Below are 113206 nucleotides of genomic sequence, written 5' to 3' on the forward strand. Positions count from 1 at the left end.
CTTCAAATGAAGTGCAATGGCTTAGGTTCCTTGGTGAGGAATGTTAGCCAGGTATGAACGTCTATTACTACGTTGAAATTGCATTAATATCTGTCAAAATGACTGACCCGGATTTCGGAGTTTACCCTAGTCTAGGGTCAGCCAAGCTAAAGTGCAGAAAGATGATGTCCTATGGCTTAGTGTCACTATCACGAAATGTTCACCACACATATTTAACGGTAAATACCCAAGATTCCATTCAATTATTTCATATTCCCCCCTGCAGAGCCATATCCTAGCCTCAATTTCGATATTTTAGGAATATCATATTTAATACACTGTCTGAAGACTCCAAATATTGGCACGATATGGTGTACCAATATGTACCAACGCATTGCAACGGAGATATTGTCTGTAGCTGTCCTGGTTCCATTGATATAGCCTTAGGAGTCTGGGTGGAATAGCCCCTATTCTGCCTTGATCCGCCTCAAATCATTCAGTAGACTCGAAATAAATGTTCGCATTCTGTACTAAACCATTCTATACGATATATAGATGATTCAGAAATTTTCGTACCCTTTTAAACCGGGGTATTTCCCAAATACCTCGAATTTACTTCCTATTTACCCTGAAATATACCTAAGAATGATGTATTACTGCACCTGTGACAAAGTACATACCCCATGCCTGTCATTAGAATGCTCTATTGACCTTCTATAGTGATTAACTGATGTTTTGATAACAGTCTGAGGATGTATCAGAACACATCCAACTGAATACACTGCAGTGCACACCTGCTGATACCTTACCATCTCATTGTCAGGTAATTTCGATGTATGTAACCCAATACACCTGGGATTGTTATGAAACTTGGGATTAACACTTTCCTACTCATTAGAATACTGCTTAAGACGTTATATATCCTATTATTCTGCATAGGACTTCATAATGAATATTTTAGAGCGAAGAAATCGCGAAATCACCACGGATTTGCTGCATAGTGCCGTGAAGAACTGGACTAGCACCCGTGGATTACCTGGAATATTTGGAGGGGTACTAATCAAACATTTCAACTCACTGAGGCGAAACCATACATGTGTAATCCAGCCCAGTATACCGCATTTTCCTTATGATAGGGGCTAGTGATGAATGACTAAATCGCTTATATCTGCGGCCACAACGGTTGGATTTGCATAGGACTTAGTACGAAATGTTTGGAAATACCTGTGAAACATTTCGTTCCACTGTAACGAGTGAGGAGGATCGTGTAATACATAGTTTGACTACAAACATCGACAATACACCATTTCCGCTGTGGCGCTACACAAACAACAGTTTTGTAATCGCATATTCCGGATTCCGAAGTCAACCATATGATCCCTACAACATCCATTAAGCGACCTAAGCATTTGAACGAAAATTTAAAATCAGATTTTCGTCTGAAGGACAAGGGGTGTCTGGTTCACCTATATCCATTCACATTTTGTAATGGGTCTCTGCAGATCTTGAAGTGAATCTAATCCAACTAACAAGTTTTGTTATTGGACCTAAGCTGTAGGATCAGTATTCACCATTACAAGCTACATTTTCGAAGTTGACCCTAGATTAGGGTTACATCGCAAAATTGTAATGGCTCTGGAACCCCAGCCAGAGCGAATTTCTAATTGGATCTTTTGGATCTTGTAGTCAACCATATACCAGCTACAACTTTCATTAGTAAGCCCTAGGAATTTGAGCAAATTTTCGAGCCAGAGTTTTGCTGAACCATGAAGGTATTCAATACAGCCATATCTAGAGGCATTGACAACGAGGTCTCTTCAGATTTACTAATCAATCTAATCCAACTAACAACTTTTGTTATGGGACCCAAGGCTGAAAACCAATTTTCGAAATTTCATTACAAAAGTGCATTACAAACTGATCTAATGAACCATTTCTAATGAAAAAGCGCCCTAGAAAGCATTATAATAGCATATTGTAATGGAAAAAGCGGACTACAAAGCATTATAATAGCATATTGTAATGGAAAAAGCGGACTACAAACCACTACAGTAGTAGAATCTAATGAAAAAAGCGAAAAAAATACCATTTATTGCCATTTTTGGCGATTATTTACAGATATCCAGGCCATAGCAGGCCTAGCAAAGCAATTCTAGCAATTAAATGGCCGGCACGGAATGTGCCGAAACATAATGTATTGTGTTTTAGGCTATGGCCACAATATAATGTATTATTAGTACGTCTATGGGTGGCATTTGCCGATTCACCTGCCATTCGTTCGGCACTTGTCCGGCTGATCTTTCTTCGGTTACCGTTGTCCTTTCAGCGATTATACCGTATCCCGTGGCGTTCCCACTGCGTTTCATTGCGTTCCACCGAGTTCACTGCGTTTTCACTGTGTTTTACTGCGTTTCACTGCGTTCTCCTGCGTTATACTGCGTTCTACTGCGTTTCACCGAGTTCATTGCGTTCCCCTTTGTTCCCCTGCGTTTCTCTGCGTTTCATCGGCTCTTCTACCGGCGGCTCTACGTGCCGATCCTTGCATTTCCATATTCCGTGCATCCGGCACTTCGCCGCTTGACCGGTTCTTCTTCCAAACAGTCCTTTCATTCATCGTCCTCAGAGTTTTCCGCATTCTTTCACCGGATCTTCCTATCCGGCACTTCCGCATTGTGTTTCCGGCACTTCTACGTTATGTTTCCGATTCTCCCGCACTTGTGACTAGTCCGGCACTTTAGCCTTGATCTCAGTCCTTTCGTCCTATCCGAGTCTCGTACTCAATATTTCTATTGGACAACTTTCCTAGCCGATATTACGGGATATTCTCTGGTTGTGTCTTACGGGTCTATTATACCGTACCACAGCTATCCCAGGCTACGACTCATCAGCGTCGAATCAATCCAGCGTTGAGGGTTAGACACGAGCTTGATAGGCTTCGGACAAGGGTGACCGAACGATACCCCGATTATGCTGGAAATTTTGACGTCTAGGCAGGCAGGTCACGGAAGACAATGGTACCGATTATTGTTTTTGCTGATGCTATGCTTGGCCAAACTAAGGTACACGTGGAACGCCTCGCTGTGCCTTCGTGCGGTCGGCTTATTGGAAACTCATTCATTAATCGTTGGGACCGCCATGATGAACCGCCATGAGACGCCTAGAGCAGCACTTTCGCAAAATGCGAAGCTGTAGCGCGAGTTGAGTCGACCGAGGAGAACATGGAATGTCGCCGATTGCTGGAATACGTGAAGCTGGGCAGGGACTAAGTAGGTGCCAAATAAGCAGAGAATGAGAAATGAAAACAAATTCTCTCACCAACTTGATAGGAGGACGCTTTAATGAGACACATCGCTTGTGCAGTCTTGGCCAGAGGTAGCGAACGTCTTCCTGAAGGAGAGCGCTATGTTCGATGTGACAGGATCTAATGTAAGCGGGTGGCCAAGCTACCAAAACGCGTGCATTGAGGATATCTAGTGACCAAACTTGATCAGTATGGAAGGCGGGTCAATGGTTTCAAGCATAAATGCACAGAGAAGCCTGTGTTAAGCCGTGCTTGTGGATTGAGTCCCAGGGTAGAGTTGGTCCTCGATGCACTGAGAGTGTAGTAACGAGATATAGTAAGATGCGCGTTGAGCCATTGCTCATATGCGTAGCAAGGCCCGATCTTGATCGATATTGAGCCCAAGAGCGCGCCAGCTTATACCGAAGTCCAGAGGCAAATTATGAGTAACACTGGCAATTACTGCTGGCGTTCGGCAGAATCAGAGAACTGCTGCGATTATGACCAACACGTACCGAGGGCGCTGGTACACGACAATCGACTGAAATAAAAGTGGGGGGCTTAGTGGAACGCGATTGAGATTCGATATTCGGTCTAAAGAGAGAATATGTGCGTACCGACAAATCAGTAGTCGTAGATCTTCTGTACCTTCTTCGTAGTGTACCGGATCGACAAAGCGCTTGAAGCGGGATTGATGCCTGAAAATCACGACGATGACGAATGAAGGTCGAAATGGGTATGAGCATGCTCATGTTCATGCGATTTCCAAATTCTGAAAACAGAACGAAAGTGAGAATGAGGGACGGAACAGTGGGAAACATCGCATATGAACTCACATACTCGTGGAAGCGATCGCGAATGGACGGGATTTGTGAGACGCTAGGGTTAGGCTATAGCGTGGTGTATGTGGACAGAACTTTGCGTGGTTGTAGCACTCGTGAAGTGTCGTGAACGAATGTGTATATAAAAATATGGTAGTCTCAGTTCAAAGGCGGTGAACCAAAGAACAAAAAAAGAGGGCGCACCAATATTTCCTCCGCTGTGGAAGATGGTGCGTGATAGAGCTGACGAAGTGAGATGGTAAGAGCGGGGAGGGTCTTGAGCATGAGAACAAGATGCGGGGGATCGCATGACGAGATAACCGATGCAGCGAGCACCACACATCAGACCTGTCGCCAAGGTTCATGTCCTGCAGACTGCGCAAGAACACCGTCAAGACCGCACACATCCGCGGAGTGTCCCAACAGCACTCGATACATATTTATGCGCAGCAACTCCAGGTGTCCCATCTGCGCCACGTTGAAGACCTGGGCTTGACAGCCGCGGGATATTCTGTGAGTTGCGCACATATGATGTGGACTTGCATTATGCCACATGACAAAGTCCACTCGCGCGACGGCAAATGCATGATCAGTGACGGAATGATGGATGAGGCTATCCAATTGCTGTGGATGGCAATGAAAATGCGAACCGTTAAGTAGCAGCTAGATCACCCAAGAATTTGTAAATCGCAAGTATGCAGATAAGGGAATAGAACAGTGACGCCGCGGGGGTCTTCATACAACACGAGCAAACAGGATCCCTTGAGAGCTGCGCGCTGATTAGTTTTGAACATACATAAATTCAAAAATCGGTTAAAAACGGTGATAAATCATACTTGAACATGCTCTGCTTGATGATTTTGCTTAGTGCGCCATCCGAACAGTGGATTCAGCGAATCTCAGAACGTGCTCATTTGAGCCTGACCGGAATGTGACTCACCATGAGTATGACCTGGATTTTGAGCATACATCGCGTTAAAAACCGCTAAAAAACCAAATTAAACAACCTGCTTTGTAATATTTGGTGACGTATTTGTCGTACGTAGTCCGAAGGAGGTCCTTGGCGTCGTTGATCCACCTTCTCTTCCATTGCTTGACCTCGAAGTAGTCAAACTCCAGTCCGGGGTGGAGAGCTACAAGGGAACAACCTTCAGTAGGGAAGCATAATTATACCGGTATATGACTCACCAATCGCGATGCGATAGACAGATGAGAGGTCCGTCTTTGAGTAGTACTTATTCATGGTGCGGCGTGCAAAGGCCATCCCAACTTTCACAGCAGGGTGAAGGGATTCATCAGGTTCCGATAACATTTCGTCAAAGCGATCCATTTACAGAACAACCGTCGCGATTGTGCACACATTGTCTTTGGAGAACCATACCGTCGATGATTTGAACATCTAAAGTGAATGGTGCGAGTCCGAGCATTGCAGAGAAACGCTGCGTTATCCGGAAGTGCGTTGGAGGTCCAAGGAGGAGGAGGAGAAGGAGTGGGTCAATGAATGACTTTAATGAAAGATGAAAAGGCGAACACTTACCCAAAGAACTCGGTGCAAGTCCTTGAGATAGGAAGCTCTAGGCTTGGTCGTCCGGTGCGCATCAACGTCCTGAAGCCGCGGTCTTCTACAATCCGTATTGGTCGATTGGCCTCAGTAATCCACTTCACCAAGTGGGCACTAGTCGAGTAATTAGATTATAAATCATAAGAATAATGAACATCGAACTGGCTCACCGTGTTTCAGAGGACGTATGCTGCCGATAGGACGCGACAACAGGCTCCTGCCCAGGCCGGTCCCATGCTGCAAATATGCTGCCGTCGCGGTCGGTATCCGGCTTGGTTCCTGCATCAACGGCCTTGTCGCCAAAGCACTGGCGAGCGTGCGAGAAGAGATTAGTGGTGCTTGCCCGGTCGCCAGTATGAAGGTAGCGTTTAACCCCGCCGCTTTGTTTGCAAACGGAGGCCGAGCACTTGAACCACTGGTAACCGTGTCCTTTGTCGTCGTACTTGATCGTGACGTTCTCGGTGTTGAAGAAGTTGTAAGCGGGGGAGCGTCAGCTTTTGCGAGCACGGTCTATGAGATATAAGCATGAGTTCAGACACATGAGGAGGGAGTAATTGAAAAACGAACCAAGCTGAGCCTGATCCTTCTGCTTCTGCTCTTGTGATACCTGAACTTTTGTTTGTTTCTTTGACTTTGGTTGATTGCTGTCGTCGTCGTCACTGGGTATCTCGATGGGCTGGGACGGCGCCGCGGAAGATCGAGTATGGACGGAGGCTAAAGGAAAGCTTCAGTTAGGACAACACAAAATTAAAATAAGAGATATGCAGCGTTGTCATCATCGCTAATGCGACGAGACTTCTTCTTGAGAGGCCGAGTAAGGGCCTTAGTGACTTTCTTGACTTTGTTGAACCCGCTCGAAACCTTCTGCTTGATCTGGTCGGAAAGCGAAGATTTATTCGACGAATGAGAAGGGGCAGGTGACGTCGCCCTGGAGGAGGGCTGAGAAGCGCGAGAGGACGCAGGCATTGCGCTCGCTGCTGGAAAGTACAACGGAAGCCTGCTTAAAACTGTGATGCAGACACTAAAATGATTAGTGAGCGGCCATAGACTGAAGGATGAAACATACGTAATGAAAAAAAAAACATGCTGCTGTGTGACAGTGTTAAGAGCCACACTCGCAGGGGGGGGGCTCGGGATACGCGGACCCGCGGGTGCGCGGTTCCACGTAGACGCGTGGGGGAACGGGGGAAACGAGGACGTACGGGCTTGGCTTCAGCTACTGGCTGCGCCTCCCACACTCTTGCGTGCCCTGTATTTCCGGGGGGGGAGTCCTACGCGGGTACCGAGGGTACGGGCGGAGGCGAAGGGGTGCGACGGGGGGAGAACCCACTAGAGGAGTGAGATGCGAGTGCGGAGAAAGAACTAATATTCGAACTAAGGTAGCTGTATGTACGATACAGGACTATATACTAAGGAACACGCGGCGTCCGCGCGTTCACGAAACAGTAATGAGTTCGGTCGTAGTAACTACAATGTGCTCGAGTATGTACTTAGTCCGTAATCCGGGAAGTCCGCGTGGCCGCGTATAAGCGCGGCCCGAGCCCATAGTCGGGAAACGCACGTGGGCGCGCCCCCTGGTAGCCCCTGAGGGGTTCCTTGGACGCGCCTATAACAGTACCTCCCCTTTAAGGCCGAGACCCATAGAGGCCTAGACACTCATGACGCGCGGTGGTATGGTGATGATGCGGTGTGGGCGTCATGAGGGTCCGTGGTGAGTCAGCCTCTGCGTGCACGTGAGCGAAAGAAGCGCGGAGGCGAGATGTGTCAGCAGTATAAAAGGCGGAAGCGCGGAGCAGCGAGGCCATAATGGCGCCCACTCAGAAAAGGCCGAATGACCACCACAATCCAACGCCACACGATCCTGACGATGAACGGCGGCGACGGGAGGAGAAGCGGCGGCGCGAGGACGACGACATCGCCGAGGCGGACGCCCGTCTCGAGAAGGATGAACGAAGGCGTCGTCGGGAGAAGCTGAGGGCGCGGAGGGCTGCGGAAGACGCGCGCGTGCGGGCGGCGGTAGCGGAGTACGTCGCGGCACGGGCCCGCCATGACGATAGTCGGGGCCTGGAGGCGACGGGGAACGCCGTCGCAGGTAGTAGCACAGGGCCGGGGACGAGGGAGCGGGCGGCGGGGAGAGGAGAAACGGCGAGGGAGGTGGAGCCCAAAGGGCCGGCACGGGAGGTGGCATGCCTCGGGTGCGTACAGCGCAACCTCGAGTGCCACCAGCGGCTGTAAGTCCGCCTCCTTTTTTTCTATACGCTTACTGATGCGTCTCACAGGGTTAAGAACGCCCGCACTTGCTGGGAATGCAAGCAGCGGCATGTGCGCTGCGGGAACGGCGCAGGTGGGGCTCGAGGTAGCGTGCAAGCAGCGCCGCCCGCAGCGAGCGCGGAACCCACCGTGGCGGAGTCGCTGGGGGAGCTTGCCGCGCAGGTCTTCGACCTGTCGGTTCATGTACTCGCCCGGTCGGAGGCGCTGTTGCGCCTAGAGCAGAAGATTGACGCGGTGGCGGACGCCGTGGCCCGTATTGCTGGCGTTGTTGGGCTGCCCGCGGACGTCGTCGCTCGGGAACGCATGCCGCAAATGGCATGGGCCGCAGCATTGCCGCCAGTACCCTCGACGAGTGGGGACGACGCGGATGCCACGGGGGACGAGATGGAGGTCGATGGGGCCAAGGCTCCGTCGACGAGCGACAGCGACGGCGCGCAGGACGCAGGGCCCGCGGATGCGACGGACGAGGAGGACGCGGAGGACACGGACGAGGGGATGGTTTGGGCAGGGACAGGGAGGGCGGTGGAGAGCAGCGGCGAGGAGGGAAGTGAGGAGGATAGCGGGTAGGGTGAGCGCGGGGCCCTTGTCGGCGCGCGAGGAAAAAAAAGGAAAATGTATCTACCTATCTACATTGCATATTTTTTGTGTTTTGTGTCTGTCTCTTTTCTTTTTTTTTTTGTAATTTATAACTAGCAGACCACGGTGTGATCGTAAGTAAGAAGAACCTAGCACAAGAAAGAAAAGAAAAGAGAGGGAACTTAAGAATTTAGGAGAGTGTAGTATATGTAAGGTAGTGGGCGCGGGTGCGCGCGGAGCGAGCAGGAAATAAGGGAAAAGTATTGAGGCGCGGATGCGCGGTGAGGTTGGTGTTCTGATAGAGGGCGCGGGTGCGCGTGGGCTTGTCGCGAGTGTAGATGGAGAATGCACGGGAGCGCGGGGAAAATAAGAGAAAGGAGGGTAAATGCGCTGGTGCGCGACGGAGCAATCTACAGGTGATACAAGCGCGGTGCGCACGGGGAGAGAAAAAAGATGTTGAGTGGGGTGCGCGGTAACGCGGAAAGAAATAGAGAAAATGAGATGAAGGAACATTACGCGGGTCCGGGCTTGTCAGGATAGCGCAGGTGGAATTCTGCGACGAGTTCCTGCGCGTGCCCGAGCTCGTCCGCGGAGAGCCACGAGAATTCTTCATCAGTGTGTTCGTAGCCGAGCCATCGAACGTAGTATTGAAGTTTTACTTTCCGTCGACGGTCGATTTTGGAGTCTACAATTTCAGCTATTTCAAATTCGTCGTTACCATCGACTTCAATGGGTGGGGGAGGGGATTGTACGCGATTTGGAATCGCGTTGGGTGTCTCGGGTTCGAGCATAGAGACGTGGAAGACGGGGTGGACCCCGCGGAGATTTTCCGGGAGACGGATAGTGAACGAAGAGGGTCCTGCTTGGTGAATGATTTCGAACGGACCGAGGAATTTCTCCGCGAGTTTGTGCGAGGGGCGCGTGGTACGGAAGAATTTGGCCTTCACAAAAACCTTTTCGCCAACCTTGAAATCCGGCGCGGGTGCGCGGCGACGATCGGCTGGTCCTTGATAACGGGCTTGCGCCTCAGTCATCGCGGTACGTAGCTCTTGATGGAGCTCGTCGAGGTCGGTTACGAAGGTTCTTGCGCGGGCCGAGGCGAGGTCGAGGTCGGGATTAAGGGAGAGATTGGGGTGATAACCTTTGTTCGCAAAGAACGGAGATACTCCAGTGGTAACACTAGGAGCGTTGTTGAATGCGAACTCGGCGAGGGGCAAGAGGTCAGCCCAGTTATCCTGTTGATAATTACAATAAACACGTAAGTATTGCTCAAGGGTTTGGTTAGTACGCTCCGTTTGGCCATCACCTTCAGGATGATATCCTGAAGTGAAGTGGAGCTTCATGTCCAACCCTTTTCCTAAGGACCGGAAGAAGCGAGAAACGAACTCGGAGCCGCGGTCAGACGTGACGTGCGCGGGGACTCCGTGTTTAGAGAAAACATGAATAACGAATAACTTAGCTAGCCCTTCCGAAGTGATGGTGTCGTGGCACGGAATGAAGATTCCCTGCTTGGAGAGTCGGTCCATCACGACGAGGATGGAGTCGTACCCGAGGGACAGGGGAAGTTTCTCGATAAAATCCATAGAGATCGAGTCCCAAGGTCGAACGGGAACCGGAAGTTGTCGTAGCATGCCGTAGGGCTTGTGACGCTGGGGCTTGCTACGCATACAGGTGGTACAAGACTTGCAGTAATGTTGAACGAATTCTCGAAGTTTCGGCCACGTATATTCGCGGCGCACAAGTTCAATGGTCTTGTTCTGCCCGTAATGTCCAGCGAGGATATGATCATGTTTGAAACGGAGTACGCGGAGGCGAAGATCTCCGTGGTCGGGGACGTAGACGCGGCCGTCGAGGCGAAGTAGATTATCTTCGGAGCGCGACCACCGTGGTTCAAGATTTTCGAGTCGGGCCTTGGTAACTGGGTCTAGCAGATAAGCGTTAATAATATCTTCGTGCAACTTCTCTGTGTCCATAATAATGGAACCGCGGAGCGCGGGTTCCCAGAGGTAAGTCGCGCGGATAGACGCGGTCAGCTGTTCGTTCGAGAATATAGGCTTCAAATTTTGAGGGTTGACCGTAGCATAGCCGTCGCCTCCCTCCCTAAGGTAGACATCCCAACGTCTTGTGAGGGCGTCGGGTTTGGAGCCGAGCCTTCCGGGACGGAAGCGGATGAGGAGGTTAAATTGTGAGAGGTACTCGGACCACCGCGCTTGGCGGCGGGTCAGAATCTTGGTGGTCGAGAAGTATTCTAGGTTCTTATGATCAGTAACCACGTCGATTGGCTTACCAGACCCTTCCAGGTAATGGCGCCAGACGCGGAATGCTTCGAAAATGGCCAGGAGTTCCTTGTCGTGAACGTCGTAGTTCAGTTCTATAGAGCTGAAGGTGCGTGAGTGAAACGCGACTGGGTGGATTTCGCCGTCTGACGTGTAGATGGACAGAATCGCGCCTAGCGCGTAGTCCGAGGCGTCCGTCTCCACGACAAGTGGCGCGTCCGGTACCCAATGCGTAAGCACGGGGGCCGAGGTGAACGCTCGTTTGAGCGCGTTGAAGGAGTCGCGTGCTGCCTGATCCCAATTCCAGGGCAGTCCTTTGCGCGTGCGACGGGTCAAGGGGACCACAATATCCGAGTAGTTCCGGATGAAGCGGCGGTAGAAATTGGCAAAGCCGAGGAAGGATTGTATGTCGCGAATCTTCCGCGGTTCCGGCCAGTCTTGGATCGTCTTGACTTTCGAATTATCCATGGTAAGACCTTGCGGGGAGAGAATGTAGCCGAGATATTCCACAGTGTCCGCGTGGAATTCGCATTTGTCGGCGCGCGCGTAGAGTTTGTGTTGGCGGAGCCGACGGAGAACCTCCTTGACGTGTTTCTTGTGATCTGCCATGTTATCAGAGTAGATTAGTATATCATCCAGGTAAATGATAACATAGACGTCGAGGAGATCTGCAAAAATGTCGTTCATGAATCGCTGGAACGCGGAGGGAGCGTTAGTCAACCCGAAGGGTACAACCAACCACTCGAAGGAGCCGTAGCGGGTCCGGAACGTGGTTTTCCATTCGTCTCCCTCAGCGATGCGTACCAGATGGTATGCGTGCCGAAGGTCGATCTTTGTATATACCGATGCTTTGCGTGGAGTATCGAGGAGATCCGAGATGAGGGGCAAGGGATAGCGGTCTTTCTTCGAGATGCGATTGAGGCCGCGGTAATCGACGCAAAGCCGAAGGGAGCCGTCTTTCTTCTTGACAAAAAGAACGGGTGCGCCGTGGGGCGACTTGCTGGATCGTATAAATCCAAGTCCGAGGTGTTCGTCGATAAACTCCTTTAAGGTCTGCTGCTCTGATTGCGAAAGCGAGTACATGGCGCCGACCGGAGGCGCGGCACCGTCTTCGAGTTCAATCTTGAGGTCATAAGGTCGGTGTTCAGCTAGTGTGTCGGCCTTGCCTTTACTAAACACGTCCGAGAATTCATGGTATTCTTTGGGGACCGTGGATAGGTCGGGGTCGGTTATGCTAGCGGCTCTGGCGGAGGTGGTCTCGGGTCGTATCATAATCTGAAAAACCGTCGATCCCGCAAGTCGGGACGCAGCGCGGAACGCGGCTGCGTTGACCAGTGAGATGTTAGGCGGAGAGGACGAAGTCGGGGCCGAGGTCGGAGTCGAGGGTGTCGAAGGAGATGCTTCAACGCAAGAGGTAGCGCGCACCGCGGGCGGCGCGCAAGGCCTTATACTAGGAGTGTCGAGAATTGGGGAACGGAAAATGATGCTGCTCTGAGCCCAGTCAATCAACGGATTGTAGCGGGAGAGCCAGTCGTATCCAAGAACCACAGAACAGGACGGATCCAGAGGGGTCACAAGACAAGTGACAGTCATATTGTCGCCAGACGGGAACCGGAGATGGATATCTATGGCTTCGGTAATGAAGTTGTTAGAGGTACCATCGAAAAGCAGTAGTTTAATAGGAGTTATAGGGTAAGTAATGAGTCCATGTGAACGAGAGAACATAGTATCTACGAAACAATGGGTCGAACCAGAATCAACGAGAGCACGAAAACGAGCGAGGGAGTCCGAGAGCGAATTAGAAGTAAGTAGTAAATGTAACGCGGAAGGCGAGGAGAGCGCGGAACCGTTTAATCTACAAACTGCCGGCCATAGAACAGGGGGGCGACCTACACGAGCCGGAGACTCGGAGGCGCCAGTCAGTTTTTCGATTCGGCGTCAGAGACGTGCGCGGTGGACTCTGCGTCTTCCGCGGGTTCAGCGACCGCGGCGCGGGCCTTGGCCTTCTTCTGGCTCTTCAGGCATTTGTTCGCCTTGTGCCCCGCGCCGCCGCAGAACAAACAGAGCTCGTTGTCGAAACGTCGTTGACGTTCCTCAGGAGTGAGTTTGCCGTTGGCGCCGAGGTGAGTGGAGTCTTTGGAAGTTGCGGTTGCGCGGGGAGCCGAGGACGAAGATTTCGAGGACGAAGGAGCGGGGGACTTAGATGACGGGGTGGACGCGGAAGAGGATTTCGCAGGCGCGGATTTCTCGGAGGCGCGGGTGTTGCGCGTACGCTCGGCCTCCCGTTCCCAGTGACGCTGGTCAATGGCCTGCGCGAGGGAGCGGAGCCGTGCGAGCGAGCCCGGCTTCGAGTGGTTCAGAAGAGCGTCCTTGATTCTGTCCGGGAGACCCTGGTAGTAACGGTGTTGGAGAGCCGCGGGGCCCCAGGACACCAACGCAGAGTGCTGCTGGAACAACACATTGTACTTACTTATGCGTTGCCTGTCCCCCATCTTGAGTTGGTCCAATGCCGCTTCAGCCTCCGCGGTAGCGTCAAACGCACCAAAATTCTCTTGGAGAACTTGAACGAAGGTCGAGTAGCTATGGAGCCATTCGGGGTCCGCGGCGTCATCGATCAGCTCGGGCTGAAAGTAGGCGAACGCGTTTCCCTTGAGGTACGAGCAGGCGAACGTCACTTTATCCTCGTCGGAGGCGAGTGCGGGGGTGGCGTTGAAGTAGAGCTTGAGTTGTACGAGGAATGTGTTGAGTTTCAACGGGTCGGACCCGTCGTAAGGGTCGGGGGTGCGGGGTTTGGGACGAGAGGCGGAAGGAGCGGCAGGGGTAGCGGATGACTCACGATTATGGATGTCCTTGATTTCTCTGCTGAGCGCGGATAGCGCGTGAAGGAACGCGTGGTCCGCAGGGCGGAAGTGGTCTTCGGAGCCGTTGTCGGAATCCCAGGGGTGCCGCGGTCCAGAACCGTGGAACGAGGGTTGCTTCTCCTCGTCCGCCTGTTCTGACCCACGGTTGCTCGCCGGAAGCGAGGGAGCGCGCTCTTCATTCGAAGGGATCGAGCGGGAATGGATCGGGGACAGGACGTTGAACGGGGGAAAGGACTGGATGGGTTCGGACTTGGGTGTCTCTGGAGGGGGCGCGGGTTGCGGGGCAACTCCCGCGGCGACCGTAGGGGAGCGGAACGGAGGAAACGACGGTGAAGACGTCGCACGCAGACGCGGAACCGCAGGAGCTTTTCCTTTGTTGGCGTGGCTGCGCGCGTGGGCCGTGGTGTGTAGCGGAGAGACGAGGGTGGCGGCGGCTTGTTGGCTCACGCGAGTAGGCCGCGATGGGCCCGCTTGAGTGCCACCAGCCATGATGTTGACAAGGACTTGCGGGGACGAGAGCAAGAGCTGGGTTGTGAGTTCGAATATACTGTTAAGAGCCACACTCGCAGGGGGGGGGCTCGGGATACGCGGACCCGCGGGTGCGCGGTTCCACGTAGACGCGTGGGGGAACGGGGGAAACGAGGACGTACGGGCTTGGCTTCAGCTACTGGCTGCGCCTCCCACACTCTTGCGTGCCCTGTATTTCCGGGGGGGGAGTCCTACGCGGGTACCGAGGGTACGGGCGGAGGCGAAGGGGTGCGACGGGGGGAGAACCCACTAGAGGAGTGAGATGCGAGTGCGGAGAAAGAACTAATATTCGAACTAAGGTAGCTGTATGTACGATACAGGACTATATACTAAGGAACACGCGGCGTCCGCGCGTTCACGAAACAGTAATGAGTTCGGTCGTAGTAACTACAATGTGCTCGAGTATGTACTTAGTCCGTAATCCGGGAAGTCCGCGTGGCCGCGTATAAGCGCGGCCCGAGCCCATAGTCGGGAAACGCACGTGGGCGCGCCCCCTGGTAGCCCCTGAGGGGTTCCTTGGACGCGCCTATAACAGACAGTCAGCTGGGTTCTATGTTGACCTGGTACAGGTTTAATGGTGTCTAAAATATATTTCAAATCCCTTTAGCGGAACGTTGAATAGATTATGCGATAGACGAACCTCCATAAGTGAAGAACACATTGCTGTTGCAAATGTGCGCGTGGTCGTGAACTGCGCCACACTAGGACGCCGGCAGATAGGACGTTGTTCGACATCCGGAACGCGCCAGCAACGTCGACGAGCTTGCCTACAAGAATACCAAATCCATTTAGTGCAGCACAAACAAGTAAGCGACCGACGAACCTTGATAAATGAAGAACGCGTCACAAAATTGACGAGCTTAGCCCTGGCTACATGGCAACCAACGATGTCTTATCTGTTATTGGTTGGATCAGTACATGCAACCAGCCTTTAGACGTTGAATGAGAAGCAACTGTAGACATAGGGGGGTTCAGGGGCATCAACGATGCTAGTGTCGCTTGGCAGCTCGCTTGGCGCAAGGGCGGGGGTCGGCGTTGAAAAAAAAAACGTTGAAACGTTGAAGTCAGCGCAGCAGCTTTGGAACCAAACAAGACCAACTAGGAACTCCGCCCAACAGAACGTTAGCCTGGAGGTCCGGGCTCTGTTTTCTAAGGTAAAACCAACTCATAGAAGGATTTAATATGTTATATAGACTCTGTATATGCAATATCTAATAACAGACTCCAGTATTAGTCTTGTTTCGAGTACATTAGATTAATATTGTTGCCTCAATGATAGGGGCCAGTGAGTGATCGTGGGAACGGTCGAGTCAACAGCTGAGATGCGCGTTGAGACTATTCTATCACGGCTAGCGCACTCGAAAACAAGGATACGTTATTAATAAGATCACTCTACGGGTACCAGGTGCGGGACATACCTTTCTTTTTTTCTTTTTACACTGACATTGCCTTAGATCTTGGTGCCATTCTGTACCGCGTCTCCCCATGCTCGGAAATAAGGTGCCAGGATACGTTGAGATCACTCTACGGGTACCAGGTGCGCGACATACCTTTCTTTTTTGTTTTTATACTGATATTGCCTTAGGTCTTGGTGCCATTCCGCACCGCGTCTCCTCGTGCATGCACACAACCTCTCGCACACCCACCACCACCGCCGCTGCCCTCTGCGCCACTTGACGCGTGCGCACGGCCTTTTTGTGCCAACACTACCACGTCCACCACCCATCCGTCCGCGTCCACCACCGTCCACTGCCCTCTGTGCCGCCCAACGCGTGTGTAAGGCTTTTTCGTGCCATCACCACCATCCACCATCACCAGCCCTTGCCCTCTGCGCCGTTGCACGCGTGCGTACGGTATTTGGAACGACGACGACGACGACGACGACCTCGCCACCGCCTCGGCAACCCTCCTCAGCCCGCTGCGCCGCTCAACGCGTGCACACGGCTTTTCCGGGGCATCACTACCATCCACCATCACCAGCCCTTGCCCTCTGCGCCGTTGAATGCGTGCGTACGGTACTTGGAATACGACGACAACCACCTCGCTACCGCTGCGCTGCTAGATGCGTGCGTACGGCTCCCCTGCTGCACCACCTCTGTGTCGCTCGATGTGAGCGTACGGCATTTTCGCTTCACGCAGCACCCCAGCGCCTTCGCCCTCAATGCCTGCCTCACCGTACAATATAATACATCCATAAATTACTGCTTGAATTGTATGCTTGAGTAGTTGAATAATGGTCATTGAAGCCTTGATTTGCATGTATTTTACTGAGAAACTGTGAGTATGGCTACAGACCCCTTTGGATGGCAGAAGCCGTGAACACCGCGGTACCGGTACGGGTGGCGGTAACATGTGGTGTCACCCCACCTGGCACCCGCACCACCCGTGTACCGCCGTAACCCGTGCCCTACCCTAGCCCGCGTGTGCGAAACCACCCCGGAGTTTGACACTTCATTAATTCTGGTGACTGGGACTGTACCCTCATATGGAAATATCAGTCATCTGAACCTTTGAGGTGGATTGCTTGGCTAGTACACGGCAGTACACCGTCTTTTTATACAATTTTGCAGAATGATAATAAGTGTAGCCGAATTTGGAGCGGAACTCCTCTTGACCAGGACTTTCATTGTGAAGTAGAGCATCTATTCGAGCAGGGGATTAAGTCTACTCGGGATGGTAGGGAATGGCAGTCGGCAAATCAACATTCTGTTTCAACTGCGGCACCGTGAGCACTTGAGAGTCCTCAGTCCACCACAGCGTGCTCTTCAACGCGTTTCGCACCGCTTTACAGAGGGCCGGAAGAGTGGTGCTCTGCTTTAGCTTTAAAGCTCTGATGCATAGTGTTTTGGCGAAGAGCGTGGCGGCAGCCAACTCGTTCTTCCACTCATGGGTACGTTGAGGCGCCAGAATTGACTCGTGCGTGAAGGACTGGTAGTCCAGGATCATCAACGCCAGCGCTAGCAGTGGTTTACAAGGACCTACGGGCGTATTAGTTGAAAATCGACACAACAGAATAGAGAACCAACGCGATTGGCCTGCCTCGAACTCCAGGCAGAGCATCATGCGAGCAAGGTAACGCTCAACACATGGATGCTCGGCGTTTGTCGAGAAAGTTCCGATGGAATGCTCGATGCGACGGCTCCAAGCAGTGAGGTGAAGCGAGTCATGGGTCAAAAAATGACCCCCAAGAGCGATACTGCGGATTGGTGAGTAAACGAGATGAAGAAATCCGGGAGGCTGGAGGCTGGGAGGGTGATAAGAGTGCAGCCAGCGCAAAAGAGTACAAATTAGCACGCACAGAACAGCCCCGGGAGTCAGCATCAGAATGAACAGATCTGCGTGATCTTTGATCGACTCTGCGTTGAGGATTGCTTCGGTGGCTGAAAGGAAGCGCCTTGTACCGGTTTCAAAATCGATGCCTTCCTCTGTGAAGACTTTCGGCCTTAATATCCCCCAGATTTTCATGCCTGACTTCATCGTTACCCAGGTCGATAGTCCGCCTGCGTCGTGATGAGGATGAGTGAGGAAACCGGCCGACGTGACGAGCTTCCACTCGTTGAGAGCGAGCATGTCCCAGGAAATGTCGCCTGGGCTGGCAGCTTCTGCTTTGGGTAGGCTAGCCTTTCCGGTGGCTCTCCCCGAGGATTTGGAGTTAGCGTAGTTCCTTTTCTCTGTAGCCTCAAGTGACTGCATATGGTCGCGTATTCGCCTAAAGCAGGTAATGAGGGGGCTGACAAGGCATACAGTCGGATGCTCACCTGACGAAGAAAGGGATCTCATCATTAAAGCTAACGCAGTCCAAAAGGTTGCCACATGTCGTGGGTGACTCCAGCGACGCGACAAAGTCCTTCAGTTTCCCAATACGATGGATTGTGGATCCCTGCGAGGTTCCGAGTTCGCAGGTAGGCTTCGGTTTGGACCGGCGCTTCCCAGGCCCGCGGATCCAATACGGATCCTGGGATAGACTGGTTTCTGGGCGTCCGTCATCCTGGTCGTCGTCTTCGCTTTGAAGAAGGACTTTACCACGCGCACGAAGCTCCGCATCTGTATTATTCATCAGCTCCGTCACTGAGAGACATGGAATGAAAGAACGAACCTTGCCAGATGACCGGCCGCTCAGGGCTAGTCAAATCTTCCTTCCACTCGTCAACACTCCAATCAAAAATCTGATCCGCGCCAAGGGCCTCGAAGTCATTAACTAGGACGGGCCGTCCGGCGGCTAGAGACCGGCGAATTCGATCGCAAAAGGCCCGGGCAGCGAGACGATCGTGCCTATTGATCTCGGAAGCATCCAGAACCAAGACAGGAGGCTCTCGTTCCCCAAGGGGAGTCATGGTTGCATCCTTCCCGTGTTCCAGCATGAAGCGCACTCCTATGATGTCCTCGTCCTAAGATTTCATAAGCGTGTGTTCGCGTCGAAATGCATGAGGGTTCACTTTAGTTTCTGGGATTCCAATCTTCTGACCTACAAAAGGGAGGGGCGTTTGCAAGCCATTGAACCATGTTACGATTGACGCATCCTCCGGAAATTGAGTTCCTTTGGCACGGACGATTGAATCTTGCTTCCATATCCCGGTGTAGGTTGGGATTGCAGTTGGAAGCAACTTGATTGAGGGATCGTGGTGAACATGACTGTAAGCTGAATCCGAGGGTGATTCGCCAGTAAAAGAAAGGAGATTTTCGGAGTCAAGGATTGCGAGTATTTGCTCAGGGATGCTTGGCGGGGCGATGTCAATATGACGAGGACGCTTAGGTCCTGCTTCATCGATTGCGGACAAGTGATTCCAAATGTCTAAGGACGGGAGGGTGGAGGTATTATTCTTCTGTACTTTTCGTCTTTTAGCTGTGGTCGCAGAAGCCCAGGATATCGTTTTCTTCAGGGCGTCCCAGAGTAGCTCATATCCAATGACGATGGGGTGAAAGACCTTATCTTCGTTTCCTCTCCAAGGTTGCCAGACCTGGAGATGGTCGGAATAATAAATCTTACGATCACGGGTGTCGACCCAGATGTCGCCAGGATTTCCTCGGGAAAGGGGAGGAGTTTGACCAAACAGGCGCACGTATACAACACGAAAAGTCTCGCCCAGTTGTGTCAAGTATCCCCAGTCCTTCCAGGCCTCAGGACCTGGGCGGCGTATCTTTGAGGCTGATGTGGCTTCGAGTATGACACTCATCCCCTTTTGCCTTAGAATATCTGTTCCGTTTAGTGACGATGTATTCGTGCTGGGATTGCTGATGAAGACCTCGGCCGCGGAGGACTCAACTAAACCATTGCATGAGCTTAAGGCAGCAATGGCGGATATTATATAAACGAACCTTTCATAAAAACAGCAGGTGTGGCTGTCATTCTGTGGCAAGCGGCGTAAAGGGCGTAAAGTTCAAATTGCAGCAGCTGGCGGTTGCTGTCCCACGCCCACATTTGCCAAACACCAGCCAAACAAACACCTGGTGTGCAGGCACTTTGTCATACGCGACATATCTCATTCATTTATTCTACGCCTTTACATCCACACCCAGCCTGGTCTCCTTGCCGCCACTGGCGAGGAGCATTCTCCCCATCCGAATGGCACAATCCCATCAAACCTTTACGCTACTATCGCCCATGTCATCGCGCACGCAGGGCTTGTTCAGACGGTTCGGGCAGCCTTGGCAGTATCACGAGCAGTGCTTCCGATTTCGAGGACAGAAGATTGAAATCAAGCTTGACCTGAGCGAACTCGTGCTTGAAGATCGTCATGGCGGGAGTGGGTGCGTTCACAAACAGGACCAATCTCGTCGTGAACTAGGACCACGTAAGGTTAGTTGACGTCTGTCTTTTCGTTTCGACGCTCACAAGTACCTGGGTAGCTAACTCCTGCCCACCCGGCGTTAACGCGCTTTGCAGAACAAATTCTCGCCATATACCGAACACAGCGAAGTGTCCTTCCGCCTCCCACTGCCCATCAGCACGAGCGCCGTCATCGCAACCATAACAATCACAATGAGCATCACCACCTTCGAAAGAATCCCTCCTCAAGAAAGCAGTACAAGATACCGCAAAGTTATCAGCGGCAGAGAAGGCTGCGCCGCTCGTGGAGGAGCATGCGCGCGGAGGAGAGGCTGTGGAGAAGGGAGGAGCGTGAGCCGGTGCCTGATGGGTGGAGACGCCTCCAGGAGGAGGACTGGAGGCGCGAGGAGGGGTGCCGGGGAGCTGAGGAAGCGGGACGCCAAACGTGTGCAGGAAGGCGGCACAGGAGAGGACAGGCGCAGAGAGGCCGCAGCGGCTCGAGGAGGCGGAACGCACTAGGGCCGATAACGGATGGACACCGCTCGAGGAAGCAGAACGATGACTCACAGTAGAAACGGAATGCGGGCACGGGAAGGAATGATAGACGCACTATCACTCGCCTCCCACTGGCGTCCAAGCCCGCTGGAAAGCCCTCACTGCTCCACACCGGCCTTGGGACCTGGTTCTTTGGGTGTCGGACCTACGCAGGATGCATGAAAGTCTATAAAATCGACTCCGGCCTCCACTTACGAAGTTACATGTAAGCGGCTTGAATGTAAAGGTACATTTTTATCGGCGCCTCTTTTTGCGTTCGAGGCTTACGGATCCAAATCATCAGGTGGGCAGCGCATGCCGGCACTAGTCCTGCGGCCTATTTTTCGCAACGCTGTCAGTTCATGTCTGTGGTAAGACGTCGAGAACCGCGCGCGGCCCCGCACGTACTCGTTTTCACCTGAACGACTCCATCTCCTGTTCTATTCTGTACACCGCACGCTCTGTTCATGTGCATACTTCCTAGAGCCCCTCTTCCTCTTCTATCTTACTCCATCAATGCTTTATCCTACACATTCCACTCGTCCGCGTAACCAAAAGTCAATACTGTCCTGTACGTACCGCACTACGAAACCTGCCTACTGTATACTTATGCCAGCGGGGATTTATTGAGAAACAACTTGAACGAGCGGACAAGCGGTCGTAACGTATATGTGCCAAAAAAATACCAGCGCAAATGCGACCAAGTAGAGGTAAGGGAGGGTTTATTAATTGCGTCGTGAGGTTGGCTAAAGGAGATGAGTACGGGGGCAGCGAATGCGACCAAATGAAGGTAGTGGATAGCGTATGAGGTACACGTCAGAGGCATCCATGAAGTTGAAGGCGGGTACGCAGCGTGAAACGATACATGAAAGAGCGGCGGAGTGAGAAGTACGAAGGCAGCGAATGCGACCAAATAAAGGTAGTGGATGGCATATGAGTTATGCGTCGGAGACATCCATAAAGGAGAACGAGGGCGGCGAAGATTATGGGTTGAGGGCGGGTAGGCAGCACAACGATGCGGCGGAGAAAGCGGCGGAGTAGAGGAGTACGAGGGCAGCGAATGCGACTAAATAAAGGTATTGGATAGCATATGAAATACGCGTCAGGGGGAGGATGATTGCTTAAGGCGGTAGATTAGGCAGTGATAAAAGTCTGGCGAGCTACGTCTTCAAGCAGCACAGTAAGTAATTAGGGCAGCGTCTAGCGCAAAAGGACTTACTGGAGACCTTTTTGATACTATGTCCTCTGCTCCGCAGCATGTGTGCCTTGATTTCTTTGCGGAAAGTCTTCCAGGCGGCCGCCTCTTGTATGGTATTTTTGAAGCGCGCCGATTTCAATGGGTTTTTCGTTCATAAAACGAATTCGCAGTTGAGTCGAAATTTTTATGATGAACCAATGTAATCCTCAAGTTAAAGGATTGATTGGGGGAACCACGGGGGCCTAAAGAGTGGCTATAATAGAAGGCGACAATTGCGATCATCGTCCGTCCATGAAGTGAAAACTACAGAGAACGTGCGGCCAACCGTGGAGGTTATGATAGGGGCCGAATGCGATGATTGGGAAGATCGTGGACGAGGAACGCTGCTGACAACCTTCGGTGAACCGTACAGGTTTCCAGCAGGTAAGGTACGAATGCGATGATTAGGAGGATCATTGACAAGGAACGCTGCTGACAACCTTCGGTGAACCGTACAGGTTTCCAGCAGGCAAGGTAGAAGGTGAAGATGTCGGTGGCCTGGAGCTGACTACTGCGTAGATTTTGCAGCAATTCGTGGGGTAAGTATGGAATGTCGTAATTGTGGTGATCCGCTGTAGAGTGGGTGGGACTGTGAACCGTGGAGGACTTGAGGGCGGCATTACAAAGATCGTCGGCAGGAAACGCTGCTGAGAACCTTCGGTGAACCGTACAGGTTTCCAGCAGGTAAGGTACGAATGCGATGATTAGAAGATCGTCGGCAGAAAACGCTGCTGAGAACCTTCGGTGAACCGTGCAGGTTTCAGCAGGCAAGGTACAGAGGTGAGGACCGCGACGACCGTCTGCAGAATAAACGCCGAGGAGAACTCGCAGTTATTATGCAGAGTCGTGGTGATTGCGAATATCATCGCGAAAGTGATCACTGCAAGAAACCTTCGGTGAAACCGTGCAGGTGGCCGCTCGCGTAGAATGTAATGGTGGAGCCGACACCACAGAGATCCCGCGGTTAACTGTGCAGAGTTGCAGGAGTGGAATGTGATGATTGCGACAATCGTCGGTGGAGAAACCCAGCGGTCAACCGTCCAGGTTTGCATTGCAAGCGTCGGCAGGGAACCCTACTGAAAACCTTCGGTGGGCCGTACAGGTTTCCAGTAGGTTAGGTGCTCAAGTGTGAATGATCGCGACGTTTGTCTGTAGAGTCGATGCCGCAGGGAGTCTGCGGTGAACCGTGCAGAGCCCGAGAGCGGCCGAATGCGACGATCGTCCGTGGATCGAGCAAGAGGCAGGCAAACCGGACGAACAACTGCTCTGTGTGCTGACATCGATCGATGGTATCGACGGAGTCGATGGAGAAGGCGAGTGGGAGTCGTGACACGCGGTCGGTGAACCGTGCCCGCTACATCAAGAAGAGCAGCACTGCGTTTGATCCATGTTGATCATGAACGACGGTCATATCCTGAAAATGGCCATGTACAAAACATCACTCATCGCGCGATTTTCGCAGAAAGTGGCAAACTTACGAGTGGACTACCCGCACTACATCTATCTGCCGTGTTGGTCTTCAAATCGTTTCGAATCACTAAGAGCAGGTCGCATATGCCTGGAGCAGTAGGTGGACTGGAGAAGGTGCGCGCCGACAAGGGTAGGAAAATGCAGGTGTAAACAACCCCATCGGAGCTTTAAGCTTGATAGGGGCTAGTTTGAACGCCTCCTTTCAGGCTTTCTGACAACATTGAAGGTTCAACAGGGATCCGGAAGAGTCCCAGATCAATATTAGACAGGCCGTAGAAATAACGAGCATTGGCTGGGTTAGACATATGCATGCGCGGAGTACTCCGGTGTTGTCCCGGTCGTGTTCAAGGCAAAGGCATGCGCGCTTAAGACAGCGTTCCTTGCACCGAGCAGAACCTTGGAAATACACAAAAGTCTTATACAACTATTTACGACTTTCCGTATATCACTGTCCACGTGCAAAGCAATTAGCTACCATCCCTCATGGCGACCCATCACGCCATCCTCTTCCTATTGCCTTCCTCCAACTCCAGACTCGCCACCACCGTAATCTCCTGCACAAGATCCTCAACAACCGGTTTCAGCTTCTTCATCCTCTCCGGCACATTCGCATCAACTACAGTACTGATGGCCTTGTCTCTGCAGTGATGAATGCAGGTGAGACTGCGCAGACGGTGGTGTGAAGCCTAGGACGGGGGTGAGAAACCCAGTGAATCCCCTCCGGTGGCTCTGAAGGGCAGACAACGTCAACCTGCTGAACCATTTCTCAGGAGTACGACCGGAAAGACGCTGAAAATGTAGTCAGCCACAACGCCTTCAGAAAACGAACGAATGTAGAACATACCTTGGCGTTACCAGCCGATATGGTAAACGACATTCTGTACAAAGTCTTCGAGGCCAACACTCCACATCAAAGCTCTGTGGTGTTTAACGATCGAGTTCGAGCGATCGACTCGATTACATGGAGCTAGGTACACACTGCGCGATGCAAGCACACGAGCAACGCAGGGGAACTCGAGCCACCCGTCCCCATCGGCGGCTGCGCTTACGGATGCAAGTACAGACTCCAATGTCTCCCCAAATACACGAAGTAGAACCGTTGTTCCATCCTCGGGTTCGACTTCGCTCACTGCGCGTCGACTTGATAAACGCCAGCAGCCTCCCAGCGTTCTCGGCAAGCGCATCACGCCCGAACTAGCTGACGAGGTGAGCTTCCTCTCTCATCAGCATCGAGATGGTGGCTAACCTAGATGTACCCTTTCAGTAATCGAGACGTCAAGTTCGAAGCGATCGGCACAGCGGCCAACTCGTAGAAATGCGCTTTCTTGGCTCCGGATGGCGAGATAGGGTATGCCGTTTGGTGTCCGGGTCTAATTTTGCTCTTTTTGATCTCAGTTCTCTTCGAACTTAACGGCAAAAACCCTTGAGAAAGCCGGTCAATCAAACCGAGCTTCCCTGGGACGGACGATTCCGTGGCTCGAAGTCCGCTGCGGGCACGCCTCGGCCAAAACGGAGCTTTCCATGGATGCAGGCGGCTATATCACTGCGATGGCTGGTGTTCATATGGCTGGTGGACTGGATGGCAAGATGGAGCACACCGTGGTGTATATCCGTGAGTCTTCTATCAGTTTCTTTCGTTTTCTCATCTTATCGTCTCTGTAGAGCAGCCTTCCAGGCTGTCACACTCACTGCAGACTCACACTGCAGAATGCCTTTGTCGAGAACGTCAACGAGGAGCTGTGCAGCCCGTCAAACAAGCGCATCGGCGCAATATCTACTGCTTTCCACTGCGGGTACTCCATGGACAAGATCTTGGAGATGACGAACATCGACAGGCACTTCTTAGGTAAGCCGGATCCTCTTTTCATGATGGAGCAGACCTCCCTGTACGTTCACCTCTCAAAAACGTCTGGATGTTACTTCTGACGCATGCCTGTCTATTTCAGTTTATGCAATCCTGCGGTGCAAGCTTCGCTGCTAGGCAAGGCAGCTCGTCTTCTAGGATAAGCAGCTAGCAGCGTGCTTTGGCTCATGGACATCACGATGGAGATCAACGTCGCCAGTTCGTTATTACTATATCCGCCCATCCGATTGCTAGCTCGATTCTGCAGGCGCTGATGTCGGTCGACGGTGCGACTGGCTGCGATTTATCCACGCCGCCGTATCGTTTCTTCAAGGCATCTGACCTTCGAACGGTGACGAACACGGCCCGATTTTACCCTCGCAAGCCAGCGGTTATTTCCGGCCACGTCTCCGCGAGGCCGAATCGCTAGAAAAGAAGGATGCGAAGGAAGCTGCGGCTACTTAGAGAGGGCAAGATCAAGCTGTTTCAGATGTCCCCTTCTGCCACATCTTCAGTACGTCACCCTTTCATTACACCTGGTACTTGTAGTGAACAATCTCTATGTACAGTCAGCCTCGGCGCTCAATCATGAGGGTTCCCGAGTCGACCTGTTGTACATAATGCTAGCCACGTACACGCTATAACTCAATTCCAAGGCACCACTGCTGGTTGATTTCTCGGATTACTGTGCGTTCATTGTGCTACTTCCCTTCGGGCTCAAACACACACCTTCATTCTGCTTTCAGAACTTGCGACTCCCATCAAGGCGCACATATGCTTGGACTGCGAGCATCTCTCTTTCCAGACGCCTGCCTGACCTGTCAATCCTACAGACGAAACCATGGAAGCCATCTTGCCCGCTATAACTGTAAATCATCAATCTCGTGTTCACTTTCCCTGATTCTGTCGAACTAAAACAATGTTCCGTCTTCCTATCAGCATCCATGCCTCTGATTATGCCGATCAAGTCTATTCTTCGTCCTGTATCAACCCGCCTGTTCTCGTTGCCTAAGCGCATCACTGACGCTGCCGGCGCCAGTTGTGTAGGTCGCCCTCCTGAAGCAACTGACGCCACACCGATCAGGACCTGGCCAGCCCGCAGGTGAGTAGTCATCTGTTGATATGTTCTACCTGTAAATCGTAACCATGTTCACTTACCGGGACTGGTCTTATCCTACGAGACCCAGATATGCATTCCATATATACACTCAAATAAAACTGTGAATCTCATGCAGAGTAGACAGAGATGCAGAGTTAGGAGAGTCAGACACATGTCCCCTGAGCAAAACAGTTGCGAAAACCAAAAAGCTAGCACTTTCGAGCAAAATCCGGAGTGGCGTGGGTTACGGGTATGCAGTGGACACATCTGCACTTACTGGGAATCGAACCAACGCCCTCTGATTATGGAGACCACAGCCCACCCCGCGTTTAGCACAGCACAGGGACCGGAACCCTTCCGCCATTTGACCATCTTTCGCTTTAGGAGGAGCTTCCTTACAGTATATAGAGTTTTAGCACGCATAGGCCACACATATACACGCATCCTGGCATTTCCGTGAAGCGGCGCCACTCTGTCCCCAGACCAGACCCACACCATGCCCCACCGTAAGAGTGCTGCCACGAAACAAAAGAATGAACAGTGTATGTCGTCCAGGCTTGTTCTTGATCAGCTTTTTAACAAATCCTAGTCCGCAGTTATTTACTAGCACCTGCGACTTTAGCTGCTCTAGAACACCTCACTGCTGCCGACATCCTGTCTCAAGGGACTGCTCACGTTCTTCAGCACCGCAACACAACGCCAGCGTATGTCCAGTACCTGCATACCTTAACATGCAGGCTCTAAGCTTTGATGGTAGTGGGACTGTTTTCTCGCTGCTGCGATCAGCCATGATAGCAGCGAATCACAGACTGGTTCGTCACTCCGTCCAGTTATCAAGCGCCTCCAGTCCGCCTTGAAGCAGGACCGCAAGAATGCCGGCTATGCTAACCACACCCAAAAACGTGGACTTGTGAGCAGGCTTTGTCGTCACCGTGTGGTACAGTAACCCAGCCCTGTAATAGATTAAGTCCCTTCTCGGCCACCGCTCTCCACCATCCATCAGTGCTCATATCAGGAAGCATGGCGACAACATCGAGGAAGCCATTCGGACCAGCGTCGCAGAGCTGGGTTTTGAACTCCTGCTTTGCGATCGCCAGTCAGATGATTACAGGCAGTTCCATGGTATAGCTGTTGTTGAGCCAGGCACTCCGCGCAGAAATATAAAGCCACCCAACCAGCAGATTCTAACAGTAACTCCAGAATCTGGCTTTTACTTTGTGAAGCCTGAACAGAGTATTGTGTTTATCTCAATTGATTCAGCCGGAGGTGTGCTGTACCGTTACATCATGTTCCCGCCGGCTGGCTGACTAGAATTCTAGCGATCACACTCGACTTGTAGTGATTCGTGGTGTTGCCCTTGACGCGCCCTTTGCTAAACCCCTCTACGACTGGCTGATGAGTGTTGTCGAGGCAGCGTGTCATGTTCGCCGTGACTGCCGTGTAGGTGAAGCTCCTACAAATTCCATGAGATATATTAACGCCCGCCCTTCAGCCATATCATCAGGGCGAAATGGTGCAGTGGGGCCTGAATATGGGTCCACGCCACCGCCATATCCTTGGATGGGCCAAGAGCTTCCGGCGAAAGCTTTCTGAGCTTGCGTTGAAGGCCCTTGATACTGATGCTATTGGAGCAACAAGTCTTTTCTGGGCTCTTGCCCGCACATACCCTCCTGCTGAGGTTATTGACCCACTCCAGGACTATCTCGACAAGGCTGCGCTTCCGTCCATGGGCACCCTCCATGTCGCGTCAGGTAGGTGCTGTCTGTCTTAGGAATCATCAAGATTAGCTACTCATCGATTGTCCGTCATTAGGGTGTGGATTCGCCATCGAGGTCGATGATCTGATATACGACTTCAGCACTGCTCGCCGCGCCCCACCGGAAGGCCTGGCCACATACCGATACGCTTCGTAAGTGATCTTCATTAACCCTGTCGCCAGCTAATGCTCACTTTCATAGGCCCGGGCACAGAGATGGCTCGGCTACCGGCTGGGGCATCTCATGGTGCACTGGCTCTTGGGGCAACGAAAAAGGTGGTAATGCTTACGTCGACCTCAGCCTTCGAGTTGTTGTGCTGCCCGCACGTGGTACCCTACAGGCTACACGGCCGCGGTCTTATCATGCGAGCACTACTGCGATTGAGCCTGAATCCGGTACTGCAGGGTTCACAATTGTTTTCACCGACCGCATAGACAAGGCTTATCCGGAGTTCATGCATAATAACGAGATAGGAACACTGCTACCATTTTCGCCAGACCATACACAAATTTAATATATTACTGAATGCACCCTCTGGGTCAAAGATAGAAGATAGTTGAATAGTTCGGGCTGTGAAAGTGAAGATTTTATGTATAAAAACCCGTCTGTATCTATCGTGGTCGCAGCGACCCCCTCCCCGGGTGTATACCCTTCCATACATACGGACTAGTGATTACTTGGAGAACAAAAATTCCTAGGTAAACTCTGTCAGGACGAGTTGACGGATTCAAGGATGCGGCGGCCGTGCTGGTGGCGATGCATGAAGTGCAGAATCATCGCAACTGGCGAGGGGAGCGTTCTGAACCGATGAGCTTGCATACATCAGGAAATGTCCCGGCCAAGTGAGCAAATGGCCCAAGCCTTTCCAGTCCTACTTCCGCGCTGTGATCTTCCTGCGAAGCGACCGTTTGGGTCAGCACGCCCTAAACAATATACCGGATGATGTACTAGCCCGAATTTGTATTAATCCTTCAAAGGCTTCAAAAAGCAACCGACGCTCAATGGATCGTACTACTGGCGATGGCAGAGTCAGAGAGATGATGTATTAGGCGGTGATGACAGCACGTATGGGTCTGTACACGTGCACGACTAGAGAACCAGAGAGACCGGCATGATCTTGGAGGTACGATGCTCATAGTAAGAGTGAATTAAGTTCAGGTTTGATGAATCATACAGCGACGACGAAAGGACACAAGCTTACGAAAAACTATCAAAAGGCCGCTCCTGTAGTTTCATCCGATCCGTAGTAATAATGGGTCAAAGTGTATGGAGAGAACGATAGCATCCGAAGTAGCAGCAGACGACCCCGGCGGCGTACCCACACCCAGCAGATTCAACCACTGTGTCGGACTCATCCACACATCGCCATCAGCCACATCCACATTCACATCCAAATCTGCCCCGTCCAACTCCAAATCCGGCTCCGCCTCATTCGACGAAGTCGTCGACGCGCGATCCGAAGGCTCTGGGAAGTCGAAACGCTGAAACGACTGTTGCAGCGCGTCATCGCCGTCGGTATCACCGAACGGGCTCATGTCGTTCATAGGGGAAAAGTTTAAGAGGTCGTCCTCCTTTGGTGGGGTGGGCACGCTGCCGCCGCTGACAACGCCTGAGGAGAACCACCGCGAACACTCAGCACGAGGGCTGGAGCTGCCGTGTATGGAGAATGTTGGCTCGTCTTCGGATTCGTATGGCGGAGTTGGCAGTTGGGCATCGATGGCCATATCTTGGTCTTCAATTATAGGGTCGCCGGCATTGCATTGGCATCGGCGTTCACATCCGTATTAGAAGGCGCGTCCATCGCCGTGATTTCTGCAGAAGATTCATTCTGCACAGCAGCGCGCGCCTCCTTGATCTTTTCGTAAGTTAAGTCTTGCCGCCAAGCGGTGCAGACGATTGCTGGTGGTAGAAAAGGAGGTACGCGTTGGCATTCTAAAAAGAGGAAAAGAACAGTGTCACGATTAAATCACAATTCGTACAGAAAGTAAGAACAAACGCACCACAGCATCCTCAGCCTTCGTAGGCGTCACATACGAATCATCAAAATGACACCACATCGAATTCATATGGTTCGACACATATCATGCCAACACCCAGCCCACCCATATGCTCATCCACACCACACAAATCATACACCAGCGGCTCCTCAACGTCCTTCAACCCCAACTCCTTCAAGCCTCCACATCAACCCCCTTCGCCTTCAAGTCCCTCGCCACTCTCCTCTCTCCTACGACATCGCCTAGGTCGAGACCAGTAACGGGGAAATAGATGAACACGTCGATCTTGTCGGGCAATGCACGGCTGCTGCCAAACCGCTTGAGGTGCACGACGAGCACGTCGGGTGCGCTCCAGAGATCGAACTGCTTCGTCGCCTGTGGGTGTTTCTTGCATCGAAGGCACAGATCGTTTGCGCTGAGCCTCTCCTCCTTCGTAACTCCGCCAAACAATCCTGCAGACTCAAACCGCGGTTCGAGCGCGCCGTCGACGCGGCACTCGCAGCCTCAAGCTCCGGGTGGACGAACATGTCCCACGAGTTCCGCCGTGCATGCTCCCACGTGCGATCCTCACCAAAGAAGAACACTTTCATGTTCTCGTCGAACTCGCAGTAAAACTCGTCACCATCACGGACAGCCCCGTTCGTCCCAGACTCCTCAGCGCACTGTCGTACCAATGCTGCCCGTACATCGTATACCCTGTCCGAAAGTTCTTCTGGTTCGCCAAAACATGGAGATTGAATATATCCGGTTCCGGACCCAACCGCACAGGGATCGGGAATGTCTTGGTCGATCGATGCGATAGAGGTTTTCAGCGAGCGGGCGAGCGGCCATCTACATCGTTGACACGCGACCGAGGAGCACTTGTGCGTTCAAGGGGCTCGCATAGCTGGAGCTCAACAGGCTGAAGATCGTCGGGGAGAACATGCGGAGAAGAGGGAGTGGTAATCAGCTGGTGTGGCGAATGCAGGACGGGCGCTAGAGCCTAAGTCAGGAGTGCCTCAGCGGGTACGCCGACCTGTGGATCGTCTACGGGTATAGGTGGGACGAACTGTGACACGAGGGGGGTATAGGAAGCGAGTCGTCGGTTCCGCCAACATGGATCATAGCAACACTGATGTCAGCGGCGGACGTTATGGTACGCGCAGGAGATTCCGATGCGGATACCTGGGGAGGGTCACATCTAGCGCTGAAAGCCGCCTCAACTGTGCGCTTGCGGTGTTGGGATGGGGTTTTGGACGTGTGAGAGCCTTGATCATGAAATTCATGTAGGAGTGCAGGCCGACTCATTTCATGGGGCAGAGGGGAAATCGGACCGGAGACTGCAGTACCAGATGAAACGGCCGTGGATGAAGTTGATGGTGGGACTTCTAAGGCTGGTAGCCATAGTTCTGGCTCGAGGGTGGAGGTTAGTTGTGGGGTGGATCTTGATGCGCCAGCTAAACGGGCAAGAGAGTTAGAAGTGGATGCACGGAGTATATCGGTGGAATACGCACGGGCGCAGGTGGTGTCGGCAAAGCACTTGTAGGTGATATCTCGGACCTCAACCGCGCGTCATCCAGTTCGGTGGCCCTCTGTTTGCCCTTTACGCGCGAGAGAGAGCCGAACCATGATGAAGTTGACTGGTTAGTGGCTAGCTTTACGCTAGCGACACGAGCCGAGGTGGGAAGAGAATTCGTCGTCGGTTGATGCGCCGCCGGTCGTGGTTCTCGGAGTGAGGACGGTTTGAGCTATCCGACATGGAAATGGTAGATTGGTTATCGTCTAGAAATGGATCCGAAAGCGCCGTTAGCGTTGTTCCGAGTACAAACGGTTGTGACTCACCTGTGGATTCAGCAGTGGAAGTCGAAGCAGAGGCTTGCCTGGTCAAACGACTGCCTCGAATTGTCGGATTGTCCAAACTAGAAAGTGCGCTGGCAGGTAGCTGAGAGGCTACGGATGCGAGAGGAGCTCCTTGCTCGGGCTCTGTGACGACAAAGGAGATCCTGGGTGGTGGTTGTTTGTTTACAGCTATCGGGCGCCAGACTTGTGGAATACGAGAGCGTGTTGAACGAGAGGAACGACTGCTTTGGAGAGGAAGAGGTCGATGGGAAGGGACCCTTGATGCGCATATCAAGAATGGAGGAACCGTCCCACAAGACGTGTCGTTGCTTTAGCTGTCCGTGGGTAAGCCTTTTGCAGTCATAGGGAGAGGACGCTGCGTACCTCGCGCTCATCAACCTGTTCAACCAGATGCGTCTGATTTTTGCGGCAGTGAGCCAGTGCACTGGATGTTCCCGTGCTCGTAAGGCAACAGGGAGGTGAGTGTCCTGAGCACGAGGCATAGCGGTAGCGAGACTGCAGCTCGGCGTTGTCGGAGCCTAAGTGGATGGATTGTCAGAATCGACGTTGATGCGAGGACGGTGCAAACGAAACGTACACAGAGGCTCTCTAGGCTGCGATGAACCACGATGACGAGTTCCGCTTCGTCTATGCGCCTGCCATCCCAGTCCCGCACCACCACTGATCAGCCTTTCTTCCGCTAATGACAAGATCAATCCGGGTTGAAGAAGAATGCTCAGATCTGAGCTTTAGATCTGAGCTTTGATGACAGGTAAGATGCTGATGCGCATAACTAACGCGCTCAATGTGATCGGGGTGGACATCTCTGAACATTCTCCAGATATAGGGTTTGGGCTGGAATCGCAAAGGTGTGTTAGTATGGTCCGACTATGAAGACGAATGAATGGAACGAGAGCTATAAGGGTACCGGTAAGCGCTAAGCGTCGGGGTGGGGGAGACGCGCGTGCAGCTTTGCGGTCAACAGATGTAAATACCGCGCACCTTCCCAAGCGTTTGCGCTGAAAAACGCTTAACCAAAGCCATGGAGCACAATCATTGCCGTCAATGCCAGGGACATATTCGAGTGGAGGAGGAGCAGTACGTTTGGTATGTTGTGCATAGCTTTCATCCTGTTGACAGTAACGCAGCTGCTCAAGCCTCCTGAGCTCGCAAGCACGCCTTCCCTTCACATTGCCACCAAAGTCAATGCACCAATTACCTGAGCTTGATTTTGATGGCAATGAGCAGCCGGTATATGGAGCTATCACCCCCAGTAAAGTTAGAGACGACGATGCTTCGGCTTTCGACTCAGACACAGAGTCTGATGGGACGATCACACCGAGAGCAAACGTGGCTAAGCTCCCAAATGGTATATAGCCCACCCAGTTTTTGAATGTCAGCTAATTCAATGTGCTAGGGCGAAACACGCAAAGTGCAGAGTTTCCAGGAACAAGTGTTTTTTACATCAACAAACATCAATTTCACCGCGTGTACCCCAAGCTTACACAACGGATTGTTCAGCAAGAGCATCGACAAGAATTGCTGCATCGAAAGTTGCGCTCATGCCTCCTCCAAAACAAACAGGCTCTGAAGCTTTTTCTCTCCAAAGAGGTGCAGAAAATTAGCGAGGCAATTGACGACGTCTTTGCAGAGCAGGAAGTGCAGCTCGATTGCTTCTTGAAGGATCGCAAGGAAGAGTTGGCCAGGGCCCCGGAGAGCATGTGGGATTTCCTTGAGTCTTGCCTTTCAGAGTTGGAGCATGCCGCAGGTGTGTAGGGTCAGCGGAGTTGTGTCTTTGACTGCATTGTTGTCTATCCTTGCTTTCGTGTTCAATCGGTTTGTCCTGCTCTCCATATCCTCCTAATTTGGGGGGTGCCCACTATTGTATATCGATGGTTCCTTCATTAGCCTCGGTTTCCTCTCCATATTGTATATCATATTGTATATAGACATGTACAGCGGTATCCTTCTAGTGCGTGTCTCAATTTGTTTTGAAAGATGTGGGTTTACTATGTAAGAACCTAAGGCGCACAACATATCTCTGATCTATGTTGGAGAGACAAAGAGAGGACATCGTGGTGGACGCCGACGAGAAAAGGTTTGGGCGCTTAGATCAATCGCGTGACGCTTCTTTGAGCACCCCTCTTTGAGGAGTCTCTCCGCCACTTGTATTCAACTTGGTCCAGCCAAGGACTGCGTACTCTCAGCGATGGTCTTCTCATCTTCCAGTCTTTTGAACCTCAAAGCTTCATTGCAGGTCGTCATCCTATCCTGGCCTGTGCAATCTCTCTCCGCGCACTTTAGGCAGTCCCTCCTGCCTTTTGCTGATGATCTTTGTCCTTTAGTAACCCTCATGGCTGCCATTTGAATCGATGCCTTTGGAGCTCTTATCATTTATCCATTTATCGTCGACTATTTCATTGCCTCGCCGCATGCCGATACATACCTTAGTACGTGATCAATTTGTAACGCCGTGAATTGCCATCTCACTCACCCGTCTTTACGCAGTTCTTTTCCTGTGTCCAAACCCCCAGGAGAAGATTTGTTGACGCGCATGTCGTCAACCCGGGTCAGGGAACTCGAAGATGTTTTGAGAAGGTTTGAACATCGACCATGAAGCGTATTCGCGCTGGTGAATCTCGTTTATGAATTATCTACTGCTTTTCATACCTAACACGACATTCGTAGTGCGCATATACTGTACTCCTGGTACATCCCAAGATATCTGCTGCCTAAGCGCCATGGTGTTTTGACCTTAAACTGCGATCCTGTCCGTTAACAGGATATTCGTATGAGTACGTTCGTCCTTTCATGTCATCCATATCTTGTGCTTTTCTCATTCGCGTTTATCCCTCTAGTGCTGTGTTAATGTTGATTCCAAACAATATTGGATTAGTGTGATCATGATGACGAACCCATGTTCCGAGTACGTGTGAGCCAATCAAATCGAGCGTTTGTTCCCTCGATTTGATCGTACTAAACGCACGCACTTTCTTGCTGATGCGTCGTTTCGCCTAGAATATCTGCCTATTTGCGCCATACATCTTCGTTCAATCTTCCGCGCAAACCCTCGTCGTTGCTCCGATCCTTCGACGTAAATTGATCAACGGGGTCGTTGTCGTATTCGCGCTGGCAAAGACGTTCTTTCGTACTTTCGCTGTGTGTGATTTCCGCCTCCATTGTGTATGTTGTTTGATTTCACTCTCGTTGTTCCGTTGTCGCTTACCATCCGCGCCAACCTTGGTCATTCATCATCAGATTCAAGCATTTAGAGAGAGACTGTGCGCAAGCGTGGACACGTCTCTTGCTGCAGGTACGATTGATCCACATTTCTCAAAAGCCACGGTTTTCTCATCCGTTATGCGCCAGTTCTCCTAGTGTACATGGATATCTTCTTGCAGTACAATCGAAAGCCTACACCCCGATCTCCTGAACATTCACATCGCTCGACGTTTTGCAGTGTGCAGTGTACGCGCTTGTTCACGAGATCCAAGGCTTGCTTGTTTACTGAGGACATCGCGAGCTGCGCCCCTACGCACGGAAATGGCACAGCCCGGTACGTCTATCATTTGCCTTAGCGTATCTGGATTGTTACTCAACTCACCTAACCAGCCGCTACGTCGTGATCATCACCTCGAGTGCATCTCTTGTACCGTTGTGCTGCGGGATCGAGAAGCCACGAGATCAGCTCTGAACTCAGGGAGCAGGGGTTGGATTCGATCATTCGAGGCGGTGCAGCTTGAGACTAAGTATCAGACTGAGCGTGGGCTATGGGCATTTTCAGTAGGGTTTCGATGGACTCTTGGCTCATACTTTCTACTGCTGATGACGCACTTTCGTCGCACTCGCTGTTTTGTGTTTCGACAGATGACTAGTACTCGTACAATGATGATTACACCAATGGACTGAAAGTGATAATTTCGCTGCGCGATAGTATAGTAGTAGTGTATACACCGCTTGCAGCCGCCTTCTCAGCCAATACATGTTCTCGGTAGCGATGAAGTCCCGGTAAGGAAGTCCGTACGTCTGATCATTTCAGCAGAACTCGTCCAGCGTCACGACAATCATGGTCTAGTATAGTAGGATATCGTAGGATGTAGTATATGCTATGAGACGACACGCCGGCACGGAAAGCGAGTCAGACTAAGAGCTTGCGTTCATGATGGCGCAAAGAACGGGATTGCAGTCGTCCGAGGTCGGATTGTGGACGGACGGCGCAAGCATGGGCCAGTGACCGCGTACGTCATCCTCGGGTTTTCACAGTGGGACAGTCAACAAGTCGACCGCCCGACGAAGCATTAGCAGTCCTGCATTCCTGCTTGCGTGTAGTGGCGGCGCTTCCTTCACTACCATTGCAACGGTCGTTATCGCTCCATCCCAAGGCGCTCTACCACACCCGTTCGTCAGTAGACGCAACGTCGGCGTCCGTCTCAGGCCCTGCCCCGTCCCTCGGACCTCAACCCACTGCCAAACCGCTGAGGTCGCCGGCACCCAAGCAGCCGCGAATCCCAGGACAACGGGGATATGGCCGTGAAAATGCTTGAAGGGCAAGCGGGGAGGACAGGAAAGACGTGCGACCCTCGGGAAGGTGTCCAGAGTCGCATTGGAGGTGCATTTTCGACGATTTTCGCAACACAGACGATGTTCTCTTGAGGCAGAAGGAAGGGCTTGCGTGGTGTAAGGTGTTGTTGACACCATCTGAAGATACACGGCGATGCTAGAAGGAATGTATAAGCCGACAGGTGCAGTGCGCGAGACTCCCTAGGAACGCACACCTAAACGATGGAATCCACGATATTGGGCAATTGTCGCGCCGGAACGCCGTATATGCGACCAAGCGCAGGTCGGCTGAGGACAGACGAGTCTCACCTGTACGCTCGTGAAAACCGAGGGCGCTCAGTCTACAGATCCGGGATGCAGGGTAACCAGCTGACATGGCCACCCGGAACAGTCGTCCGACTCTTAGGCACGCCTCAATCCTCGATTGATTGTTGCCGCAGCGCGCTGGTCCCTGGACATGGCAGCTTAACGAAACCGCGCAGGTTGTGGGTCGTGTTCTGCTTCTACCCCACGTTCAGGGCTCCATTCGCTCGTGCACCTTCTATACACCGAGTCACCCAGCGGCGTCGTTTTCGATTTCGGTCGAGAACACCTCGCGCGGGCTTATCATCCATCCGCAAATAAAACGCCGAACCCACACAGTAAGGTGTGTATGCACCTATTGCTTGCTCTCTGCTGCGCACTACGCAGCGCCGCAACGATTGCGATTACGATCACGATTGCGAGTGCGAATGATCGATTAAGTATGCGCATGCTCTGCGAGAGGACAGCGACGCCGTCGTCGAGACGTGCTCATGATAAGTGCGAGCCAATGGGCGGGGTGGGAGAGTCGGCTGTCGCGCACGTACGCAGGTATGTATGTGAACCGGGAAGGTTGAATGTCGATGTTTGCATCGTGCGTCGGGGATCGAGCCTAAAATGCAGTCCGGCTTGAGGGGCAAGTGGTTCAGAGGCGAGCAGTTCAGGCTCAGTTTCAGAGACCCAAACCGAGTGACAGTCGATAAGACCCGTAAGGCTTCGCCTCGCTGTGTTGACTATACTCTCTGCAAGTTTTGGCGTTTTTGGCGACGAATCGGGGTAAGGAGCGGCTGCTCTAAGCGGATGTGGGGGTGGGAAGTGCTACAGCGATGTGACCGGTGACAAGCTCACAGAACTCTGGAGCTGGGAAAGGACTGGAAAGAAACACTAGGAACTGTTATGGGCAACAAACCACACAACACCCCAAATGTATCCGGAACGAGTGAAGATCCTTCGCAACGGGTGGAGGATACGACCTTCGAGATAGGATAGCGACAAGACTGAACTCGTATGTCACATCTCATACATAACCTTACAAGGTTTTGATTTTTGATTCCAGCCACTGATGCAAGTCATTGGCCAGACCGTTGAAGCAGGGGATGAGGCCGGGCTCGTCAGCTGTTTGAATCTTGAGACTCTGCTTATCCTTGTGCGTTCATCGTACCAGTCTTGGATGACCTTGAAGACTAATTTTTGGATTTCAGAAAATTACTATTCTCGCGAAGTTCATCCCTTGGCTGGCAGAATTCCTTCTTCGATGCGGCGGCAACCGCGCCTTCGACGGCGACCTCCGCGTCCTTGCCCTCAACGCCCTCAACTGGACTGTGCAATAGTAAGTGTTTCTCGTCCCATATCTGCCTTTACTGTTGCCGTGATCTGTTGACTGACCTCTATCACAGCAAACAGTCGAAAGTTCAAAGCCACAACCTCGCCCCTGCCATTCTTGAGGGTCTCATGCCCATCGCTTCAGAAGAGGAGCCAGAGGCCATCAATGATGACGCGCGGTCTCGGGTATGCGCTCCTCAAATATTAGAACATCGTATCAAGTTCCTGATCAAGTTTACAAGTCTGCGCTCAGTCTGCGCTCCGTATCATCGATGGACCTGCGACATCGCTTCCACCGCCCAAGTCTTCCCTGCGCTCTGAATGCTCATTCAGAAAGCTTTCTCTTCTGCGATCCTACGCATCGTCGTGCTGCTATGCTCGCGTTGAATGTTTCCGTGGAGGGCTGTAGCGAGTATATGGCTCCTCTCATGTCCGAAGTTTGGCCAGTCATCGAGGCTGTGTTTGGTGATAGCAATGCAAGAGTTCGCAGGGCTACATGTGTCGCCGTTAGTTGCCTCTGTGAATGGTTAGAGGATGAGTGCGTTGCTGAGCATACCGTTTTGGTTCCCGTAAGTTCTCAGTTTGTGTGTTTCGATCTTCTAATATGGCCTGACTTCAAATCAGGCCATCACGAACCTCATCAATGACCCCGAGGCTCAACCATCTGCGTGCACGGCCTTGGATGCGCTGTTGGAGATCCTTCACGATGTGATCGAGCAAATCTTCCTCTCGTCATGGAGCACCTTGCAGGCCTCGATACCGCTCCATCCCTGTCAAGTCCGTCATTACTGGTGCCATCGGCAGCGCCGTTCACGCGTCCAAAGAGCGGTTCCTCCTTTACTTTGAACCAATCATGTCCCGGCCTCAGCACTTCCTTGTGATTACTGGTGAGGGCGAAGAGGTTGAGTTGCGCGGCATTACGATGGATGCGACCAGCACCTTCGCCGAGGCCATTTGCAAGGATGTGTTCCGGCCATTCTTCCCTGAAATGATGAAGCAGGCGTTCCAAGGGCGCTGAGATGGGCAGTGCCCGCCTCCGCGAGTGCAGCTTCCTCTTCTTTGGCGTTATGGACTGTGTGTTTGGAGAGGAGTTTGCGGCATACCTTCCCAGCGTTGTGCCGCCTTCGATTGCCAGCTGCAAGCAGGTCGAGCAAGGTGACGAGAATCTCAGCAGTGAGTCTGGCAGGACTGCTTTCTGGTCTTATGCTAACGTGCGTTTTCTAGTCTTCGGCTCCGAGGGCTCTGCTGTTTGTGCGTCGGGCTCCTCCCCTGCCAATGCCATTGCCGTCATGGACGAGGTTGATGCGCATGGCAACGCCTCTATTGAACTAGAGGATGTGGATGTTGGCCAGATGGTTGATGTCAACAACGCCATTGCTATCGAGAAAGAGATCGCTACCGATACTATTGGCACCCTCTTTGCATCTACTCGCAACCACTTCTTACCACACGTTGAGCAATGCACCGTCGAGTTGATCGACCTCCTGGACCACTAGTATCAAGGTATTCGCAAGAGCGTCACTGATTCTCTCCTTGAGATCGTGCGGACATTCTACAATCTCAGTAATCATCAAGAGTGACGACCCGGCGCTGTTGTCGTGAGTCCCTTGTATACTTATTGTGCTTCGTCTGATTGATTTTCTTGTGAAGCATGTTCCGGTAGACACACAAGTGAAGACAGTCATCAGCCATGCCATCCAGCCTTTGCTGGACATGTATGAGAGCGAAGATGACAAGTACGTGTTTGTTTCGATATATATACTCTCTTTTGGGATGAGAATTTTCCTCAGCTCACTTCGACGCTATGCGAATGAGACGACTTTTAGTATTTTCTGAATTTGCTTTTGAAATATCTGAAACCTTGTTCTGACTCGGTTTTTCAAGTCTGTTGCATCCGCTGTTTGTGTCGGTTTGGCTGAGACACTCAGTCCTGCGTTTGTCGAAGGACGTGAGTCTCCGTTCCCCAGCCCATGCATGATCTCTTGCTGAAACTATTCCAGATCTCGACACTGTCTGCAATATCGCTATTCAGATACTTGAGCAAAAGGCGTTCTGCCAGCAATATCCTGACCAAGATGGGGCAGAGGAGGCACCCGAGGACCAAGCGGAGTACGACTCTGTTCTGATTTCCTCTGCTGGTTACTTGGTCGCCGCTTTGGTGAATGCTCTTGGCACGGACATTGCTCAAGCATTCGAGAAGTTCTTCCTCTTGATCGCCAAGTACTACGTGAGTGATCTCCAGGATTTTGCCGATAAGCCTGTATATTGACTTGCCTTTCCATTGCAGAAAAAGAGCAGATCGCTCGCAGACCGTTCATCGTCTATTGGCACTCTTGCCGAGACTATTTCAGGCATGAAGGGATCTATCACGCCGTACACTGAGCCTCTGCTGGAACTTTTCTTTCGAGCTCTCAGCGACACCTGAGGCCGAAGTTCTCAGTAATGCTGCGTTTGCCGCTGGCCTCCTTATCGAGAGCTCCGACATCGATCTCTCGCAGCAACACCTGCACCTTCTTGGAGCGCTTCAGCCTCTGTTCGTTCTCGCTCCTGATGCTCCTGCCGGCAAACTCAATGCGCGGGATAACGCAGCGGGGGCTATTGGACGCACGATCATCCGGAACACTGCGGCCATCCCACTCGGCCAAGTCCTGCCTGTCTTCATCGACGCTCTCCCTCTGAAAAACGATTACCTGGAGAACCGCCCTGTGTTTCGGCGATGAAGATGGGTTAGTTACTGAGTACTGAGAACCGAAACAATGATACAGGAAGGGAGCACGAGGAGACTAATGAGTCAGGGGAGCATTGAATATTGAATATTGAATGTCAACACGATCGCACAAGTGACTTGAAAGGAAGCGTCTGGCCAACGGCGAAGGGTCTAGGGTTACATGATGAACCAAAAGTTTAAGAGTGGAACCGCTGACGCGTCATCCAAGCTTAGAGAGCCTTTCATGCGCCCGCAAGTACAGGAGATCTGCGATTCGGTAAGCAGATGGGGCTCCGATAATTGACCGGTTATATATTGACCCCGCAGTTGGGATTGGTGGCGGTGAGTCTCGGAGCTCTCGATCAGGGCCCACAGGGGAGTCCGGTGCTGCGGCTTTGCTACCCGGACCACCACGGACCGGGGTATCACCTCTCCATTTTCCACCCAACTTGAAGTCCATTGCTTCAGCCTGCCACTCTCCTATTTCTCTTTCACTCTCACTTTCCTATTTAATACTCTGCCGGACGTCCTCTCACAGTTCTCCTCTTCTCCTGAACTCGCCTCAGTCATGCAATTTCACTTTTCTGGCGCACAACAGGGCCCAAGTCTGCCTTGCGCTTTGAAGAGGTGCGATTTCTCATATTTACATCCAGGTTCAAATATCTGATATCTAACTCTGAACTTGAAATCTAGCCCTACTCGCAAGCATCGCTGGTGTCGCTCTTTAAGTCACATATGCCGCGTACTTGGCCCACTTCGACGCGAATCCGCTTTCTGCATCTGCCTGTCGCCAATGAACTCTACTCTCCTTTTCCTCGCGGCCCATCGTCGCGGTCATCGTGATCATCAAATCTCTAGCCAACTCCTCGACCAGTGTTTCGTCAGTACAGGCGTGCACGGGAGCGAGCCAACGCTCAGAGATGTCGTCAGCAGTATCTTGGGGTGTCCTCCCCGTCGGGTCGGTGTTAGTGCATCAGGAATAGCTCGAGCAATTCGTGACAGTAAAAAATGCCACTTTGCTCGTCACAAAGCACATCAGGTTGAAGACGGTCACATCCCAGAGCTCAACAGAGCCTTCGTATGCGGATGAGGGTTTTTGCAGTATGTTTCTCATTCATTCTTTGAGCTTGGTGACAAGACGATTAGACGGTATATGGATCTACTCCACCAACCTCTTCCGCTGATCCATTTCAGCAGACACATCCACCAGCGCGACCCCGTCGATTTTAAACGACACACTGTCTCTATAAGCAGCCAACTTTGTCTCACGACGATTCACGCGCAGAGGCTGAAACCGAGGACGATGGTGCCGGCAACGCCGATGCCAGCCTGGAGCATCTCCCTCGGCGCCATCGAAGTATGGCCCAACATTATGCTCCGTTTCTCCGCCACCTGGACGAATCCCATATTGATGATCAATCTTATCACAACTTGGTCAAAGCTGATGGGCGGCTGGTGGGGAGCTCGAGGGACGCGTTGAATGCGAGTAGATATCTTCCTTATATTATTTCCTCGTCATCTTTTCGTTCCCTCCCTACCCCGGATATCTTACTGACGAACTTTCTCGCACTAATAACACAGTCAGGCGATAGCGGACATCCTCGACCTCGACCACGAACCTATGACCGTCCACGGCATAACCTTTACCGCCAAAGTCTCTTTCCGCGACGCTTGCTTCACCATAGCCCCCCGCTACGCCTTCGAGTGTCTTATCCCTCGGTCATCTCCGTCAAGATGCATTGCTCCATTCCAGGCCAGGAGGCAAATGCGAGGATTATGTGCGAGACCGATCACGCATAAGGAAGCGATGGGACTTAGGAAGTTGGCGCGGGTGCACGTGGGAGTGACGGTGGACATGAATACGGAGCATGGATCCGACTTGTTGCAGTTATTGGCGGCAGCTTCGATTCGGCCTTTGGCGCTTTCGTCTCCTGGCAAGCCGGTCACATATGCGTAGTCTGAAATGAACCGCTTTTCTCATTGTTCTCGTCGCAATGACTTGCAGGCGTCTCGGTATGCCTTTTCCTTTGCCCTTTGCGCGCCTCCTATCGCTCATCGAAAGATAATGGCCTACATCACGCAACCCATCGCAGAGCGCAAAGCAAGCATTGTTCAGTTCATCGACAGCGTGACACACGATTGTCCCAAGGCCGCGCCCCGCTTGACGATTCGCGAGACGTTTGAGAGCACGGGGACAACTGTATGGCCACAGCCATGCTGGAAGTACGTCGGTCGCCATAGGAAATTATTGTAATCCAAATGTACTATATACAAAGCAACAATAAAATAAAGCAATTCAGTCTGTAGTATATACAAGCAAAGCAGTAACAAAATAGGTCGATGACGTGTCCATCTTAAGAATTCGCAAAATCCGAGAGGAAGCTGTTGAATGCAAGATAAGCTCATGACATCAGGTTCAAAGCTAGCGGCGTATCCCAGACTCACCACTTGTTACGCGGTCTGACCGTCAGCAAAGATATCTCCAAAGGTAGAGCTCCGAGCATGCCCATGTCTACGCTGACGGGAAGCTCTGAAGCGATGGAACATGCACAAGTCGAGCTCGTCAAGATTCATATCAAAGTCAAGTTTTTGGTCACTGGTAATGAATGCCAGGATGCTTGTAGATAGGGTATCGGCGGTGCACGTCCCTGCTACCAGGGCCACAAATTTACCACGATAGTATAAGTGAATGGAAAGCTTGACTGGCGCGTATCGATTGGTGTCTTGGAGATGCGTGACAGGATACTGGCTATGGATACATGAGTTAGTGTTCTGCGTTGACAATAGACCACTGCCAGGTGAAAACGTACACCGCAAGGTCCTCCTCGTCGCTGACGACATCCCACTCAGTAAGATCAATGTCGTGATCACTTGCGCTGAGAGCATGGTCTGAGACGCGGGGTATCACGGCGTTGCATAATGAGAAACACTTACTGTGTGACGTTCTGGTTTTGCGAAGTCGCGTCGGGGGTATAGCTAGCTGTATAGGGTCAATATTATAGGACTTTTCAGCATAAATGATAACAAGAAGCGCACCGGTAATGCCTTTGACCCGACGTTGAAAATGACAAGGAGGAGGACCAAGGGAGTACATTTCGTATATAGATTCCGAACAAGGTGTTGACGGAAGCGAAGAGGTGGTGATGCCTGGGAAAGAAATGCAACCAGCGTACCCGTGACTGTGTCGGCGTCTGTGAGTCCAGAACAGAGAGACGGCGCTTTGACGGCGCTTTGGGCGCTCCCGCCAAGTTCCTTTTCCTCTCATTTCAATCTCAATTCGTTTTATGCTACGGCTGGACTCGTAAACAAAAACACAAGGTCGACATGTTTCTTGTACAGCACGATAAACCGATTAACCGATCTTTTTGAACAGTCAACTCTAGGCCCATTTGCAGCCAGCGCAACGAGATAATGCAAACCCAATCTCCATGAGAGAACAGGCTCCCGACGTGGTCTTGTGAGCTAATGCCATACCGAGGCCAGCTGCGGAATTGGTCGGCACCTGTCAATAGGCTGACGTTAGCCACTATGAACGAAGACTAAGACCCACCCTAGTATCTCGCCCTCCTTCATCCGATGATCGAGGCACTGCCGCGCACTCAACGACCTTTCGCGAGTTTAAGACTTGAAGACCTTCCAAACAAGTGGCCCACGAGATTGCTACATACGCTTGTCCTAGTCACATGAATAATATGCGCTGATTGAATAGCTTGGCCTGACCTTTCTCGAAAGACCTTACCAAGATCAACTTTGACCCGCTCCAGCGTTCGTCCTTGTGACTTGTGGATACTCATGAACCACGAAGGGATCACCGGTAACTGTATTGAAGGTCGAAGTCTACGTCAACGTTCAAAAAGAGCAGACAATCGCGTTGAACGCACTTGAGTTCTGCTCACTTGGATCTCGCCGTTAGGTAACTCAACCTTCCACAGCTCAGGCACTACTAGGATCAGGCGCGTCATCCCCTGGGTCGGTGGTCGACTCCTTGCCCTCGCCGTTAGCATCAGCGTAGATACCAGAAATAAATGAGGGCCAACGCTTACCTCCTGATCGCCCTCAGTGCCATACTTAGTCGGATCGGCAAACCGGAGAATGCGGCCCATGCTGCCATTCACCAGCATGTCGTCCAAGTTCTTGATAAGCATAACCTGCGCATCTGTGCGGAGGTCGAGGAGTGCGGGTCCAAGCTCGCTAGCATCTTCGCCTTCTGTTGAGCGTCTTGCGGCGAGCCGCCGTCAACTGCCTTGAATAAATGACTCTCAGCCTGGAGCTGAGCCATCCATATGGCGTTAAAGCGATCAACATCATTGCGACGCGGAAATCTGCGAGCTTATGCATCAATGCATCACTGTTCCAAAAAAACACCACGCACAGTTCAGTGGGCAAGATGCCGTCATGGTACACGATAGCGCGCGACAAAGTCTTGAGCCTGTCGATAGACTTGGCTGATAGATGTCCGAAGCGCATCTCATTCAGCATGTCGACGAATTCTGTCATTAGGCAAAGATATTCATTGGTATTCAACTACAGCCATGGCGTGGAAAGTACCTTGATCTCTCTGGCGGAATACTTTGGTCAAATTGAATGTGCGCTCGAAGGTTGCTTTCCACAGTTTCGCTTCGAAGGCAAACTTCACCTGCCTAGTACCTTGGGTGACGGGTGGTAGTTGGAAGAAATCGCCTGTTACAACCAACTGAAGATGGATGATCAGCTTTGGTGATCTTGCGGAGTCATGTAGTTGTGAACGCGCCTTGATACCACCGAAAGGTTCTTCTTTACCCCTGAGGATCGAGCCTACTTCAGCCAGTTTGTCGAAGAGGTCCCCATCCACCATAGAAACTGTCAGTCGCATATTAACGACAAGTAGCATCGATGAAGTGATTAGCGCCGTACCTTCATCAATTATAAGAACCTTGGTCCGTAGCCAACGTGAGACAGCGTTGTCGTTCTTACGAATTTTCTCAGCTAGGTCCTTCGAGCTACCTTGGCCGAGTCCAACGCCCGCAAAGCTGTGGATAGTAACGCCCCGTATGTTACATGCCGCGATGCCTAGCATTACTCTAGGATTCATATTCGGTATCAAGGGAAATGGCAAGCGAACCTGTTGAAGCCGTAATTGCGATAGCCTCCGGAGACTGGGCATGTTGCTTGCGAAGAGTCTTGATGATCTCCCGAAGGAGTAAGGATTTACCAGTTCCTATTCAGCGTTAGCTAGAACATCAAGAATTGAATGCGCGCATGTATCCATTTACCCACCAGCACTACCAGTGTAGAACACGTTGCGGCCCTCCTCTACGAGCTTGAGTATTTGTGCTTGCTCCTGGCTAAGGAACACGGGCGCCGCTTTTTCAGACCTGCAGACTGATTTGCTAGTGGTTGAAGCGACAGGGCGAGAAGTATTCGACGTAGGACCTTCCACTATGGAGGCACTCAGGCCATCGCTTGAGGTATTCCTGCTGGATGGACGCAGCCTTGGCTGCTGCGCGACGCCGCCTTGCGACGATGCTGGTATTGACCGCTTGTTTAGATTAGAAGACAGTACCATGAGCTTCCGAGTCGTCGGGACATCCTTTCCACTGAGCGCATCCGTGATGGCTTGTAACCTACTATCACTGCGTCCTTGGGATGGGCACAGCCTTGGCTGCTTCGCTACGCCGCCTTGTGACGATGCTGGGATTGGCCGCTTGTTTACATTATAAGACGGTACCATGGGCTTCCGAGTCGTCGGGATATCCTTTCCACTGAGCGCATCCGTGATGGCTTGTAGCCTACTATGCCTGCGTCCTTGGGGTGACTGGGATGGCCGCGAGGCCTGTGGCGAGGACTGGCTCCATGGGACGTCTTCCGAAACCTGGGAACTAGACATTGACCAGTCTGTCTCGAGCGCTGTGCGTTCAGATTGCGACTTTCTCGACATAATGAGTAGTGGAAAAAAGGTCTTGAAAAAAGTCAGCGCAGAAATGAGACAACTAGAACCCGATAAAATATGTCACGTATTTCATTATTCGACTGCCAGTATATCTTTCAGGGAAATCACAAGAAATCACCGACAATTTCTGGCAAAACCCGAGGTTTGGTGGCTTCCCATGGTCGGGCATGATCGCGCGGCGTGCACAGTGTGACGTCACCACACCGCTTTGTTCCCGCCTCTCTCTTTCATGTCGCGTCACGTTCCCTTTGTCTCTACCATCTCTTTGTTGCTCGTTATGTCACGCATAATGTACCATAGTATTTAGGACGCGAGGACAAGGCTCTCTAGCCATACTCGCAGCGCTCGCGACGCGCTTCGTTTTAGTCTCCCACCCTCCTCTCTTAGACACATATACATCCTCGCTTTTTTATCTAGTTTGTAGTACTATCATCGATGAGATGGAGGAAATAACGCGTTCGAATATGTAAGAGTGGTTAAGGAGCATATTAAAGGAGTCCAGGCGCGCCCAAGGTCATCAATGTGATGTATTATCGAAATAATGCGTCGAAACATGCAAGAGATGGCCAGGGAGCATTCTGGAGGAGTACGGGGATAGCGAAGGTCACCGGTGAGGGAACAATGCCATGGGATATGCAAGAGAGGGTCAAATAACTGGAGGAGTACGAGAGAATAACTAAGATGATGATGTGAGGGTTTGGTATTTGAAAGAGAACACGCCACTCCATCGTCAAACCTCCACCTTGGGGCCAGCCACTACTCGAGCTGCGAGTTGAGTTCGACTTGGAAGCGTCCACAGCTTCAAGCAGCTTTACCTCTGGATCTGCCTCCGCATCCGAATCCACATACGCGTCCGCCTCATCCTCAGCCTCGGCATCCACATCAGTCCGTTCATCAGCATCGCCCTCGCCAACAGACACATCTGTCCTCACAGCGGACACAGGGTACGTTTCCAGACGCGACTGGTCACCTGAACTTCAGGGGAGGGTCGCAATGGTCGGCGGTAAAGGTGGGACGGGACCACCGCGGCGGGACGACGAGTGCAGGAGGGCGGAGGCGCAGCAAGGACTCTTCCAGCGAGTACTGTGTGTCCAGGAGAGCATCTGTATGGTGGATGCTCCACTCGGGTGGAGGTTAAGAATGAGTTTGGTGGTGTTGGATGGCTGCGTGCTAGGCGACAGCGGCAATGGCAGCCAGTTGCTGAGCATTGCATATACAGCGGCGCTCAACGCGCTTATGTTCTGCGCCAGCTATGTACATCGAGGCATGAATACTGGTTCGACGAGAGATAAGCAAATTGCTTACCAACTACATACTGCACCGGACCCTTGCGACCCAGTACCCCATTTCTCGACATATTTTCCCCGTAACGACCTGGGAAACCGCATTGGCGGCAGATACGCTATTCTTGAGCATTCGTTGGTGGAAATCTGGGCAGCGGAGGCACCGTTCATACCTGAAGCAGATTATCAGCTACAGCTTCTAAGATCACAAGTCAAACGTACTGCTCGTGATACTGCCAAGGCTGCCCGAACCGTCTGAACAGGCCCTGCGTGCGCGATGACATGGGCGATAGTAGCGAAAAGGTTTGATAAAATTGTACCATTCGGATAGGGAGAATGCTCCTCGCCAGTGGCGGCAAGGAGACCAGGCTGGGTGTGGATGTAAAGGCGTAGAATAAATGAATGAGATATGTCGCGTATGACAAAGTGCCTGCACACCAGGTGTTTGTTTGGCTGGTGTTTGGCAAATGTGGGCGTGGGACAGCAACCGCCAGCTGCCGCAATTTGAACTTTACGCCCTTTACGCCGCTTGCCACAGAATGACAGCCACACCTGCTGTTTTTATGAAAGGTTCGTTTATATAATATCCGCCATTGCTGCCTTAAGCTCATGCAATGGTTTAGTTGAGTCCTCCGCGGCCGAGGTCTTCATCAGCAATCCCTGCACGAATACATCGTCACTAAACGGAACAGATATTCTAAGGCAAAAGGGGACGAGTGTCATACTCAAACCATCGAACCGGTGAGTATCTTCGTGAGGCTCATGTTCTGTTTCCGTGTGACACGGGCTTTGTAGTGCGCGCATTCGTTCGATATTGTCCGACCCCGCCCTCTCGTGAGCTCAAGGTATTGAGAGCGTTGACTTCGATGGCGTTTGCGAGAGTTCCTCGTCAGTGCATTGGTTGGTGAGTTGCTTCCATTCATTTCTCTTCTGTTCATGTCTCTGTTTGGACTCCATACCCGTCATTTTCAACGACTGCGGTGCTACGAACCACGGTTACTGACCTCCCGTCTTGCATTCTGCAGCGCCTTTCGTCTTGCCGTACCATTTTTCCATCCTTGACTCAGATCGTGCCGTTTGCATCGATGGCCTTGGGACTCTCGTCCTTCAAACGCATCGACAAATCGGCAACGACCATCCCCAATCCCATGTATTTCCATCCCATCGCTTCGACGCCCACCAATGACACGCATGCTATTTATTACCTTGATCGACTAAGGGAGAGCATCGTGGATATTGTGAATGAGTCGGACGACTGCAAGTGCCCATAGTACGTGATTAGTCTTACACTCTGTGAAGCGCCATCTCAACCGTCCGTATTCAGACTCGGCTTTGCCTGTATCCAAGTGCCCACGAGCAGAACACAGTGCTGACCCGCGCGTCGCCATACGTGTCTGTGAACTCAAGGGACTTATGACATGTCCGGACTTTGGCGCGTCCCGCTCTAGTCAGTCTCATTTGATGCTGTCTGTCACTTTTTTGTCCTGAGGCCGCATTCCAAGGCGCATATGATGTCCAACCTCGAAGATGAAGACCTCGCACCCGACGCTACGCTCCTAGCCGTAATCGGCGTCCTCGACGCTGCGAGGGACGAGACCAGTGTTGTTGCGTGGATACACGGGGGTGGGCTGTGGGTTGATGATGGGACACACGAGAACGAGGCTGCGAAGGATGTGTCGCCTGATGCAGCATCAGCTGCTCTGTCGGGCGTGGCGCCAGAGGACACCAAGTCGACTGTGGCATCGACTTTGTGAAACATTTGAGCTAACTGTACATCGTCTGATTTCTCATAGTCCGGATTTGAAGATGGTATATTGCAATGTTGGCTTGACAACGTTGACCGAGTCGGTCACATCAAGCTCGTTTCCTCGAGGCGAAGATCACGTCGCTCGAACTCGATTATGGACATGCCTTAGCCGTGACAGAGCTTCATACATGCGCTCGGGAATATCGTGCGATCCTTGGTTGGTTAGATCGTTGGTGGACTGGATGGTAAGATAGACCCTGCTGATGCGTGTATCCGTAAGCATTCTTGCAAGTTCTGTCATGTTCGTCTTCGGATCGTCTGCGTGTAGAGATTAACGGTAATATTATTGGCTACGAGAGGCACCCTTGTTCAAGCAAGACCTTCCCATGCTCTCTTTCGGCCAGTACGAAGTCGATTTCCTATGTCCTGCAGCTGCTTACCTGTACCGACGTTCACCCCGTAGAGAATCTTCAACGTCAGGCCCAAGTTTGAGATCATATGATTGTCGAGGCCGATCCGACATAAAGTACGATTTCGATTGTTAGATGAGCGACTGCGACTGTCGTTCCCTCCAAACAAAGGGCGCTCAAATCTCGTACCGTTAGCGCCTGCGTCTCGTTAGTCCCTCCTTTTTCCCTCGACTATGTTGTGGAACTAACTTGACTTTGATATCAGCACTCAAGCTTACAATTGATCACTCGGTCCATGCCTTAGCCAATATTGTCCGTTCACCGTCAACCTCGGGCTCACAGAGAAACTTCACGCGTCGATTTTCTCGTGGCGGCAGATACGAGTTTCACTTGGTTCAATCTTGGAGCAAATTATGCGACGAAGTTTGGGCGAAGCTGATTAACAGAACCTCGTTTTCTTAGCTTGAACCAACGAGTTTATCGGTGTTCGAGTTGGTCGATGCTACGCACTCATCCCAGTCGGCTCTTGAGTACCATAAGGGATTACTCTTCGTTGATCCACGGCCGACGAGCAGCGCCGCGCACCATAGCAATGGCGAGGGCGCCGATCTGTACCTACACAAGCCCTCAAGTACGAAAAAGGACTATGCTTTTCCTACCTCACACCCATGAACAGCGACGTCAACGCTGTTGGTGACGCACACAAAGCTACTGGCTGCATTGCTTCCACTCACGAAGTCCACGTGTCGTCGTCGACAATCCTTGTATCCGGCCGCCAATGTTCTACAGCTCCATAGGGGACTACGCTGGAGGAGATGAGCATTGATGCTCAAACGAGTTCGTCCAGAAGAGCACATCTCGACGCTCACCAACCCATCACCGAGTAATCGCTCTTGAAAATTATCATTCCTGTTCCACGCTGGTGCGACGATACTCACCATCGTTAAACACCACAGAGCTTTGATGTGGAGTGTTGGCCTCGAAGACTTTGTACAGAATGTCGTTTACCATATCGGCTGGTAACGCCAAGGTATGTTCTACATTCGTTCGTTTTCTGAAGGCGTTGTGGCTGACTACATTTTCAGCGTCTTTCCGGTCGTACTCCTGAGAAATGGTTCAGCAGGTTGACGTTGTCTGCCCTTCAGAGCCACCGGAGGGGATTCACTGGGTTTCTCACCCCCGTCCTAGGCTTCACACCACCGTCTGCGCAGTCTCACCTGCATTCATCACTGCAGAGACAAGGCCATCAGTACTGTAGTTGATGCGAATGTGCCGGAGAGGATGAAGAAGCTGAAACCGGTTGTTGAGGATCTTGTGCAGGAGATTACGGTGGTGGCGAGTCTGGAGTTGGAGGAAGGCAATAGGAAGAGGATGGCGTGATGGGTCGCCATGAGGGATGGTAGCTAATTGCTTTGCACGTGGACAGTGATATACGGAAAGTCGTAAATAGTTGTATAAGACTTTTGTGTATTTCCAAGGTTCTGCTCGGTGCAAGGAACGCTGTCTTAAGCGCGCATGCCTTTGCCTTGAACACGACCGGGACAACACCGGAGTACTCCGCGCATGCATATGTCTAACCCAGCCAATGCTCGTTATTTCTACGGCCTGTCTAATATTGATCTGGGACTCTTCCGGATCCCTGTTGAACCTTCAATGTTGTCAGAAAGCCTGAAAGGAGGCGTTCAAACTAGCCCCTATCAAGCTTAAAGCTCCGATGGGGTTGTTTACACCTGCATTTTCCTACCCTTGTCGGCGCGCACCTTCTCCAGTCCACCTACTGCTCCAGGCATATGCGACCTGCTCTTAGTGATTCGAAACGATTTGAAGACCAACACGGCAGATAGATGTAGTGCGGGTAGTCCACTCGTAAGTTTGCCACTTTCTGCGAAAATCGCGCGATGAGTGATGTTTTGTACATGGCCATTTTCAGGATATGACCGTCGTTCATGATCAACATGGATCAAACGCAGTGCTGCTCTTCTTGATGTAGCGGGCACGGTTCACCGACCGCGTGTCACGACTCCCACTCGCCTTCTCCATCGACTCCGTCGATACCATCGATCGATGTCAGCACACAGAGCAGTTGTTCGTCCGGTTTGCCTGCCTCTTGCTCGATCCACGGACGATCGTCGCATTCGGCCGCTCTCGGGCTCTGCACGGTTCACCGCAGACTCCCTGCGGCATCGACTCTACAGACAAACGTCGCGATCATTCACACTTGAGCACCTAACCTACTGGAAACCTGTACGGCCCACCGAAGGTTTTCAGTAGGGTTCCCTGCCGACGCTTGCAATGCAAACCTGGACGGTTGACCGCTGGGTTTCTCCACCGACGATTGTCGCAATCATCACATTCCACTCCTGCAACTCTGCACAGTTAACCGCGGGATCTCTGTGGTGTCGGCTCCACCATTACATTCTACGCGAGCGGCCACCTGCACGGTTTCACCGAAGGTTTCTTGCAGTGATCACTTTCGCGATGATATTCGCAATCACCACGACTCTGCATAATAACTGCGAGTTCTCCTCGGCGTTTATTCTGCAGACGGTCGTCGCGGTCCTCACCTCTGTACCTTGCCTGCTGAAACCTGCACGGTTCACCGAAGGTTCTCAGCAGCGTTTTCTGCCGACGATCTTCTAATCATCGCATTCGTACCTTACCTGCTGGAAACCTGTACGGTTCACCGAAGGTTCTCAGCAGCGTTTCCTGCCGACGATCTTTGTAATGCCGCCCTCAAGTCCTCCACGGTTCACAGTCCCACCCACTCTACAGCGGATCACCACAATTACGACATTCCATACTTACCCCACGAATTGCTGCAAAATCTACGCAGTAGTCAGCTCCAGGCCACCGACATCTTCACCTTCTACCTTGCCTGCTGGAAACCTGTACGGTTCACCGAAGGTTGTCAGCAGCGTTCCTTGTCAATGATCCTCCTAATCATCGCATTCGTACCTTACCTGCTGGAAACCTGTACGGTTCACCGAAGGTTGTCAGCAGCGTTCCTCGTCCACGATCTTCCCAATCATCGCATTCGGCCCCTATCATAACCTCCACGGTTGGCCGCACGTTCTCTGTAGTTTTCACTTCATGGACGGACGATGATCGCAATTGTCGCCTTCTATTATAGCCACTCTTTAGGCCCCCGTGGTTCCCCCAATCAATCCTTTAACTTGAGGATTACATTGGTTCATCATAAAAATTTCGACTCAACTGCGAATTCGTTTTATGAACGAAAAACCCATTGAAATCGGCGCGCTTCAAAAATACCATACAAGAGGCGGCCGCCTGGAAGACTTTCCGCAAAGAAATCAAGGCACACATGCTGCGGAGCAGAGGACATAGTATCAAAAAGGTCTCCAGTAAGTCCTTTTGCGCTAGACGCTGCCCTAATTACTTACTGTGCTGCTTGAAGACGTAGCTCGCCAGACTTTTATCACTGCCTAATCTACCGCCTTAAGCACTCGTCCTCCCCCTGACGCGTATCTCATATGCTATCCAATACCTTTATTTAGTCGCATTCGCTGCCCTCGGACATTCGAACGGCTCCTGGAGCTCTTTGATTCCGCATGAGGATGGAGAGCCCACCTTGTCCGAACGACGCATGCTGCCAGACTTGTCGTTGTCGCACAGCAGCGCAGCCGTCGTTCCATGTGCGTATCCCCACGCGTCACCTCTGCGACGTTACGATCACTCAGCGCTCAGCTACCACCCTGGCTCCTCCTCTTACACAACTCCACCTCCCCTGCCTCGTTCAAGCCTTGGCATGAACGCCACCAGTCCGTCCACCTCAAGAAGATCCTTTTTGCCACACTCCCCACCCAACAAGGTGTACTACCCTCCACCGATGCGCCAGTAGCAAACCACGACTCAGACGGACCCGTGGCGGCCGTACTCCTCAGAATCGTTGTCGTCTTCGCATTATATTCTTATCTTAATCATACTCGCCGCGGCCTTGCATGGTGCGCAGCAGGGAGCACCTAACAGGCGTATGCATACCCTCCCGAGGATTGGGTAGCGGGTGTTTGCAAATACATCAAAGGCTGGGCACGAGGGATATTCCCAATCCAAATCGAAAGTGACGCCGTCGAGTAACTGGGCGTATGGGGGGGGGGTGCGCACGGGCGAGTCCAGCCCTGCGATGAAAGGTGGACACAACCCACGACCCGCGACACCAAGGACAAGAACCCAGGGCAGGGCAGTACACCAGAATCAACCCAAGCTCCGCACCGACCTGCGTACTACACCGGTGTGCAGAACATGCTAGCTAGCCAGCTGTTGACTTGGCGAGGCGGGGCGAGTGGGAACAGACCTAGACGCTGGACGGAGGCAAGCGGGGGACAGATTCTGGATGACGCAGGACGCAGAGGAGAAAGAAGGGCTTGTCGTTTTCGTAGGCGTACTTTGATTGAACGTCCGTGTAGTCGTTGCAAGCCCGTCACCGCTTTCGAGTTCTAGTCTATCTCCATGACTTGGTTGCAACGTTTCGTTACACCTCCTGACGTGCCGAATGCCCAGCGCCGCGCCACCCCGAGCAGCTCCTCGGGCAACATTGCCCAAACCTTCCATCGCTCTCGCATCGCGTCTAACCCCGTTCCGCCGCGCGATGGGCAGACGAGTGGGTACGTCGTTGGTCACTCACCGCAGGGAACGCGGGAGGAGCCTTCCGAGCAGCCGACGAAGCCCAAAGGATCGGACAGGAAGGATAAGGGCGTTGTAGGCGCCGATTCGTCGCGTCACTGAAATCCATGGCGCGCCGGGGGGTTGATTCTGCTCAGTACCAGTGGATTTCTGCTCGTAAACCCTCCGCAGACGCGAAAACGCCATCCGTGCTCATGGGGAGGACTTTCGGATGTTTTTTTCTTGCGCCGCAGCTCGGACAGCTACAAATTAGCCGAATTATGCGCGTTTGGGTTATCACAATGCGCGTCACTGACACATCCACATCTTTCTCGCCATTGCGCGCGGATGCCTTGCGGATGCCTGAGAGCGCTGCATGGGAAATTACTAATCCAGTCGTGGGACAAAGTGGACAACAGACGACATCGCGTTTCTCATCCAACTACGTTCAGATTCCTCCATGAGCGACGAGGTATGGCTCTTTATGATAACAAAGGCCCCAGTGATGTGCTGACGTTGCTGCTTTCACAGCCAGCCCCTCGATATACAACATTCTATGAAGCTATGCTCGCGCTTGGCTTTGTCAAGCCGGATACTCCGCGGCAGATCACCGAAGTCAACCCTCTTGCGGCTCTTGCCCATGCCCGGTGCATCCTACAACAGCGAAAGCTGGTGCTGAATACGACTTACCTTCGCTGTCTCCTCGACCTAGGCTGGCTGTCAGACGCCGAGAAGTCGGCCTTGACATCAGCCGAGGTCCTCGCTGTTGAGGAGCATCGCGCCAAGCTCCCTCATTTGCTGGCGTCGCTTCCTAGCTTCACGGTGGCTGAGGACATTCCCGTCGAGGTGGCCTTGGATATCCCCGTTCGTCCAGGTGATGGACAACGTTTGGACGTTGAAGCAAATGCTACTTCTTACGCCATGGCCTGCGAAGCCATCATCGATTATAACGCTTTCGACATGATGTCTTCTGTCGTCGCAGACATATATTCTCAAAAGTTTGCCGCTCTACACAAGGCCGGTGACCAAGCTCGCTACGATTTTTCCACACCCAGGCTTCAAGGCGGTATATCGAAGGAGAACCACGAAAAGGAGAACATCCACGATAGGAAAAGGAAACGTGATGGAGTTGATGTAGAGGTCGAGGCGAAAAAGAACAGACAACAATTTTGAGAGGGTATCCATCTCGTCCAGTGATGCAATACCTCCTATTCTTTGTCTTTCCCCTTATGTTTCCTTTATCTGCTGCGTACACCCCGTGCCGGAATGAACGAGCGACGCTCATGTCGCTCACTCATAACTTTTTGTGGTTGTCAAGAGTTCAAACCGCGGCCATCGGTGGAAGATCTGTGGGAACGGTTTCACCGACCGCACGATAACGTCTACGTTGATGCCGTCGGTCGTCTCTGTTGAATTGCCGAGTATGACTGGTTGCGAGGTTCTGTGCAAGGAAATTGGAACTCGATTGCAGAAAAGTAAGGCCTGATTGTGGCGATTGCGCATTGTGGCAACTGCGCATTGTGGCGCTTGCGAGATTGCACAACATTGCGCAACCTCCGGCAATCAAAGTGTGCGAATACTGATGCCAGTTGGGTATGTCTGAGGTCCTCTTCAAGTCCGTCATACAGCAAGATAGATATTGTTTCACCTACTCATTATTCTCGACTTCAAGGTCAGTTGGAGTTATTATATGTCTTCAATTCCCAGTACTCAACCATGTCCATTTCTATTGCAGGATGGTCACTTGCTCATTCTGCGATGCAGCCGGCTTCAAGGACCGAGACTCGTGTTTAAGCCATATAAAGAGAAACCATTTGGCCTCAGTTGAGATCTTCAGAGGTGCGCCATTAGGTCGTGCCGTTTCTCATCCTCTTCTAATTTGTCCGTCTATTGTTTATTAGCTAAACAAGTCTACACCGTGACTAGAGCAACGCCCGTCGCTCACATTGCATGCCCGGCCTGTGCTGCCGTTGGCATAACGTTCACCTGCATACCTATTCCCACTATGAAAGCACATATCAAAACAACGCATCATCAGGCAAAGGGCAAGGATTTTGGTGTCCGGGAGCAGATCTTTTTCCCTTCACTATCTCCCGAACCGGAGTTGGACGAAGGTGAACTCCCCTCACCTGGTCTTCGATCTCAGCCTACCTCTCCTCCTTCACTGGGCGATGATCTTACCGGTCCCCCACTCTCACGCGCTCCTTCTGTGGGCCCAGCCTCAGCGGAGCTGTACGAAAAACGTACCCTGGAGTACTCTCCGTTCCAACAATCACGCCCTCCCTCTCCGAACCTAGCCTCGGATGAAAGTTACAAAGACCATCCCTTGGAGTATATATCACCTCCTCCTTCTCCGAACCCCGTCTCGGTGGAAAATGACAAAGAGGTTCCAATGGAGGGTATATCACGCGCTCCTTCTCCGAACTCATCCTCGGTGGAAAGTACGGAAGAACTATTGGATTATGAATCGCTCCCTGCCTCACCGGCATCTGCGCTGGTTGAACCGTCTCTTGGTTCAGCTTGCCAGAGTCTTGACTTAAACGGCGAGGTCGAAGATTCACCTTGGCTCACTAGACTCAACCTCCGCCTTAATGTGATGTACAAGGTTCTCTTGTGCATTACATGCGAGTGCGCTTGGACTCCAGCTCATGTGAAAGGACATCTGAAGCGCCACGGAATCGTCTTGAGCCCAGACGACATCGCTTCTATAGATCGTCTCGTAGATGAAGGGCGACTTCTTCCGACTGACGATGTTTCCAAGCCTACCGAGATAGGCAAAGCCGTCGAAGGCCTTAAAGTCCATCCTGTCAAATACTGTTGCTCCGTCAAGGGTTGCAACTTTGGAGCCCCCGGGCAAAGCACCTTTCGAATTCACTACTCCACGCATTCAAATGCAGAGAAGTGCGGTGCCACCGCATTAACAGCCGCGAAGGATGGTTTCGTGCAAACCTTTTTCGACCCGTCTCCACAACGCTTCTTCCAGGTCTTAGCTCCGCCTCGTCCAACGATGGCTCATGATCCCTTCTCGGTATACTTAGAAAAGGTTAAGCCTACTTTGCGCAAGCCGGACGTCATTTCTCCGGCGGCAAATGACCTTCATCGCCCTCTGCACTTGCGCGTGACCAATTGGGACAAATACTTGGAGAAATGGACCGCAAATCGCAGGATACTTAGGCCAGTGATGGCGATGATGGATCTCCCGAGCCGTCCAAAGGATGCAATAGACCCGTTCGCTGAGGTTATGCCCTTATGCGTAAAGTACGTAACAGATACTGGTGTTAGAATCAAAAACACTCCCCTCGACGTCCGCAAAGCGCTCGAAAGCTGGCCGATGTGCGTACTATATGCTCTAATTTCATCCCACAATCATCGATGTTCAGTCTATGCCTTTCTTAGCGCCCATGGTAGCAAAGCGTTCCGAGTCCACGGCAAGCCTGAGACAGTTACAGATTATTCCCGATTTCTGGCTCAGATCGTTGTAGCCGCATTGCGTATGCTCTCGGAAAATCAAACAGATTACTCCTGGCCTCTTGACCCTGCGGAGAAAGATCGAGGAGCAGCGTTATTGAAGGCACTTGAAGAACCAAACAAGACGTCTGCCGCCTTGGACGCCCTCCACGCCTTCATATACCCCTTCTTTTCCGCCTTCGACTTTACACGTCCGTTCGATGCCTCTGATAAGTTTAGCCAGCTTATCGAATGCGCTTATGCACTCAATGCGTTACGAGAAGATGGCACCTTCCTTCCGCCACACTTGCTTACTGGTTACTTCGCCAAAACCAAGTACTTATGCCGGATTATTGTTTGGTTCGAGGCAGACCGTCATCTAGGCGAATTTGGCAATAATCCTTCGAAGTGAGTTGCATCTATTCTATCAATCTCTCTCCAATTGAAATGTCACTTCAAGGGCGATTGCGCATTATGTTATCAAGGACTTGGCCCCTGGAACTAACTCCGCTTTCTCAGTGGCCAACGACTATGCAGGGTATTACGCCAGCCTGGTGGAGTTGACCACAACGCCACCCATTTGCAAAGTGGAGAGTGACGGCAGTAGGATCTCGTACAAGGAGAGCCAGATAGTTGTTCCAGATTATGTGGCTGGATTGAACGATATGGCCAACGACATCGAGCGGAAGATCGTAGACCTCTTCCGTGGGCAAGATATCGACTTGCAAATTCCAGGCGATGCTGTCGAGGACTGGAACACGACATCTCGAGGGCAAGGCTACTTCAGCGATATCTCCAAGCTGGTTACGCGAAGCGATCAACTCATGGATATCCATCTGAAGGACGAGGACCTGAAGCTGATGAAAGTCAGCAGCTCAGGAGACCCCTTGTGGAATATGGACGCTGTTCACAAGGTTCTAAAACAAACTGCTGATATCACTGACTTAATCTCCGTCTATGCGCTGAATACTTGCGGGCCACATCCACGCGGAACGGAGTTCATGGAGCACAAGATAGTCAACTCAGTTCGCCCTCGCAATATCTTCGTCAACAACGAGAAGATGTACTTCGTCACACGGCGAGTCAAGAACGAAAGCGAGATAGGTCACGAGTCATTCATCGTCGAGCTGGCCCATCCTCGCCTTCGCTCCATGATACTCAAGCTCATTGTCGGCATACGTCCGATGGAACAAGTACTTGTGCGAATTGCATATTCGGAAGAGGTCGGTCAGCGCTACGACGAGTATCTCTATCCGCCATATTGTACGGAAAAAGACAGCTCAAAGTTCAGCAATCTTCTGCAATCGCTGCTGTGGAAGTACTGTCGCATCAAAAATGCCGGCCTTAGAAATATGCGCCAGCTGACCGTCGAGCTTGGACGCGTATACCTGGGCAACGACTTTGTCCAGAAAAGCTTCGACGTCGATGATGTACTCGCTCGGCAGCGGGGCCATTCTCTGGCTGTCGAGCGCAAGATGTACGCCCCCGAGATGAACCATCTCCCTGCCATGTCAAGCGACGCTCTTCAGGACTATGAAGCTGCTTCTATGGCATGGCATCACGTGCTTGGCTGTGCTCCCGGTTTGCCGCCTCTTGTTCCTTGCTGCCTTCGCAAGAAACTGATGTACGAGGCGAAACGAGGCATATATCCACCGGTTGAGCCCGATATCAACGGTTCTACTCCCGATCAGAGCGTGGATATGCAGGCTATCTGTGGGATGTTCATTGAAACGCAATCCATGCTCACCAGAACGCTTGCATCCTTCAAGACCGATACGCGCAACGAGATAAAGCAGTCAATTGCTGACGCTATGGTGGAGTTTGCGCGCCATGTCCCACTCCCAACACCGGTTACACACCATACCCATCCTCCTGCAGCACCTACGCCATCCGCATTCCAATCTCCTCCAGTTATGCCGCTTGATCCAGTGAACGTAGACATGGACGGTAAGCAACTACAAATTATACTTGACTCTGTCATTAAACTTACCACTGTAAAAGGCGATATACCAGAGATTTCGGAGCAACTTCTGTCGGACCATCGAAATCTACAGCAGACTCAAATCACAGTCGACGGGCCAGGTTATGCTCTCGACCTACTCCGTTGCTTGCTCAAAGACGAGTCAGCCGCCTTTCGCTCCATTCAACAGCGCCAGATTGTCGAAGCCGCGCTTGCAGCGACAGAGAATTTTGTTGGTATCTTACCAACAGGTGGCGGCAAAAGCCTTGCGTACCTACTGCCGGCGTTGAAAGAGGCCGAGTTAGGAAAGCTCACCATGGTCATAATTCCGAACCAGGTCCTACTTCGTGATCAGCTTGCGAAGGCTGCGTCGTTTGGGCTCAAAGTAAAACACTTCAAGGCCACCGACCGTGAAATCGGGGACTCCAACCTCATATTCGTCGCTCTGGAAACCGCTACATCTCCCGTTTTTGGCCAGTAAGCTGCTGTGAACCAAGCACTCGCACTTAATCTGACTGTGTTCTCTGATGGTAGATTTTATGCGGACCAGCAGCACCGGCTTGTACGGGTGGTAATTGATGAGGCGCACCAGGTTATGACACAAAGTGGCTTCCGCACCAAGTTTGCGAAGCTTTGTACGCTTGCCGACTATCCAATCCAAAAAATCTATCTTACCGCAACTCTTCCGGTCGACAAGCAGGAAACCCTGCTTGCTATGGTCGGCGCACATCTTAAGACCCGCTTTATCCGTGCACCGGTCTACCAGCCTCGCATTCGCTACATGAAGGTCGCCATCGATAGCTCCCTCACTCCTCTTGATTCATTTATTGTCCATGTCGCCCGGATGTTGTCGACCGAGTATCTTGCACCGTACCAGAAGGGAATCATTTATGTGGAGAGCATTAGAATGTGCGATGCTATAGCCAAGCACTTCGATGACTGCTGCTCGCACTCGGATCTCACTTACGCCTTGAAAATGGACAACGAGCGCAAGTGGATGGACTCCCAGTCAGATGGATCGCAGGTTGATTCGTATCAATGGATCGTTGCTACAACGGGCATGATCCATGGCGTGGACCACCCGAATGTTGGCGCGGTTATAACAGGTGGATCCATTTTCTCCATCTACAATATCTTCCAAGGCGCTGGTCGTGGTGCCCGCGGTACCAAGCCGTCACTCGCAATTGTGGTCACAGAACACAATAAGTCGTATGTTGATCCAATACGGGGAGCGGAGGACTTGATGTGTATCAAGGAGACCAACGCTTTTATGGCGACCCCAGCCAAAACTTGCCTTCACCATCATCTGTCGCTGACATTCAACGGGTTTCCGGCCGACTGCAATGATCTAAACAATCTCGTTGATGAAGCCCAGCCGTGCTTCAACTGCGACCCCCAGCACCCAATATTGCGCCGAGTCCTGGCGCTCAGCAAGTTGACTGAGTCGAACCAAGGCACGCATCCGGGGTCAAGGCCCTCGCACCAGGTGCTCCCCGCCACCGCCCAAGGATCAGATCTGGCTAGTAAGACTATGACTGACGATGACTACGATGACACCTTTGGCAACGACAGCATCATGAATATAGATCCTGCTGCGTTGGACGAATGCCTCAGGATGTTCAGTGATGACACGAAACCTACTTCCGTTGCTTCCACACCCCAGACTTCGACCTCTGTCTCATCGATTCATCCCGTTCTTCCCCTTCTTCCGCCCCCATCGCCGCCAGCCCATACTTCGAAGCGCACGATTGATCAGACGCAGCCAACTGCCGCTCAACCAGCGCACAAGCGCCAACGTTCTTACGCAGCTCCTCCAAACGCTCTGAAACAGCAGTATCAGCCTTCAACCTCCACTTCATCGATTCAACCTCTGATAAATAAGCATCGTTGTGACGCTTCCACGCCAACTCGTCCAAACGATCAACAATTGCGACAAGCTCCAAATCGAACGGGAATGCCAGTTCTGATGGACCATGCTCGTCACCGGGATCAAACGATGAGGAAAGAGCAGAAGTACCAGCTGCTAGCCTCGATCTGTCTTCGTTTGCAGCATAAGTGCGCAGTCTGCTGGATATGGCATGGCCGTGATGCCCCCAAAGACCACACTGTCTTTACCGGCTGCAAATCGGCGGATGGAGAGTTCAATGGTCACCTCGCAGGCTCCACGAAACTTCGCAATGCCATGCATTACACAGTGAAATACACCTACTGCTTTAGGTGCCATTTACCGCAATCTGACCGCCCTGCGGGAGGACTGTTCCTGCCTCCCACGCACGGAGTGATCAATCAGGCGCAGAATCCGACATGTGGCGGGTTGGCGAATGTAGTTGTGCCGCTCGTCTGGTACATCTGGTCAACACCTAGTGTTTTGACATCAGCAGTAAAACAGTTCGGTGGGTGTGGACTGATGGAGGGTATGTCGCTCAATGACCTAGGTAAATGGCTTGTTAAGCATCAAAATGCTGAATGCTTTAGCAATGCCATCGAACTAGTGCTTTGGCTATGCCAGCCGAAACTGGGCGACTAATATTTTATGTGGCGTATCGGCACAGCAGCACTTACATTCTTAAATTCTTTGCCTTCGACCCTCTGTATATTTCGTACTGTATATTATTAGTGCAGTACTGAGTACTGATTCACGGACTCTCTTTGGTATGCTTCATCCGGCGTAATTCGTTCCTAGTATTAAGATAGATGATAGCTTTGTAATTTCAGAACTCTGATGGGCTAGACAGCTCCTTGACTTGGTTAAGTACCCAGTCATCGGAATTTCCGAGATACCCTCAGATACCGAGAGCAGGAAAACAGTGGATAGCCCCAACTCACCATCTCAGACGGCAGGTACGCCTCCTTCATTTCACTAGCTAGCGCGCGAAGCCCAGGAACAGGTGAATGCGACTCGGCGAGTCACATTTCACTCGAGTTACTGTCCCATTTTGACTAACTGTTCACGCCTTGCTACGCGTTACAGCAAGTGTTCACGGTTGCTGGTGTTTATTTGCGTGCCGTATGCGTTACGCTGGCCAAAAATTGTGCTAAGTGCCCGCACCGGCTGCAGGCCAAGAGAAATTTGGGTAAATTTCGCTTCAGAGTGGTGAGTAAGGGTTCCAATTTTGCTGTGATCTTTCCTCGCATGCGAGGAGAAACCAAGCTGTGAGGCCCCGCGACGCTAGCCCCTATCAAGCTTGAAGCTCCGATGGGGTTGTTTACACCTGCATGCATATGTCTAACCCAGCCAATGCTCGTTATTTCTACGGCCTGTCTAATATTGATCTGGGACTCTTCCGGATCCCTGTTGAACCTTCAATGTTGTCAGAAAGCCTGAAAGGAGGCGTTCAAACTAGCCCCTATCAAGCTTAAAGCTCCGATGGGGTTGTTTACACCTGCATTTTCCTACCCTTGTCGGCGCGCACCTTCTCCAGTCCACCTACTGCTCCAGGCATATGCGACCTGCTCTTAGTGATTCGAAACGATTTGAAGACCAACACGGCAGATAGATGTAGTGCGGGTAGTCCACTCGTAAGTTTGCCACTTTCTGCGAAAATCGCGCGATGAGTGATGTTTTGTACATGGCCATTTTCAGGATATGACCGTCGTTCATGATCAACATGGATCAAACGCAGTGCTGCTCTTCTTGATGTAGCGGGCACGGTTCACCGACCGCGTGTCACGACTCCCACTCGCCTTCTCCATCGACTCCGTCGATACCATCGATCGATGTCAGCACACAGAGCAGTTGTTCGTCCGGTTTGCCTGCCTCTTGCTCGATCCACGGACGATCGTCGCATTCGGCCGCTCTCGGGCTCTGCACGGTTCACCGCAGACTCCCTGCGGCATCGACTCTACAGACAAACGTCGCGATCATTCACACTTGAGCACCTAACCTACTGGAAACCTGTACGGCCCACCGAAGGTTTTCAGTAGGGTTCCCTGCCGACGCTTGCAATGCAAACCTGGACGGTTGACCGCTGGGTTTCTCCACCGACGATTGTCGCAATCATCACATTCCACTCCTGCAACTCTGCACAGTTAACCGCGGGATCTCTGTGGTGTCGGCTCCACCATTACATTCTACGCGAGCGGCCACCTGCACGGTTTCACCGAAGGTTTCTTGCAGTGATCACTTTCGCGATGATATTCGCAATCACCACGACTCTGCATAATAACTGCGAGTTCTCCTCGGCGTTTATTCTGCAGACGGTCGTCGCGGTCCTCACCTCTGTACCTTGCCTGCTGAAACCTGCACGGTTCACCGAAGGTTCTCAGCAGCGTTTTCTGCCGACGATCTTCTAATCATCGCATTCGTACCTTACCTGCTGGAAACCTGTACGGTTCACCGAAGGTTCTCAGCAGCGTTTCCTGCCGACGATCTTTGTAATGCCGCCCTCAAGTCCTCCACGGTTCACAGTCCCACCCACTCTACAGCGGATCACCACAATTACGACATTCCATACTTACCCCACGAATTGCTGCAAAATCTACGCAGTAGTCAGCTCCAGGCCACCGACATCTTCACCTTCTACCTTGCCTGCTGGAAACCTGTACGGTTCACCGAAGGTTGTCAGCAGCGTTCCTTGTCAATGATCCTCCTAATCATCGCATTCGTACCTTACCTGCTGGAAACCTGTACGGTTCACCGAAGGTTGTCAGCAGCGTTCCTCGTCCACGATCTTCCCAATCATCGCATTCGGCCCCTATCATAACCTCCACGGTTGGCCGCACGTTCTCTGTAGTTTTCACTTCATGGACGGATGATGATCGCAATTGTCGCCTTCTATTATAGCCACTCTTTAGGCCCCCGTGGTTCCCCCAATCAATCCTTTAACTTGAAGATTACATTGGTTCATCATAAAAATTTCGACTCAACTGCGAATTCGTTTTATGAACGAAAAACCCATTGAAATCGGCGCGCTTCAAAAATACCATACAAGAGGCGGCCGCCTGGAAGACTTTCCGCAAAGAAATCAAGGCACACATCGGGTTTGGCTTTACATGCAGGATGGGGTTGTGCTCGCCCGGATTTGGTTGCATAATGCAGGTGCTGCTTGCGGTTGGACGAAGTTGGATGGACGACGGAGTGGAAGGAGCGTCATGGGGCGCGATCATCTGGAGTATGCCTACGCGAAAGACATCTGAACGTCTCCTGGAGCTCTTGGACTCTGCATAGTGATCCCCGGTCATCCCGATGACGCACGTTGCCAGACCTTGTCGTCGGCGTCGTCGCCGATCCATGTGCGTATCCCCATGCGCCATTCCAGTCACGACGACCATGCCCCCAGACCTCTCGCTCATCACGCTTGGCTCCCGGTATCACGCATCCACCTCTCTCCCCGCTGCGCGACGCATCTCAAGCCCTATCATTCATCTCACTACATTCCCTGTCCACTTCAACAGGTGCCACACTTCCCCGCACGACCTAACGTCCATCAATGCGCTGGCAGCAACCCACAACCCTCACGGACCCGTTGCGGCCATTTGCGAGGGCCGCTAATTAGCGCGATTCGTCGCGAAAACGCGCAACTTTTCATAGACTATAGTCAACACAGCACGGCGCGGCTTGGGCTAGCTCGAACGCTCGGCCTTATAAGCCTTAGCGAGTGACACTCAGTCTCTCAAACTGACACTGAACTACTCGCCTCTGAAACCGAACTCCTTTTCAGACTCATTCACCGACCCCGATACAAACAGTAACCTCGCCAGTAGCGTGTGCTACTACGTGCGCGCGGTGCTCCCCACTCCACCCTTATCGTTCTCCTCATCCGCGTTTTCTTCAAACTCGTCGCCGACCACATCCCAGCTACCGCGACAAGCTTCTGCACGCCGGCAAGCGGCGGAATTTATCGTATTTGAGGTTACGATCCCAATCACAATCATGATCGTAATCATGATCCCTCGTGGCGTGCACGCCTACCAGACGCATGTGCTTGCACCCGTCGTTACTGGTGCGCCTCTCATGAAGAGAAAGTTTGGCGCAATCGATACTGCGGGTAGCCTCGGCAATATTACGAGCGGTGAGTTTTTTTTGTTTTGTTTTGCCTGTAATTGTAGGAGTCGTGGCTGACACTCAGTATTCAGGCGCTAACGGTGCAGACGCAGCGCCTCCACCATCAATCTTTACGCTGACAAATGCTCAAGGCCAACGTATCTGCCGCCAATGCGGTACGCCAGGTCGTTACAAGGAGGGTAAATGCGTCAAGAAATGGGGTCCAGGGTCTCAAAGGCCTGGTACAGTATGGATTGGTAAGTAAGCCCCGTAAACTTCCGTTGACCTGTACTCATCTCTGGGTGCAGTTGTCGCAAAAGATGAAGCGCGTTAAGCGCCGCAGTACATTGGACTGGCGGCCAACTTCGCTATCGCCCAACACGCAGCCACCCAGCAGCAGCCACCGATGCAATCTCAACCTCGCATCATCCATTCACCACCCGAGCGCGGCATCCACCGTACAGATACTCTACCCAACACGCAGCACTCGCCATACGCGCCCAGCGAGGAGTCGTCGCTGTGCCCCTCCCCCTCCCGCACTCGTCGTTCCGCCGCGGTGGTCCTGTCCCGCCGTCACCTCCGACCATCGCGATACTTCCACCAAGTTCAAACGACGAGGCACCAGCGCCAGCGGGAGCTGCTGCCGCCCTTAGCGGCTGCGTCATCGCACGCCAACAGCCGAGCCAACTCGTGGAGCAGCGCATGCCGTGCACGTCCCGCCGCGACGCCTAACCGGCCTGCGACGCCTGCTGACGCCGCTAGCATTGGCACGTTGGCTGCGCTTGTAGCTGCCAGGAAGAAGTCGCTAATAATCGTCGAGGATTTACATGGGAACGTGCCCGCGTCGGCTGTGAGGATGAATGTTGATGGAGAGAGTAACGAGACTGGCGACGCGGATCGTGAGGCTGAGGGTGGCTGAGGGCGACGCCCGTGCGGATATGGATGCGGACACGGAGGCTGATGCGGAGGGTGAGCTGCTTGAAGCCGTCCAGGCTGCTGAGGCGAACACGAATCACAGCTCGGGCGGCGGGTGGCCCAAGGGGGAGGATTGATGGCGTGGCGTATTCGTTTTTCTTGCTTCCCCTGTCCGTCTTTTGCTATCACTGTTCATTTGGACCGGTGTACATGTTTTGCCATCATATTTGTAGTCCCCATCTCTGTTTACCATATCCCGATTACCATGGCACCTCGCTCTGCAACTGAGTTGGGATGCTCGCTGTATACCTGGACGTCATGTACCACCCTGGTCTCCTTCGAGACTGAGATTTCGATTACGCGGATGACAGCCTTCTTTCTGCTGGCCCAAACCACGAGGTCTTTCCATCTGCCTCGCCACCCGTCCGTCTCATTCCGCCCGCATCTCAATCATTATAATCACCGGCAATCCATTATCTTACAAGCACTGGAAATCTATTGCGAGGTACTTAGCTTGAGCAAAGACAAATATAAATAGGATGAATTTTCGGACCAGGGTAGAAAAATGCATGAAGTAAACTGAAACATCAGCAAATATGTCAAAGCGTCAGACATGGGCGAGTGAACTACGGAAGGGCGAGCAAAGCTTGAGTACTGGCATATTCATCCGAGATCGCAACAGCCCTTTACCCAAGGTAACAGCCTCTCATCTTTATCGATTGCTGTGCGCTCACTCCCCATTGTCAGACACTTTTCAAGGCGATTAAGACAGGAGTCGATACTCCTGTCGGAGGCTCGACTAGGTGTTGGCCCAAGAAATCGGCCGATGAAAAAATTGGCATACGCTTCGACTGGGGTAGAGCGGCTTTTAGGGACTCACACGGCTTGTGGTGGCGTATCCTTAACCTACAACTGAACGCAAACGCTGAAAGCGAGGCTATACGCAAGGCGGCTCAAAAGAACGGGACTGATGACACTCGATCCAAGATTTAGATTCCTACTATACCTAGAGGCAAGGCGCTCCACCCCGATATTAGCTCAGTTCAAAGTTGACGGAGACGGCTGGAGACCGTCGTTTCGGAGACATGTCCGCGATCAGATCACTTCGGAGATCTTGACAAACGGTGTCTAGACCTATGCTCGTACTCCGTTGGCCGCTAAAGTTCGTCATCCAAGCTCGTATTACGCTGGCTGGCGTCGCATTCTGTGCCTCTTTGCAACTTTCTATATTGATGTGCTAGCGCTCCTTGTTGTCGAGTAAGTAGCTTAGGATGATAAATGTCAGTGACTTTTTACGCCCCAATGGTGCCGCGGCAGCGAGGGAAATACGACCAAGTCTTCATGCACGTGACAAAAAGATTTGCCGACAACTCTACAAAATCTCAACAAATCGAGAAAAAATAAAATCCGGGGTCATTTGAGCGCCCTTTGTTTGGAGGGAACGACAGTCGCAGTCGCTCATCTAACAATCGAAATCGTACTTTATGTCGGATCGGCCTCGACAATCATATGATCTCAAACTTGGGCCTGACGTTGAAGATTCTATACGGGGTGAACGTCGGTACAGGTAAGCAGCTGCAGGACATAGGAAATCGACTTCATACTGGCCGAAAGAGAGCATGGGAAGGTCTTGCTTGAACAAGGGTGCCTCTCGTAGCCGATGATATTACCGTCAATCTCTACACGCAGACGATCCGAAGATGAACATGACAGAAACTTGCAAGAACGCTTACGGATACACGCATCAGCAGGGTCTATCTTACCATCCAGTCCACCAACGATCTAACCAACCAAGGATTGCACGATATTCGCGAGCGCATGTATGAAGCTCTGTTACGGCTAAGGCATGTCCGTAATCGAGTTCAAGCGACGTGATCTTCGCCTCGAGGAAACGAGCTTGATGTGACCGACTTGGTCAACGTTGTCAAGCCAGCATTGCAATATACCATCTTCAGATCCGGACTACGAGAAATCAGACGATGTACAGTTAGCTCAAATGTTTCACAAAGTCGATGCCACAGTCGACTTGGTGTCCTCTGGCGCCACGCCCGACAGAGCAGCTGATGCTGCATCAGGCGACGCATCCTTCGCAGCCTCGTTCTTGTGTGTCCCATCATCAACCCACAGCCCACCCCCGTGTATCCGCGCAACAACACTGGTCTCGTCCCTCGCAGCGTCGAGGACGCCGATTACGGCTAGGAGCGTAGCGTCGGGTGCGAGGTCTTCATCTTCGAGGTTGGACATCATATGCGCCTTGGAATGCGGCCTCAGGACAAGAAAGTGACAGAGAGGACTTAAGGGCGGCATTACAAAGATCGTCGGCAGGAAACGCTGCTGAGAACCTTCGGTGAACCGTACAGGTTTCCAGCAGGTAAGGTACGAATGCGATGATTGGAAGATCGTTGACGAGGAACGCTGGTGACAACCTTCGGTGAACCGTACAGGTTTCCAGCAGGTAAGGTAGAAGGTGAAGATGTCGGTGGCCTGGAGCCGAATACTGCGTGGATTTTGCAGCAATTCGTGGGGTAAAAATGGGAAGTCATAATTGTGGTGATCCGTTGTAGAGTGGGCGGGACTGTGAACCGTGGAGGACTTGAGGGCGGCATTACAAAGATCGTCGGCAGGAAGCGCTGCTGAGAACCTTCGGTGAACCGTGCAGGTTTCAGCAGGCAAGGTACAGAGTGAGGACCGCGACGACCGTCTGCAGAATAAACGCCGAGGAGAACTCGCAATTACTATGCAGAGTCGTGGTGATTGCGAATATCATCGCGAAAGTGATCACTGCAAGAAACCTTCGGTGAAACCGTGCAGGTGGCCGCTCGCGTAGAATGTAATGGTGGAGCCGACACCACAGAGATCCCGCGGTTAACTGTGCAGAGCTGCAGGAGTGGAATGTGATGATTGCGACAATCGTCGGTGGAGAAACCCAGCGGTCAACCGTCCAGGTTTGCATTGCAAGCGTCGGCAGGGAACCCTACTGAAAACCTTCGGTGGGCCGTACAGGTTTCCAGTAGGTTAGGTGCTCAAGTGTGAATGATCGCGACGTTTGTCTGTAGAGTCGATGCCGCAGGGAGTCTGCGGTGAACCGTGCAGAGCCCGAGAGTGGCCGAATGCGACGATCGTCCGTGGATCGAGCAAGAGGCAGGCAAACCGGACGAACAACTGCTCTGCGTGCTGACATGGATGGATGGTACCGACGGAGTCGGTGGAGAAGTGGGAGTCGTGACACGCGGTCGGTGAACCGTGCCCGCTACATCAAGAAGAGCAGCACTGCGTTTGATCCATGTTGATCATGAACGACGGTCATATCCTGAAAATGGCCATGTACAAGACATCACTCATAGCACGATTTTCGCAGAAAGTGGCAAACTTACAAGTGGACTACCCGCACTACATCTATCTGCGTGTTGGTCTTCAAATCGTTTCGAATCACTAAGAGCAGGTAGCATATGCCTGGAGCAGTAGGTGGGGTGGACTTGAGAAGGTGCGCGCCGACAAGGGTAGGAAAATGCAGGTGTGAACAACCCCATCGGAGCTTTAAGCTTGACAGGGGCTAGTGTCGTAGGGCCTCACAGCTTGGTTTCTCCTCGCATCTGAGGAAAGATCACAGCAAATTTGGAACCCTTACTCACCACTCTGAACCGCAGATAAGGTCAGATGCGTACCCATGAACCATCGGGCCTGGCACGGAGCTTATGCAAAGAGAATAAGCACCCGCTTCCCCCTTGTCAGTACTTTATCAACTTATTTATGGATGCAGCGAGCTACGATACCTATATCTGCTACTAACAGATACTATCAGAGTCATTGATTATTTTCTGCCAATACTGTAAGTTAGCGATGCGTAGTGTAACGACTAAACAAAAAAACAGTGCGAGTTGCGTCCGTGTGTGAGCAGTAGCAAGAGACAAAACCTATGCTGATTCATCCATACGGTGCTCCATATCCTCATGGCTAGCATCCACATCCATCGGGACATCCTCCTTGCTCGATCCCATTCGATCCAGTAAAGATTTAGCCCTGACGGGCTGGCCGGTGGAGGATGCTGTGGTCGGATCCGACGGGCGACCTTCCAAAGGAAGTTCCGCAGGGGCTACAACGGTACCAGCAGCTAGAGAGGAAAGTAGAAGTGTCAGTTCATTGCTCGGACGCAGGTACACAAAAGAGAAGAGAGCGTACCACCAATAGCTGTACCACCAGTCGCCTCAGCCAGAGACTTGGCCAGCAGACGTACACGTTTGGGAGGGCGAACGCGCTGGCTCTTAGTTCTTCTTATCCCCGACGCATTCGTTGCGGACCCTGGGGTCGGGAGCGCTGATGCTGCCAGAGGAGCCATGTTGAGACTCGCGTCCCTACCTCCCCGTTCGGGTGCGGGTGAATATAGCTGGGCATCCAGTGATGGGCGAGAGGACGGTAACGTCGCTGGAAGAAGCCGGTCACGTTCCTCAGTGGCGATCCCACTGCTTGAGGCTGATAACGACGACCTTGCAGATGTTGCGTCGACGTATGGGGTTTGGTCATGGCTAGTCCGCCGAGGAGAGGACAACGGTGAGCGACGATTGGGGGAACGCGAGCTGAATCGACGGACAGACGTCAAGCTACGATGGCTGGGTCGGTGGTCATCTTGACGTGAACAGCTGGGCGAAGACTCCGTAGGTGATCCGGAGGAGGCTCGTCGGGAGCTCATCCCAACTGAAAATCTCGACGCTCGGGATAACAGTGGGGAGCTAGACCGAGGAGAGCAAGGACGAGGAGGAGAACCAGAAAGAGGACATCCAGTTTGGTTGCCACGTAAGTTCTGCAACGAATCTGTACGCGAGTCCGACTTGGAGGACGGGAGCGGCCGAACTAGTGAAGCGGCATCTCCTCCTGAAGTTGACATGCTGGTCGACAGAGGTCCCATAGAATATTCCTCGTTGATGGACCGAGCTAGTGAAGCCGAATGTTCACCTTGAGTAGGCATGCTACTCATAAGGGAATCCATACAGGCATCCTCGTTGTCCGAGAGTCCCAGGCTGGCGATGGACTCCTCGTCTTCCTCATTCAACAAAGGAAATCTAGTATCCCTCTCCATATACTGAGGAGCAATGGGCGATGGAGGCGCGATAATAATTGATGGCTCCAATACCAACGATGCATCAGCATCCATCGTGGCAGATGAGGGTTTCCAAATCGTCTTGGCGTCTACCTGCAGCAAGCTGGGAGGGGCGTCTGACGCAGCTTAAGTTTCATGAGTAAGGAAGGAGGGGGACACAAGACGGTTGCACATACTCAGAGTATTTCTGATTTCCTTTGCCGGTATACCAATTGAATGGGCGGGCGTCAGAGTTGCTGATGTTGGAGAGAGAGCTGAGCCGGAAGGCGAGGAATCTGGAGGCCCAACAGGCCCCGGCGTTGGTGGGACCAATTCAAAATTGCTGGGAGAAGTCGTGGACGAAGCGGGGTCAACATCCCCGGCTGAGGTTGTACTAGGAGGTAGACTAGCGAGCGTAACTGGTGCGACAGACGTAAGATTGCCCAGAGCCTGCAAGGAGATGTCCAAGCGGAGAGGCTCAGACGAACCCGCTGGGGTTCCTAGCTTGGGATCACTCTGCGAATCTGTTGAATGCTTGGTTACAACTTCCTTGATCGGCATGGTAGTAACATTGGTCGTCCCCATTGTTGCCAAAGTGGACGCCGAGGGTGAAGGATCACGTGGGAGGGAGTTTTCAGTCAGTAGAATGCTCGAGGCTCGGAGTTTTTGCAAACGTCATCGGCGGTCCCGGCTCGGGGATGCTCGGTAGATTACTGCCAGGCAGCGGGGTACTAGGGGCCAAGGCGGCATGATAGGCTGCCAGGGCGTCATCCTGGACGGACCTCAGCTGGCCCTGGGGGTCTCGATATACAGTAGCAGGACCATAGCCAAACCCGTCGTCGTCATCGTCATCCTCGCCAACCCATGGCGAAGAAGGCTCAGGTTGTCGCGTAGTTGGGGGATCCACGACAGCACCAGCCTTCGGCGAGGAAGGTTTGCGATCTGGGTACATCCAGTGGGACGGGGGTACCTGTCGGAGAAGCGGGTGCTTGTCCTCAGGACGAAAGTACCGCAGTCTAGGAGCAGCCCGTCCGTATCCCTCATTGTTAGGGCCTTCGTCCGCCGTAAATACGAAGTCGTGCGGAAAATAAATTTCCCTGAGGTTTTCACGATCGTAGTTTACGAAGGGGTAATCCTCTGTCAATTTACTCTTCTTGCCTACCTGACGCACTATCCATTTGCGAGGATCAAATTCATCGTCGTCCTCCTCCACAATCCATTTTGTCCAGGGGCCGGGCTTCAGAGCCGCAACCGGCGGGGGTTGAATCCAAATGAATGAAGATCCGTCTGGATTGGTCAGCTGAACTTGGCTCAAGGTTGGCGCAGGAAGCGAGCGCAAACGGCGAGACATGGAAAGGCGACGCCCTTTGTACTCGAAGACATCTTCATAGGACGTGGGACGTGAAGGCGCGGGAGCTGAAAACGTGGATTCCTCGGTACGTATGATGGCAAAATGGCTTGTTGACGACCGGCGATTGGCGGGAACAAGACGATAACCCTGAGCATTGGGATGCGTTAATGGGTCGATGAAGGTGCTACGAGCCCCGCGGTGACTTTCCGGGAGCACCTCAGAATCCGGAAGGTCGGTGAGTTCTAGGAGGCGGAGGCCGTGATGAAGGGCCTCCCTCTCATAAGGGTTGCAAAAGGAGCGAGTGAAGTATTCTTCGCGTTCGGAGGCGGAAATGAAAGTACGAAGTGGCAGAGAGGAGGAGGGTGAAGAATATTGATCTTGTTCGCTGTACATGTGGAGGACAAAACAGGGCGCTAATCCGGTGGTTAGGAAGAGCATAGCGTCGAACTCGCTGACTGCGGTGAGCCAGACGCCAACAAAAAAACGAGGTGAGGGGCAGAGCTGAATGTTTCGGTTGCGGAGAGAAAAGGTGGTCTCAGTGGGCAAGCGCAGGCGAAGTTCGGCATATTTGCACCATGCATACTTGAATCGAAGACCATCCTGCACCCGACGCAGCGCGTCTACGCACTCCTGATAATCAACAATGCCTTCTAAGGCTGAAACATGCCCTTCTGTTGGAAAGATGGGCCGGAGCTCCCAAAGAGTACCCGAACGCTTCATTCGGGGGTCGGGGGAGGAAATGATTCGCTGGTCTTTGGGAAGCGCAAGGTCGTCACGGCGCGCACGATCCATGCGTTTGTCTATGTCATGATTGCGTGAGCGCAACGCGGTGGTCAGTGACTTCGTGATCCCCGCGTTCCAGTATTGATCGGAGAGGAGGGAAAAGAACTCCGGCCATCCATCGTTTATGCTTCCCAATTCGTATGGCGCAAAAGCAAGCCAAGGCATATCCGGGTCATACGCCTGAGGGAAGATTGTCGGATCGAAGCGGCCTAGCGTCCCATCGTATCGAGGCGATGGAGTGTTGTGTTCCGACTTGGGCGGGGCACGGCCGGGGTAGAAGTCGAGAAAAGTGGAATTAGGTGACCAAATCTCGGCATGAGCGTACTCTGTCACTACGAGCCGACCAGCATAGGTATAGTTAGCCGGAGGAGTGGGGAACCGAAAGGTCACTGGGTCAGTCCACACTGGCGACTGCTCAAGTCCAGCCCCGCAGCGGAGGCGATCTGCATGCACAGGTCGGGAGGACGATGCCCAAGGCATTTATGAAGGAGTGATATACGACGAGGGAGTAAGGCACGATGAAGCAATGAGCGACGGTTGAGAAGTGGAGAACGGAAGATTTCACGGAACCGTACACGGCTCTTGCCGAAGCGACGTTCAGTCGGCATTCAGCCCTCCTTATCTGCTTGTATCCAACCACCGTACATAGGTAACTATCAAGTATTAGATTTTACTTTGTTTGGAGCTGCGCTACACCTCCTATCCAACGCAATCACAAGTTGTAAGTTGAGCGCTGAGCGCTGAGTCCAAAGTGATTGCTAGTATAGTACATGCGGGAAAGTATTGTGTCATGGTGAGCTAGGTGGGTATCGTAAGGCGAGAATAATGCTACAAAGTTGGTGGTTGCAAGCTGAGTATTGAATCTTGATAGTTTGCTAGAGCAATGCTTTGCGTACGTGGGGGAAAAGATCGTGCAATGGTGAACTAGATGAGGAATGCGTGCGCTATGTGTGGAAGTAGACTTTTGTAGCGGTACGAATACAATGCATGGGTAGGTTCAATGAAGGCGTGCACGGAGAGTTGCGCCTATGCAAGCAAAGTTCATATCACTGAAGGCTAGGTGTCGGGAAATCGATGGCGAAAGGTGCGGAGCGCACTCAAGTCAGACGTCTGACACGCTCCGCAATCATTTCCTCCAGCTGACGCCAGACCACACCGACGGTGTCGCCGCTCGCTGGGGCGCGCTGAACAACAAGCTGGACGAGGGCCTGCTCCTTGAGGTTGGCATCAAACGCGGCCGGGCTGGCATTCCGGGCGTTGGCGGTTTTGCCATCAGAGCGTGAGCTGGAAGGACCAGCACTGTGTTGGATGGCGATTTTTGTTTACAAGTATTCAATACAGAGAAGGCGGTAAAGTGACTTACGTCGAGTTCACGGCTCGGGAGTGGCTGCCGAGTTGCCGAGTTGACAACAGGCGAGCGGACCAACGAGGCAGTCTGAGCCTTCTGTGGGGGTGCGGTGTGCGGTGGAGGCTGGTCCCGCGTTATCGGCGCAACAGCGAATGGGAGGTATCAACGGACGGGACGTGTACTGTCGGGGAGCAAGCGATAGATTGGTTAAGTGGGTTTATGAGGAGAGGAAAAGACGGCTTACCTCAGGGTCGTGGCGCGAGGTCGTCGAGGTGGAGCCGCTGGCATATGAACGGACACGGTCGGGAAGCCTGCTGCATATGTTGTTGAGAGGCCCGTTAGCGGCATAGAATAGAAAGTCTACCTCAGAAGCACGGCTTGACGAAGGCTGCAGAGCTGACGACGACTTCGTAGCAGAGAATGATGGCTGGCCGGCTTTGGCGCCTTCCCCTCGAGGACATGGACATCGTGGTGGTGCTGTTGAAAGTGCCCGTGAAGGGCCTTCGATTTTCTCTGGGTGAAATAATATTGAACATAGACTTTGATTTTGTCTTGGCGGTTTGGAAGATCGAGTTGAGGGAACGCAGCACAAAGCTTTCGCGGCGTTATTGAAGAGGCACACTAGGTGCTTAACGCAGTCCGGTACTCATTCCAGGCCTGAGCCGGCATGGCAGCAATTTTGGCCTTCGTATCCAACAGAAATAAAGCGTCCGCCATACGCCGGGCATGATTCTTGAGAAGAAATGTAAGCAAACATATTTGAAGTTGAAAGGGCATGCTCACCATGGCCGACCTATATGTCAGCGGCTGATCAACCATACCAAAACACTCTGCGAGATGGGTGATCTGCAAGAATGCATTCTAGTATGATATGCTTGCTTTGAAATGTGTACTTACAGAAGTTGACATGGTACAAAAGCAATCGACCGTAGCAGATGAAAAGCGTTAAGAGTCCAAGCGAGTACGGAAACAAAACCAGCGACGTTAATTGTTATGCGAGCGAAAGACGAAAAGCAAGAGTCAACGCGTTTGGAAGAATGGATGGGTCAGGAGGAACAAGGTGGACGTGGTTGTGGTTGAAAGGAAGTTGAATCGCTCCGACTCAGACTCGAGGCAGCGCCTGTCAGCGCGTGTTTCGCGTCAGGGACTTCAAGTTGCCACATGATCGTGTGCCCATTTTATCTTATTACGGTAATAGGGAACAGATGATTCGGAGCGCAATTTGACGAAATCCGCTACCACAGTTCAACCTCGCTCAACCAGTTGCTGTCACCATGTCCAGCCCTTCCAGAATGTCCGAAACATTTCACGAAACCATTCACTCTTATGCCTATACCTCAGGCTCTCGCTCTCCTTCCGTGAAACTGCCTCGCTCACCGCCCAGGACCACAGTCACCACCGAAGTAGTTCAACGAGGCCTCAGAACCCTTCAGCTCGTGATGGAATGGCCGAAGGTTCAGGATAACCCCGAGATTCTTGAAAACCTCCAAGAATTGGCTTCGGCTGTCGTGGGCTATCAAGACCACACTCAGGACCTCACCAACCAACTCGCAGACTCGCAAGCAGCACTCGCAAACTCGCAAGCAGCACTCTCCGAAAGCAACGCGAAGTTTAACACGAAGTTCTTCGAGTTCGCTGAGGACCTCATGCAAACCAGAAGGGAAAGCAAAGAAACAATCGATAAGCTTATGAGAATCATAGCGAGTTTGGAAGAGGAGAAGAATTTCGGCTCCCAAGTGTGCGTCTTATCGTCTATTAATCGTCGCCGAGCATGCTATTGACGCTTGAACTTCAGCGGGCCCCGTCAACTTGCGCCGAGCGATTCAGTGTCCAGGTTGCAATCTTCCGACTCTCAGTCGAGGCGGTCACCTCTTGCGGCAATGCCACCTCCGTCCGACGTTGACGTACCGTCTTCTTCCGGAGTTGACGTACGCGTGCCACCTTCGACTTTTAGGCGGTCACCTCTTGCGGCAATGCCACCTCCGTCCGACATTGGCGTACCGTCTTCTTCCGCAGTTGACGTGCCACCTTCGTCCAATGTTAGCGTGTCACCCTTGGATCCCAGTGGCTCTTCCTTGCAGCTTCCTTTCAACATGCAGCCTCCTATCAACTTGCCGTTTCCTCCCAACATGATGCAAGGTTCGGCCCTGCCCCAACCACTGCAACATCCGGTAGGAAGGTTAGTCGCCGTATTCTATCAGCCCGGAGTCAATGCTGAAGTCTAGACTAGTGAGCAAGTTTATTCCAATCTACCCGCCCAGTGCTTCAGCATTCTCGACTACCTCACGAAAGATGACCTTCAAAACTGGAAATATGCCAAGTATGAGCCTAGTCGAGCCCGATTCTCTAACATTCGCGAGGAAGTAGTCCTATGGACTGAAAAACTCGCTCTATCCGCTCGCGAAGCAGAAGGAAAGACCGGGGGGTCGGGGTCTGAGGCGACCTCGTCGAAGAGGTATAAGATTGCGAATAGCAGCATCAGGAATACGGACGGAGCACCAATCTCTTCCAATACGGCCAGTGCCATCACGCATCATGCTCGGCGGATTATGGAAGTCCTAGCCAGCGGTGTTCCGCTCACGAACAAACTGCAGGATATTAAGCATACACCAGCGTGGTATGGTGCGATTGCTCTCCTTGAAGCAATGTACCCTATCTTGCAATTATGCGATGATCATTGGAAAGCCTGTCATTTTCTGTCCGCGGCAATGCACAAACACACCAAGAAGCCAACCTCCGCAGCAAACGATACATCCTCTAGCGCTGGCCACGTAAAGCGCCTCGCCTCGGAGGTCGCCTCGGAGGGGACGTCTTCCCGTAAGAAAACGAGAACGCATGGGACACGGGGACGGGCCGGAAAGGCTGGTGGTTCTAGTTCTGACCACTCCGGAACCAGTGGGTCTCTCCTATGCATTGAGTTATTGCTAAGCTGACGAGTCGGAAACAGTGAAACAATAAAATTTGGCCAGACTACGGTCTCATGAATTAGGCCAACCGATGGGCGCTACAGCTTAATTCACCCTCTCCGACCCTCTCCAATTTCGATGCATCCTTCTGCGCTTTTTTGATCTAATCCATTCAACTTGCGTGCCTTCTTTACCAAATCACAACATCGTTACCTTATAACATGTCGCTACATTATATTGTTCTGCGTCGACGCTGTGGTCGTCTAGTTGCCAGTGCGTGCCTTGTCCTGAGACTGAACCGTCGTTTACTCGTGTTGTAGCCGTATTCGTCTCGCTGCATCCATGATAAAGTACTGACAAGGGGGAAGCGGGAGTGGCGGTGGTGCTTATTCTCTTTGCATAAGCTCCGTGCCAGGCCTGATGGTTCATCGGAACGCATCTGACCTTATCTGAGGTTCAGAGTGGTGAATAAGGGTTCCAAATTTGCTGTGATCTTTCCTCAGATGCGAGGAGAAACCGATTGTTATGGTTGCGATGACGGCGCTCGCGCTGATGGGCAGTGGGAGGCGGAAGGACACTTCGCTGTGTTCGGTATATGGCGAGATTTTGTTCTGCAAAGCGCGTTAACGCCGGGTGGGCAGGAGTTAGCTACCCAGGTACTTGTGAGCGTCGAAACGAAAAGACAGACGTCAACTAACCTTACGTGGTCTTAGTTCACGACGAGATTGGTCCTGTTTGTGAACGCACCCGCTCCCGGCCATGACGATCTTCAAGCACGAGTTCGCTCAGGTCAAGCTTGATTTCAATCTTCTGTCCTCGAAATCGGAAGCACTGCTCGTGATACTGCCAAGGCTGCCCGAACCGTCTGAACAAGCCCTGCGTGCGCGATGACATGGGCGATAGTAGCGCAAAGGTTTGATGGGATTGTGCCATTCGGATGGGGAGAATGCTCCTCGCCAGTGGCGGCAAGGAGACCAGGCTGGGTGTGGATGTAAAGGCGTAGAATAAATGAAGGAGATATGTCGCGTATGACAAAGTGCCTGCACACCAGGTGTTTGTTTGGCTGGTGTTTGGCAAATGTGGGCGTGGGACAGCAACCGCCAGCTGCCGCAATTTGAACTTTACGCCCTTTACGCCGCTTGCCACAGAATGACAGCCACACCTGCCGTTTTTATGAAAGGTTCGTTTATATACAGTGTGTTGCATAATAAACTGGACAACGCCGGATCTGAAAACTGTTTGTTTGAGTTTGCTCGTGACATGTCACGCATCAAGCGCCGGGATATTAGCAGTGATATCACCGTATCAGCTCGTACTCGTTATGGCACCTCACTTATCGAAAGATCTGCGTGAACACATTCTCGTTTGGCGGTATGAGCAGAAGAAAGAGATGGAAGAAATAGCGCAGCTTGCTGGGTGCTCCAGAAGCACGGTTTATTCCGTCCTCCAACTTGATCGAGATTATGGCATCGTCAGTAACCCATTCGCGCGCCAGAGAGGACGCCATCGTGCCCTGGTTCGGATCAGCACACAGAGCGGATGGCTAAGGACTTGTGTGCGTTCACAGCCGTCGCTGTTGAGCCCATTCATGGCGGCGACATCGAAAGGCACGATATCAGGTAAGCGCCGGGGGAGCGTGATGATCCTGTCACAATCAAGCAAGAACAAACACATTTTCACGGGCGATCAGTCCAGTTTATTATGCAACGCACTGTAATATCCGCCATTGCTGCCTTAAGCTCATGCAATGGTTTAGTTGAGTCCTCCGCGGCCGAGGTCTTCATCAGCAATCCCAGCACGAATACATCGTCACTAAACGGAACAGATATTCTAAGGCAAAAGGGGACGAGTGTCATACTCGAAGCCACATCAGCCTCAAAGATACGCCGCCCAGGTCCTGAGGCCTGGAAGGACTGGGGATACTTGACACAACTGGGCGAGACTTTTCGTGTTGTATACGTGCGCCTGTTTGGTCAAACTCCTCCCCTTTCCCGAGGAAATCCTGGCGACATCTGGGTCGACACCCGTGACCGTAAGATTTATTATTCCGACCATCTCCAGGTCTGGCAACCTTGGAGAGGACACGAAGATAAGGTCTTTCACCCCATCGTCATTGGATATGAGCTACTCTGGGACGCCCTGAAGAAAACGATATCCTGGGCTTCTGCGACCACAGCTAAAAGACGAAAAGTACAGAAGAATAATACCTCCACCCTCCCTTCCTTAGACATTTGGAATCACTTGGCCGCAATCGATGAAGCAGGACCTAAGCGTCCTCGTCATATTGACATCGCCCCGCCAAGCATCCCTGAGCAAATACTCGCAATCCTTGACTCCGAAAATCTCCTTTCTTTTACTGGCGAATCACCCCCGGATTCAGCTTACAGTCATGTTCACCACGATCCCTCAACCAAGTTGCTTCCAACTGCAATCCTAACCTACACCGGGATATGGAAGCAAGATTCAATCGTCCGTGCCAAAGGAACTCAATTTCCGGAGGATGCGTCAATCTTAACATGGTTCATTGACGGAGGGCTCGAAAGCGAGGTGCGCTATGTCGCCTCTCCCCGTGACCGTTTTCGCTGAGACTTGCGATGTCAGGCCAAGCCTGACCGCGCGCGCAAGCTGGCGACGCGCTTTGGGCGATGGATTCGGGACGATGTCGACGGAGAACTCGAAAGCAAGGTTCGCTATATCGCCTCTCTCCGTGTCCATTTTCGCTGAGACTTGCGATGCAAGGCCAAGCCGAACTGGGATTCGACGTTTCGTCCACTCTCGCTCGGCGTAAACGGTATGCAATCCGGGACAGTATTCCTATCAGTATTGACATCACATAGAAAGCAGCCCATTTTCTTGGTATTCACTGCGGGCACCCAACTATTTTTCTGCCCGAAAAACCCCGTGCGAAAGAGGGTTTGTAGTTTCTGACGGGTTTTCCTGTCAGGAATGCGTAGTTTTTTTCTGCTCGTAAAATTGTAGAAATAGTATGAGTTTTCCCGCAGTTTTGCTGAGTGGAAGATGTTGAGTTTTTCTTTACATTTTGCAAGTGTTAAGACTATCGAAAAATGATGGTTTTCCCTGTAAGAAAAACATAACATTTCCCGTAGGGTTTTCCTAACGGAAAAATGTCAAGTTTTTCGAACGGTATTTCGGTAGGATTTCCTCAAAGTTTTTCGGAGGGGTTTCCGCATTTCCCCGTTATTCTGGTGGGAAATTGGTAGGTAATGCTTGATTTAATGTCAGAAAACTTTGAGGATTTCCGGCAGAAAACCTTTCGAAAGACTTGGCATTTTTCTATCAGAAAAACCACCCAAAAAATGTTACGTTTTTGTCACGGGGAAAACAAATCATTTTCCGGTGGTTTCGACAGTTGCAGAATGCAAGGGAAAACTCAGCATCTTTCTCTCAGCAAGACTATTGAAAAATGCATATTATTTCTGCCATTTTGCTGGCCAGAAAACTCTAAGTATTCCCGGCCGGAAAACCTGCCGGAAACTACAAACCCTTTTTCCCACGCAGTTTTTCGGGCGGAAAGATAGTTGGGTGCCCGCAGTGATTCACGCACCGCTCGACGCTCCCGACGCTCCCGACGCCCTGCATTTTTCCTTGTCACGCTGTCACAAGCGTCTTGTGGCACTCTCCCGGGCGATCATCGGGCGACGAAGCGGGCACCCAAGCGGGTAACGACTTTAGCGGCAGCTTGAACTTCAAGTTTCTGCTTGTCATTTAGCCCTGCGTAAAACTTCAAATTCAGAGCGTGTTCGAATGCTTAGCCAAACCCCTAGAATTACCACACATTTAGCCTTACTGTAAATTTGATGTTTTGCCTTGGGTTTTGTCTTCGTCCAAATGTTTATATTTGCTACACATTTTACACCGGCGAAACGTGCAGCAAAAATAAGGATTTAACCTCGCGCTAAACTCCAAGTTTGGCAAAAAAAATTGCCACGCCTCAAATGTTTTTTTTTCGACGTTTGACCAAACATTTAGCCTCCCCTTAAATGTTTGGCTAAACTTCATCAACGCCGCCGGTAGTGTTGCCGCAAGTCAAGTTCAAGTTGAACTCGAGTTGACGTCCCTGGAAAATCGAGTGAACTCGAGCTGTCAACTTTGACGGCTCGAGTTGACTCGAGTCGAGAGCTCCTTCCTATTCTGTAAGGACAATGTCATAGATAAGATAACAACACATTTGACACTACGGTATTTCAAGAGACAATGCATAACCATCAATCTTCGCGGTATACAGAGGGTGTATCAAAGAAAGAGGCAATCTCTTCGACAGACTCAGTTAAGAGATTATTGATTTGACCAGGCTCCACCCCCTCCTCGTCCAGATCGGCCTCCGTGGCCAGAAATCGCGCGGTGAAAGGAATGCGTTCCGAGCGGTAAAGGTACTTTAGGACTTGGAGTACCTCCATCGTCAACGGAGATGTCTTGGACCGACGTAACACATCTGTTTCCTTGCTGGACGAAAAAACCTGCTCACAAGGCACAGCTGAAGCTTGAACCGGCATGACGTCGAGAGCAACACGAAAGAGAAGGGGGAACTGTCGCTGGTTCTCTTGTAGCTACGAGAGAAGTCGTACTGTTAGCTTTGTGATTGCATAAAGAGCATAAATGGTAATTTACACTCCAGGAGTCAACGAGATCGAACCGCAGCAGCTCCGCATCACTCGTAATGACACCGGCAGCAACCCAGCGATTATATTTATCAGCAACAATTTCGCGGTCTTGCGCTTCAATCTGCTCCGGCGTGAGTGCTGCCGCCGACTGTGAGGGTGCGTGGCTGGAAGGAGATGGCTCGGTGGCAGCGTTATTCTGGGAATACGACCTTTTGAGAGCCTTGATTCGTGCATAGCCCGATGCTTGCTTGGAAGCGGCCGACGGTGCATAGTCCCGTCGTGTTGGGGTCCCGCTCGGAGTGGCAATTGATGGGGAACCCCGGTTGTGACGAACTTTCTGAAACTCCATCATCTATTGAAATATGAGCAAGCTACTCAATAACAACTTGTGTTTGACTTACAGCATCTTGAACCCATTTGACGGCAGTGGCCGCTTCTGTAGTTGAGCGCTTGCGAAGCCAGTCCATCTTAGTCACCGGATTGATGGCTTCCAATTATCAAATCCTTGTCTGAAATGGAAAAGAAGTTGAGATGTGCTTACCCATCGCTAGCGTGTATAGCCGAGTGCCACGCGCCTTGTCCATGTACTCACGAAGCTTGTCAACGGAGGCTGCAATTGCATGTGCAAGGTTTGGCAGGTGGATTTTGAGGTCCTTGAGCATCTCGATCAAATCCTCGTACAACGGGAGCACGATTGCAAGAGTCGGTGTCTTCTCTGCAGACACAATCTGCTGGACTTCATGAAAAGCCTCAAGGAACTGGCAGATATCATTGAGCACGCGCATCTCGAGCTCGTCGAGCAAATACTCGTCGAGGGAGGGAACTTTCTCTTGAACAAATTTTGTAACCGCCTGTGAATCAGAATTAATATTTTTCGCATTCATGCAAAGCAAATTGAACTTACGGGATACAGACGTAAGAGCCGATTGATCATGAGGTAAATCGATGACCAACGCGTGTCGACATCGCGAAGTAGCACAAGCTCAGGCATGGGGTCAGAACCCCACACTTGGGCGATGTTTCCTTCAATGATTGTCTCCTTGAATGTTTCGCGGCGTTGACCTGAGCTTCGGCAGTTCCTGACGAGCTTCCTGGCCTTGTCAACAGGGTCAGCCTCCAGCGTGTCGTGGTACTCATCATCACAATCGAGCGGGCGCGAGCTGATGGGACCAATTTCGAGCACAGATGCCTCTGCATCCTTGTCCGGCAATTTGACACTCATGTGCTTGAGCCCTGTCTTCACCGAAATGTTGATAACGTGCGGGAAACACCTAGCACACAGATTCAGTAGCCAGGAATCACGAAGAGTAATATGGAATACCTGATGCGGTTGCCATCCCGATCAAAAGGGATGCCCTTTGCGCGGAGAAGGCGCTCAAGGGCAGCCATCATCGTGTTGTTGTTCGATGCATTATCCAGCGTGATAGCCCCAATCCACAAATCATAATTTGTTAGCGGATGAGTGGAATAGAAAGGATTTTGTAAACACTAACCCGCTCAGTTGCACCAACCTCCTTGAGGACTTGCATAAATACCTTGGCAAGGTTCTCGCCGTCATGACTACCCTGCAGACGTCGAAAGGCTATCAAGGTAGACCGAAGTCGCAGTGATCCGTCGGATGCTTCGATCATGTAATGTGCTGTGATCGCCATATAACCTTCGAGCGTGACACGAGACCAGACATCGGACGTGAAAGAAACACGCCCGGCAGAGTTCTACCCATATGAGTTAGCGGGATTCAACTCAATGGTACTTTTACTGACCTGAATTTCCTTGGCCATCTTGCGATAAGATATCTGGAAGGCCTCGGTGATTTTTTTCTTGAGCTCTGTTCGCCCGGGGATATCCTTATCTGTGAGATTACCCTGCCCAACAAAGCAAAGAAGGTCGCGAAGCTCCGGTGATTCTATCACATTGATAGCCTCAAATAATTTTAGCACCCGGTATAGCTTAGCATAGTGAGTAAGTGTAACATACCTGATCGTCTACAGCGATCCACCGAATAAGTCGATCGAAGAAGCCTTGAAGCGAGAACGGCTCGTGATGATGATCTTGCAGTCGCGAAGCATGACCATCGTTGATGGTCTCCCAGTTTTTCAACTTGAGCCTGATAACGTCGTCTCGCCATTCATTGAAGTGGTAGGATTCCAGGTGCTTGCGGATGTTTGAATTGGCGCCGGCGCCATTGGCCCAAGTGGTCCATTGGTCCGATGAGCTGTTAATCAATTAGCCAAGTGATTAAAGAAAAGATGAATCAGGGCTAGACTTACGGACAAGACCGGCAAGCAAGCCGAGCGCCGTCACCAACAGGCGGCTGCTCCTTGTAGCGTTTATCGGTGTCGTGTCGTGCGGGGCAGTCTGCCTTCTTAGCAGAAGGGACGGGGCGTATGAAGTACCAAACATCTGATGCAGCCCAGGATGCGCGATCTGATGGGCTACGGTTTTGGAATCCAGGATGGGCCGAAGGCTCGGCGTAAGTGCTTTCCGAAGGGATGGGACCATATCCTGTAGCCGCTGGTATGCGCGGCGGCGGTTGTTGCGCTTCGGGAAGGTTTTGGAGCATTGGCGGCGGCGGCGGCTGAGGTGGAGGTTGGACAGGAGGCGGAAGAGTTTGTGTTGGGTAAACTGGGGGTAACTGACGGGATACAAGCCCAGCAAGCCGTGACGGCGGGCGAGGCATTAGTGGCGCTTGCGAAGCAGGTGGAGTGTTTTCAGCATCCTGGCGGCGTTTCTTGGGTCTACCTCGGGGAGCCGCGTTCGCCGACGCGCGTTTACGAGTGCCGGCCTGCGAAGCTTGCGTGGCCGGATATGACGACAGATTCAGTCCGACTGAAGAAGAATGAAGGGGCGAAGGCGACACAGGTGACTGTGAAATAGATAGCGATGGATCTACGAAAGTGTGTGGGCGATAGTACGACGACGTTTGCGGGGCTGGATGTGATGCTTGACTGATCTGGATCATGGGGGTATACTGAGGCTGTAGGGGCTGCGTTAAATGATACGGCGAGGCAAAGTAAGTTGAGTGCGGCGCGTTCCATTGCGACTGAGAGACGATGGACGGAGGTGTACTAGGTCGCGACTCGAAATCGCGCGCGCCGGGGGAAGAGTCGCGCATGGCGCGCAAGTCGGGCTCGCGAGGATCATTGTCCATTGGGGGGAGAAATCTGTTTACATGTTATTCGCGCCGTTCGCGTTTATATCTTGCACTGCGCCCGTGGTGTGCGTGATCGCTCGCGTCGAGAAAAGGGTTTAAACAAAGATTTTTGCAAATTATTGAAGGTACAATCAAGGGCGCTTTGGCCATTATGACAGCGGGCTATCCTATGGATCCCATAATGGTCACCGTACACTAGCGAGAAGTTGAACGGCGTTGGTGCACGCCAGGCGCGGCGTCGATGAAGTGGATGAAGGGAGTATACAAGGTGTGTAAAGCGCCCTAGACTGATAAGATCGTGGCGTATTAGTCACGCTCACGGGCAGCACGTGGAACTCGATTTATCACTCGAGTTTGACAGGCTCAAGTCGACTCGATTTTTACATCTGTCATAATCTGACAGCTCGAGTTGACTTGAACTCGAGTTCTTGGGCTCAGTGGCTGTGTGCTGAGTCAGCGAAATTCCAACCGCAGTCGCCGTAGTCAGCCACCGTGACAAAGTTGTCTTCAGCACATACTTGATCATGCCCGTCGCTCTGCCTGAATTGACGCAGGACCGCCTGCAGGTTCTCAAAGTTCCTGATGATCCCCCGAATCCGGCCAACGTAGCAAAAGCCTACATCTTACTTAACCAAGCCTCCAGCCGCGCTAGTGAGAGACAAATATTCACTATCAGCCTCTATTTCACTGTGCCGGACTCAACCATGAATTTGTCTATATAGTTCACTACCTCGATGGTCGGCTCATCAGCGACGACGATATTTGCAAGGTGGCGACATATGCCACTCAGCTCATCACTACCAGGACCGGTAAGCAACGCGGCATTTTTCCTTGCCCAGCCTACCTCACGTCTCGATTCAGGTCGCCCGGATATTCGTGACGAAGTGGTGGCTGCCCTTCGTGACACCATGCCAACCCTTTTACAACCTGTTCGAAATGATATCACGCGCGTAAAAACAGAATTAGCCGGTGCTCGACGGGATATAAGGCGAAATGGCCGTCTCATTGGTCTTGTAAGCCATCACCGCTCCAACTCTCTCTCTCGACCGTGCACTTATTGAATCTGTGTTTTTAGACATGGAATGGTAACTCTCGGCCTACAGACACGGCCACGTTTGAGATTGTCCCGTTTCCCAATTTTGAGGACCCGACTACTGCTCCTGTATGTCCAACTTTACGTCTCATCTTGCATGGGTTTCTCATTGCCCGATACCCAGCACAATCTCCCCCCTCTGCATTCACCGCAGGCTATCGACGAGTTAGGGCCTCATCACTTGCGGGCTTACGTTCGAGGTTATCACCCCAATCTTCAAGCACCTGGCGATAGAAATGAATGCATCAAGCTAGTTCTGACCGGGATCGGTGCCTACGGACATGTCCGCGAGTAGTTACTCTGTACCTGCTGTAATCTGTCTACCGTACCTCTGATAACATAGAATGCAAGTTGGATTTGTGAATTATGGATCTTCGCCCCCGTGGGCTCCGTATACACCCATTTGGTCGATTCAGCAGCGTCTGCGACCTTTTTGGCCGCAATAGCGTGAGCATCGAGCGCCGCGGCTGTATAGCTTGTTGGATACGCTGCTCCAGGGGCCGTGATCGTTTGAATGGCTCGGTCTGTTCACATGGGGCTGTAGAAAAGGGGGCCTGTACACAGGAGGCTGATGCTGATGCTGGACAGGAGGCGTAGAGGGCGGCGCCGGGCAGGGCTCTGGAGGTGGGGGACCGTGATCTTGCTCCCCAACGCTGAGGCGGCCATTCTGTTGCATCTCCAACGCCGCGACAGCATCTTGTCTGAATGAAAGCGGTCCGCCGTCTGCTCCTCGATCCTGGCCTCTCTGAGCCTCACAGTCAGCTCGTGGAGGCGATTCTTGTCGATCTGGGGCTGAGCCAGAAGGTTATTGAGATCGTTAACGGCCTGCACAAGCTTCCGTGCTGACTGAGCGTGATAGTGGTGCGCGCCAGCTGCTTCGTGCATTGTGTGCCACATTTTCAGAGCACCCGGGTTGGCGGAGCGCATGTTGAACGGTAATATAGGAACCTGCTTGTTGACATGCGCAGGGGGCTGGGGAAGGTAAAGGCTACTAAGTATGAGGATGGGCGTGCCCTCCGTCCCGTTGGTTCACCAAGGTTTGTGCCTCGGTGACCCTCCGGCCGGCCTGCGCTTCTTGGAGCCTGGCCGCTCGCAATCGGGTGCGTCTATCTTGCAGCTGAGCCTGTTTAGCAACGACCATGTTTTGTATCGCGACGGTGCGAACTCGCTGAAGAAGCCCAATGCGGGCTTGGTAGACACCGTACTTGGTCGCTTCAGCAGCCTCTGCCACACTATTGGCAGCGATGGCATGAGCTGCAAGCGCGGCGGTGGCAGCCAGCTTTGCCTACTGGATTCGCTGCTCGAGGGAGCCACGTTGGGCCTCGGTTGCGTCCGTACTTGGGAGAAGCGTACCGGTGATGTGGTCACCGTGATCTGGCAGGACAAGATGAAGTGGTCAGGAGGACGTAGCAAGCGGACAGATGAGAAGGAGTACAATTAACAAGCGATCTGCGATGGAGCATGAAGCGTCGGCGCGCGAGTTTAGCTCGTTGAGGGCCTTGGATGAACACCAAGTGAGCATGCAGGATGAACTGACGTGTGTGGAGACGTACAGCATCAGCGACTGGCGCTGCAGACACGATCTGCGACAAACAGAAGGCGACGATAATCGCCGCTCGCAAAGAGGACCCCATGGCCCGGGTGCACTTGTACCGTGAAGGGTACGAGTGTAAGAAAAGTACCTGATACAAAGGTCGGGTACAAGTTGATTATGCACCAAGAGAGTGTTCACAAACAAAGAAATGGTACGTGCATTCGAACTCGGAGTCCTACATAGGTTTTAAAATCTGTATAAACCAGCGAGTAATGTCAGAATACTTCAACATTTTTGCTTTTGCTGAGCGCGCCATCCGAATGCTGCATTCACCAGAGTCAGACGCGGAAGCTCCCCAGCGTGGCTCTCGCATGCTGCCGCATCAGGAAATCCGTACTTTCATATTTGAATATAATTCTCGCGGGTGTATAACTAATACACAAATGAGAGTCAGTATGCTAAAATATCCTCAAGTATCCCAGAGTAGATATAATTATTTGCGGCCCGCCAAAGTATGGCTAGAATATAGAGGATTAGATTCGAATATGGTGATCGATAAACCGCCTGATATAAAAACTTATCATTGACCATGTCCTAACTAAAAATACGGCAATATACACCGCATCAGGAGGCCCAAACTTGGGGAGGATGTTGCCGCGTCATGGAAGTCTGTTTGTGCACGAGTAGGACGAAGCCAACGGCTCGGTCAAATCAAGTCAGGGCGTGGGGGCACCAGACGGACGGGCATGGGGCATGTGCAAGGAAACAACCGGGTTGCGGGACACGCGTGGAAGCGCACGCATGCGGCAGGTGCACGGGTGTGTAAATGCGGCGGGGGTTAGCAAGCGTTAGAGGTGGGGAACAACCAGGCTGCGTGAAGCGCCTGGAAGCGCACGCAACGTGGCCGTTACACGGGCAGGTGGGCTAAGGGTGATGTGGATGTGACGGGGATCAGCACACGTCAGAGGTGTAGCAGCAGCGAGAGCTGGTACATGCTGCAGTCAAATACTGCTTGCGCGGATGTAGCCTGCTAAAGTGTTCAGAACACAGGTCCCAGATAAGCAACTTTGTCACTCACCTGTATAACATACCTGCAACCCAACTTTTCAACCAATGCTTTCAGCTCCTGACGTATAGGCTTTCATTGAATAGCTATAATGGATCGTGAGGGTGAAGCGTTGTAGTGACGCGCTTGAGCTTGCACTGGAGTCGTTACGTTGAATATTGAATTTGGTGACCGATAGCGTGGCTCCAAGGGATACGCTGAAGCGCATGGAAGGCACATACATTATTGATGAATTGACACTGACTGGGGGTGACGATGGAGCCAACCGAACATTACTGGTGCGCAAGGTTAGCAAAATGGTGAAGTCTCGATGGACGGCCCTAAATCGTCGGACCGGTAATTACCGGGCCACACGTGAAACGAATTCAACATGGCACAAACAACTGCAAATACATGTTGAACTTGAACGACCACCATCCACCTCCTTCGCCGCATACCCCTTCTCGCTGCATGCACGTCTTTGACGTCGCCGAGGTGCACATTCTCTCTCTATGACTTTTGCTTTTTACTGATGCTCAAACTAGCTCTGTTCTGATGAGGCCCTGTAGAAACATAGCCCGCCTGCCTGCTTTGTCCTGACCCTCTAGCATGACGTGTGTGTTGCGAGCCATCTACTACGATGGCCATGAGCGCGTGAACCTGATCTTGGTCTTACACAGCCAGGAGTACCTGCAATAGATGTGACGCGCGCCTCGCATGCTTAGCGCCACGCGTCACCTTCGGATGTACCAATGGGTGAGTTATATCTTATTTCTCCGTGCGCATGATCACTCATTGAACCACCTTTGGCTAATTTTGTCGTCCCCCCGCTCATTCGGCGCTGGCATGGCTACTTTCCGTACAAGCTATAGATCACGGCCTCAGCCAAAACACACAATGCTCCCGGCTCGCGCGTACAACGTCGGCGAGGCGTTGTTGCCCGAAATTCCCCGCAGGACTCGTGTGCGATGGAATTTACACAGTGCGTCGCATTCCCTCTAATTTTAACTAAAGTTAATGATTTGCCATGCAGTCACCGGCTTGACTGCCCTGTAATGCTGCTAGCCAGTCGAAGCGATACGCCCCACTTCCACCCTCGAGCATCTGAGGGAAGGCGTCATAGGTGGTCACCGCCGTCGTCGTCATCTCCTCGACACCGCCCCTCTATGCAGTGTTAGGTTGCCGCAGTAGTGATAGGACTGGAACATCGTGTGTAGTTGTAAATGTAGTGTACATTAATACTATCCAATTCTCACTCACGAGAACCACTGAAGAAGATAATATTTGGTCATCCGATACTAGTCGTGAATATTCTTCGCAGCATACAGTGTAGAATATGCTATTATACTGGTGGATTAGCCTGGAATATAGCAAAAATATATTCGTTCTGTTTGGAGGCAATATTTTCGGAGCTATTCGAGATAAGTCTTATAGTGTCTCTATTCCGCCTAGTCGGGATTAAACAAGATATTACAACATAGTGTGAGGTATTTAACGATAAATCTAGAGTAATATGAAAGTACAGATTCCCTGATGCGAACGGCCAACTCGACACCATGGACCAGCAATTGTCGAACGACCGTGTAGACCCTCGTCCTCAAAGGTCTCTGCGCACTCAACCGCAGATATTGGTATGTAGCTAGCGAGCGCCGAGCAAGGCAGAGCTGGGAATGATGGCGTGTGACGTCACTGACCACCTCCGAGGCAAACAAGACCCAACCACACAACAAAAGACAGAGAACACACCATTCGGGTGGCGCGCTAAGCAAAACCAAGTATGTAAAAGGTGTTCTAGCAATATATTCAGGACGATCTCTCCCTAATTCGAGTCGTCTTCCTTCCGAGTACAGAGATGTCCAGCACGCAGTCTGGCTCCTCACTCGCGCACACTCGGAGCCATCTCATCGAACCGTCTGACTGGCACCGCGATGTACGCAATAAGCGTAGCCCGCCTTCAGCACGACATAGAGCATGCTGGATTGCATTTGACCAACACTACGATGCGCGGGGCGGGTTAGCCATTGGGCTTTGTTGTAAGTCATGTCTCCCGATCTCGAGTCGATCACAAGTCCAACCCCATCTTCAGACTGTCTTCCAGAATCTATCAATACTCGGCGTTTCTTGCTCAACCTGCCCGCTGATGTTTGGATTCCTTGGGACGACGGCTTAGCAATGACGACGTGCGGCCATTTCTGTAAGGGGAACCCCCTATTTCGCCATCGGGTTCTGTCGGGTTCTGTTCGGGCTGTCTTCCTACACGCTGCCCGATCACTCCTACAAGTCCCCGACGCTGTCGGGAGCTTTCCCACGCATTATCGGGACATCGGGCCCCCCTACGCATCGTCGGGTTCCCGATCCTATTACGTACGCATATATTCTACTTCTCTCTATTCCTATTTTATATTATTAGACCCCCTCTCCATTTTCCGATGCCTCCTATTCTTCCTATTCGTCGTCGGGATCGTCGGGCTCCGATATCGGGATTCTCGGACCCCGATATCGGGCATCGGGTTATCGGGTGGCTGTACACGGCGCATTGCCCATTCGGGTATATGCGCCCGCCCCCTTGTGATTCCTCCCCTTCGTGTACTGTACAGTTCTTTCGTTTCGTTCGCACGCTCCAGTAGTATTAGCCCTCGCCTTGGCAGAGGGGCTCCTTAGACTTGTTATCTTTCGATCCCCCTCTGCTAGGTGCGTAGTATAGTCGCTGGATGTATTCCCTATCGTCTTATATATTATCTTTGGATCCCCCTCTGCTAGATCTCGGGCTGAGTGCTAGAGCGCGCGGAGGTTGCCCTTACAGCATAACAAGTCTAACAATAGTCGACCGAGGTCGTTCCCCAGCCGCGTTCTAAACATTGCTCGCTTCGCTGCATCCAGCAGCGACTCCGATTCAGTTTCCGAACGCTCGGAACGATCTTCCTCGGCATACCACTCGTGTGACGAACCCGTCTTCGTGTCCACAGTCACGCACGAGCCCCACATCGACGTTGATAACTCGATCGGGTCGTCTGACATGAACTCCGACATGAACCTACGGTTCCAGCTGCTCGAGGAGTCCCTACGCTCTACGCTAATCGAGGGAATGAAGGAAATGTTCGCCAAATGGCAGCCTAACGTCGAGGCCAGCTCCTCACGTACTTCGGGTCTGGACCCACCCCCTCCCCTCCGAGAAACGAGCCCCCCGAAGGCTCGGGACTCCGCCCGATCGCGTCTCAAGGCAGCCACACCCTCTGACTTCGACGGCGATCGCAAAAACGGGCGGCGCTTCGTCAACCAGTGCCACCTGTACATGCGTCTCTCCCCCGACCTCTTTCCCGACGATCAGACTCGGGTTTCGTGGGTTTTATCCTACATGAAGTCGGGAAGGGCCGCCACCTTCGCGGAGCGCGTACTCCGCTGGGAAACTGACCATCCTGGCCAGCATCGCTTCAACTCCTACGCCGATTTCCACGCCCATCTCCTCTCCGAGTTTTGCGAGCAGTACGACGACATCTACGCCCGCAATCGCCTCGAGACGCCTGAGTACCATCAAGGGCGTCGTTCCGTTGACGAGTACGTTGACGAGTTCGAAGACCTCATCGAACGCGCCGGCTACGAGCTAAGTTCCGATGGCTCCAACGTCATGCGCTTCCGTCGGGGTTTATCCTCGGAAATTCAGGATCGCAGCGCGGAACTAGGCGCGAACCGCCCAGGAGAGACAGACCTTCGTGGCTGGATCAAGCATGCTCGTCTCTTCGCCCAGAATCGCGAGGCGAATGCTGCCTTCAAAGGCAACTCGCGCGGAAACCCGATCGCGCCAAAAGCGACACCCGTCGCACCCAAACGCACCGCTCCCTCCTTCCCCGTCGTCGCTGCACCTCCCCGTACTCCCAAGTCGTTTCCCCTTGGTGTTCCGATGGACGTAGACGCCACCCGACAGCGAGAGGGTAACCCGATCGTCTGCCACCGCTGTCGGAAACCCGGGCACATGAAGAACGCGTGCCCCCTACGCTTCGACATTTGCTCTCTGTCCCCAGAGCAGCTCGTCGACCTCGCCAACCTTGTATCCCAAGGCTCGCACGTCGAAGAGGCCGTCAATGCGTTATCGGGTTTTTCGGGGTCATCGGAGGAAACATTGGGGGAGGTTACCGAACCCGCAGCTGTCGGAAAGGAATCGGAGGATGCACCCGATGGTCGGCAGGGTTTTTGAAAGGGCAGCGTACACCAGGTGCACCTGCGCTGCCCACTCACAATCGTTTCTCCGAAGTAGACCCAGTCGATGTACACGCAATAGACTCTGCTTCTGAAACGATCCCTGCACCCACCAACCCCAAAACGCGTACTGCCCGACGCCCACGTCTCCGACGCTGGGAGAAGAAGCTTCCTAAATCGATGACTGTCGCTGCCACTACAAGCGACAACTCGATCCTTCTCAACGTCGAGCTACGCACTACCGACACTGGAGCCACTGCCCGATGCCGAGTCCTGCTCGACAGTGGCGCCACCGGGATGTTTGTCGACAAGGAGTTCGTGCGTCGGAATGGCTGGACCACCCGCGAACTCTCTCGTCCGATCCCCGTTTTCAATGTCGATGGCACCCCGAACGAATCTGGATCCATTCGTGAGGTGGTTGACCTTGTCCTCTCATACGATGACCATGCGGAGCGCACGGTCTTCGCGGTTACGAGCTTGGGTAAGCACCCTGCCATCCTCGGGTTCCCCTGGCTTTGGAGTCACAACCCCGAGGTGAACTGGTCGGAAAAGATCGTTCGCCTCAACCGTTGCCCTCGGGGATGCACCACTTGCCACAAACGCGCCCGAGAAGAACGCCAAGCTCGTCGTCGCGAAGAGCGCAACCGCAAAACCCGTCGCTCTCGCCCCCGCCCGCATCTCACGGACTTTGAGGACGACCTGCCCGGTCTGAGCGACATCGACGATGATTCCGATGACGAGGAGGAGGCGCAGGTGAACACTACAGACTGGTCCGAATGGGACGAGTGTATCGCCGAGGAGCTCTCGGGCTCCGACGCTGGCCCGCCGTTCGTGTCCGACGAGACCCCCGACGAGGTTGAAATAGACTTCGAAGGCGGGGATCGGCTGTTCGCAGTGACCCTACCCTCTGACGAGTCCATTGGGGCGACGTACACCCCGTCCCAACGGTTATCGGAAGCTGCGCGCAAGAACGCACGCAAGCCCGATTTCCGTGACGCGGTGCCCGATTACCTGCGGGAGTTCGATGAGGTGTTTTCCAAGGAGGCGTTTGACGAGCTGCCTTCTCGGAAACCCTGGGACCATGCCATCGAACTGCTGCCGGGTTCCGAGCCCAAGTCGTGCAAAATCTACCCGATGTCGCTCAACGAGCAGGAGGAGCTCGATCGGTTTCTCAAGGAGAACTTGGAGTCCGGTCGGATTCGCCCGTCCAAATCTCCGATGGCCGCTCTCGTCTTTTTCGTTAAGAAGAAGGACGGTAGTCTCCGATTGGTTCAGGATTATCGCAAGCTCAACGCGATGACCATTAAGAACCGGTACCCCCTTCCTCTCATCCCCAAGCTCATCCACAAACTTCGTGGTGCGAAGTACTTCACCAAGTTTGACGTACGGTGGGGTTACAACAATGTTCGCATCCGAAAGGGGGATGAGTGGAAGGCCGCGTTCCGAACCAATCGGGGTCTCTTCGAACCGCTGGTGATGTTCTTCGGGCTCACCAACTCTCCTGCCACGTTCCAGACCATGATGAACGATATCTTCCGAGACCTCATCGCGGAAGGAGTGGTTATCGTCTATATGGATGATATCCTCCTCTTCACGAAGACTCTCGCGGAGCATCGGAAAATCACGCGTCGGGTTTTGGAGATTCTCCGCAAGCACAAGCTCTACTTGCGTGCGGACAAATGCGAGTTCGAAAAGGAGCGTGTCGAGTACCTCGGGTTGATCATTTCCGAGGGACGCGTCGAGATGGACCCGGTGAAGATCAACGGCGTCGCGAAATGGCCTGTTCCTAAGACTCGGAAAGACGTCCAGTCCTTCCTCGGCTTCGTGAACTTCTACCGTCGCTTTATCGAGGGCTTCTCCAAGGTTGCCCGACCCCTCTTCGACCTCACCAAGGCCGATGTGAAGTTCCGATGGGATGACTCCGAGCAGAAGTCCTTCGAGGCCCTCAAATCGCTGATCACCTCGGCACCCGTCCTCGTCTCTGCGGATGACGACAAGCCCTATCGGGTGGAAGCCGACTCGTCGGATTTTGCCACGGGTGCTGTCTTGTCCCAGGAGTCCGACGGCGGTAAGTGGCACCCGGTGGCCTTCTACTCGCAGTCCCTAAGCCCGGTCGAGCGCAACTACGAGATTCACGACAAGGAGATGCTGGCGATCATTCGGGCACTCGAGGAGTGGCGACACTACCTCGAGGGCGCCCTGACACCAGTTTGAGATCCACAGCGACCATCGGAACCTCCAGCACTTCATGACGGCGCAGAAGCTCAATCGCCGTCAGGCCCGATGGTCTCTCTACTTGTCGCGTTTCGACTTCGCGCTCATCCACAAGCCCGGTGCGTCTATGGGGACACCCGACGCACTCTCCCGACGCGCTGACCATGGTACGGGCTCGGGGGACAATGACAACACTGTCCTCAGGAGGAGTCGGTCGCGAAAGCCGCGGGTGAGCTGCTGAAGGGCAAGGCGAAGTCGGTGCACGGTTCCGAGTGGACCCTACAGAACGACTTGCTCTGCTTTCGTGGCAAGATCTATGTTCCCGACTTCGCCGACCTCCGACGTCGGGTTTTGGAGCAGTTCCACGACAGCAAGGTCGCGGGGCACCCGGGACGCTGGAAGACGCTTGAGCTCGTGTCGCGTAACTACTGGTGGCCTCACATGTCGCGTACGGTCGGGTCCTACTGTCGCGCCTGTGATCTCTGCCTCCGTACCAAGGTTATTCGCTCTAAGCCCATCGGAGAACTCGACCCCCTTCCCGTAGCTCGCGATCGCTGGTCGCGCATCTCGGTGGACTTCGTGGGTGAACTTCCCGAGTCGCACGGCTACGACGCGACTCTGAACGTCGTCGACTCCGTCTGCAAGATGGCTCACTTCATCCCGACGAACACCACTTGCTCGGCCGTCGGAGCAGCGCGCCTCTACGTTCAGCATGTCTGGAAGCTTCACGGACTTCCCGACGAGGTACTCTCCGACATGGGCCCGCAGTTCGTGGCTGAGTTCACGGAGGAGCTCTACCGTCTTCTCGGGATCAAGCTGTCGCACTCCACCGCGTACCACCCACAGACTGACGGTCAGACGGAGCGTGTCAACCAAGAGATGGAGCAGTACTTGCGCCTCTTCTGTTCCGAGAACCAAGACGACTGGGACGAGCTACTCCCGCTCGCGGAGTTCTCCTACAATAACCACGTTCACTCCGCGACCAAGCAGACTCCCTTCATGCTTGACACGGGTCGGAACCCTCGCATGGGCTTTGAGCCTCGCCAGGAACCGTCCCCGAACGAAGACGTGCAGGAGTTCGCGACGAGGATGTCCCGCGGGATCGACGAGGCTCGGGCTGCGCTCCAAAAGGCCCGAGACGACATGGCGACGTACTACAATCGGCGACGCAACCCTGCCCCGATCTCCAACCAGGGGACAAGGTTTACCTCGACGCCTCCGATATCAAGACACTCCTGCCCTCTGCTAAGCTCGGGCATCGGAGATATGGTCCCTTCGAGATAGAACGTCGTGTCGGAAAACTCGCCTATCGTCTCAAGCTCCCGCCATCCATGTCGCGTCTTCACCCCGTCATCCCCGTTGTCAAGCTGCTCCCTGTCCCTCCCGATCCCTTCACGGGACGCCACCCGAAGCCTCCACCTCCTCCCGTCGTTGTCGGCGACCACGAGGAGTACGAACTCGAGTGTAAGGGCAACCTCCGCGCGCTCTAGCACTCAGCCCGAGATCTAGCAGAGGGGGATCCAAAGATAATATATAAGACGATAGGGAATACATCCAGCGACTATACTACGCACCTAGCAGAGGGGGATCGAAAGATAACAAGTCTAAGGAGCCCCTCTGCCGAGGCGAGGGCTAATACTACTGGAGCGTGCGAACGAAACGAAAGAACTGTACAGTACACGAAGGGGAGGAATCACAAGGGGGCGGGCGCGTATACCCAAATGGGCAATGCGTCGTGTACAGCCACCCGATAACCCGATGCCCGATATCGGGGCCCGAGGGTCCCGACGTCATCTTTGGATCCCCCTCTGCTAGGTGCGTAGTATAGTCGCTGGATGTATTCCCTATCGTCTTATATATTATCTTTGGATCCCCCTCTGCTAGATCTCGGGCTGAGTGCTAGAGCGCGCGGAGGTTGCCCTTACAATTTCTCAAGCACCCGAGCGAATCGTTCGACTGATCCTAGGTGAGCGATCAGCGGTAGTGATTGCCGATTTGTATCTGATACTTTGCGCATATAGACATCGCGCCGTACGCGCTGTGTCGGCCGTCGAGGTTATTTGTTCGAGTCACACTGATCTTGATCTCCCCTTCGTGATCTGGACGGCTTCATGTGTCGGTAGATGTCTTGCTGTTTTCTGCTAGCAATTCCGGAGGCACTGCGTCTTAGCGGATCGGATGACGATCAATGATGCGAGAATGAGATGGTAGCTGGGAAGATGCTGGGCATGAACGAAAGGCACCTCGTCATCAGGTCCGACGTCTTAGTCGCAGGCTATGCGTGCGTTTCATTTGCGTCCTCCTTCGTATCATCTTCCTGACGATCTATCTATGTAGGCTCCTTGTGGCATTCTACATGCTACGATTTCGTATCCGCAATGTCCTCCTCTCTACTTTGCAAGCGTGTACAAACATCCGCCGCACTATCCGGCTCACTCACTCGTGGACAATCGGGACCACAGCATCGTCGAACAATCTGATAAAACAAAGTCATTGTGAACGCACGATCTCCTGCAGTCAGTTCGATAGGCTCGAAAATCTCCGCGCTCCTGGGAACATCCACAGATACGGGTACGGACTAGGGGACGCACGAATCCCTCGCATAAACGACCCCCCATTCGCTCTCCCAAAGTCGCTTTCTTAAGTCTTGTGCGAGGTGTTTACGCGTCGTCTTCGTCCTGAGCAGCACAACCTGGCGCGTCGAATTCATCAACCCGGACGACTGCGCCACTCATTTGGCTGCACAGTTAAACTCCTCGCAATCGAGATCTTCGAAACCGCATCCGCGTCGGCGTATTGTATGCGCACATAAAGCACGTCGAGATCCCTAGTATGATCATCCTCAAATCGTGGATTGCAACTTTACCTAGGTTGCCTTATGCACAAGGTAAGAGCCTTCATATGTCCTCCTTGAAGATTTCCTCATCAAACATCGCAATATTCACAGCGCATCGTTCATTGACACCCCCTCATCCGAATGACTACTGCCTTACGTGCGCGTAAGCCCTTACCCCATAATCGTAAAGCCAACATACGCAGCACGCGCGATTAGCTTGTCGAAGACGATATCCCCATTTGAAACAACGCACGCGCCGCATCTACCTCGAGGCTCACATTCTGCGTCTGCGACAACTCCGAGCACACTGCCCAGTATCCCAAGCCGGTCTCTCGTCCACTAGAGATACGTCGAGTCACGCCCCGGGTGCGCGACTGAGCAAATCTGGGTGCTCGTGCTTGTGACCTTCACAGAACTCGCCATGCCTCTAGATCCCGTCGAGGCATACGCATCGTGGAGGAGATGTGGCTATCGACGCGCCACGTGGCGATGTTCGATACGAGCTGGACCATGACAAGGTATCAGGACACTTTAGGCTACCGTCGTCTTGGTAAATTGTATCAGGAGTGGTATAGCGGGATGGATGTGTTCATAGAGTGGGGTGACGGACGATTTGCAAAGCGTAGGGAGACGAGGAGTGCGTTCGCCACTCAATCTCGCAGGTTATTCGTAAGCCATTTCCTCTGCGTTGAGCCAATGAGAGGCCAACTCTGCCTACTTATTCAAGGCAAAATACCACAATCCTTCAATGACCGTCTTTATGCCTATGAAACGAAGTGATTTCTTCATAACGCGTTGACATCGCCGCGCCCATTGGGCGCCAATTGGATCAATGAAGCCTTTAGGGTTGCCTTGTGCGCGTCAGCGGTACATGCTCCCCAGCGAGGTGGGCTCAAACCTGGCTCTCGAGGACTCCAAATCCTGCGCCAAATCCATCCACGATCGATTGCCTCTGGGCGTACGATTCGAGATGAAGCACTCCTTCACGGGGAATCGCGGGGAAGCTGGTGTAGCGGTCCTCTCGCGCTATATACGGCCGTCATCCTTGCTAAGAATGTGAACGTGTATCATTAACTTAAAGGTACGTGGTGCTCCCTCTTTTTCCTATTTCCCTTAATTGACTCTAATCCACCTCGAACAGCACGATGCTCGTGTACTTGAGCAGTCGCGCACGCCGCCATCCCAATGCATTCGTACCGCTCGCCTTGCACAACATGGGCTGTATCAAAATGCAACCGACCTCATGGACCACCATTATCCAGCATCGCCGCTGTTGCTTTCTCGGCGAACGTCCTGTGGGCGGTCGATGTGACACGCTAAATCATATGGAGCACTCATCCCGCCTCCACCAGTCCATCGAGTCGCCCCGTTTCCCATCGCCCAAGATGATATTTATGATGTCGAACGAGCGCTACTTGTCGCCATTGCTGCGCAACGCGTAAAACACGGGTCACCATGGGGCAGAAAGGCTGCGCGCGCCAGGCTGGGAGTCACCATTTCTGGTGATTATGTGGATGCTGGGGAAAGCTCCAGTGCGGGTGAACCCGAACCTCTTTAACAGGTCACAGCGAAGGATCGATTTTGATCCTTCTCTCCTCTTCTTCTATACCTCTGTCTCTTTACGACGCGCGATGCCTTCGTTTCTCGTATCTTTCGTTTCCATTGTGCTGTGTTCCTCAATATTCTGTCACCTTCCTACTTATTGTGTTTGAATTTACATGATCTTGTACATGTATTGATTCTTCACCATGAACCCACATTACTGAGAAGTTTCATATCGTTTACTATGGCTCGTCTTGCCTGCTGTATTGATGATAGAACTCAGGAGATCGGGGAGCATGGGACGGTGCGGCTTCATCCAAAGCTCTCTGCGGGGAGACGCGGTGGATAATTGTGTTCGACGACTGGTACGTTTGCGCGCATTCACTTGCGACCCGCGCTTTTCTGACGTCTTAAACTATCAACAGGCCGTTTCCCCGCCGCTCGACGCTTTCCAGATAGCTCTCCTGCAGTTTCGGTCATACGCATCTACTGTGCGCATGCGTGATGCGTCCATGTCTCAGCGCTCTCTCAGGAAACACCTCCACCTCCGCACTCAGGACACTCTGCATCGCACCTGTGCTGACGCGTCTGTGCCCATCACATGCTCCGAGCTCGTTTCGCATCTCCAGGCCCACGGGATAGATTTTGGCGCGCGCGCAGACTTGACGCATGCAGTCCCACGCCTACAGAGGCATGCAGGCTACCGCCAACTGCTGTGTGCAGCCGGCTGCACACAGCCGGATTTGGGTGATTTTGTGTGCCTTATGGAAATGTAGGACAAAGATGGCCAGTGAACTCACGAGTGGGCGATATTTTCCTCAAATTGGGCCATACAGGGCAAGAAATATCAGCAGCTAGGGTGCACTGCATGGGTGCACGGACGTGACCGATTTAAGACGGATTAAGCGGGTTAAGCCCGCATGGCTCACCGCCGCTGATTCAGTGCCCGCGCTCTGTTTGCGTCAGAGACCACGGGGACCCCGAGGACTCATCGGTACTATCGAGACGGTCTGCGTCCGCCGTGTCTCTATATACCAAGGTCCAAGACGTCCGTCGTGATCCCTGCGGTTTAGCTTGTTGAGTCAGGTCTACGTGCCCGACGTGCCCTCAGTTGGTCTCAATTCTAGGGATAGACAAATCTACAGAACCTACGCTCTCTGGGCTCTTACCGGCTGTCACGGCGCTCAGATCTCAGAGATCGCCTAGCTTTCGACTGCTCTAATTCGCGGTTTTTTTTTTCAAGCATTGACATGCAGGCAGGCAACTCGCTTTAACTTACCTGGTTCGCGCCAAAATGTGGGACCTGGGCCATTATAACGTCACCCCTGCGTCGTTGAAAGCTTTCAATATTTTGTTTTGACTTACAGGTGGAACGAGGCGAACGAGGCCAACTACAAATCTTCTTTAATAATTTACAGAATTTAATCTTTTCAAATTTCAACGTTGAAGACATTTGATTAAGTATCACGGTATTCAAGCTATGTGAGCTATCTAAGCCATTTGAGTGAAATTGCTGAAATTGCTTGGCGGAAAGTGTCAGGCGCAGTGCAGTGTATGGTCATAAGTCGGGTAAGTTGGTAATAAGCGTGATGAGACATTGTTTTCAAAGACGACTCGCAGCCAGCGAGCGTCACGGTCGCAAAAAAAGAGTCGCGGACACCGCGAACACCGCGAACACCGCGAACACCGCGAAGTCCCTAGAACTGCTTGAACAAGCTGAACAAGTACCTTGGCAACGCGCCGACGCGCCGTCAACGTCGCTGTCCGTCCCGGCCGTCCCGTCCTTAGCGCCTCGGGCGCCTTGCAAAAGTCGCTCGAATTCTGCGAATTCTATCTAGTCATTGTGGGGGCATTTTGGGGCATAGATTTTGGCATTGTAGCTCGGTAATTATTGACAGGGATAGCGTCAAAATCATAGTCGTCCAACAGCACGTATTGAGGCTATCGAGGAATAACCACAGGGCAACTTACTAGCACTGCAACAGAACCGTCGACGAGGAACAAGCTCAACGAGCTTGAGCAGAAACAGGAGAAACATAAAGTGATGCTTTACATACGAACGAGGTGAACTGAGGCAAACTAGCAGGATACATCATCGCGGACCGTACCAAGTGTCCCAATCGTACATCATACACCTCGTCCCATTACTCAATTATGCCGCACCACCCACCTGCACGCCCGTATTCATCCGTCTCCCTGATCAACCTCTTCACCTGGCCTCGCCTCTGCCCATACTCATCCAGCATATCCCGCGGGCGGGGGCCCGCCCACATTAGGCCACCACTTCTCGACGTTGCGCAGGCGCGAGAGGTACGCTGACGCCGCTGCGCTGGGATAGATTTTGGTGCGCGCGCAGACTTGACGCATGCAGTCCCAGCTGCGCTTAAGCACTTGAACTACAAAGCGCGGAATAGGGGAGGGAGGGAGGGGCTGCCGGGGAGCCGCGGAATGGGAAACGGGTTTGAATACAAGGGGCAGCTCAATGAGGTGAAACGCCTGCGAGATGTGCGGGGTGAAGGCCACAACGGCGTTGTCCAAGCGGAGGGAGGTAAATTAGAATGCCAGTTCCATGAAATGCGTTAGCGCGGACAAGGGGTGGAGGCATTGTGGGCATATGGGAGCGGGCTCTGCGGATTCTTCATCGTGTCTGATGCGAAAGCGGGTCAGGCTCAGGAAGCGCAGGAAGCGGGAGAGCGCTGGCGCGAGGTGGCCATTCGGCAGTTCGGCGTATGATGCACGTATGATCACATGTAAGTAGTGCCTCGAGTTGGCTCGAGTTTGTCCGGTTTGGGAAGTGCACTGCATTCCGGGGGATAGCATTCCGGTGACGAAGATCGTAAGGTCTTTAAGGCGCGCGAAAATTTGGGGATGCGCGGGATGCGGATAAGGCGCAAGGAGAGGAATAAGCAGGCATCCATACTTCAACGTCTCTACACAGGGCAGCACACAGAGCTCAAGGCGAACGTCTGGTGCTACCGGGGAGAGTATGTCGAGGGATCGCAAGCGACAACACCTTCTCCGTGCCTATCATAGCTATCATGGACAGCACATGTGGAGGTTCGTGCATGCTGAGGCGATGGGTGGCGCCAAGCATGTAATCGCATCGCTCAACGCAAGCGACGGAAAGATGATGGGAATGTAGAATTGGACGGGATGCGATGAGAAAAAGAGGAAAAGGTGGTCCAGAGCGGGAGCACGATGCTGAGGTGTACGTCAGACTTGGTAGGAAAGGCGGCTCTGGGTAGAAAGGCCGAGCTCTTGTAAGCATGCCGCTGGCACGAACCATGCGTCGTCGGCCTCCGGATCGAGAGTCTTCAAACGCGGCAGGCATAAAAGCGGAAGGGTGTCCAGTCACAAGGACACAGAGGTCGGGTAGAAATGAACTATGTGAACTAATGAACTCGCGTACTCTACGTACGTGGTCGCAATCACCCACCCTCAAGTCTCCGGGGGTTAAATTTTGGTCTCTGGCGTATCCCGTGCCGCCCACGAGTCGAATGGGAAGAACTCGAAGAACTGGGAGAACTCGAGTAAAGGCAGTAAAGGCTTGAGCGAGTCAAGCTCGCGCCAGAGACGACTTGAAGCGCGTTGAAGCGGGCTCTGGGGGTGCCTGTGCCATGGCTGCGACGGGGTAGATTTTGGCGCGCGCACAGACTTGCAGATGCCGAGTCGCCAAGTCGCGCTTTGGAAGGCAACTGACGTTGAAGGCTAGATCGGTGATCAGTGGCGCACAATTTTGTCGATTTGGGTGATTTGGAGACAGCGATGTATTCTGTTTCTGTGAGAGGAGTTGATATAGTGAGCTTTGATGTTTATTCAGGAGTAAGAAAATACCAGTACTGTAGCAATCAAAACAATTCGTCAGTCACGTGTCACACCCGATTTTCGCAAACAGCGGGAATAATTCTTTCTCGATTTATCGGATTTGTTGAGTCTTTCGTCATGTCACGGAATTTCTCGAAAGTGACGAATTGATTTGATTACTACAGTACTCACATTCAGTAGCGTTCTGGAAGAGGCCCAAGACAAGCACTACTCGAGCCTTTGCTAGAGCGTCGTGGTAATGTGACCACGCTCAAATTGCGTCGATCGGACCAGGAATACTATACACACTAGTACGCATCGTAGGACTCGAAGCTGTACGATGTGACGGGATAGTGATGTGACTGGGCTGTTTAGTGGGATAGATTTTGGGTTTAGTTTCAAGGGTATTGGCGGTATTGGCGGTATTGGGCGTAACAGTGGTAACGGTAAAGGAGTCGGCAGAATCCGCGCGTTGCACGTGCCGACGGCGCGCTCCGAGGATTACGTAATCCTTTTCCGCTGGTCGTCGGTCAATCAGTGAAGTGATCTGAGTGATCTCCCATCCCTCCCATCCCTCCCATCACACCAACATGGCCCAACAATGCATGTTTCTTCTAACCAGACGATCACGATCTTGAACTCGTTAGCGTCCCCACTCAACGCCAAGGTGGCGGATGGTCCTATTATCGTTCACCCGCAAGAGAATCGCAAGATGAGTTTCTCTATGCTTTATAATGCTTTCGTGGCTTTCGTTCCCTTCATCCATCTGGATCCTCGTTATGCCCGTATTGACGTTTAAGTTGAACACAGGAACACAAGCTTATGTGCATCCTCACATCTCTGGTGACTTCAGCGTAGTACACCCAAACGAAGTCGCCACTCAGATCATCCTTCTGTAAACCAAATTCCAGTACACAGCTCGAACTATCACGGCCAAAATTATCCCTATCACGGAGGTTTACTCGTTGTGATGTGCTCCCCCCGCTGCTTGTCAACGCTGTATGCGTCACATGACTTGCGAATATGTGGATCCTAGAGTTCAAGTTGATTCGTGGCGCTGAGAAAAACATTGGGATCGGGGCCAGAGGGATGAGGCAATCTGAAGTCACTGCTGCTCGGGCATCTAGCGTCGGAGGTTCTCTGCCTGACCACTGCCGTTGAGGATTAGATCGATCGAGGCATGATCTCTGAAAACATCAGTGGACATTCAATTGAGGAGGAGAGCGTAAGTTAGCTTTGGTTGGGTGTAAAGTTCTTCCACTTGGAGATTTGTGGAGGATAATTCTGCCGTGTATCATGTTCAAAGTTTATGGCAAATTCGAGGGAGCCCTCGCCAGATCTGTGTATATCCGGTATATCCGCTTTATTATACGCAAGAAACCTGAGTATGAGGTTAAAGATAAGTCAGATAATTAACCTGACAGCACGCCTAGCATGTTGCGGGTTGAGTACTTAATGTAAGCAATTCAAACATTTTAAATTTTAAGCAAAGGATTCAAAGTATTCTAAAGATTTGAGAGATTTAAGTCATTCAAGTGAAATTGCTGAAGTGGCCGGAACTCGCTTGGCGAAGCTTGGCGAATACTAGACTTACGTGAGCAGCCATGGCAACCTGAGCAGGGAGCCGCAGGGAGGGATGCGAGGGATGAGATCGATGCGAGCTCGCTTCATCTTGAAGTTCAAGCTTCAAGTTCCAAGGCTTTGCATCACCTCAAGCTTCTTTATATTTCTTTACGTATCCCAGCTGTCCCATCCATCCCGGCTTCAGCCATGCTCGATGGCACTAGCATGAGTGGCATGAGTGCTTGGTGCTTGGAGTGCTCCCCGGTGCTTAGGATCTTCTGCCCAAGGAAGTGCCGAGCAGCCTCAACCAATGAAGTGGTCTCCATCGTTGGGAAGGGAGAAGATGTTCTATTTCTCCTGATCACCCCGATTATACCCTGGTCATAGGTGCGTGGTTGCAGATCTGCGCTTGCTTGGGTACTCTAACATCCTGAATAGCATGCTGTGAAAAACGGCCGGCGGACCCAGCAACATTCATTTTCGACGGCAAAGCCATACAGTGAGGCCCGCGCGTGACATATCGAGCATACGCACGGCTGCTAGACATCTGAGGGCAAGAGGTTAGGCATGTTCGCAGAAGTTGAACACATCGCCAAAGGCTTTGAGGCGAGCGGGAGGACCAACCTCAGCCATCTTCCCGGTGGGACCTTTGCCCACCGCCTAAGGTCCCGCCTAGCCCCCAGATCTGTCCATCCAAAACTCGTAGACTCGTCGGGCGCGGGTCAAAACTTCACGCATGCCTCCTTGCAGCAGCTCGTTGCGCGCGCTTGCAACTACTCAATCCTTCCAAAGCCGTTAACGGTGGCCTTAAACGCAACTTCGTGAGTCCAAATTGTCGTACTGCTTCTCGAACGCACGTACTTACCATGAGCGCTCTCCAGAAGCCCCAGGCTCGGTCACGAAAGGCTGGGTCGAAAACGCGTGAGGTCACCCCTCCGTGTCGATGCATACTTCAGACCGCTGCCTTTGGGTTTTCAACTTGTTGTTCGATACGATCGGAATGATGGCACGCTGCAGTCCCCCACAGGCGCCTTACTTCAATAGTGTGCGCACAGTGACACAACCACAGAGCTTCTCCCCGCAAACGCGTAATGACTGTCGCCAGAATACATCGCTCCGATCACCTGGAATCACATCTTGTGTACGTGTCGTACTCTCATTAGTCAAGCGGATCACGCTCGCCACGCTCGGAACATCGCGAGACGCGTGCTGTCTGAACCATCATCCCTCGCGGTCCAACCACTGTGCATCTAAATCATCTTCAATCGCCCGGACGGTGGTTGACGAAGTAGAGGCGGAGCGCGAGCCGTGCCTGCCCAAGACAAGGTGTTACGCACGCTACGCACGCTACGCACGGGAGTCGCATGTTTCACTGGGCGCCCGTCAGCAACTTGATTCCCTGGCGCGATTTTCCATGCCGCTACAGTGCCTGTCACCACCTCTCGACCCGAATTTGGCAGGTGAGATTTTAAAATGCCGCAACTTGAATAGCATTTACCCAAAGCAATGAAAAGTGATAAAAACACTTGGAATAGAGTAAGGAAAGCTATAGCTAGTTGTGTTGTGCTTTTCAAGTCCATCGGACAACTTTTTCATTTCTTGGCCTCGTAAAAGTGAAACAAACCCTATTACATAATATTAGGGTTCCGTATATGGTAATAGGACCCTGACTACGTCAGGCAATCGTCCCGCGTGTAATAATATTGACATCCATCATTACCGTGGCCGGAATACGACGATGGGAGGTGTATTTCTTGACTGCGTATGCAGCCTGCTTCACATTAAGTCCTTTTCTAGTGTTTTCATTAGCACCTTATTTGATTTACGGCCCTTTACTACTCACTTGTAAGCATCCATGTTTCTCCAGCAATGCCGGAAATACCGACGAATGTTTGACTTCGTGATGACATCCAGACATTCCGGCACAAGTTGTTTAGCACGCGGGAATGTACCATCAGTCATCTCGCGGAATCCTGCAAGTCATGTTAGCAAATTCAATGATATACTACTTTGAAAACTTACGTCGCTTGAGCTGACCCCAAACCATCTCGATCGGGTTGAGCTCACAATGAAACTTCGGAAGGAAGAGACACTTGTGCCCAGCCTTCTCGATGACCAGCTGGAGCAATGGTTTCTCCGTCTGAAAGTCCTTTTGCAATGACAGAACTCGTTGCATGCAGCAGTCACCGGGCCGTGCAATATCCTCCTCCTCTGTGTCCGACACACCTCGCTCATTCAACGCTGCCATGCCCGAGCCCTCGATCTCGTCTTCTTTGGCCTTGGCTTCTTGCAGCGCTTTATCCCGCGCTTCCTGGGAAGATCGGCACGTCTTGCATACACCGACCAATTTATTACCATACTTCTGTGTGAGAGGCTCAAGAAGGCGACGCTCAAGAAGTACTTGTTCCATGCCCTTTGCCTGTCCAGCAAGTGGATTTCCATCCTTGTCTTTCCCCTTGTAGTCGTCAGAAAAAACCATTGATTGCGACTGCCCGTTCGACGGTATAACAGTGGACCGCATTTTGGGTTGCTTCCCACCTGGGCTACGATTCATCTTGTGGGCCAGAAGCGCGTCGGATGCAAACGCGGCATGGGCTGAGGAACAATCAAAAATAAATACCGCAATGCCGTCAGGGAATTTTGCCTCGAAGATTTTGATTGCATCCTTAGTCTAGTAGTCCCGTCACTTGTACTTTAGCAATTGCAGACCTCAGATCAAAAGTTACCTACCTGTGTGATTAATTGAGGCATATCCCACCACGGGTCATGTTTGGCGCCTGGGTAAATGATTCGGCGAGCAAAGCTTTCGAGCCGATACCCAGTAAAGGGCGCAGGGGGCGGCGGCGGGATCCACTCGTGCTCTGCAAACGTGCGACCTCCCACTGGCTTCTTGACTACTGGAGGCTTCGGTTTCTTCGTTGCCTTGGCCTTCGTTGTCTTTGTCTTTTTCCCTTTTGTTTTTGCGGTTGCTGTTGCAGCAACAGGAAGTTCCTTCTCCGATGTGCCGTGAACAGCTGGCGCGGTGACGGGCCACTCGGCCGCTGCACTAGCTGGAGGTGCGCCGGGAGCCAGTGCTGATGGTGCAGCGGGAGCAGGGGTTGATGGTGCTGCAGAAATTGGCAAGACAGGCTGCTGCGGTGGATGCGGGCACTCTGGAAGCTTGAGCTGAGCTGCAATCTCATCCTTGGATAGACAAAGGCGCCCGCAATGTTCAATAATATAATCGGAGACATGGACTATGCGTCCACGGCTCTTGTCTCGAAGAGTTTGTTCACCATCCCGCATCCATACGAAATTAACCTGGTCATTTGCATGCACACAAGTCTCGTCATGAAAAATTGGGTAATGAATCTTTTCGCCGGTTTGTAATGACGGCGCTACAGGAGCCATGTCTGGTCCGTCATAAGTATAACATTTCCTGAGTTAGACAATTTAGTAAAGCTCTAATGGCAACAGATCATTGTTCATCACTCACGGGAGAATCTGCGTATAAATATAATCGATAAACTCCTTACGTGCGGCAACAACGTCGTCACGTTCGTGGCCATCAACATAAACCCCTTTTTGGACACGGCAGAGCCGGAATCCAAGTCTCTTCAACCATTGCACGGCAGTTGACTCACTAACCGTGTCCTCAATCCTCAGCGACGGGAATAGAAACTGATTAACAAAGCGTGAAAGCTTTGCAGGTCGCATCTGATGAACAGAGTAAAAGAACTTAGTGGGCGTGCAATATGGGGAATAGAACAAAGCGACGCACCCAGCCTTCAAATCCTCCTTTGTCGACAGGTATAACACCTTTAATCCATTGCTCGACAGCCGAGCGGACGTTCGACTGATTAAGATATGACACATGGCGGGCGCCCTTGCCTTGCTTGGATAGCGGCAGCTCTTCAGTGCACAGCACATTCCGCGCCATGCTTTGGGGAAACAGACCTGCGCCATCAGTGAATGCTGCAAGCCACTGGTGAACTACAAGAATGGGCGCTTTTGTAGTGATCATCTTCACATGGTCAATATTTGTGGTATCATTCCATGCGGCCGTCCTGTTCGTACTGCTGGTGCCCTCACATGCGATCTGCCTGCCCACATGGAATGGCATCAGAAGTACGAGACCCGCTTTTCGAGACTTTCGTACCCTGGTGTTCGCCGAGTTATCCGCCGTCAGAAGGAGCAGAACGATGCAGGTCGCCGCCCTTCCGGGCCATCTCTGGAAGTGCAGCTTCCTTCCCTTGGTGAGGTAGCAGCTGAAGATGTGGTGCACACCTTTCGGGCTCGCTCGATATACTGTCTTCAAACAGTTCAGTGGGCTTGTGGTATTCCCATCGGATGGGGAAAGTGTTATTGGTCAGAAAGCCCCTCTCAGGTTCTTTCAATTCTGAATGCAATCTGGGAGGACTTTCATGGCTCCAGGCCTGGCTTCATCGCATACGATAATGCCTGCAATCTTCTCCGCCATATTGTCACTCAAAATGCTGGGGACCCCTGGCTCAAGTCCACCAAGTTCATTGTCGATGCGTGGCATTATATTGGTCACCAGGTAAGTGAAGTTTTTCTGATTATGCTAGCTGTTCATTGATCCTGTTGATCTAGGCAAGTAATGTTTTGTGTCGCATTTGGTGTAATCCAGCTCCAGCAAATGGCTCTCAGCCCGATTTGCTGATTATGCAAGAAGACGCAAACGGTAATAAGCACACAACCCGAGCATTCAATACGGAGACCGCAGAGCAGTTGAACTCATGGATGGATGGGTTTGAAGCTCAACTACGGCAAATGACGGATGTCAATTATGACTTCTATGTTCATGTGCTGTTTATGCTCTACAAGGAGGCAGTCGAAGAGCGGATAGATAAAAAGAATCAGCATATTCCAGAGGACTTTTGGGTAAATATGTAGCCCTGTATTACATGGTTTACTATCCAAAATCTATTCAAAGTTCATCAAATACCACTAGGGTTCAATGGAATCCAGCGAAGGAGAGTGGACTTCGTCCACTCAGTTTCGGCGGATGCTAGTGGGTGCTAGTGAAATCCACTGGAGGTCACTGAAGTACGATTTCAAATTCTACTGGAGTACATTGTATTCCGGTGGATGCCAGTGAAATACAGTTACAAATTCTACTGCAGTACATTGTATCCCGGTGGATGCCAGTGAGATACAGTTTCAAGTTTCACTGTACAACAGCGGATTCCATTATTGTACACTGGAATCCAACTACGAACATGCATTGTACGTGAGTGAACTCCATTGAGATTCACCATTGTCCAGTGGACTACAGTACAGTACAGTATGACTGGCTGCTGTGGTTCATTGAATGTTGGTGGATTCCAATGGACAACAGTAAACTGAGTGAACTTAGAAGAAAAATAATATTCTGCACTATGATACACTGGAACTCACTGAATGTCACTCTGATATGGTGCTCTGTGTTGTACTCCAGCGATATCCACCACCCACCAGTAGGATGTCCATCGAAATCATGGAGAAGTTCACTGAACAACGGTGGGAGCCTGTGCGGGCCGGTGGATGCCAGCGGACTTTAAATTTGCAGCTCCGGGTATATTACTGCGACGAAGTCTGTTGCAAGCACTGATTAGTCAGTTGTCGTGTCTTGTTTGGAGTTAACTTTCACCTCTTACCACACCCTTCAAGCAGCGACTCCGATAAATCCAAGGATGAAGACGACATTCCTCCTGTCCTATTGCGCCTACGTCCAAGGATGTCCAGTGTGGCGCGTGCCGCGGCATATATCGAAATTTCAGATGATGACGAGCCTAGTGTGCCAGACAATGTGAACCTCGATGACGACGATGTCCAAGCTGATGAGTCTGTCAGGGACATGGCGGATTGGGTGGATCCTGCTGATGGAGCGGACGAGCTCAATACTCTGCAGGTACCTATGGAGTCAATTGCAGGTGAGTCATCGGTCAGCGACCCATGACTTGGATGTCGATTTACTAACCTTGATTAATAGGCCCAAAGCGTGCTCGAAGCAACACTCAGCTATCTGTCGACAATGCAAGCGAGAATGATGCACCTGCCCCAAAACGTGTCAAAAGTGAGCCTGCTAACTTTGCTGCATCACCATCAGGTCTTTACCTGTTTTCCGTGCCAGGGTCTCCTCTTCGCGAAGCAGGACCGTCGTCTTGGGCCAGCCGCTCGTCAAACAGGGTTTTGGGACAAAGGAAACTTGCAGTCGCTTCATCTTCCGTCAAGAAGGGCTTTGCGCGTCCTGCGATGCCCGCTTACAAGCCATGGTTTTAATGCCATGTGAGCGCTTTAGCTCAATCCCTTTGCCACCGCCGTCTCGACCAGTGTTCTCATCCCGTCCTCAATTTATATCTACTAATGCCAATCACCATCAGTCACTCCTTACTTAATTTCATTCTCATCCATTACCGTACATGGCATTTCGTTGCTATTATTTATTATGATTTCGTTGCTCCAACCGCTCCGACAAGTTTCGGGTTCAATCATTCCTTCCTACAACTCCACTTACAACTCTCTTTGTTCCGCTCTGCCTTTACTGGACCATGTTTTGAGACACGAAGACCCTAAGATACACTCCCCATGAAGTAATCAACTCGTACAAATACCCAAGTCCCATGTATGGCCGACAATCAAGTTCAAGGCACGTCCAAATCTGACTCCAATCGAGTCCGACTTGGACTTGAAGCTTGAAAACTTGTAGTTAATTGAAGAATCAACTCGGAGGTAAGCCTTTAATCCCTTGATAACATTGTGTATCAGCACTCTCAGTGCAGTCACAGAGCTCAGATCAGTGCAGTACAGCAACGACTTCTCAGCGCGCAGCACAACACGGCATCCACCTCCAGCACCGCACATTCAATTATCTCAGCGCAGCGCATTGAATTGTCCCAGTGCAGCGCTATCACATACCCCAGCGCAGCGCAGTTCAAAATCTCAGTGCAGCGCGGCAGTGCGGGATTAAATGTACAAACGGACCGCTATAGACCTTCATTCTCCTATGTGATAATCTCGCCATAGTCAACTTTGTTGTACTAAGCATACCAGGTTGCATGCGCGTTTTGATCCCCGTACTTGGTCTTCGTGCTTGGTGGGTGATCATGTTGGAAACATCATGAGTGGTACATTTAGGTGAGTACTTTTCACCATTCTTTTTGCAATGCCCCAATGACAGCGAAAGTTTAGCGGAGTACTTTTCGCCATTCTTTTCGCAATGCCCCAATGACAGCGAAAGTTTAGCAGAGCGCGCTGCGGCTAAGAAGGTGAACAGAGTTCATCCCATGAACATAACAGTAG

At 52.2% G+C, this 113206-nt stretch overlaps 31 protein-coding genes across 31 annotated transcripts; 17 read left to right on the forward strand and 14 right to left on the reverse strand.

The window, feature by feature from the left end:
• Positions 1 to 5055: 5055 nt before the first annotated feature.
• On the reverse strand, positions 5056 to 5392 carry PC9H_010246 (uncharacterized protein; the record flags this gene model as incomplete). Its single annotated transcript, XM_036779740.1, has 2 exons — positions 5056 to 5213; positions 5269 to 5392. The coding sequence occupies 2 exons, from the start codon at positions 5390 to 5392 to the stop codon at positions 5056 to 5058; spliced, it is 282 nt and encodes a 93-aa protein (XP_036629129.1).
• A 739-nt stretch (positions 5393 to 6131) lies between these two features.
• Positions 6132 to 6607, reverse strand: PC9H_010247 (uncharacterized protein; the record flags this gene model as incomplete). Its single annotated transcript, XM_036779741.1, has 3 exons — positions 6132 to 6151; positions 6209 to 6355; positions 6433 to 6607. The coding sequence occupies 3 exons, from the start codon at positions 6605 to 6607 to the stop codon at positions 6132 to 6134; spliced, it is 342 nt and encodes a 113-aa protein (XP_036629130.1).
• An 840-nt stretch (positions 6608 to 7447) lies between these two features.
• PC9H_010248 (uncharacterized protein) lies at positions 7448 to 8479 on the forward strand (the record flags this gene model as incomplete). Its single annotated transcript, XM_036779742.1, has 2 exons — positions 7448 to 7872; positions 7921 to 8479. 2 exons carry the CDS (start codon positions 7448 to 7450, stop codon positions 8477 to 8479), a joined length of 984 nt encoding a protein of 327 aa, XP_036629131.1.
• Positions 8480 to 16817: 8338 nt separating this feature from the next.
• On the reverse strand, positions 16818 to 19500 carry PC9H_010249 (uncharacterized protein; the record flags this gene model as incomplete). The annotated part of the gene is made up of 7 exons (XM_036779743.1): positions 16818 to 17131; positions 17180 to 17349; positions 17452 to 17862; positions 17912 to 18197; positions 18250 to 18541; positions 18590 to 19416; positions 19470 to 19500. The coding sequence occupies 7 exons, from the start codon at positions 19498 to 19500 to the stop codon at positions 16818 to 16820; spliced, it is 2331 nt and encodes a 776-aa protein (XP_036629132.1).
• A 258-nt stretch (positions 19501 to 19758) lies between these two features.
• PC9H_010250 (uncharacterized protein) lies at positions 19759 to 20771 on the reverse strand (the record flags this gene model as incomplete). The annotated part of the gene is made up of 5 exons (XM_036779744.1): positions 19759 to 19935; positions 19993 to 20435; positions 20488 to 20620; positions 20679 to 20688; positions 20743 to 20771. 5 exons carry the CDS (start codon positions 20769 to 20771, stop codon positions 19759 to 19761), a joined length of 792 nt encoding a protein of 263 aa, XP_036629133.1.
• A 3441-nt stretch (positions 20772 to 24212) lies between these two features.
• On the forward strand, positions 24213 to 25168 carry PC9H_010251 (uncharacterized protein; the record flags this gene model as incomplete). Its single annotated transcript, XM_036779745.1, has 5 exons — positions 24213 to 24251; positions 24317 to 24367; positions 24557 to 24763; positions 24824 to 25047; positions 25108 to 25168. The coding sequence occupies 5 exons, from the start codon at positions 24213 to 24215 to the stop codon at positions 25166 to 25168; spliced, it is 582 nt and encodes a 193-aa protein (XP_036629134.1).
• Positions 25169 to 26599: 1431 nt separating this feature from the next.
• PC9H_010252 (uncharacterized protein) lies at positions 26600 to 28374 on the forward strand (the record flags this gene model as incomplete). Its single annotated transcript, XM_036779746.1, has 8 exons — positions 26600 to 26645; positions 26693 to 26807; positions 26890 to 27013; positions 27066 to 27369; positions 27443 to 27543; positions 27596 to 27854; positions 27916 to 28012; positions 28062 to 28374. 8 exons carry the CDS (start codon positions 26600 to 26602, stop codon positions 28372 to 28374), a joined length of 1359 nt encoding a protein of 452 aa, XP_036629135.1.
• Positions 28375 to 29092: 718 nt separating this feature from the next.
• On the reverse strand, positions 29093 to 29584 carry PC9H_010253 (uncharacterized protein; the record flags this gene model as incomplete). The annotated part of the gene is made up of 1 exon (XM_036779747.1): positions 29093 to 29584. The coding sequence occupies one exon, from the start codon at positions 29582 to 29584 to the stop codon at positions 29093 to 29095; it is 492 nt and encodes a 163-aa protein (XP_036629136.1).
• A 447-nt stretch (positions 29585 to 30031) lies between these two features.
• On the reverse strand, positions 30032 to 30545 carry UBP12_2 (CSN-associated deubiquitinating enzyme Ubp12; the record flags this gene model as incomplete). Its single annotated transcript, XM_036779748.1, has 2 exons — positions 30032 to 30232; positions 30480 to 30545. The coding sequence occupies 2 exons, from the start codon at positions 30543 to 30545 to the stop codon at positions 30032 to 30034; spliced, it is 267 nt and encodes an 88-aa protein (XP_036629137.1).
• Positions 30546 to 30665: 120 nt separating this feature from the next.
• On the reverse strand, positions 30666 to 32499 carry PC9H_010255 (uncharacterized protein; the record flags this gene model as incomplete). Its single annotated transcript, XM_036779749.1, has 9 exons — positions 30666 to 30832; positions 30907 to 31293; positions 31347 to 31437; positions 31509 to 31618; positions 31679 to 31839; positions 31892 to 32010; positions 32060 to 32214; positions 32274 to 32422; positions 32474 to 32499. 9 exons carry the CDS (start codon positions 32497 to 32499, stop codon positions 30666 to 30668), a joined length of 1365 nt encoding a protein of 454 aa, XP_036629138.1.
• Positions 32500 to 32717: 218 nt separating this feature from the next.
• On the forward strand, positions 32718 to 33451 carry PC9H_010256 (uncharacterized protein; the record flags this gene model as incomplete). The annotated part of the gene is made up of 3 exons (XM_036779750.1): positions 32718 to 32773; positions 32824 to 33044; positions 33093 to 33451. 3 exons carry the CDS (start codon positions 32718 to 32720, stop codon positions 33449 to 33451), a joined length of 636 nt encoding a protein of 211 aa, XP_036629139.1.
• Positions 33452 to 37598: 4147 nt separating this feature from the next.
• PC9H_010257 (uncharacterized protein) lies at positions 37599 to 38876 on the forward strand (the record flags this gene model as incomplete). The annotated part of the gene is made up of 6 exons (XM_036779751.1): positions 37599 to 37682; positions 37738 to 37865; positions 37933 to 38044; positions 38101 to 38427; positions 38483 to 38566; positions 38637 to 38876. 6 exons carry the CDS (start codon positions 37599 to 37601, stop codon positions 38874 to 38876), a joined length of 975 nt encoding a protein of 324 aa, XP_036629140.1.
• Position 38877: 1 nt separating this feature from the next.
• Positions 38878 to 39354, forward strand: PC9H_010258 (uncharacterized protein; the record flags this gene model as incomplete). Its single annotated transcript, XM_036779752.1, has 2 exons — positions 38878 to 39031; positions 39083 to 39354. 2 exons carry the CDS (start codon positions 38878 to 38880, stop codon positions 39352 to 39354), a joined length of 426 nt encoding a protein of 141 aa, XP_036629141.1.
• A 217-nt stretch (positions 39355 to 39571) lies between these two features.
• PC9H_010259 (uncharacterized protein) lies at positions 39572 to 40578 on the forward strand (the record flags this gene model as incomplete). The annotated part of the gene is made up of 4 exons (XM_036779753.1): positions 39572 to 39594; positions 39787 to 39806; positions 39859 to 40085; positions 40267 to 40578. 4 exons carry the CDS (start codon positions 39572 to 39574, stop codon positions 40576 to 40578), a joined length of 582 nt encoding a protein of 193 aa, XP_036629142.1.
• A 2438-nt stretch (positions 40579 to 43016) lies between these two features.
• On the reverse strand, positions 43017 to 43659 carry PC9H_010260 (uncharacterized protein; the record flags this gene model as incomplete). Its single annotated transcript, XM_036779754.1, has 4 exons — positions 43017 to 43314; positions 43376 to 43441; positions 43500 to 43545; positions 43602 to 43659. 4 exons carry the CDS (start codon positions 43657 to 43659, stop codon positions 43017 to 43019), a joined length of 468 nt encoding a protein of 155 aa, XP_036629143.1.
• Positions 43660 to 47024: 3365 nt separating this feature from the next.
• PC9H_010261 (uncharacterized protein) lies at positions 47025 to 48061 on the reverse strand (the record flags this gene model as incomplete). The annotated part of the gene is made up of 4 exons (XM_036779755.1): positions 47025 to 47456; positions 47511 to 47744; positions 47821 to 47950; positions 48000 to 48061. The coding sequence occupies 4 exons, from the start codon at positions 48059 to 48061 to the stop codon at positions 47025 to 47027; spliced, it is 858 nt and encodes a 285-aa protein (XP_036629144.1).
• A 255-nt stretch (positions 48062 to 48316) lies between these two features.
• On the forward strand, positions 48317 to 49531 carry PC9H_010262 (uncharacterized protein; the record flags this gene model as incomplete). Its single annotated transcript, XM_036779756.1, has 4 exons — positions 48317 to 48347; positions 48406 to 48518; positions 48845 to 49038; positions 49267 to 49531. The coding sequence occupies 4 exons, from the start codon at positions 48317 to 48319 to the stop codon at positions 49529 to 49531; spliced, it is 603 nt and encodes a 200-aa protein (XP_036629145.1).
• Positions 49532 to 54401: 4870 nt separating this feature from the next.
• PC9H_010263 (uncharacterized protein) lies at positions 54402 to 55727 on the forward strand (the record flags this gene model as incomplete). Its single annotated transcript, XM_036779757.1, has 4 exons — positions 54402 to 54650; positions 54719 to 54962; positions 55007 to 55026; positions 55086 to 55727. The coding sequence occupies 4 exons, from the start codon at positions 54402 to 54404 to the stop codon at positions 55725 to 55727; spliced, it is 1155 nt and encodes a 384-aa protein (XP_036629146.1).
• An 832-nt stretch (positions 55728 to 56559) lies between these two features.
• Positions 56560 to 62488, forward strand: SGS1_2 (ATP-dependent DNA helicase sgs1; the record flags this gene model as incomplete). Its single annotated transcript, XM_036779758.1, has 5 exons — positions 56560 to 57887; positions 57951 to 58409; positions 58462 to 59948; positions 60003 to 60438; positions 60496 to 62488. 5 exons carry the CDS (start codon positions 56560 to 56562, stop codon positions 62486 to 62488), a joined length of 5703 nt encoding a protein of 1900 aa, XP_036629147.1.
• Positions 62489 to 65833: 3345 nt separating this feature from the next.
• PC9H_010265 (uncharacterized protein) lies at positions 65834 to 66863 on the forward strand (the record flags this gene model as incomplete). The annotated part of the gene is made up of 3 exons (XM_036779759.1): positions 65834 to 65972; positions 66037 to 66201; positions 66280 to 66863. The coding sequence occupies 3 exons, from the start codon at positions 65834 to 65836 to the stop codon at positions 66861 to 66863; spliced, it is 888 nt and encodes a 295-aa protein (XP_036629148.1).
• Positions 66864 to 67455: 592 nt separating this feature from the next.
• On the forward strand, positions 67456 to 67852 carry PC9H_010266 (uncharacterized protein; the record flags this gene model as incomplete). The annotated part of the gene is made up of 2 exons (XM_036779760.1): positions 67456 to 67554; positions 67607 to 67852. 2 exons carry the CDS (start codon positions 67456 to 67458, stop codon positions 67850 to 67852), a joined length of 345 nt encoding a protein of 114 aa, XP_036629149.1.
• Positions 67853 to 68698: 846 nt separating this feature from the next.
• PC9H_010267 (uncharacterized protein) lies at positions 68699 to 69166 on the reverse strand (the record flags this gene model as incomplete). The annotated part of the gene is made up of 2 exons (XM_036779761.1): positions 68699 to 68821; positions 68879 to 69166. 2 exons carry the CDS (start codon positions 69164 to 69166, stop codon positions 68699 to 68701), a joined length of 411 nt encoding a protein of 136 aa, XP_036629150.1.
• Positions 69167 to 70773: 1607 nt separating this feature from the next.
• PC9H_010268 (uncharacterized protein) lies at positions 70774 to 72518 on the reverse strand (the record flags this gene model as incomplete). The annotated part of the gene is made up of 3 exons (XM_036779762.1): positions 70774 to 70970; positions 71039 to 72070; positions 72131 to 72518. 3 exons carry the CDS (start codon positions 72516 to 72518, stop codon positions 70774 to 70776), a joined length of 1617 nt encoding a protein of 538 aa, XP_036629151.1.
• A 49-nt stretch (positions 72519 to 72567) lies between these two features.
• On the reverse strand, positions 72568 to 74547 carry PC9H_010269 (uncharacterized protein; the record flags this gene model as incomplete). Its single annotated transcript, XM_036779763.1, has 1 exon — positions 72568 to 74547. One exon carries the CDS (start codon positions 74545 to 74547, stop codon positions 72568 to 72570), a length of 1980 nt encoding a protein of 659 aa, XP_036629152.1.
• Positions 74548 to 75164: 617 nt separating this feature from the next.
• On the reverse strand, positions 75165 to 75882 carry PC9H_010270 (uncharacterized protein; the record flags this gene model as incomplete). The annotated part of the gene is made up of 4 exons (XM_036779764.1): positions 75165 to 75366; positions 75442 to 75596; positions 75660 to 75729; positions 75791 to 75882. The coding sequence occupies 4 exons, from the start codon at positions 75880 to 75882 to the stop codon at positions 75165 to 75167; spliced, it is 519 nt and encodes a 172-aa protein (XP_036629153.1).
• An 807-nt stretch (positions 75883 to 76689) lies between these two features.
• On the forward strand, positions 76690 to 78348 carry PC9H_010271 (uncharacterized protein; the record flags this gene model as incomplete). The annotated part of the gene is made up of 3 exons (XM_036779765.1): positions 76690 to 77153; positions 77211 to 77594; positions 77646 to 78348. 3 exons carry the CDS (start codon positions 76690 to 76692, stop codon positions 78346 to 78348), a joined length of 1551 nt encoding a protein of 516 aa, XP_036629154.1.
• A 1674-nt stretch (positions 78349 to 80022) lies between these two features.
• On the forward strand, positions 80023 to 81045 carry PC9H_010272 (uncharacterized protein; the record flags this gene model as incomplete). Its single annotated transcript, XM_036779766.1, has 2 exons — positions 80023 to 80868; positions 80923 to 81045. 2 exons carry the CDS (start codon positions 80023 to 80025, stop codon positions 81043 to 81045), a joined length of 969 nt encoding a protein of 322 aa, XP_036629155.1.
• Positions 81046 to 86621: 5576 nt separating this feature from the next.
• Positions 86622 to 87485, forward strand: PC9H_010273 (uncharacterized protein; the record flags this gene model as incomplete). Its single annotated transcript, XM_036779767.1, has 5 exons — positions 86622 to 86748; positions 86820 to 86906; positions 86959 to 87110; positions 87173 to 87259; positions 87315 to 87485. 5 exons carry the CDS (start codon positions 86622 to 86624, stop codon positions 87483 to 87485), a joined length of 624 nt encoding a protein of 207 aa, XP_036629156.1.
• Positions 87486 to 87718: 233 nt separating this feature from the next.
• Positions 87719 to 88824, reverse strand: PC9H_010274 (uncharacterized protein; the record flags this gene model as incomplete). The annotated part of the gene is made up of 5 exons (XM_036779768.1): positions 87719 to 88162; positions 88224 to 88422; positions 88480 to 88564; positions 88610 to 88688; positions 88744 to 88824. 5 exons carry the CDS (start codon positions 88822 to 88824, stop codon positions 87719 to 87721), a joined length of 888 nt encoding a protein of 295 aa, XP_036629157.1.
• Positions 88825 to 109931: 21107 nt separating this feature from the next.
• Positions 109932 to 110818, forward strand: PC9H_010275 (uncharacterized protein; the record flags this gene model as incomplete). Its single annotated transcript, XM_036779769.1, has 2 exons — positions 109932 to 110462; positions 110516 to 110818. The coding sequence occupies 2 exons, from the start codon at positions 109932 to 109934 to the stop codon at positions 110816 to 110818; spliced, it is 834 nt and encodes a 277-aa protein (XP_036629158.1).
• Positions 110819 to 111386: 568 nt separating this feature from the next.
• PC9H_010276 (uncharacterized protein) lies at positions 111387 to 112186 on the forward strand (the record flags this gene model as incomplete). The annotated part of the gene is made up of 4 exons (XM_036779770.1): positions 111387 to 111424; positions 111474 to 111518; positions 111578 to 111837; positions 111897 to 112186. The coding sequence occupies 4 exons, from the start codon at positions 111387 to 111389 to the stop codon at positions 112184 to 112186; spliced, it is 633 nt and encodes a 210-aa protein (XP_036629159.1).
• Positions 112187 to 113206: the final 1020 nt, after the last annotated feature.

This window comes from Pleurotus ostreatus (genome assembly GCF_014466165.1).
Source record: "Pleurotus ostreatus strain PC9 chromosome Unknown scaffold_7, whole genome shotgun sequence".
NCBI classification, from domain to species: domain Eukaryota; kingdom Fungi; phylum Basidiomycota; class Agaricomycetes; order Agaricales; family Pleurotaceae; genus Pleurotus; species Pleurotus ostreatus.